Source organism: Ornithodoros turicata, chromosome 3 (assembly GCF_037126465.1).
Source record: "Ornithodoros turicata isolate Travis chromosome 3, ASM3712646v1, whole genome shotgun sequence".
NCBI lineage: Eukaryota > Metazoa > Arthropoda > Arachnida > Ixodida > Argasidae > Ornithodoros > Ornithodoros turicata.
Genome location: NC_088203.1, coordinates 55,506,525 through 55,650,703, shown reverse-complemented (window position 1 = coordinate 55,650,703; position 144,179 = coordinate 55,506,525). Strand labels below are relative to the sequence as shown.

At 45.5% G+C, this 144,179-nt stretch overlaps 4 protein-coding genes across 9 annotated transcripts; 2 read left to right on the top strand and 2 right to left on the bottom strand.

Moving 5' to 3' along the window:
• Positions 1-34,174: 34,174 nt before the first annotated feature.
• Positions 34,175-37,201, bottom strand: LOC135387109 (uncharacterized). Of its 2 annotated transcripts, none has more exons than XM_064616494.1 (2): positions 34,467-37,201; positions 34,175-34,409 (listed from the first exon to the last, which is right to left on the bottom strand). In XM_064616494.1, the coding sequence occupies exons 1-2, from the start codon at positions 36,994-36,996 to the stop codon at positions 34,387-34,389; spliced, it is 2,553 nt and encodes an 850-aa protein (XP_064472564.1). In that variant the 5' UTR covers positions 36,997-37,201; the 3' UTR covers positions 34,175-34,386. The 2 variants fall into 2 exon arrangements, with proteins under 2 accessions (XP_064472564.1, XP_064472565.1); XM_064616495.1 differs by having other exon boundaries at positions 34,175-34,406.
• Positions 37,202-44,044: 6,843 nt separating this feature from the next.
• Positions 44,045-47,071, top strand: LOC135387108 (uncharacterized). Of its 2 annotated transcripts, none has more exons than XM_064616493.1 (2): positions 44,045-46,779; positions 46,840-47,071. In XM_064616493.1, the coding sequence occupies exons 1-2, from the start codon at positions 44,250-44,252 to the stop codon at positions 46,857-46,859; spliced, it is 2,550 nt and encodes an 849-aa protein (XP_064472563.1). In that variant the 5' UTR covers positions 44,045-44,249; the 3' UTR covers positions 46,860-47,071. The 2 variants fall into 2 exon arrangements, with proteins under 2 accessions (XP_064472563.1, XP_064472562.1); XM_064616492.1 differs by having other exon boundaries at positions 46,837-47,071.
• A 17,549-nt stretch (positions 47,072-64,620) lies between these two features.
• LOC135388489 (uncharacterized) lies at positions 64,621-106,535 on the top strand. 4 transcript variants are annotated; one of them, XR_010421417.1, is made up of 9 exons: positions 64,621-65,713; positions 66,046-66,327; positions 66,737-66,947; positions 70,086-70,138; positions 97,954-98,037; positions 98,100-98,163; positions 98,247-98,305; positions 105,734-105,891; positions 105,954-106,535. XR_010421417.1 is itself a non-coding variant. In XM_064618066.1 (5 exons), exon 5 carries the CDS (start codon positions 70,489-70,491, stop codon positions 73,981-73,983), a length of 3,495 nt encoding a protein of 1,164 aa, XP_064474136.1. In that variant the 5' UTR covers positions 64,624-65,713; positions 66,046-66,327; positions 66,737-66,947; positions 70,086-70,138; positions 70,335-70,488; the 3' UTR covers positions 73,984-74,117. The 4 variants fall into 4 exon arrangements, 2 of the variants coding, with proteins under 2 accessions (XP_064474136.1, XP_064474135.1); XR_010421418.1 differs by having other exon boundaries at positions 106,023-106,533; XM_064618066.1 differs by lacking the exons at positions 97,954-98,037; positions 98,100-98,163; positions 98,247-98,305; positions 105,734-105,891; positions 105,954-106,535 and adding an exon at positions 70,335-74,117 and having other exon boundaries at positions 64,624-65,713.
• On the bottom strand, positions 85,729-87,568 carry LOC135389490 (uncharacterized). Its single transcript, XM_064619532.1, has 6 exons — positions 87,425-87,568; positions 87,183-87,346; positions 86,978-87,107; positions 86,454-86,597; positions 85,988-86,295; positions 85,729-85,924 (listed from the first exon to the last, which is right to left on the bottom strand). Exons 1-6 carry the CDS (start codon positions 87,566-87,568, stop codon positions 85,729-85,731), a joined length of 1,086 nt encoding a protein of 361 aa, XP_064475602.1.
• Positions 106,536-144,179: the final 37,644 nt, after the last annotated feature.

The following is a 144,179-nucleotide window of genomic DNA, read 5'->3' as shown; positions in this document are numbered from 1 at the left end:
CCTGACACGGAATCGTCACGCGGGTACACTTTAACGCGCTATAATGGGGAAACTAACTGAAATGCACAAAGTGCCACGCGTGTTTGTTGTAATGTAGATGCTTGTCTATCATATACCATAAATTTGAAACATGTGGCTTAAACGTCCTTCGTTCCCTGTGAAGGCGGAACTCATCAAATTTTCATTGATAGAGGTCGACCTGACACGGAATCGTCACGCGGGTACACTTTAACGCACTATAATGGGGAAACTAATTGAAATGCACAAAGTGCCACGCGTGTTTGGTGTAGTGTAGACGCTTGTCCATCATATACCATAAATTTGAAACATGTGGCTTAAACGTCCTTCGTTCCAAGTCAAGGCGGAACTCATCAAATTTCCGTTGATAGAGGTCAACCTGACACGGAATCGTCACGCGGGTACACTTTAACGCACTATAATGGGGAAACTAACTGAAATGCACAAAGTGCCACGCGTGTTTGTTGTAATGTAGATGCTTGTCTATCATATACCATAAATTTGAAACATGTGGCTTAAACGTCCTTCGTTCCAAGTCAAGGCGGAACTCATCAAATTTCCGTTGATAGAGGTCAACCTGACACGGAATCGTCACGCGGGTACACTTTAACGCACTATAATGGGGAAACTAATTGAAATGCACAAAGTGCCACGCGTGTTTGTTGTAGTGTAGACGCTTGTCCATCATATACCATAAATTTGAAACATGTGGCTTAAACGTCCTTCGTTCCCTGTGAAGGCGGAACTCATCAAATTTTCATTGATAGAGGTCGACCTGACACGGAATCGTCACGCGGGTACACTTTAACGCACTATAATGGGGAAACTAATTGAAATGCACAAAGTGCCACGCGTGTTTGTTGTAGTGTAGACGCTTGTCTATCATATACCATAAATTTGAAACATGTGGCTTAAACGTCCTTCGTTCCCTGTGAAGGCGGAACTCATCAAATTTTCATTGATAGAGGTCGACCTGACACGGAATCGTCACGCGGGTACACTTTAACGCGCTGTAATGGGGAAACTAATTGAAATGCACAAAGTGCCACGCGTGTTTGTTGTAGTGTAGACGCTTGTCTATCATATACCATAAATTTGAAACATGTGGCTTAAACGTCCTTCGTTCCAAGTCAAGGCGGAACTCATCAAATTTCCGTTGATAGAGGTCAACCTGACACGGAATCGTCACGCGGGTACACTTTAACGCGCTATAATGGGGAAACTAACTGAAATGCACAAAGTGCCACGCGTGTTTGTTGTAATGTAGATGCTTGTCTATCATATACCATAAATTTGAAACATGTGGCTTAAACGTCCTTCGTTCCCTGTGAAGGCGGAACTCATCAAATTTTCATTGATAGAGGTCGACCTGACACGGAATCGTCACGCGGGTACACTTTAACGCACTATAATGGGGAAACTAATTGAAATGCACAAAGTGCCACGCGTGTTTGTTGTAGTGTAGACGCTTGTCCATCATATACCATAAATTTGAAACATGTGGCTTAAACGTCCTTCGTTCCCAGTCAAGGCGGAACTCATCAAATTTTCATGGATAGAGGTCGACCTGACACGGAATCGTCACGTGAATACATTTTAACACTTTATAATGGCAAAACTAATTGAAATGCATAAAGCGTCACGGTAGGTTTGTTGTAGTGTATATGCTTGTCCATCATTTACCATCAATTTCAAACATGTGGCTTAAACGCCCTTTGTTCCCTGTCAAGGCGGAACTCAAATTTTCATTCATCGAGATCGATGTGACTACGGAGCCCTGGTGAAAGCCAACTTGGACGCGCTCTAATGGTGAAACTAAATAGGATGCACAAAGTTACAAGCATGTTTTTTTGTAATGTAGATTTTTTAATGTAATGTATATCGAACTTGTGGCTTAAACGTCCTTTGTTCCCTGTAAAGACACAACTCACCAAATTTTCATTCGAGGTCAATATGACGACGGAACCAATTATGTTAAACGATGTTAAACGATGTTAAAAATACCATGCGTGTTTATTGTCATATACACGGTGTCCCCGCTACATGTGACCATATTTTTTAAAAGTATATTTATCACTTTTTCCGAGATGAAATCAATTGCAATATATCATATGCTGAAGGACGCTCTCTAGGTAGGCATTAGGAGACTCCTAAGGCAATGTCTTAATTAAGTTTCAATAATTAACTTTTTAATTATGAATGCTACGAAGTTGTTCCAAACATCTGACCTCTTCGGTCACCAAATACCAAAGCCGTTTTCAGAAGAAAAATTCGTTCGATAGATCGTTCGCAGAAAAAAAAATCGTGAAGGAACACCATTTCTTTATTTATTTTATTTATTACACATCTCTAGAGTCGCGCCTTTCCTTCGCCCCCAACACGTGAGAATAAAAGAGCGCACTATCGCCTCTTGCGTCCGTGAAAAAGATTTAAAAAAACGGAAAATGCAGCTCAAGATAAGGGCAGCTCCGATAGTGTCACCCGATACATTTGTTTTTGTTTTCTTTCCGCAAGTTCAAGCCAATTTTCGACGCATGAGTCGGCACTGTGCTCTTTCACTCTCTCGCATCGGGGGTCAACGAAAGACGCTTTTTCCAAGATGCACAATGAACAAAATAAAGAAAAAAAGTGTTCACGAATTTTTTTTCATACCATATATCGAACAGACTTTTGTTCTGAAAACGGCTTTGGTATCTGGTGACCGAAGAGATCAGATTTTCTCATTGGAACAAATTCGTAGCTTTTCTAATTAAAAAGTTACTTATTGAAAGAATTAAGACAACTGCTAATGCACTCCTAGGGAATGCCCTTCAGCATACGCTATATTGCAATTGATTTCATCTTGGAAAAAGTCATAGATATATTTAAAAAGAATATTGTCACATTTAGCTGGGATACCCTGCATACAGGGTACGTGAAGTAAGATTGAATGAATTTGATGAAATCCGCGAATGACTTTTTCGCAAAAGTCGTTCAATATATCTATTCCGGACGCGACCAATTCAAAGGGGGTGGCGTATAAACAAATAGCGCAGCCGTTAACTAACGTTCCCGGTTAATCATTATAATTAGTGAAAATACGTTGAATGCGTAATTGCAAAGATGTAGAGCATAACCCTGAGGGGCCTACCATGCAAGAACCGAAATCACAGAGCCTTTTTGCGCTCTAGTAAAAAAATGTGCGAACATACAAAATAATTGAACACTATGCGGGTTTTGCGGCAATTTCTCCTCTCCTTGTCTCGGTGTCACCACTTCTCAACTGACAACAGGTTGTTCCTGAAATCATGGAACAGCCCGCTTTGTCCCTGGAGTGAGGGAAATAGCGATGTTGTTTCTCAGTCTGTATTATCATAAAACGTGCCTTTCTTGATTTTCTTTCCGTCGTTATCTCGTTTGATCTGCACAACACAGTTCGCGAAGTGATGTGATAAACGTCACGCAATAAAACTACAAATGCATTACTGTAAAAACCTCGCAGATAATAAAAACACAATCACCCATTCCACTGCTCAATAAATGTCTACGTTGTATCAGATTTGAACAAGAGAAAAACAACGAGGATGCTAGGAAGCGGGGGGGCCCATGTTTTGAGGAACAGCGTGATGTCAGTATCGTCAAACGGTGACAGTGAGGGTGATAGGAAAGGGCGGCTGCCCGAACTCGCGCAACTCTCGACGATAGTATATTTTCGCTACTTTTTTAAGGGCACGGAGAAGTGTTACTGTTTCGATTCCTGCTGATTAGACTTCTCAGGGTTGTGCTCTTTAAATTTGGAATTGCGCGCTCAGCTTGTTTTCAGGAATTATGAGGATTCATTATAAAATAATTAACGGCCGCACTAATTACATTGATAAGACACATGCCGTCCACAACTATTGCACTCGAGTACATTGTGCTGCTTAGGCATCTCTCTTCCTTTTGTCTTTGATTTGAGCGCCTATTTGAGCAACACCTCCAGGATATGGAAAAGGCCTGTGCCTTGCGTCACACTGGAAGGCCTGCTGTTACTATTGTGGATGCTGCCATGAAGTAAATGAAAGAACGAACGAGAAGAAAGCTCGAAGCAGGTCGCAGGCCTCCATATAGGTGACGTAAGCGTGCATGCCCGACATTATTTAGGAAGTGTGGGTTTTCCAATCATTTTTTTGTGCCGAACGTGACTCTGCTTTCACCTCTAGATGTTCTGAAAATAAGCAGTCTTCCACTTGTTTATTTTCTTATTTTTATTTCTCTAAGGGAGGGAGTTGATAACCGACAAGCATTCTTGATGGTGCCGGGAAGAGACTAAGACACAAAATTTGGAATTAAACATTGAAATGTCCTCATGATAAGGCCAAGAACAAACTGAAGCGTACGATACCGTGATCATAGAGTAACAAGGTGCAAGTACAAAAGTGAGGTGCAGTTACTGAATTCGCTTTCTTAGCTTATAGAGCATAATTTACTTTCAGCATAATGTAGGATAATTTCTGGGGTTTTCCTCAGACGCTGTCACACATACGGCGGCACATTTCTCTCAGAAGTCGCCCCACGACACACATTGGTCATCGTCGAAGGCATCCCCATTCCCCACAGAGAGAATAAAAAATGGACCAGGGCTAGCCTTACAAGTGGCAATCACCCCGTTCCACACGCTACGAGCAGCAGCCCACAATTCTGAGCAGCAGTACAGCGAAGAAAAGTTTGGCAAAGCTTATCAGAGCTGATTCATCACGTTTTCATTCTGCGCTTGGCAATTGCTGCTGATAGCCGGGCTCCGCGCGCGATATCTGATGTACAAATTCCCTTCCTCGTCTGCCCAAGCCTCTTTCCATCTTCCTTCCTCCTCGCCGCATACTTTTCTTTCAAGTTGGCTTTCTTACACGTTCTTCTGCTATCAGGCAGAACCTGAATCAGAGGAGGTGTCCCTGAATTCTGGTCATGTCGTGAGAACTTTTGCTTCGTTTTTGTTGGTTTGGTTATTGAGAAAAAAAAAAGACGAATAAACGGCTGACTGTGGTGAGGTGCGCGACAGTACATTCTACTTCGCCACTCAGTCAGTGAACGGAACACTACCGTCTACCTGGAGCTGCCCAACAAAGGTTATGGGCCCACAAGCGCAGTCATAGCTGCAGCAAGAGGAAGGATTTTGAGCAGCCACAACACTGCTACTGCTTTTTGAGGAGTCGCGCCGGAAGAGATGGACTGAAGATGGCCGAGGCTTCGAAGAGCACCCATGTCGAGAAGCTGCAAGGGTAGAGCTACCCGACTTGGAGATTCAAGGTGACAGTCTACTTTAAGACGAAGGCCTGTTGACAGGAATTGAGGAGGATCCGCCGACAGCCACGGAAGCCAGAAGCTCTTGGAACAAGAAGGATGAGGAAGCTCTGAATGTGATCGTTCAGACGCTATCAAGTAGCTAAATCACCTACATGATTACGCAGACGAGCGCAAAAGGTGTGTGGGACTGTCTGGAGCAAGTTAATCGATGACGAGTCCTTGAAAAGAAGTTAGCCCTCCGTCGTGAGTTAAACTCAGCGAGGTGGGGCAAGGAAGAAACGGCCATCCAGTGCATGCAGCGCATCGAGTCGCTTGGGGAGCAGCTTCGGGTTCTCGGCGATAATGTTGAGGATGCTGAGATCGCATCAATTGCCATTCAAGGTCTACCGAAGGCGTACCATGGAGTAGCGCGAACGTTTGATGTTTGTTCGATCTCAGATCTTACACCGAAGAAAGTTAGGCACGCCCTTTTACGGGAAGAACGACGACAGACCGAAAATGAGACTGCCGACGAAGCCGCCTGCAAGGCTCTTACTTACCACAAGCCAAGAAAGGAACACTTCAAGTGTTACAATTGTGGAAAACCCGGCCATGTTGCAAGGAACTGTCGCTCCAACGGCAACGGACTGGCGAGGCAATCCAACTGCCGTGGGAGGATCCCGCCCATGGACCAGAGGTGGGTAGTGGCAAGGAGCACGGTTTGCGAGAACTGAAGAGGCAGAACGCCTAGCGGAGAACTTCAAAGACTTTGCCTTGCGGACCACTTCAAGTGATGAGCTCACTTTAGGCAGAAACACCAGATAGTCAATAGACTCAGGTGCAAGCAGTCACATGACCGGTTGCAAGGACTTACTACAGGATTTTAGAGACGATACTACCAAGAAGGTAGCTCTAGCGGATGGCACGGAAATCGACTGCGTAGGTACAGGGACCGTCGTATTCTACGTCACAAGGAATGGCCAGCGCAACAGGTTGTCTGCGAAGGTTGTACTATATGTCCCGAACATGGACGACAACGTAATATCCGTGTCAAAACTGACAGACAAAGGAATGGATGTTAACTTCTCAGGCGAACAGTGTACTGTTTATCAGTATGGCAACTTCGTTTTTGAGGGGATGAAGGACGCAGGAGTCTACAAAATGCAAGCCGAAGTCGTGGTACCGCAAGAACAGGCAAACTTGGCAGACGACGACTCTGCAGCAGGATGGCACAGGCGCATGGGACGCTTAAACTACGACACACTGAAAGTGATGGCCAAAGACGGGATCGTGCGAGGACTCCCGAGTTTCCTTTCACCAAATGATAACTGCGACTGTTGTCTGCTAGGGAAGTGCACGAGTCTCCCATTCAAGCCAACCAAGAATGTACCCCGACAAAACATACTAGAACTGCTTCATATGGATCTGTGCGGTCCTTTCCCGCCATCCCTTGGAGGAAGCAGGTACATGTTAGTCATAGTAGATGACTGCAGCAGGAAGGTCACCTTCTGTTCATTTCATGAGGACGAAAGATGAGACACCGTCGCTTACACAGAACGCCGTTGAGCAAGCTGAAACTCAAACCGGCGAGAAAGTACAAAAAATCCGGACGGATAACGGTGGTGAATTTGTGGGACGAAAATTAGAGCACTTTCTCAAGGCAAAAGGAATCGCGCATGAGAAGACAGTACCATACTCTCCCGCGCAAAACGGCGTTGTCGAACGCATGAACCGGACTTTGGTAGAAACTGCGCGTGTGCTCCTTGCGGACGCCAAACTGCCGGAAAAGTTCTGGGCGGAAGCAGTAAACGCAGCGGCACTTGTGCGAAACCGGTGCAGTAAGAGGGTACTGCAAGGGGCCGTACCAGAAGAGGTACACACAGGAAGAAAGCAGACAGTGAGCTATTTCAAAGTCTTTGGATGCCAGGCCTTCGCATGGATCCCGTCACAGGAGAGAACGAAACTCCAAGCTAAGAGCAGGAAAAGCATTTTCCTAGGTTACTGTAACGACAGGAAAACGTACAGGCTATACGACCCAGAACGGAAGGTTGTCGTCGTCAGCAGGGACGTCAGATTTCTTGAGCATGGACGGCATCTAAGGCCGAAACAGCTGTCCAGTGCTGGTGTTGCGACGTTTAGGACCTATAAACATATGTTCAACGTGCAGCCAAAGCGCCTTTGCTAATTTTCTTCCCTTAATACTTTACTGGCTTTGCACTGGGCTTTCAGAGGTGAGTTTCTCACCCTGACGGGAGGACATCACGTTCCACGTGACCTTCCGACGCCACTAGCTCAAACGTCGCTCACCTACGCATTGCTGATGAAGGCTGATGAAGGCCCAAAAAGGCCGAAACAGCTGTCCAATGCTGGTGTTGCGACGTTTGGGACCTATAAACATATGTTCAACGTGCAGCCAAAGCGCCTTTGCTAATTTTCTTCCCTTAATACTTTACTGCCTTTGCACTGGGCTTTCAGAGGTGAGTTTCTCACCCTGACGGGAGGACATCACGTTCCACGTGACCTTCCGACGCCACTCGCTCAAACGTCGCCCACTACGCATTGCCGATAAAGGCCCAATAAGGCCGAAACAGCTGTCCAATGCTCGTGGTGCGACGTTTGGGACTTATAAACATATGTTCAACGTGCTGCCATAGAGCCTTTGCTAATTTTCTTCCCTTAATACTTCACTAGCTTTGCACTGGGCTTTCAGAGGTGAGTTTCTCACTCTGACGGGAGGACATCACGTTCCACGTGACCTTCCGACGCCACTCGCTCAAACGTCGCCCACTACGCATTGCCGATAAAGGCCCAATAAGGCCGAAACAGCTGTCCAATGCTGGTGGTGCGACGTTTGGGACTTATAAACATATGTTCAACGCGCAGCCAAAGAGCCTTTGCTAATTTTCTTCCCTTAATACTTCACTGGCTTTGCACTGGGCTTTCAGAGGTGAGTTTCTCACCCTGACGGGAGGACATCACGTTCCACGTGACCTTCCGACGCCACTCGCTCAAACGTCGCCCACTACGCATTGCTGATAAAGGCCCAATAAGGCCGAAACAGCTGTCCAATGCTGGTGGTGCGACGTTTGGGACTTATTAACATATGTTCAACGCGCAGCCAAAGAGTCTTTGCTAATTTTCTTCCCTTAATACTTTACTGGCTTTGCACTGGGCTTTCAGAGGTGAGTTTCTCACCCTGACGGGAGGACATCACGTTCCACGTGACCTTCCGACGCCACTAGCTCAGACGTCGCTCACCTACGCATTGCTGATGAAGGCCCAAAAAGGCCGAAACAGCTGTCCAATGCTGGGGTGGAAGGTGGGGAAGGAAAAAGACGCGGACAACAAAGTTTAGGGAAGTTATGTACACTATTTTATTTAATAGCGAGAAGTTAAAGGTTAAATGAAAAAGTGTCGACGTTTCGGCAGTGGCACTGTCTTCGTCAAGACATGTATATCGGTATTTTAAAAAGAAATATCGATGTATCGATGTTTGAAAACCCGTCACGCCACTACACGAACAAATGAAAAAGTTTGTTTTGTTGTTCCACGCGTATTACCGCTTAGGCGCGTGATGAAGGCGCTGACGGACAACGTGCATTACGAGGACCAATGAGGATACGTCATCAATTAACCTTTACCACCACTGCAATGAAACGTTAAAAGGATCGAAGTTCGCAACTCACCAAATCCCTCTTTTGTGGTAGTGGCTTCGAAGAAGGCAACATTCTTGAGCAAGGAAAGATTGACACAGAGTTTTGAGTGAGTTCGATTTGGGATTTTCTGGCGCAAAGATGTATTTGACTTTGCTGGGATCATACTGCGCCGTACTAATTATGTTGGTTAGTTGTCTAAGGTCAGCTGGATTGATGTATTGCCCATAACGTTGTATCACTGGGTGTGTATCCACCTCAGGTAATGCTATGTAGTGAGCAACGTATGGTCAATTTTGAAGCCATTGATGATTATTATTCGATTATTATTATGCGCAGCGCTAACTACGACCATAATGCACCAAGACGGTGATGAAATCGATTAACAATTCAAGAGAATATGATCCAGTGATTGATTAAAATGAATATATGAATTCGGTTAGAACTAACGTATTACTAATCAAAAGGCTTAAAAGAAAACTAAATCTACGATGCATTTAAAAAACAAATATTTTGGATGAAGTTAAAAACACGTTCAAATGGTACAACAACTGTTAGATATAGTCTAGTTTCGTTTTCGTGTTCGTCTGACGTATGCTCACGTGTTTGTTCACTTTCATCTTGCGCACACTGCGTGTTGTTGTTGTTGTTGTTGCTCCTCAAGCGGGATGGCGCTTATCCGCTAGGGAGATTGGCGTGTCTCGCGTAACACGCTTTTCCTTTACTTTTTCCCTTTTCCTTCACGAGTAAAGTCGTTCCTTGTTCGACTCTTGCTGTGGCCTCTGTCTACTCATACCTGCGCAGCGCTAACAGGTTATGGGCCCAGGACGCAAGTGAAGACGACAGGTCAGGATGCAAGAGAAGACGACAGTTCAGGATGTAAGTGAAGAGGACAGTCCAGGACGCAAGTGAAGATAGCGACCGAAGCCCGAAGCGACGTTAGCGAAGCCAGACGCCAGGAACACAGAAGTAGTGCCTGGGACGACAAAGCGATTCTGAGCGACGCATACCGAGACGGGGCGACAGTCAAACCAGAGAAGATTCAGCAGTCATGGCTTTCAGCGACGAATTCAAGATCACGAAACTGAATTCAGAGAACTACAATGCGTGGTCGATTAGGACGAAAGCTGCACTCTACAAAAGAATTGCTGGGAAGCAGTGGATCCTGGATACTCCGGCTCAGAAATGACAGACGAGGAGAGGAGACACAATAACAAGGCCCTCACTTTCCTGTTCCTTGTAGTAGAGGACAGTTATCTGGATGACATTGGCACTTGCACAACCGCGAAGGAAGCGTGGGAAATCCTTCGGGAAATTCACACGAAATACGGATTGCTGCACGTCCTACAACTCCTGCGAGATTTTGTGAATGTCCAGAAGAAAGACGATGAACCGATGAAGGAGTACCTTAGCCGCTTGATGGACCTACATCGCAAGTTGACTAACGGTGGATACGGATTCACTGATAAAGAGGTTGCGCTTGTCATGCTGATGGGACTGCCGGAATCTTACGAAGCCCTCATCCTCAAGTTGGAGCAAGACGAAGCCACACTCACCGCTAAGGAAGTGAAGGCAAGACTCTTGGTCGAGGAAAAACGCAAGAAACGTCGAGATGAAGGGCAGACGACGGAGAGTGATGGTACAGCAAGAGCTCTGTTCACCAAACGGGAAGCTGAGATGATGTCCAACATGTCTGAAGGGAAACCGTCCTCTCGAGGCCGTGGAATGAAGAGTTTTCAAAAAGTAAGATACGATGTTGGAAGACGACGTGTGAGGTGCTTCGCCTGCGGGAAACTGGGACACATCGCCAAACAATTTTAAGAGGTTGATGACGACGCCACACCGCAGAAATCAACAGGACGACGACAAGCGAAAAAGGTGACTCACGCATCATTATCGGTGTCAGATACAAGATCTGGGAGTCATGCTGTTTGGTACATGGACAGCGGAGCTACAGACCATATGACATCAAATAGGACGAAATTCGTGGAGTTCCAGCCATATGAATCTACTGTACATACAGCGAATCAAGACGTAATTAAAGTCCTCGGACTTGGCGAGGTGAAATTCCAACTAAAAGAAGAGAACGGTGGGAATTTCTTAACTCCCAAGGACGTGCTGTACGTACCCGAGCTAGACGGCAACATCCTATCTGTAGGGAAAATTGAGGAACTTAATTTCAAAGTAACATTCCACAATGGAAAAGCAGAAGTGCGACGGAGCAACGGAGAGACCATCTTATCGGCAACAAGGTCGGGAAGATTATACACGGTAGAAGAGTTGTGCTCGTCATCGAGGCTATCGAAACGTGGTTGTACTGCAGATGCACCGTTGTGGCACCGTCGACTCGGCCATCTCCACCTGGATGCCGTATACCAGCTCTGTCCAGAAAGCTTCAGGAGCGATGAAGGAAGATGCTCGACGTGTGTGGAAGGCAAGCTCAGAAGTAGTTTTCCGAGCAGTGACGTCACAGTGAGAGCTACAGCGCCGTTAGAACTGATCCACTCAGACGTGGGGAGTGTGACACCAACTTCGAAAGGAGGTTCGAAGTATTTCGTAACTTTTATTGATGATTACTCCAGATAGCAGTCGTGTACCCTATGAAGAGGAAGAACGAAGTCCTTAAAAAGTTTGATGAGTATAGACGGATGGTGGAAAATCTTCACGGCACTACCATCAAGACCCTTCGAAGCGACAACGGTGGCGAATATGTTGGAGAAGGCTTCAAACAATACCTGACGAAATACGGGATAACACGACAGTTGACAGTGCCTGGGACACCGCATCAGAACGGTATAGCTGAGGGATACAACCAAACGCTGATGGACATGACGAAATGTCTGTTGATTGAGTCCGGCCTGACTAAAACACTTTGGGCAGATGCGCTCGATACAGCAGCGCACATACGTAACAAGTGTCCCTCAAAAGCCGTCAACCATCAAGTGCCGGAAACACTATGGCTCAACCGAGAGGCCAAAATAGACTACCTCAGAGTCTATGGATGTCGAGCTTGGGCAGTACAGCGGAGACAACGCAGAAAGACGAAGTTGGACCCCAAAGCGGTCGAATGCATTCTTGTAGGTTATCCTGAAGGTGTCAAAGGATACAAACTGTGGGACATGAAGAATGATGAATTCTTCTTGAGCCGTGATGTTGTTTTCGAAACAGTCACGGAGCCAGTGACTGCGGAGTCATGTAACGACGACGGAATCGTAGTCGTAAATCTTGAAGTCAACGACGAAGACGAGGCCCCAAAGGAGACTCCTATACGAGAACCCGAGCAACAAGAAGTGACATGCCAATGTGCAAACAGAGACGAAGAGCTCGTCGATGAAGCAGGTCAAGTGGAGGACGAAGTAGAACAGCTACCAAGACGATCTCAACGACTAGCGAACAAACCACGGCCAAACTACTGTTACACGGTCACACAAGCCGACGCTATCCCCGATCCTATCACTCTGGAAGAAGCATTGTCGATGCCTGATGGCAATTATTGGCAGGAGGCCATAGATGAAGAACTGGGAAATCTAGAGAGGAACGGTACGTGGGAATTGTCCCAAGACCGCGCGATCAAGGAGTTGTCAAATGCAAGTGGATATTTCGAAAGAAATATGACGAGAACGGGAATCTACAACGGTACAAAGCACGACTTGTCGCTTGTGGCTATTCTCAAGTCCAAGGAATTGATTTCAACGAAACTTATTCACCCGTTATAAAGATGAAGTCAATACGGATACTCCTTGCGGTTGCAATTGAGAGAGATTGGAAAATACATCAGGTTGACATTACAGCAGCATACCTGAACGGAATTCTAAAGGAAACCATATATATGGAGCAACCCACTATCTTGTGTAAAGAAGACCAGGACAACGTTTGCCTGTTAAAGAAAAGTATTTATGGACTCCGTCAATCAGGGAGGGAGTGGAACATAAGATTGGACGAACTCCTAAAGAACGAAGGCATGACAAGGTCAAAAGCAGATCCCTGCGTTTACTTTTGTGAAGACCTCATTATAGGTGTGTATGTGGACGACATACTCATCCTAGCGAAGACGGAGAGGAAAATTGAGGACTTTAAGCAGAAACTGCGAAGTGCATTCGAAGTAAAGGACCTTGGTGAAGCGAGCCACATACTATCTATGAGAATCAGAAGAAATGAAGACGGAAGCCTGATCTGGACCAAACGAAGTATGCTGAGGAGCTCGTGGAAACCTTTGGCATGAAAGATGCGAGGGGAGCTTCGTCACCACTAGATCCAGGAATGAAGTACAAGAAAGCGTGTGATGACGACGAGGCAGCGAATGCATTGTCTCATCAGTACTGTCAAGCGATTGGAGGGCTACTTTATTTAGCTGGAGGGACGAGACCTGACTTGACATTCGCAGCGTCATATATGAGTCAGTTTAATGTGAAGCCTACCGAACAGCATTGGAGCGGATTGAAGCACATGCTACGCTATCTCAAACAAACGAAAGACGTTGCCTTAACGTTTTCAAAGACTGGGAAGCAAATCCAAGCCTTCTGCGACGCAGACTGGGCGACTGATTGTGTTGACAGACGTTCTTTCAGTGGCTACGTTTTTACGCTAGCAGGTGCAGCGGTATCCTGGAGTAGCATAAAGCAGACGTGAACCGCACTGTCAACAGTCGAAGCGCAGTATGTCGCAATGTGCCACGCAACTAAAGAGGTCTTGTGGTTGCAACATTTTACGAAGGAAGTGGGAGCGAGTGAATTCATCGGTGAGCCACATACCCTCTTCGTTGACAATCAGGGTGCAATTGCGGTCGGAAATAATCAAGTGGTATCCGAACGCAACAAGCATATAGAGTTGCGACACTTCTTTCTCCGTGAGAATATCGAGAATGGACAATTGAAACTCCAGTACATCAGAACATCGGAAAATTACGCGGACATCATGACCAAGGCTCTGAATGGGAACATGACACGCCGGCATTGTGAGAGTCTGGGTCTTCATAAACATCAGACTCCGACACCATCGACAAGGGTTTTTGCGACGACACATTGAGGGAGGGTGTTAGATATATTTACACAATGTTTTGTCTAGTTTCGTGTTCGTCTGACGTATGCTCACGTGTTTGTTCACTTTCATCTTGCGCACACTGCGTGTCTCGCGTAACACGCTTTTCCTTTACTTTTTTCCTTTTCCTTCACGAGTAAAGTCGTTCCTTGTTCGACTCTTGCTGTGGCCTCTGTCTACTCATACCTGCGCAGCGCTAACAACAGCTTCAACCCCCAGTAAAAGGGAGGGATAGTGAGGTAAATGGTACGTGTAAAACTCATGGAAATGACGGTGTCTCTGAGTGGAGGACGGAGCTGTGCATGCCACACTGTGCGCAGAACGGGTTATCTTCCCTACGGAGGAGGTGACCGTTCGTCAAAGGGGTGTGCCCAATCCTCAGCTGGCGGAAACAACTTCATGTAGGCGATTGTTAAAAACATGTGTTGGTTTCCCTATGGTGGGTATGTATATATGTAGTTGAAAGTTTAATGGCGCGAGGGCAACTAAGTCCAAAAAGCGCCAAATCAATGACGAATGTGTGCTCAAGGTGAATTAATGGGTGATGATGATGATGATGATTCGGGTTTTTATGGACACGGAGAACTAAGGTAATGGGAATTAATGGGCATGACTAGATTAATAAAATACTGTTTAGCACGTCATCAAATAGATGCTCTAAAAACTGTTAAATGATCCAAGGTTTTACAGGCTACCTATAAGCATAGTGGTCTAAAAATTTGATGACATTTATGTGTGGCACAATTGGTTCCCCACTCAGCAGGAGAGAAGGGTGATAAGGGATGTGATATCGATAAAATGCCGAGAAGTGCGAGGATGATATTCATATAAAGGACATGTGAAAAGAATATGATTTACTGTCAAGGGTTTGCAACAGTGATGGTATTTTGGCTGTCCTTCACCTAATAGTAAGTGACGATTCGTAAGGTTCGTATGCCCGATCCCAAGTTTTGTAAATGTAACTTCATCAAACCCGTTTTTGTTGCGACTGCTATCCCATTCGTTAACTGGTCATGTGTAAGTTGTTCTGTGTTTCTTTATTCCAGCTTTCCTGCATATCGCTAGTATTGCTTTCTTAAGCACTGCTCGGTAATTGTGGAAGGGTATCGGCGTAATTTGTACTTCAGTTGAGCTGCTTTCGCGGTGGTATCAGCGAGCCCGTTCCCTGCGATACCAACATGGCTTGGGACCCAATAGAAGCGCATAATATGTCCTTTCTGGATAATTCTTCGGAGACACAACATCAGGCGCTGTAGAAGTGCCTTTTTGACTACTAGTTGTTTTGTTCTGATTGTTATCATCAAACTTTTGGAGCCTGTGTATATGAGTGCCTCTTTTTCCTTTCCGTTTTCCATACATTCAAGCGCAAGCAGCACTCCGTGTACCTCTGCAGTGCATGTGTTGGCTTTGGGATTAATCTTGACAGAGCACACGTGACCTGCCTCTGTCACTGCTGCTCCAGCTACACGGTAAGGTGTCTTAGGGTCATCTGTATAGAATCTTGCAAAACCTCTATATTTATTTCCAGGAACTCTGTTTTAATGACAAGGGAAGACATGAGTTTCCTGACGTACTTTCCCAGCTTAAAATTACGCCGGATCGCCTTTTTCTTCCATGAAGCAAAGTCATTCTTGTGTGAAAGAATGTGTTCAGGTGTGTGCTCCAACCCACATTCTTCAGCTATACTTTTAGCTGGAACTGCAATAGTTGGGATGCATCTTGGTTTATTCAGGAACAAGGCCCTTTTGCGGTTCTTCTCAAAGATGGAATGACAAGGATAATCTAACAGCGCAAAAAGCTTTTGCACATAAGATAGAGTTAAAAACTTCCTTCGATGTATTAAAGAAGGTCCAAAGCTTTTAACATATAGACATTCGACTGGAGATGTGCGATATGCCCCTGTTACCATTCTGACAACTGAGTGGTGAACAGGATCGATGTACTTCAGCGTGGATAGTCCAGCTGACCCAGATGACACTTCCGTAATCTACCCGTAGAGAAAGAGACGTGGAAAACTGTGTGAAACTTAATTGGGAAACAGAAATTGCAGTTAAGAGGCTTGAACTCTTCGCAGTTGTTGTTTCTGCTGTTCATTTGCTTTCGTGCCCCTTCCCCAGTCTTTCTCTCTCCATTCTTTTCTTAGCATATCAGGGAGGCTTGATGATGATTTCTGTGACATCCTGTCATCATCATCAACCTCCATGTTTTAAGTACTTTCTGGGAGGGGTTTTTTAGGCTCCCGACCCAAGCAGACTGTATACCACCGGCCGCACAAAGACCGTGGTTGTGTTTTCCTGGCCAGTTGAACGACTGGCCTCCGTAACAGCAGGAGGCACCAGACTGTCTCCAGTCTCCTGTTGGGGAGCGCAGGGTGGAAACCCAGGGCCCTGCTACAGGTTTGAGTTTCCACAGATTTCCTTGGTGGTGCCACACCCCTGCGCACACCTTCGGAGAAAGATCCTTTAATTTGAAATTGGTATTGTGCGTTTGCAGCTCTGTAAGTAATGTTTTGTACGGTTTTACTGTTTATGATTTATTTTTCTTCTTCCCAGCATGGGCATGATCGAGACTACACCGCGTGACTGCCCTGACAGTTAGCACAGCGGTTCTCATTGCTGCAAGTCTCTGGTGAATGGACTTTGCCGGAGCACTTTGGGCAGGTCGAGTGTCCGCGGCAGACAAGCGAACTGTGCCCAAGATTGGAATAGCACTTGAAACAACGTCTTGGATTTGGAATGTATGGTCTGACATTGCAACCGAGGTAACCGGCCTTTATGGTCGAAGGTAAGGCATGCCGTTGAAAGGAAATAATGATGTGATTGATTGGGATTTCCTTACCATCCCTCCTCATGATGCTCCATTTTGCAGAGACCACGCTCTGCTCACTCAGAGCATCCTCAATCTCAGATTTTGTGCATCCGAGAAGTTCATCTTCTTATATTACGCCTTTGGTTATGTTCAGTGGGCGATGTGCTGTGACGCTTACACGTATGTTCCCAATATTCGATAGTGTGTGCAGTGCTGTGCTTTGTTGTTTGTTTTGACTTCCACGTGGATGTCCCGGGTGTTTTTTTTTTTTTTTTTTGCGTTGTAAGATTTACAAGTATGATGAGTTTCGTGGTACGAACGTGTGATGAGTACGTGCAGGACAGAGAGAAGCTCACCACAGTGCGTACACGGAGGCTGCTCCTCTCCATACAACAAAAACCCATGTGTCAAGAATGTATGCGTAGCCTTCTTCGTACAACACACGATAAACAATTTTCTGGGAAGTTTCCACGGCTTAGAATCTGGAGTTTAATGAGAGGGAGTTTGTTGCGTATCTGTGTATCCCAGAAATTCTGCCATCTTTATAGAGTGATTTCTCGAGTGCATATCTGGTATCTTCCGGAGGCATTTCAAACAGAGTAATATCTTTTGCAGTAGCAGCTCTAGCAGCCTGGTCTACCAAATCATTGCCCGGTATGCCTGTATGGCTTGGCACCCAGCAGAGGATTACGGAGTAGCTCTTCTTCTGTGCTGTACTGATTAGGAATTTGGCCTAAGCTGCCCTTGCGCCATTAAACTCCGAACCATCATCATGATTAGGAATTGCACGCCGCACAAGAAAATTATTTTATTATTATTATAGAAAATTAAATTATTATTATTTGTGCTTCCCACAAATGGCGCTCAAGGAATTGGAACTCAACGAATCTGTATATATTACTGATGACTGTATGCACCAATGAAGAATGTATTTAAGTGCCAAGATAATGGCACTCAGCTCTCCAGTAAAGATAGCTGCTGCGTTGTTTATATGATACGACTGTGCATGTGCCAGAAATCATGGCACAAATCACTCCTGCACTATGCCTTGACCCATCTGTGTAAATTTCGATATAACTCCCAAAGCTTTCTCGCATGTGCTCGAAGTCTTGTTGTAGTACTCGTGTAGAAGTTATCTGTTTACTGTGTTTTGTCAACGAGGTGCCACAATTTGTAAGCGGTTCCCAGGGTGGGACCCTCTTGCCACACTCTACAACTTGGGAATTAAAAGAAAATTCGTGACGCTCAATATCCCACTCAATTCGCATTGAGAAAGGAGGGACAACCGAAGGCCGGTTAATAAAGATCTGTTAAGATAAAGTTTTTGTAACATAAATTAGTGCTGGTTGTTTTAGATAACTTTTTATTCTTAGAGCGTATGATGCCCCAAGGTAAAATCACCGTCATTTCAAGGAACATTTGTATGCTTCAACATACAGACTTTCGACCGGCGAGGTTCGGAATGTACCGAGCACAACCCTGAGCCCCCGGCGGTAGACAGGCTCTAAAGCTTTCAGTACAGACTGATGGGCGGAGCCATAGACGACACATCTGTAATCGATATTTGGACCAATGCAGGAGGTATGCACACATCTCAGTGCTTCCTGATCAGTACTCCAGGACTTGTGTGAGAGAATTTTTACTAAATTGATTGACTTTGTACACTTAACTTTCATGCTTTCAACATGAGACTTGTAGGTGATCTTAGAGTCGAGTATGAAGCCAAGAACAGATTTTACAAGGATATCTCGTCCATTAAGTTTGAGCGTGGGTGGTGGAAATATTCCTCCCATTCTCACAAAGTGGACACACACTGTTTCCTCGGCAGATAATTGAAACCCGTTTAGTGAAGACCGTTTGGCCATTTTATTTATACACAGCCGCATATGTCGTTCACATCTTGAGAAGCTTGCCGAACAACAAGATATTTGGATGTCATTCACATGCAAAGCGTATGATATGGAAGGTGGAATGACACTGGCTATAGAGTTAATTTTGACCAAGAATAATGTGACGCTAAGAACGGATCCCTGCGGGACACCATTCTCCTGCACAAATGTACGGGATAAAGTAGTTCCCAGCTGAACTCTAAATGTTCTGTGCTGAAGGCTGTTCGATGGATTTAAAAAGACGACCCCTTACACCCAAGGAATAGAGGTCCTGCAAGATACCGTATCCCCATGCGGTGTCATGGCTTTTTCGATGTCGAAGAAAACAGACAAGCAGTGCTGCCTCCTGACCAAAGCTTGACGAATAGTTGTTTCTAGAAGAATGAGGAGACCCAGATTCCAATTCGAAAACCGCATTGGAATGAAGATATACAATTATTCGTCTCTAGTTGATGAATCAGTCGGCTGTTCACAATTCGCTGTAAGGTTTTACCCATGCAGCTTGGGGGAGCAATAGGGCGGTTACTGGTTGGGCTTAAAGCTTCCTTCCCTGTTGTCAGGGGGGGTATTACAGTGGTAATTTTCCATGCCGGTGGTAATGAGCCCTGTATGCAAACATGGTTTAAAAACTGAAGTATTTTTTTTTCCATAAATCAGACAGTGGCCGAGCACGGAATATGTAACTCGATCTGGGCCTGAAGCAGTTGCCTTTGCAGATAATAACGAGCATGAAAGTTCTGCCATGGTGAACGGTTGGTTATATGCAAAACCATCACCATCATGTATCGGAAGTTTTTGGTTTTCAGCAATTTCTTTAGTTTTAAGAAATTCACTTGTATAGTGTTCTTCTAGGCTTTAGCATACCTGGCCGTTGACTTCTAAAACAGGGACCGTACGGCTGAGACGCTCACCTCTGATTTTGCGGAGTCCGTCCCACGCCGCTTTCTATGGGACCGTATTAGAGGGCAGAGAAGACGCAAAGCTGCGCCAATAGGACTGCTTAGCTTGTTTTCGCGTTCATCTGGCCATTGCTCTTACCTTTTTAAATAGTAAGAGATTTTGTGTTGTGGAGTACTTCCAAAATGTGGCCCTCGCCCGATTTTGAAGTTCGCGAGTTTCCTCGCATTCACTGTCCCACCAGAGCTTAGGTCGCTTTGGGAGGCGACCAGAAGTCTGGGGAATAGATGCAGTCGCTGCATCCAGAATGATGTTGGTGATGAGGTTGTTAGCTTCCTCTACTGTCACCACGTCAAAGGGGATTAGTATGAGATCACATTCTCGTGCTGTTAGACTGTTTAGAGTCCGCAGATATTTTAAAACTCCTCTGAGGAGGAATAATCCTCGGCTTCCTGGCTTTTCTTCTAGCCCCCGCCAAATCCTTCTGCGATTGCCAGGGGAGAGAATTTTCACTAAATTGATTGACTTTATACACTTAACTTTCATGCTTTCAACATGAGACTTGAAGGTGATCTTAGAGTCGAGTATAAAGCCAAGAACAGATTTTACAAGGATATCTCGTCCACTAAGTTTGAGCGTGGGTGGTGGAAATATTCCTCTCATTCTCACAAAGTGGACACACACTGTTTTCTCGCTCGCTCTACAGGCTCTCTACACCCTTTAGTATCATAGTCCTGCTGGCCCGTTGGTGGCTGGCATCTCTCTGGTGGTCAGGATCCGTTGACAGTCTGTTTCCGATATACACTTGGTGAGAAGGTCACCAGATCGAAGCTTCTTTAATTCGCTGATGTGTATCGATAGGGAAGACACTGCCTTCTCAATAAAGAAGGGAGACATTTTCCCAAGTGGTACTTTTTTTAGATCCTCTGGAGAGTTAGAAGACAAAACGATGTATTTGGACATGAAAGATTGTTTGTTTGGTTTCGAGACCTCGTCCGGCGACGTTTGCTTCCCGCGATCGTAGATGAGGAGAAATGATTTACCATGCAGATTTGATTACTTGATGATTTAGCTCTGTCCACATTTTCGGTGGGATCTTTGGAACTGGCGAGTATACCCCTTTCTCGTGTTGATGTGTACCATGTTCCTTTTTCTGTTAATTTTTCAGTACCTCGCTCTAATAAGGTTTAATATGATTCCACGTGGTATTGTTATAAAAATGGCGATTGTCTTGGCTTATATGGCACCTTAGTGAACTATCATTTGACAGTGTGACACTAGACCTGAATACCGATCCTGCAGCCGAGAAATTATGAGGTATTGTGTCTAATGCAACTGATATGTTTGTTTCAAAGGCGCAGTCCAAACGACGCAGACATCCTGTGTGTTTTCTGCTGAGTTGGAGTGTAGTTTGAAGCGGAAACTCCACTTCCATCGTATGTTCAAGAAAACTTCTTCTGATTACTGGTGTCCAAATTTAGTTGTGTGGCAGATTTCTTATCTGCCAGATATGCCGGCGTCCCGTGCTACGAACTTGGGGGGGGGGGGGCTTTTTCTTATTTAAGGCAAGTAGCCTGGCCTTGTAGGTCATTCTTGGCCGGGGTAAAATCGCGGCAAGAAGTGTTCGTCGCTCTGGTTGCTCGACTGTTTGAAGGTGAATAAACCTGGTATGTTCGTTTGAATTTCTGGTTGTGCTGCTTGTTCCTTCGCGTACGGAACGGACGGGCTGACGCCCCGAGGTTGTGGGGACGTAAGTTTCCACAATTGGCGCCCAACGTGGGCCCCGAGCTCGTCCGTCCCGTGGCGGGGAACACGCGGCACTGTTTGTTGGTAGTAGTTTATAGTAGTATTTTGTAGTTCATTGCTCTCGTTCTTTGTATGTGTGTGTGTTTGCGTGTGTGTTTTTCTTTGTGTCTGAGTTTTTCAGCTCCCGCCCGGTGGACGAACCCTCGGAGCTGATGGATGACAAGGCGAAGGTGCCCACGCCGCAGTCAGACGCCATCGCAACGGCAGAACTCCTGTCACGCATGACGGAGTTATGCTCGTTGGTGGTTCAACGCCTGGATGCCGGGTTGGTTTCGCCGCCGCAGGCACAAGCACCTCTACGACTCAACTTACCGGTGCCTACCTTCTCAGGTTACACCGATAAGAAGTCTCTTGCCGATTTCCTGGACAACCTTACCGCCTATCAGACGGGTACGGGAATTTCGGACGAGGTTCTAATCGAACGCATCCTGCAGGTTGCTTTGGTCGGTGACGCCGCCCGCTGGCTTCGGTTGCAATCGGAGTTCACGTCCTTTCAGGACTTCCAGGAGCGGTTTAAAAACGAATTTCTTCCCCTGGATTACGAATACCGTGTCCTAGAGGAATTGCATAAGCGTACTCAACATCCTGAGGAAAGCTTATCTGAATTCGTTCGGGCATTGTAGGATCTGTACAGCAGAGCGGATCCCACTGCTACGGAAGAGCAGCGCGTCTCACGGGCTATCCGTGAGTGCCACCCGCGCTTCCGGCCCTACTTAAGAGCCCATCGCTTTAAAACCCTTGAGGCGTTGGCCCAGGAGGCCCGGTAAGAAGTGGTAAGATAACGCAAAGAGATGCTTTGGCTCCTCTTGCTTTTTCTGTCCGAGATTTCACCGAGGATAAGGAACCAAACATCGCTGATCGAATTTTGGGTAAAGATTGCATCGCCCTTATCGACACGGGAGCTACGCTTTCCCTTATCGGGGACAGTGTTTACGAACATTGCGTATCACGGCATGTGGAATTGCAATCCACAGATGTCACTCTTCGTCTTGCTTCCAATGACGCCGTTCCAGCACAGGCTGCATTTGTGCTCTGGCTACGTTTTGATGGGAGACGACGAAAGCAGCGCTTCGTGCACCTTCCTGGCCTGGCAGTTCCTGTTATCCTGGGCAGAGACTTCATCATCCGGCAGAAGTTGGCGCTGGACCTGCCCAATGGAGGATACGTGTACAGGTTCGGACAAAAGTTTACGGAACACGCGAGCGGCATACTTTTTCTTCGGTGCGACACCCTAGCGGCCGCCGGAAGCGTGTGAGTTCACTGTTTCGGAGGGGTGGAAGGGTACGCTGTTTGCGGCACACCGCGGTAACTTCCACTTCCCATTCACACCCAAGTGACACAGGAACTACCACAGTGTGTCGCTAACAGCGCACCCTTCCCTCCGAAACAGTGAACTCGCCCTCTTGAGCCAGCCGCTAGGGTGTTGCACCAAAGAAAGAGTACGTCGGTCGCGTGTTCCGTAAACTTTTGTCTCAACCTGTACCACGGCTCGTCGGGATTTTTCCGCTTCGCCGCAGCACGGGACCACTGCACAGCACAGCAAGCTGTGGCAACGTCCGTTTGAACGTCTGGGCTGCCGACTGTCTTGGGGTCATTCCATGATCCTGAGGAGGAACGCCGTCAGCTTGAACAAGTACTGCGGCAGTTTGACAGAACCTTTACGGAAAAACCGTGTAAGTCGTCTGTGTTACAGCATAGCATAGACACCGGTAACGCTAGGCCCTGGCGTTGTAATCCCAGACCATTAAGTGTGCATAAGCGTGCTTTGTTAGACGCTGTTCTTGACGAAATGCTCCAAACCGGTGCAGTTCAAAGGTCTCAGAGCCCTTGGGCATTTCCTGTTGTTCTGGCTCCGAAACGAGATGGTACGGCTAGGTTATGAGTCGACTACCGTCGACTTAACGCAGTGACTGTAAGGGACTCTTACCCTTTCCCGTCCATTGAGTCAATCTTGTATTCCCTGGGCAACGCAACTGTATCTCAACGCTTGATTGTAGTAGAGGATTTTTGCAAATCCAAGTTGCCCCGGAGGACATCCCCAAAACAGCCTTTACGTGTCATAGAGGTTTGTTTGAATTTGTACGAATGCCTTTCGGACTGTCCAGTTCACCCGCCAGTTTCCAGCGGTTGATGGATACAGTGTTGGGAGATGCGAAGTACAATTTCGCAATGGCATACATGGATGATGTCGTAGTGTTTTCTAGAAATTTTCAGGAACACTTGGAACATCTGTCAATCGTCCTTGCAAGGATGAACGAAGCGGGTATAACGATCAAGGTGGAACTGGCATCGTCTAGGATCAGACTTCTCGGCTTTGTGGTGGACGGATGGACCATCCGTCCTAACGACGACAAGCTAAAGGCGATCACGGACTTTCCGGTTCCCGGTAACGTCAAAGCCTTGCAGCGCTTCCTAAGTATGGTTGGTTTTTACTGACAATTCATTCCTAATTGTGCCGAGCTAGCGCAGCCGCTTAACCAGTTGTTGCGCAAGGACACGCGCTGGAATTGGGGAGAAGAGCAGAAATAATCATTTCGAGCTCTATCACAAGCAATCGCTAATACGGCTAGGCTTTATCTGCCAGACCTTAACAAACCATTTGTTGTGCAAACAGATGCAAGCGATTATGGGGTTGGCGCAGTTCTCTTGCAGGAGCATGACGCTACTCATTGTCCAGTGGCTTTTGCAAGTCGCACGCTGAATCCGGCAGAACGGAACTACTCCGTCACGGAAAAGAGGTGCTTGGCGATCATCTTCGCTTTCAGGAAGTTCGACCTTTACCTGGGCGGCAGGCGAAGAGGCTGGGCCAGTTCTGATCTCGGACTTGAAGTCTTATCACCTCCGAGACCCCGATGGAGAGGAGCCCGATTTGCAACCTGTCTCCCTGCAGGACACGGATCCCGTTCCCGGACCTGCGTCCAGCCGCTACAACTTGCGTCCCCGCAGGCGGCGCACGTAGCTGCCACTATCTCCATCGCTAAGCATAGTGCTTGTGATTTAGTGTTTTATTAGTGTGATTTCTGTTCCACAGTTTTCCGCTGTCTATTCTAGGGAGGTGGCTTCTCAGGCGCCCACGGTTTGAAGCCGCCTTCTTACCTTTTCCCTTTTTCTTCTCTCGCAGATGCAGCAACATCGTCGACAGTGGAGGACTATGGAGTCGCGTGCCTCACCTGGTCGTTCCGCCTCCCGCTCCGGCTCTCGTAGGAACCCTCGTCTCAGTTCTGCCCCGCAGGGTCACTCTGTGGCCACTTGGACTATAATCCACATCAAACAGCCCGTTTCCTCGCGTCGCGCTCGCGATGGAACAACCAGCCCCGACCACTAAGGGGTGACGACTTGGCACAGACACCAGCTCCATTTCTGGGCCACACTCTTGCCGAACGACACCGTAGCGACCCGCTTCAGCCACTGACGGCAGAAGAAAGAAGGCTTTTGTGCCCAGTCTGCCTGGTCCCCGTGGTGCACCGAACGACGCATAGACGGCGCTCCCTCCACCAAGCCCGGACCGAGACCGCCCGTGCCACGAATGATGTCAACGCCGCTCTCGCCACTATCAGACGGCTTAGGCCAGAGTTGCTAGCCGATCCTGGGCTGCCTCACGGTCCTGCTCCACCTCCGGGACCACCTCCTCCGCCGGCCCCAGAAGAGGATCTCCGTGATGACCTCATGAACTTGTAGGGGGGGAGATTGTGGCAGATTTCTTATCTGCCAGATATGCCGGCATCCCGTGCTACGAACTTGGGGGGGAGGGGGGGGGCTTTTTCTTATTTAAGGCAGGGCGACAAGAAGTGTTCGTCGCTCTGGTTGCTCGACTATTTGAAGGTGAATAAACCTGGTATGTTAGTTTGAATTTCTGGTTGTGCTGCTTGTTTCTTCGCGCACCGAACGGACGGGCTGACGCCCCGAGGTTGTGGGAACGTAGGTTTCCACAGTTGTTAGAGAGCAACTTCGAAGTGTTTGTTCAGGTGTGATAAAGCACGGCACGAGGAGTTTGTGGAACGAAACCTTCTTACCAATCCAAAAGACTTTTGGAAGTACGTTCGTGAACATAAACCAGACAACCATAACCAGGTTATTACCTTCCGAGAGCAATCATCTAGAGTTATAGATCCAGATAGGGTGAGCAACATTTTTGCGGATCACTTCAGGTCGTGTTTTTCGAATACCGATAAGAGTGAATGTGAGTTATTAGTGATCGTATTAGTGATTGCTTTGCCATCCAGCCTGTTGCTGAGGCCGGCGTTCGTTTAGCGATAAAGAAATTGAAACCTAAGTCGTCTTGTGAGATAGATAAAATCCCGAACTTCATTGTCAAGGGTTGATCCGAACTGCTCGTGCAATCACTTGCTCACATCTTCCCCAAGCAGCACAATGTACTGGAAGTCGAGTGCAATAGGGGTGGACGGTATGTGTCTTATCAATGTTCCTTAGTTTCAACAGTCCGTTCAAGGTCTTCCACCTACCCGTCCACCCCTATTGCACTCGACTTTCAGTACATTGTGCTGCTTGGGTCAATATATCATTATCTTCTAGCGTTTTTCGTGAATGCTGGGAAACAGCTATAATTGTCCCTTTGTACAAGTCAGGTGACTCTTGTTGTCTGTTGTCTGATTGTTCTATTTTCTAGTACGAAGCAAGTTGGAGTTCGCATCTGTCGTTTGCAACTGTCTCTCTAACACACTCTCAGATAGCTTCGAAAATGTGCAAAAGAAGTTTGTGCGAATTATCTATGATCGGTACTCACAAAGAAAACGGTTTTATGAATACAATCACCATCTTACGAAGCTTAAGATGACATCACTGAAATAGCGTCTTTATATTCGAGATATGGCTTTCTTGTTTCATGTCGTACATGGTAAAATAGATGCTCCTTTATTGCTAGCCAGTGTCGATTCTCATGCGCCATCTAGACATTGTAGAGTCCATCGTACTTTTTATCCACGTTTTTGTCATTCGTCTTCTCCTTTGGCGCGCATGCAGTGTTGTTTTAATGACATTGAAAATACTAGTGTGGACATTTTTGCTGACATTTCATTTTTATCATCTGTGTAATATTTTATCTTCTTGTAAGTTAACCTTCTTTTTCGTGCAACTCTATGTAGGCTCACGCTGTTGGCAGGCACGTAAAACCAATAAATAAATAAATAAATTACTAGGCATTCCAAAAGGTCACCCACACTTCATGCCTATACATGTGGGAATGTCCTGGAGTTTTAAGAAAAACCCGTCGGCAAGGGCTTGACCAAGACCCCGACCGCCACCGTTCAACGCGACCCTTCGCTTTCCATCCCCTCAGCACGGTATGGATAACACCTTGGGATGGGGGGATGGGGTCCGTGAGGGCGCCGCTCACCAAACACCAGCTGAAGCTGGTGCCCCCTGCCGGGAGCCATAGTTTTTCGATTTGAATATAACCGAACCTGTGCAGGGAACACCCGACCCGTGCAGGGACGGGGTTTTCGCCAATAGTGGCAGCGCCAAAGAAAGACAACCGATGAAAGATGAAAGTCACTGAAAAGGTTAGCCATCTGTAGGACTCGAACTAGCATCTTCTGGATTACCGGTCCAGGGCTCTACCAATTGAGCTAAGCTAACAGGCCTTCTCAGTTCTTCTCACCGAGTTCGGCTCTGCGTTGACATGCGGAAAGCTAGCAAAACTAACCAGAGATAAAGGTTCTTGACCACGATTATCGATGAAGTAATAGAATAATTGTCAGACGCGCAAGTCATATCGAAACTTGACCGCTCTCGGGAATATCATTAGCTTGAACTGGAAGAAGATTCCGACATATCACTACGTTTGCCACCCATCTGGGTCTGTATCGTTACAAACGCTTACTCTTTGGTGTACCATCGGCAGTAGAACTACATCAGCACACAATTCAGCAAGTACCCAGCAAGTGCAAAGGCGTGACAAATGTATCGGACGATATTATAGTCTATGGCAGTTCGCAACAGACCAGCGGCATGGCCGATTGGGTTACGGCGTCCCGCTCATTGGTTGTAGCCAAGGTCATGCTGAAGACTGGGAGGTGGAGGGTTCGCATCCTGTCGCCGACTGTGCTGTCAGAGGTTTTCTCTGGGTTTTTCGAAAACTTTCTAGACGAATGTCTGCGCAGTTCCCATTGAAGTCAGCCCAGGACACGTACAATCCCCCTGTCCCCCTCTACTTCCTGCTGTCTTCTCTCCATCCGTCCACATCTGTACGCCGCTCATAGCCACAGTTGCTTCACGGCGCTAACACGAAACAAAATAACATAAAAAAAAGTTCGCAACAGGAGCATAATATGCGCCTGGAAAAGGTATTGACCACGCTCAAGGAAGCCGGACTCACATTCAACAAGAAATGCCAATTTGGGCTCAACAATATTACTTTTCTTTCGCACGTCTTATCTGATAAGGGGATAAGCCCAGATGACGAGAAAGTTCGAACAATTAAACAAGCAAGGGTCCCACAGAACGTTAGTGAATTACGGAGCTTTCTAATACTGGCAAACCTATGTGCCAAATTCCTTCCACACATGGCAATAGTGACTGCTCCACTCAGGGAACTTCTAAGGAAATCAACGCCGTGTCACTGAGCTTCGGATCACCAAGAAACGTTCGTTCGTGTCAAAGAGAATCTGACAGGTAGTACATTGGTAAGCTACTTTCGCAAAGATGCTCTGACACGACTCAACGTGGACGTAAGCGCCATTGGGCCAGGTGCAGTCCTACTGCAACACACAAGGGAAGACTACTAACTAAGAGTACTAACAAATGTTGAACAACGATACTCGCAAACAGAGCGAGAGGCATTAGCCATCATATGGGGTTGTGAACGCTTTCACTTGTACCTCTGCGGTATCGACTTCGAAATTGGCACCGACCACAAGCCTTTGGAGATAGTGTATGGGCCCAACTCGCGAACAGCTGCACGTGTCGAAAGATGGATGCTACGACTACAGCAGTATTCCTTCAAAATAACGTGCAAGCCAGAGAAAACAAACATCGCAGACCCGCTTTCGCGACTCTGATCTCTTGAAGGGAAAGTGGGGCACCGATGCGTATGTTATGTCCTTCGCAAAACAGTGAAGACCAGTTGCCCTAACTACCGAAGAAATTTATCTGAGAACTAAAAAAGACACTCAGCTGCAAATAGTCAAGGAAGCATTATACACTGAGAAATGGAGAACCAATATCGAAGAATACGAAAAGGTAAAACAGGAGATAACTAAATACAACGGCATGTTCTTAGGATCAAGGTGCATCATCATACCTCACAACCTAAGAGTGAAAACACTACAACTCACCCATAAGGGTCATAAAGGCATCATAAGAACGAAGACAGAAAGCTTGGTGGCTACACATCAAGCAACACATCGAAGAGCATATCAGGGGACGTGAGCCATGTCAACTGTTAGGGGGATCTCCTCGACTTGAACCAGTAGAGTCTACTGCTCTACCGCAGGCGCACCGCAAGTGATACTGCCCCGACGACTTTTTATGAGCCGCGCATTCAAAGACACAGCCCACCCGCAAGGGGCCCCTCTCCAGTATGTAAGGGACCGGCTCCTATTTGCCTCCCTCCACCGCTTACGCGGAGTTGAAGGGAGACCTGAGCATTGCGTTGTGGTAGACCTCTACACCAGATGCGTTGAAGTTAAATACTTAGATCAGCAACGGCTACAGCAATTGTCTTTTGGCTCGATGAACTATTTGCATGGTTTCGATAACCTGACACCGTCATGTCAAAGAACGGGCCACAGTTTGTGGCTGAAGAATATAAAACATACCTGAACACCATTGGAACAAAGGCGCACCGTGTTACACCATATTCGCCACAAGCAAATCGCGCCGTAGAAAGGGTAAACAAAAATATACTGAAAATGTAACACGCTACGACAGCGTGACGCGTCGTGACGCTTCTGACAACATACCGCGTCACGACGCATAGCACTACGGGACACAACCCCGCAAAACTAATGTCCATACACACACGCAGAACTAATATAACACGCGATTCAAAAGCCGCGTGGTTTCGTTTTTGTCGTTTTTGAGTCGTATGTTCGTGTTGTCCCTTTGTGTGCCTAGACACAGGCTTTTACATTACGGAGTTCATCCACCAACTGTCCTGCATATACGGCACTTTGTCTGTCATGAGGTAAATCATCATATGGCCACGGATTCGTCATAGTGGACCAAAGATCCACTATGACAACACAGAGGTCCTGGACAGTCCACATGGCACCGCTCTGAGGGAACGCGATGCGCTCCAAATCTTTCGAAACGCCACGCTGACGCTAGACGCAGTGCCCAACACTCTGTCGCAGTCGGCGATACTGTTGTCTTGGTTCAAGAGAAAAGGAACAATTTCTCGGCAACGTTTGCTCCAAGGAAAATACACTGTCATTGACAAAAAGGGAAGTCAAGCTATCGTCGGCAAAGAAGGAAAGCCTACCTGCAGGGATGTTAAACAGATGAAGACGATTGTAAACACGCGTATGATCTGCGAACAAGACTTTGCTGAAACGGACAACGAACAGCCGTATCGAGCAAGATTTCATTCTGCACACAAACGGCAATGTTCATCGTACAACAGAAGTTCTCACGCACGGAACCATGAATCATTAATGTAACTCATGTACCCTAGCACATAACCGCAGTGAATGCAATCATGATTATGATTAGGGTTTTACTGGCGCATCGACACCTAGAATGTGATAATAATCTTTTGGAGAAGATGAGGAATGCAGTGTGTACGCCCAGCGCGGCTGACAACAAGGTGGAAATAAAATATGGCGGACTAGACCGCGTACGCGTCTCTCTGTGCTCCTGGGCTACACCCCATAGAGTAGGCCATAGGAGAGGGGTTTACAGGAGCATTAAAGTGATCCACAATATTTTTTTATTTCAATTGACCGTTGTTTTGGGTTGCGCGGCCAAAAATATGAATCTCTGCAACGGATTCATGGCTGAATCTCAAACGTGGAGTGCGAGGCGCGCGCTCGAATTTCGGTTTTGCCAAGCCCGCTCACCACCTGCAAGTGTCCTTGACGTTTTGCTTATGACGTAGCTAGTGCGGATCCGGTGTGTAGCAGCGGAGAGCCAACGGTAGAGCAGCCACATGGGACAACTGACGGTGCGAATCACTAATCTGTATAGTATATGGCTGGATCACGGATAGGGTACGCCGCCGCGAGGTCACCGGCCGCTATTGGTGGGCTAAACGCATCCTGTCGTCTGCATTTGGTTCAAGCTGGACTGCCCGCGTTTTTTAAATTTCCTTTGCATTAGAGGGCATGCCATGCCACCTTGGTGCAGTTTTGGGTGCACTTCACGCACGGACAGACGAAGGGGGTTAAGATTTCACAGGTAAGGTCCTCAGTTTGAGGAGAAATCATGTGCATTCGTATCGCATCCGTTTGACGACTCGGACTTGCTTGCACTGCCATTTCGCTTGTGCCCAAGTGGTGTACAAGTGACAAACACCGCAGATCACAAAATCACACGTCCAATGTTATCCATTTTGTTAATTTAATGCTGATAATCAACGAAATGCGCACGAAAATAATAATGAAATATAATATCCGTATACCAGAAAGTGTATTACAACTGTTTACCAAGATTTTCATTATTGTGAACATCAGCAGACGAATTAGCAGACGACATGGTTAACACTTGCGCCATAGACGATATGCTCGTACTCATCGAATATGGCACGAATAAACCTACATTCTCATGGAAAGCCGTTTGTCTACACTCCCACAACGATCGCTCGGTTGCAATCCAAGTGTCTACTGCCAGAGAAAATGAACTGTCCCCTCTGCCGAGCATAGTTGACGGCGCAGGACAGCCAGAGCGGGTTCGACAGATTCCGTTACCAGAGGGTCTACTAGCCTCCTGCTGTCCTTTTACGATCTATGGCAACATATACCTGGTTTGTGAACATCAAAATGGCCCCGGAGCAAGTTGTCCTGCTCACGTACTGCTTTGCACAAGAAAGTCAGTCAGCGACGCGATGTGGGCAGCATTCACCATACTCGTCCGGGCTACTTCAGAGAACACTGCCGTCGACTGCCATTCTTATTGCAGAAAAGTGTGGGTCGACGCCCTAGCAAGAAGCCACGAAGCCAATGGTAAAATCGGTGGACTTGAGCATATAGCTGAAATCGACGAGTGCAAGAGAGGACGTCTAGAGTACCGGCGTGGAACAGTGGTAGAGCGGTCCCGAACCTTGGGCATGATGGACGTTGAGACGAAGGACCTCCTCTTAACTGTGTGCCCTGACAACAAGCGAGACAATGCTACCCTGCTTGCCTTGATCAACCAGTATGTGCAAAAGAGTGCTACACTCTACAGAGACTGCTGGAAGGGCTACGCATGATGGAGTACCATTTTGTTGACCGTGATAAATCGGCTTAGACAAACGACATCGAGAGTCAGTGACGTGGCCTATGTCACAGGCAAAAGACATGTGGAGCTGTGAGAAGCATGGACAGCATGCATTTCAAAAGCTTTTTACAGACATTGCAAGCATTTATCACTGAGGGGTAGCGTACATCGATAGTAAATATGTGTACATAGCTCTTTCTGTATGACGAACCGTCACATGAAAAGTAGATCTGTAGAAATCCAGCGAACCGGTAGAGATGTAGGAAGGGAGTTGCCTCAGGACAGAAGCCACCGATATTTCGAACAGAGACTGTTCTTCTTCTGGACACCGTCCTCATCGTTGGCATGGTATTTAAAGGGTTAGGTGTGACGTGTTTAAAGGTTCATGCGAATTGTGGGTCAACAGCCCGGAGGAAAGAAAGGGTTCGTACGGGCTTCTACGGCCTTAGTGAATGGCTGCTTTGTTAGAGTGTGGAGGGGATTATGTGAACGTAGTGATCTAGGCTACAGACCGGTTACAGAAAAATGGAAGGTTCACGAACACGTGGACGAAACTGGACAACAGGCAAGAATTGGCAAGCATAGCGAAAGATAAGGAGGTTAGTGGTTACGTGGTGAGGATTCCAAAACGAGCGAAGGGTTTTTTTTTTTTTTGTAATACAAAGTTGTGACATGCAATAAAGAAAGCAGTGGCCATGCAGAACATAACAGATGATAATGGAGGTAGAAGGGAAAAGCATATTTTATTTGTGAAGTGTTTCTAGGGTGCCTTGTTATTTGTTGATACCGGACGGCTGAAGAGCGTTGAACTTGTATATGAGATCAGACTCCCTATCACGTCTGTCACGTGTGGATCTAAACCCGGTTTCTAGAATATATAGTTTAATGTTGTCAAAATTGTGACCAGGAACGTCAAAGTGTTCGGCGACTGCTTTGGGGAGTTTGTTGGACGTGTCGGTTCTGTGTCCGGTAAGGCGGTTGTTCATTTGTTGGCCGGTTTCACCAATGTATTGCATAGAGCAGTCGCCGCATTCAATGCAGTATATGACATTGGAGCTTGTGCATGTGAATGCGTGGTTAACGGGGTGGGTGTAATTGCTCGCAGTGCTTTTGATGGAGTTAGCGTGTTGAACGTGCTTGCATGTTTTGCAGCGCGGGAGGTTGCAGGGTCGTGTTCCCGTGTACGGGGTGCTCGTTTTGCTGATTTTGGCATTGACCAAGGAGTCTGCCAGGTTTTTTGCGCGTCGGTATGTCACCTGTATGGGATTTGTGAATATATTGCTAAGCCGGTCACTGCTTTGGAGGAGGGGCTCGTGCTTCTGTAGAATGGCTTTGATGTTTGGAAGTGCGTAGGAATATCTTGTGATGAAGCTTATTTTGCACGCGTCAGGATTTTTTCGGTTTTCCAGAACCTCGTCTCGATCGAGTGTGAGTGCCTTGCGACGGAATTCGGTTAGGAGGGAGTCTGGATAGTCCCTTTGGGCAAGTGTACTGCAGAGTTCGTCAAGCTTCTCAGCGTAATCTATGTCGTTTGAAGAAATTCTGCGTAGTCTTACACTCTGCCCATTAGGAATTCCAACCTTACAGTGACGCGGGTGGTGACTCTTGAAGTGAAGGTATTGTTGTTTGTCAGTTGGCTCTTTGTACAGGGTTGTGATGAGGCTGCCGTTGTCAGTAGTATAGATTCGAGTCCCACAACGACATCCTTTTTCTAATCCAGTTCTAGGAATTTCTAATCCACCACCCATTTCTAATCCAGGTGAAGCCAGGTTTAATCCAGGCTCCACCACTTCAGGTGATCCATCCAATTTCTATGAGATTGGCTACCCTTCATTGCCGCATTTGTTCATTCGCTCATAGACACCAAAATTATCTATTCTATTCAATTCTAAGTTGGCTCATAGACTTCCAAATCGCTCTTTTTTCTAATCCATTTCTAGGAATTTCTAATCCACCACCCAATTCTAATCCAGGTCAAACCACTTCTAAGTCCTCTGGTTGGTTGGTCACAGCTCCACCCCTTCATCCATCAAATTTCTATGTGATTGGCTACCATTAATTGCCACAACATCTGCTCACTCGCTCGTAGACATCAAAATGATCTATTCTATTCAATTCTAAGTCGGCTCATAGGCTTCCAAATCGCTCACCTGTCTATTGGTCCGGGGTGGTCACTTCCATCCATTTCTAAAACCTAGTGATTGGCTTGTTGGCTTCCTGTCATACATGCTCGATAGACTCATTTGTCATTTCCACTCTCTAGTTACTCGGTCACACGCTTTCAACTGCATATTGCTTCATAATTCCAGCTGCAACATAGACAACCGCTCGTGGGTCAATCCCATTCATTTCTAGGCCAGCTCACAATTCCCTCCAAATTGCTTATTGGTCCGGGGCGGCATTCTTTTTTATCCTGCGTCGACTCTCAGCAATGGTTGGCACACAAAAACATGGTAAATAGTTTTCAATGTTTATTGAGTACATCATGGCAGTCTCGGAGATATTGTAGTTCTCCCTGGGGACACATCCATGCACGCTGTATATCTCCGCTAACATCCATAGTGTTCTTCACATAGGTACTATATGGATCACCCAGGCACTCATCCCTCTCTGTCCATGACCCAGAGGCAAACCGCAGGAGAGAACAGCATGTGACAGAAGCATTAATTCTCTTCCTGCACATCTTCTGAAGCAAAAAAGAATATTATGAGCTTCACTAGTTATATCACCCACTTAAACTTACCATATTCATAGCTTCCATAAGGATAGGAGTCGATGTCATTGCACAGGTATCTCTTGTCGTCGTATGCCATCAGACTTCTTTTGACATTTCTGATGGTGTACATACACTGCTTCTTTCCAACGATTGATACTTGTTCATTCGATACGCTCATGTGATTGAACAAGGTATTGCAGTATGTCTCATGGAGGAGGTGCTTGCGTACAATATTCTTTTTGACCCCTTTAGCTCTTGCAATTTGCCTTCCTCCAGCTAATTTGATGGAGTACATTTTAGCTTTCAAACAAACTACTTCCTCAATAGGTACACTACCAGTTTCGCTTTTGAATGCCCCAAGCCTTCCACGATTCTTTTCACTGTACAGTGGATGATCCCGATCGAAGGAAGACAAATCTAAGTGGTCGTCGGCAATCGCTCGTAACTGATCTTCGTAGTCCTTGCAGAACAGGCCGAGGATCAGAGAATCCGTGTCAAAGTAACAGGTAATCACCGGACAAGTGAGCTTACTCAGCAAGGTTTCATAGTAGAATGAGTACATGGTTAATTTACTCAGTTCCAAAATCGTAAACCCAATCTGGAGCGGGAAATCACATCGCACTTTTCTTTTGCGCATTTCGTACATGACACAATCCGGGGACAAAATTTCCATCCTCACGCATTCCGCCCGACTCCCGAGCCGACTCGCCGTCTCCTCATCGAAGGCTACTCGAATATCACGCATGTTAAATTTATTCAGAAGTGTTCTCCCAAAGACTGCATTATTTGAGAGTTTGTAGAAGTTTTTTTCGAATGTCGTGCCCGAGGCAACACGTCTGGCAACATTGTCCTCGATGTAGGGACGCAGGAATGGCGCCTGGCGAAATTTTAGAATTCTGTGAATTTTTGTCACCCTCATGCCTAATCTACAATAGAGTGCGAGCAGCGCGTAATGAACGACGTACTCGACTTTGTCCTTGCACGTAAGCAACAGCTTTTTGCTGTTAGCAGGCTGATACATTAATTCTTCGAGAAGCCCTCGCTGGAATGGCGAGAGCCATTCCTTTGGGACGACTGCCTTCTCAGGAGCCAGGGGAAAGTACCGTGTCAGTGCGTGGATAGATTTTGGATACTCCAAGTCACATACATACACGTAGCCAACGTCTGAATCAGTGGGGTGACGCATAAAATCCACGGAGCTAAAATCCTCGAGCCATTCGAAATCACCAATGGGGAGGTGCTTTATCATACTGAATCCGTAAAGATTGTTGCAATCTATGTATGATATGTACACCTCCTCTTTATCGGGATCATAGCCACTACACAGAGGGTTGTTAGCCCGCAAATGACGCCTGCTCGCCTGACAGAGCCCGCCTCTAACGCCCGATTCGATGGTTCTGTACATGTCCTCATCGATGATTAACTCCAATTTTGCCTGCGTGTAATTTAGAGCGCATTGCCACGAATAGGATGCCAGAGAAACACAATGAAGCAATTCCAATCCACGCGCGCTGTAGCACAGACGTCGGAAGTGCTGCATCACGTCCGCATGTAGTAGGGCATCCGTTTTCAAGTACAGTGCATTATAATCTCTCAAATTTGAGCATCCAAAATGTTCAAATACGAGCAGCGCATACTGGTAGTCCTCTTCACTTATATCCTCCCCCGTGAGATCGTTTCGAAAGGAGGATTTTTCTGGCAAGGCCAATTCATCATACACTGCAAAAGAACTGACATGGCTGTACGGGAATACACCTTTACGAAGTAAAATTTCGTAGTCGTTTCCAAATGCCTGCTTCAAACATTGGAATGCCTCTGCACCACCCATGGATTTGACGGTTTCCACGAGCTCCCCCAGCGACGAATTTAGATATTGCATGGTATCTCTAAACAGGAAGGTGCCAATTTCGAAAGAACGAATTTTTTCCATGGAGCTGGCCACAATGAAGGGAGGTCGCTTCCACCCGAGAACGTGAAATTCCCGCAGCAGCCCGGCCAAATCGTAGGACAAATTGTGTACCATGATTGGCAATTTTTCCCTTGTCGTGCACGCGACGTTACAGGGGTTACACAATGTCGCGATATAATTTGTCTCGTCCGCACTACAATGCTTTGAATGGTCGTGATGCCGGACACGGGGTAGATCTTCGGTAAACTCCTGTTTACAGTACGCACAGTGGGTAGCAGCTCTGTGCTCAGCGCATTGCTCATCATTCAGCACCATTGCGGCGGGGCAAGCGTTCAGAGCGATCATCTCATCCCGCATTTCCATCAATGCTCTCACGCACTGCCTCGCAGCATCTTCTCCATGGTGCGTCCTGATGCGCATCACCTTTGAGTCGTGGGTGCGCACAAGCACAGCACAGAAGCTAGAGGTAATGTGACGTTGCATGCCAACACCACTGGGTGCGAGTACACTCTCCGTGTCCAACGCAACGACGTAGTTGTACTGCTGCATGTACTGTATTTTAGTAAATTCTACAAAATTTTCTCCGGGTTCACAAAATTCTAATAGGATTTCGTTCACGTCCGCGCAAAGGCGTCGATGTTTCGCCATGCTCTTTTCCTCATTAAAAGAGCGAGTGCAACGTTCGCATACGAAACGCGTGTTCTTTCTCGTCAACAAACGCTCGAGGGACTTAATTCCGAAAAAATGCTCGTCAACCTCCAATAAGTGAATTTTCTTTTCGCTTTCCAGTTTTGGGGGTCGTGACACGTGCACTCCCTGATCGACGTACGCGTACACGTACACAGATATCCTATTTTTCTTTCGAACTCGTCCAGATCAGAGAATGAAACAGGGAAGCGAGTCGGCCACCAGTAATCTGCTGCATAATTTTCACATTTTTTCCACGAATTCCTTTCCTGTGGATGCAGGAGAGCGAGTGTATTGTATTTAAAACATTCACCCTCCTTGAGTGCTGGTAAATGGATATTCGTTAACACGTTCCTGCGTTTAGCCAAATTTGTGGGAAGTACCCCCTCGCATCCAAACTTTTTAGTTTTCACAGCGGAAATACACATTTGAACTTTTTGGACGTCAGTGGATACAAACCCACTACCCTCGCGCTGGTAATTTTCAATGCGCCCGGTGGACTCCTGAATCACATCCATCAAAGTATTTGCGATAGCTCCGTCGCTGTGGACTTCGCGAGCAAGCGCCATAAAATGAGCTAAGTGTGTGGTTACATCCCCTCGATTTTCTTTCATCATTAGAACGTCAGAACAAATGCAAAACCTAAAGGGTATTCTTTGTGCTCGCAAAATAGCAATTATATTGTGGAGGTGGTTCATTAAATATTGTCGCAAGTCCTCTACTCCCTGATCGTGAACAGATGCCAATAGCACAAACGCTTTGACGATACCTCGAAATGCGCTATCAGTTTGAAAGAAAGGCAGGAAGGAAATGTCCACATAGGGATGTGATCGCTCGACGTGAGCATGCAATGTGGCAGGTGAAATGTCTGGAGAAAATGGTGAATTCTCTTCCAATGGCTCATCGTCCATGATATCATGAGGATCAAAAAAGCAGAACACGCATCTAGGCACTGAAAAAAAAAAAGAAACACTAAGAAAACGTGCACCACAGAGCGTGGATGAAAAATACTTACTTTTGAAGCGAGCTCCGCACACTCCCGAGGCGATGCGAAGACTGCTGCCTCTTTACACATCCTCCCCACTTATATAGCGGCGACCTCGCTGCATGCCCCAACATGCACGGGTGCGAGGAGTCGTCATAGCATAAAAATAACTCGCTCTGCATGTTCAAGGTCGCAGCTTGCCCTTGGCTTCAGGTAATGCTCCGTCCGCCTACACCATTGCCGCACCTGAGCGCAAAGTTCGCGCTCTCATCACATGTCATTCCGACATGCAAGTCGCTTCCATGAGCATGCACACACCCACCCCTTTTTGTTCACAGTGGCTATGGAATTTCAATAATATTACTTAAATGAAACAAATTACAGTGAAATGCAGATTCATCTCAGACAGGAATTTCTGCCCTCAGCGTAAAACCCTCAGATACCAGCATTTCTGCTCGAATAGCAAAATAGCTATGACTTCAAAAATTAAAGCTAACAAACTACCATCAACTGACAAAACACCCATTTCTCCTATCAGATAATTATTGCATAATGCTACATACAGTCGCATTGCCCCAGCATAAAGAAACCACAGGACAAGGGTACACAAATTCACTTAAGCGATGAGGGAAAAGGCTTAAGACCTCAGGAATAATCGCAGAGTCACCACACATCGCTACGCGGCTAGCACAAGATAACAACAAGATACTAGCGGCGGGTAGAATCGTAACACTGCTAAACAAGTCCCAACATGCCATGATGACGTCACAAACCAAGAAAAAAGCACACACGCGCGCACACACAGCAGCTCAGGAATGCACAAGGAGAGGTGCTTTATTGGAATTTCTACTCCTGGCTCAGACACCAACATTTCTGCTCAAATACCCATAACTGCAAGATTAAGTACTGCTTACTTCATCGAGCACCCAACAAAATCAAACAAACAAACAAACAAACAAAAACAAACAAACCCACTTTCCGTGATAGAACACTATTCAGCTTTACCAAGTGATTTTCTTCTGCTTTAGCAGTGAAAGAAAAAAAGAGCCATGAAAAATTACACGTACTTTTGCTTGATTAGCTATAACTGCAAAAAAGAAAAAGAAAAAAACGAAGCACATGCTAATAAACGGAGAAAAAGGCACCCATTTCTGCTATCAGATAATTATTGCATAATGCTACATACACAGTCGCGTTGTCCCTGTGTAAAGAAAGCACAGGACATGGGTACACAAATCGAATTGGGAAAATCACTTCTACTCGCGCAGCATAATAAGCTGATTTTTTTTTACGGGCGAAAATTTCAATAAGAAGCCACTGCTATGCAAGTGCAACAACCCTTACTTTTAAACCAACATTTCATGCAATACCACATAAATTTATCACTCGAGTCACACGAAAAGGCATACACAATGTACTTACTGGTTAAGTGGGGTCACAGTTGCACACACACACACGCAACACAGACACAACGAGCGACAGTGAAAAATAAGAAATTACACGCACTTCTGCTCGAATAGCAAAGTGTCAAGCATGACAAAACACATTTTCTACCACCAGAAAATTATTAAACAGAATAATTCGCAAAAATTAAGCTTGTGTGGCAAACACACAACCTGAGGAACACACCCATTCACATCTGCTTTCTGAATTTGTTATACAGGCGTGAGCGATTCGATAAGAATGTAAAGCACGCTGCTTGGAGAAAGCATATATCATGTGCAGCGCGGTCTACTCTATTGAAAATGCAATAAACCTTATTTTCAAAAAAAAAAAAAATCACAGTCGGCATAATATACCGCAACATCGGCAATATCACTGAAGTCAAACACATTGAACTTACTTGTCAAGTGGGGTCCCAGCTGCACAAACGCGCACGCACACTCACACATTTTTAGTGCCTCACAACGAGCAAAAACCCGAGGTCTATTCACAGCCACATAAATTCATATTATTCCTCACGTCAATAATTATCCAGCCATCGTCAAAACGGGGAACACGCATATGCCAATGCGAAACAATAGGCCTTCGCGCCGGATGTAATACGATATCGCCAGTCGACCGTCCCAAAGCAAAAAAGAAACACTGCATCTCAGGAATGCATGTTGCCTATACATCCAAGAACAGCGTGCAGCAATTATAACACAGAATGAGATTAATTTCTTTGTACTTTTGTTTGCTTGCATATAAATATTTCACAAGAAATATTACAGAGTGTAAAAGGAGAACAGCATTCGCTACACCCTGTAGCTCTTATCATTTTTAAACAAACCAGTTTTCATAACCACACTACCATTCACTAAGTAGGGGAGTCACTAATGATTCAAATAAGATAAAATATCATTCCATCATCATTGATTGCAAACTTCACGCAAGAATAAGCCACTGCTGCGCGTCGTATTTTTCTTATAAGAAACACCAAATCTCGCCGTGTTAAACACCAACAGCAACGATTTTTTTTGTATTTTGTATTTAATTTTGTCGTTTCCAGCAGCTCATTACTTTGTGCGAGTCATCAAAAATTAAAAATTTGCACAAAACAGTGTGCCCCCCCACGTGTGCCGCATCCCGGCCCGTTCACGCAGTTAGGACACGCTTGACGCAATGACGCGCGCTCCGTTATAGTTTCCCCGTGCAGGCACACTGTTTTATCACTTTAACAGCAGCAGATCAGAAATTTTTAATTTTTGATGACTCGCACAAAGTAATGAGCTGCTGGAAACGACAAAATTAAATACAAAATACAAAAAAAATCGTTGCTGTTGGTGTTTAACACGGCGAGATTTGGTGTTTCTTATAAGAAAAATACGACGCGCAGCAGTGGCTTATTCTTGCGTGAAGTTTGCAATCAATGATGATGGAATGATATTTTATCTTATTTGAATCATTAGTGACTCCCCTACTTAGTGAATGGTAGTGTGGTTATGAAAACTGGTTTGTTTAAAAATGATAAGAGCTACAGGGTGTAGCGAATGCTGTTCTCCTTTTACACTCTGTAATATTTCTTGTGAAATATTTATATGCAAGCAAACAAAAGTACAAAGAAATTAATCTCATTCTGTGTTATAATTGCTGCACGCTGTTCTTGGATGTATAGGCAACATGCATTCCTGAGATGCAGTGTTTCTTTTTTGCTTTGGGACGGTCGACTGGCGATATCGTATTACATCCGGCGCGAAGGCCTATTGTTTCGCATTGGCATATGCGTGTTCCCCGTTTTGACGATGGCTGGATAATTATTGACGTGAGGAATAATATGAATTTATGTGGCTGTGAATAGACCTCGGGTTTTTGCTCGTTGTGAGGCACTAAAAATGTGTGAGTGTGCGTGCGCGTTTGTGCAGCTGGGACCCCACTTGACAAGTAAGTTCAATGTGTTTGACTTCAGTGATATTGCCGATGTTGCGGTATATTATGCCGACTGTGATTTTTTTTTTTTTGAAAAATAAGGTTTATTGCATTTTCAATAGAGTAGACCGCGCTGCACATGATATATGCTTTCTCCAAGCAGCGTGCTTTACATTCTTATCGAATCGCTCACGCCTGTATAACAAATTCAGAAAGCAGATGTGAATGGGTGTGTTCCTCAGGTTGTGTGTTTGCCACACAAGCTTAATTTTTGCGAATTATTCTGTTTAATAATTTTCTGGTGGTAGAAAATGTGTTTTGTCATGCTTGACACTTTGCTATTCGAGCAGAAGTGCGTGTAATTTCTTATTTTTCACTGTCGCTCGTTGTGTCTGTGTTGCGTGTGTGTGTGTGCAACTGTGACCCCACTTAACCAGTAAGTACATTGTGTATGCCTTTTCGTGTGACTCGAGTGATAAATTTATGTGGTATTGCATGAAATGTTGGTTTAAAAGTAAGGGTTGTTGCACTTGCATAGCAGTGGCTTCTTATTGAAATTTTCGCCCGTAAAAAAAAATCAGCTTATTATGCTGCGCGAGTAGAAGTGATTTTCCCAATTCGATTTGTGTACCCATGTCCTGTGCTTTCTTTACACAGGGACAACGCGACTGTGTATGTAGCATTATGCAATAATTATCTGATAGCAGAAATGGGTGCCTTTTTCTCCGTTTATTAGCATGTGCTTCGTTTTTTTCTTTTTTTTTTTGCAGTTATAGCTAATCAAGCAAAAGTACGTGTAATTTTTCATGGCTCTTTTTTTCTTTCACTGCTAAAGCAGAAGAAAATCACTTGGTAAAGCTGAATAGTGTTCTATCACGGAAAGTGGGTTTGTTTGTTTTTGTTTGTTTGTTTGTTTGTTTGATTTTGTTGGGTGCTCGATGAAGTAAGCAGTACTTAATCTTGCAGTTATGGGTATTTGAGCAGAAATGTTGGTGTCTGAGCCAGGAGTAGAAATTCCAATAAAGCACCTCTCCTTGTGCATTCCTGAGCTGCTGTGTGTGCGCGCGTGTGTGCTTTTTTCTTGGTTTGTGACGTCATCATGGCATGTTGGGACTTGTTTAGCAGTGTTACGATTCTACCCGCCGCTAGTATCTTGTTGTTATCTTGTGCTAGCCGCGTAGCGATGTGTGGTGACTCTGCGATTATTCCTGAGGTCTTAAGCCTTTTCCCTCATCGCTTAAGTGAATTTGTGTACCCTTGTCCTGTGGTTTCTTTATGCTGGGGCAATGCGACTGTATGTAGCATTATGCAATAATTATCTGATAGGAGAAATGGGTGTTTTGTCAGTTGATGGTAGTTTGTTAGCTTTAATTTTTGAAGTCATAGCTATTTTGCTATTCGAGCAGAAATGCTGGTATCTGAGGGTTTTACGCTGAGGGCAGAAATTCCTGTCTGAGATGAATCTGCATTTCACTGTAATTTGTTTCATTTAAGTAATATTATTGAAATTCCATAGCCACTGTGAACAAAAAGGGGTGGGTGTGTGCATGCTCATGGAAGCGACTTGCATGTCGGAATGACATGTGATGAGAGCGCGAACTTTGCGCTCAGGTGCGGCAATGGTGTAGGCGGACGGAGCATTACCTGAAGCCAAGGGCAAGCTGCGACCTTGAACATGCAGAGCGAGTTATTTTTATGCTATGACGACTCCTCGCACCCGTGCATGTTGGGGCATGCAGCGAGGTCGCCGCTATATAAGTGGGGAGGATGTGTAAAGAGGCAGCAGTCTTCGCATCGCCTCGGGAGTGTGCGGAGCTCGCTTCAAAAGTAAGTATTTTTCATCCACGCTCTGTGGTGCACGTTTTCTTAGTGTTTCTTTTTTTTTTTCAGTGCCTAGATGCGTGTTCTGCTTTTTTGATCCTCATGATATCATGGACGATGAGCCATTGGAAGAGAATTCACCATTTTCTCCAGACATTTCACCTGCCACATTGCATGCTCACGTCGAGCGATCACATCCCTATGTGGACATTTCCTTCCTGCCTTTCTTTCAAACTGATAGCGCATTTCGAGGTATCGTCAAAGCGTTTGTGCTATTGGCATCTGTTCACGATCAGGGAGTAGAGGACTTGCGACAATATTTAATGAACCACCTCCACAATATAATTGCTATTTTGCGAGCACAAAGAATACCCTTTAGGTTTTGCATTTGTTCTGACGTTCTAATGATGAAAGAAAATCGAGGGGATGTAACCACACACTTAGCTCATTTTATGGCGCTTGCTCGCGAAGTCCACAGCGACGGAGCTATCGCAAATACTTTGATGGATGTGATTCAGGAGTCCACCGGGCGCATTGAAAATTACCAGCGCGAGGGTAGTGGGTTTGTATCCACTGACGTCCAAAAAGTTCAAATGTGTATTTCCGCTGTGAAAACTAAAAAGTTTGGATGCGAGGGGGTACTTCCCACAAATTTGGCTAAACGCAGGAACGTGTTAACGAATATCCATTTACCAGCACTCAAGGAGGGTGAATGTTTTAAATACAATACACTCGCTCTCCTGCATCCACAGGAAAGGAATTCGTGGAAAAAATGTGAAAATTATGCAGCAGATTACTGGTGGCCGACTCGCTTCCCTGTTTCATTCTCTGATCTGGACGAGTTCGAAAGAAAAATAGGATATCTGTGTACGTGTACGCGTACGTCGATCAGGGAGTGCACGTGTCACGACCCCCAAAACTGGAAAGCGAAAAGAAAATTCACTTATTGGAGGTTGACGAGCATTTTTTCGGAATTAAGTCCCTCGAGCGTTTGTTGACGAGAAAGAACACGCGTTTCGTATGCGAACGTTGCACTCGCTCTTTTAATGAGGAAAAGAGCATGGCGAAACATCGACGCCTTTGCGCGGACGTGAACGAAATCCTATTAGAATTTTGTGAACCCGGAGAAAATTTTGTAGAATTTACTAAAATACAGTACATGCAGCAGTACAACTACGTCGTTGCGTTGGACACGGAGAGTGTACTCGCACCCAGTGGTGTTGGCATGCAACGTCACATTACCTCTAGCTTCTGTGCTGTGCTTGTGCGCACCCACGACTCAAAGGTGATGCGCATCAGGACGCACCATGGAGAAGATGCTGCGAGGCAGTGCGTGAGAGCATTGATGGAAATGCGGGATGAGATGATCGCTCTGAACGCTTGCCCCGCCGCAATGGTGCTGAATGATGAGCAATGCGCTGAGCACAGAGCTGCTACCCACTGTGCGTACTGTAAACAGGAGTTTACCGAAGATCTACCCCGTGTCCGGCATCACGACCATTCAAAGCATTGTAGTGCGGACGAGACAAATTATATCGCGACATTGTGTAACCCCTGTAACGTCGCGTGCACGACAAGGGAAAAATTGCCAATCATGGTACACAATTTGTCCTACGATTTGGCCGGGCTGCTGCGGGAATTTCACGTTCTCGGGTGGAAGCGACCTCCCTTCATTGTGGCCAGCTCCATGGAAAAAATTCGTTCTTTCGAAATTGGCACCTTCCTGTTTAGAGATACCATGCAATATCTAAATTCGTCGCTGGGGGAGCTCGTGGAAACCGTCAAATCCATGGGTGGTGCAGAGGCATTCCAATGTTTGAAGCAGGCATTTGGAAACGACTACGAAATTTTACTTCGTAAAGGTGTATTCCCGTACAGCCATGTCAGTTCTTTTGCAGTGTATGATGAATTGGCCTTGCCAGAAAAATCCTCCTTTCGAAACGATCTCACGGGGGAGGATATAAGTGAAGAGGACTACCAGTATGCGCTGCTCGTATTTGAACATTTTGGATGCTCAAATTTGAGAGATTATAATGCACTGTACTTGAAAACGGATGCCCTACTACATGCGGACGTGATGCAGCACTTCCGACGTCTGTGCTACAGCGCGCGTGGATTGGAATTGCTTCATTGTGTTTCTCTGGCATCCTATTCGTGGCAATGCGCTCTAAATTACACGCAGGCAAAATTGGAGTTAATCATCGATGAGGACATGTACAGAACCATCGAATCGGGCGTTAGAGGCGGGCTCTGTCAGGCGAGCAGGCGTCATTTGCGGGCTAACAACCCTCTGTGTAGTGGCTATGATCCCGATAAAGAGGAGGTGTACATATCATACATAGATTGCAACAATCTTTACGGATTCAGTATGATAAAGCACCTCCCCATTGGTGATTTCGAATGGCTCGAGGATTTTAGCTCCGTGGATTTTATGCGTCACCCCACTGATTCAGACGTTGGCTACGTGTATGTATGTGACTTGGAGTATCCAAAATCTATCCACGCACTGACACGGTACTTTCCCCTGGCTCCTGAGAAGGCAGTCGTCCCAAAGGAATGGCTCTCGCCATTCCAGCGAGGGCTTCTCGAAGAATTAATGTATCAGCCTGCTAACAGCAAAAAGCTGTTGCTTACGTGCAAGGACAAAGTCGAGTACGTCGTTCATTACGCGCTGCTCGCACTCTATTGTAGATTAGGCATGAGGGTGACAAAAATTCACAGAATTCTAAAATTTCGCCAGGCGCCATTCCTGCGTCCCTACATCGAGGACAATGTTGCCAGACGTGTTGCCTCGGGCACGACATTCGAAAAAAACTTCTACAAACTCTCAAATAATGCAGTCTTTGGGAGAACACTTCTGAATAAATTTAACATGCGTGATATTCGAGTAGCCTTCGATGAGGAGACGGCGAGTCGGCTCGGGAGTCGGGCGGAATGCGTGAGGATGGAAATTTTGTCCCCGGATTGTGTCATGTACGAAATGCGCAAAAGAAAAGTGCGATGTGATTTCCCGCTCCAGATTGGGTTTACGATTTTGGAACTGAGTAAATTAACCATGTACTCATTCTACTATGAAACCTTGCTGAGTAAGCTCACTTGTCCGGTGATTACCTGTTACTTTGACACGGATTCTCTGATCCTCGGCCTGTTCTGCAAGGACTACGAAGATCAGTTACGAGCGATTGCCGACGACCACTTAGATTTGTCTTCCTTCGATCGGGATCATCCACTGTACAGTGAAAAGAATCGTGGAAGGCTTGGGGCATTCAAAAGCGAAACTGGTAGTGTACCTATTGAGGAAGTAGTTTGTTTGAAAGCTAAAATGTACTCCATCAAATTAGCTGGAGGAAGGCAAATTGCAAGAGCTAAAGGGGTCAAAAAGAATATTGTACGCAAGCACCTCCTCCATGAGACATACTGCAATACCTTGTTCAATCACATGAGCGTATCGAATGAACAAGTATCAATCGTTGGAAAGAAGCAGTGTATGTACACCATCAGAAATGTCAAAAGAAGTCTGATGGCATACGACGACAAGAGATACCTGTGCAATGACATCGACTCCTATCCTTATGGAAGCTATGAATATGGTAAGTTTAAGTGGGTGATATAACTAGTGAAGCTCATAATATTCTTTTTTGCTTCAGAAGATGTGCAGGAAGAGAATTAATGCTTCTGTCACATGCTGTTCTCTCCTGCGGTTTGCCTCTGGGTCATGGACAGAGAGGGATGAGTGCCTGGGTGATCCATATAGTACCTATGTGAAGAACACTATGGATGTTAGCGGAGATATACAGCGTGCATGGATGTGTCCCCAGGGAGAACTACAATATCTCCGAGACTGCCATGATGTACTCAATAAACATTGAAAACTATTTACCATGTTTTTGTGTGCCAACCATTGCTGAGAGTCGACGCAGGCTAAAAAAGAATGCCGCCCCGGACCAATAAGCAATTTGGAGGGAATTGTGAGCTGGCCTAGAAATGAATGGGATTGACCCACGAGCGGTTGTCTATGTTGCAGCTGGAATTATGAAGCAATATGCAGTTGAAAGCGTGTGACCGAGTAACTAGAGAGTGGAAATGACAAATGAGTCTATCGAGCATGTATGACAGGAAGCCAACAAGCCAATCACTAGGTTTTAGAAATGGATGGAAGTGACCACCCCCGGACCAATAGACAGGTGAGCGATTTGGAAGCCTATGAGCCGACTTAGAATTGAATAGAATAGATCATTTTGATGTCTACGAGCGAGTGAGCAGATGTTGTGGCAATTAATGGTAGCCAATCACATAGAAATTTGATGGATGAAGGGGTGGAGCTGTGACCAACCAACCAGAGGACTTAGAAGTGGTTTGACCTGGATTAGAATTGGGTGGTGGATTAGAAATTCCTAGAAATGGATTAGAAAAAAGAGCGATTTGGAAGTCTATGAGCCAACTTAGAATTGAATAGAATAGATAATTTTGGTGTCTATGAGCGAATGAACAAATGCGGCAATGAAGGGTAGCCAATCTCATAGAAATTGGATGGATCACCTGAAGTGGTGGAGCCTGGATTAAACCTGGCTTCACCTGGATTAGAAATGGGTGGTGGATTAGAAATTCCTAGAACTGGATTAGAAAAAGGATGTCGTTGTGGGACTCGAATCTATACTACTGTTGTCTAGTGATATTATGGTGTCGAGGAAGTTAATTAGGTGAGTTGACTGTTGTGATGTGAACTTTATGTTGCTATGCGCGGTGTTCAGTAAATCTACGAACTTTTGAAATTCATGTTCCCCGTGTTCCCATATTATCAGTATATCATCGATGTATCGAAGGTACACAGTGGGTTTTAATGTGAGGGCGCTGAGAACTTTGTTTTCTAAGAACCCCATGAAGATGGTGCACAGAGGACGGTGCCCAGAAGAAGAACAGTCTCTGTTCGAAATATCGGCGGCTTCTGTCCTGAGGCAACTCCCTTCCTACGCCACATGAAAAGGACTGTCTGCCGTTGTGACAAATACGTTGAATGACAGATATTCGCCCCTAAGCTACACTGATAAGCTCCAACTAGAGTGAAACAGTCACCAACAGCTTCACTAGAAGGTAGACAAAACCAACCATTCACACACACCGGATGCTCCGCCTACATCCACTCCGTGGAAATATGTAATGACTCAATCTCAACCAGCTTTTCACACACACCGGACAGCGTACATCCACTCGAAAGGAACATGTAATAACCCAACCAAACTAACCTTTCCCAAACGACGGATGGTCCACCTACATTGCACTAAACCAGTAATATCCCAGGGATGTCCCACAAAAGTCGCACATGTCACATATGTCTACCCGACGTTAGCTGTACGTTAATAATGTGACATCGAAAACTGTCTCACTTTCTACACTCTTAAATTATAAACACTCTTAAATAAAGCTGTAATCACGCGATACCATAACTAACACTCTTTAGGGTGTACTCACGCGTACCATAACTAGCACCTTTTAGGGTGTAAATCAACACCCACAAGCAGAAAATACACCCTTCAGAAAGGGTGTTTTTAGTCCAGTGTATTACACCCTTTTTGGGTGTTTTGGAGGGTTCCATAACTAACGCCTTTTTAGGTGCAAATGTACACCCATAGGAGACATTACACCCTCAATAAAAGGGTGTATTGTCTCGAGCGTCACCCTGCAAGGATACGAAAATGCAAAAATTACAGCTTTATTCAAATGAACATATTTAGATACACTGAATAGAAATGTCGGAAGTGAAGAAGGACACAAAAAAAGGTTACAGACCAGCAATCGACCATCTCTCCTGACACATAACATTTGAGTTTTTCTCGGTCGCAGTTGGCACAACAATGTTGCGCTTCTTTATACTATGTAACAGTGTAGTTAGTTTGTATTGTTCGTTAGCAGTATTGTTAGTTAGTACAGTTTGTAGCAAATCTTGCAAGCATGCATACCCTGTTGCCCAGAAGTCAGTCCCTGCCTGTTCCTATTCTTGTGCTCCGTATGCTCACAGCACTGTTTTGTCACTTAGAATTTCTATTTAACTAGTCAGTAGTCACCATTAGGCAAAAGACTTACTCGTTACTTAAAGGGACTATCGCATCCGTCCCGGTCGATTCCGAAACTGTAGTGCTTTTTTACTCCGCGTTCATCACTGATAATAACGCCGAAAACCCGACGCGAATTGGCAGCGTTGTTCCTGTGTAGTTTGAAATAAAACTTGGCAAGAGCAGACGACGCATTCCGGGATTCCCTCTCTGGAAACGTCACACGGACGAGACCAATCACTGCGCTCCCTTTGACATGGAGAATACCAATCACGGAGCGGCCGGAGGGACCTTGGTAGCCTTGGCAACCGACCGACAGGCGGGCGGGCGAGGCGGAATGCTAGGGGACGGCGTCTTCTCTGTTACCGGCTCTCGGAATGTTGTTTCTGGTTAACGTTGAACGTGTTCGTACAGCCAGGAGCGTAACGCCGTGTTTCACGTAACATGGTTACGTCTGCACTCATACTGGTAAGCGAAAGTCAGCGTATTTACCGAGGACTTTTCACTTAGTATATTGCGATGCGAACGACAAGCAGACGATCTCGGAGACAATCGCCCTGCGCTGCGCTCCAATTCGTGCGCCTGGCTTACGTCATCATCGTCGTGGCTGCAGATGGAATGCGGATCTTTAAAACTCGTTTACTTAATATGCAAGCTGTTTTCGGAAGAGAAATTTGGCAAAGTTGACTCTGAAGTGGTGAAGAACATTACCCTTTCGGTATCGTACATACGTTCCCGGATGCGATAGTCCCTTTAAAGGTCAGCTACGCCGATTTCCCGATGTGTTAAAACGGTTGTGATATTCAGAACGAGCACATCCAACTGCCCCCGAAACGCACTTTCGTGTCTCAATTTTGCCTGGTGTAAGAATATAAACACCTTAGGCATGGTTGCCCTAAGCTAGCGAGCAACAGCAAGGGTACACGAACACAAGAAGTCGAGCACAAGTGATGCAATGCACTTGATTCATCATAAAATGAAATGTCCCAGTACCAGGTGTCACTGTTCCGTCAACAAAAACAGATGAACTTTGAAGGGGCGTGTGGTTGGCACTGGTGACAGCCTCCAGCTTGAAACCCAGACGATGATAGTTGAGACGTGAAGTGTGCGTGTGTGAAGTGCTTTTCGGTGGTGCCAGAATGCCTGCAAAAACATTGAACAAATAAGGCAATTCCAAATCTGTACTGAGAATACACTCGCTAGGGCCTAATTTCTAAAGTATGACGCATTTTTCTTTTCTATGTGATGGCATTTGCACCGCATGACTGACTTGTCTAACATTACGCGCCTTACCTTTATCTTATGCCTAGTCCTGCCCCTGCAATCCCCTGCTGCAGATGAGGTTAGCACAGCATCCCGGACGAGACATCTTCGACTTCGTGTCAAACAAGTTGCGCATGGCTTCCGTAGCATTCGTATGAGCGAAATGAACAGATCAAATCGCTGCTTTCGAAGGTGACACCCAGTGGAGTAACCGATTGTTGCAGTCAATAGCTTTTTCTTTCGCCTTTCGGAAAGTTGGGGTTTGAAACATTGGAAGTGCATGCTGAAGTGTTCTTGCAGACGGGAGCAAAACGCTTACGCATTCACGAAACACACCAGGTAGTCTGTACTGGCCCAGCAAATGCTTTGCAGTCGAAGGAAGCAAAACACACGTTCCTCGTGAGTTCAGTGAAGTCCAGGAGCAGGAGAAACAAGCCGGCTTGGCGGAAGAACCAAGACCAAACCAAGCCAAATGTCATGCCAAGCCGGAGCACGCGCAGACCACGAATGTGACGTCGACACGGGTTTTCGGGCCACAAGACGGAATGTCAGTGAACTAAAAATTCACTTTTTCGAAAAGCCGCGACGAGTTTGGGTTGACTATTTTGCACACATAATCAGTGTTCCCTTATGAACATATCGTGTGAGTACTATTCCATTCTGTAACACTCGAAAATCGGCGTAGCTGAGCTTTAAGCTCTGGCAGTGAGCTCAGAGGCGCATCTGTACATTCTTTGAACACAAGATATCCTGCATGATATACTTGCAGAGCTGACCACGTTTGGCTTGTTTACACCCTTTTCACACCCATTACTGCAAAAGTGCTACCGAAAATATCTCCAATAGCTATCACACCCTTTTCACATCCATTTCACACCGTCCAGACACAGCAGTTCTTCCAGTGAGGGTGTAAAAAGGGAGTAAGGGTAGAGATACACCCTAATTATTACCCTATCACACCTAAAAGGGTGTTTTGAATATAACAGTGATATATCCCAGGGACACCTGCTAGATGTAAATAAAAATTGGGAAGATCCATTGGTGGATCCTATGGAAATTCATTCGCATAAGCCTTTGATTTCTTCTTTTGCTTCTTCCTTTCGGTTACCTGGTGCATTTCTGTTGCCCAAATGCAGTCTCTGAAACATAAAGAGCGGCGAGAAAGCAGGCGAGCTGGTGGTAATTTGAGCTGTGTTTGAGACTCCTGTTTAGTGTGTTTTTTTCCCAGTCTCAGGGTTCGCTATGAAGAGCAGTCTTTGATTTCTTTTAGGAAAGGGTCCTCGTATGACCTCGTGAGATGCTCGAGTGAATGCAGTATTAGTATTGTAGATCATGTCGATGTGCGGCATATAAACGTGGTAGTAATTTATACGTAATTAACAAAGCGCGATGCTTCACCTGTTTACCCACAGGTAAAATGTTTAACAGAGGGTACAGATGCCGGACGCTTTCATTGCGTCTAATCTTCATGATGGTTCTGATGCAGTTATTTTGGGCTACCTGGAGATTCTGTAGTGATGATTGGTAGGTTATGCCGTAGACAAGCGCAGAATATCATATTCTCAAATGAATCAGTGAGTGGTAAACAAGGACAAAAAAAATGTCACCGAGCCTAAATAATACTGTGTTTGAAGAATACATACTTTTACATAATGAATCAATGTGGTACCTTGACAACAGCACCCCCCGTAGGGTGCCCAGCGACTGCACTGTGTTTAACTAAAAGCACAACTCCTTGCACGAGGGTCAATAGCCCGTGGACGTGTCCGGGAAAGTCATGACGTCATACGGGATTTTCCAGGCCCTTCATGTCCAGGAATAACCCATTTCCTCTTATATTTTATGTGGGCTGCTGTGAAGGTTATGGAAGCACCCTACACCCTAAAAAAAATACAACTCTTGTTGTGTGTTGATGTGTTGTTTTTGTGGTGTCTCAATACTTTTATGTATTGATGATGATCATGATGATTCGTGTTTTAATGGCACAGCGATAACTACGACCATAACTTTTTAGGTGTAATTGGGATGTATTTGGGGTGTTCAGTAGCTCCCGTCCCCTATTACACCCCCAAGGATAAGAATACACACTAAAATCGCCGAAAACCACTGCCCTACACCCGTGCCTTTTTCAAGTTTCTGAGTTTATATCATGATTATAACGTACTGAGACAAGGTCTACCAACACGCGATGGTGTTGCTCCATTAAATACCAAACCAAACCAAACTTTGACACATCTACAGGTACCAGTTGTGTACTTTTATGTCGATAACAATAACTCAGCATAGTGCTGCCACCAGCGTTTACCACACCCAACGGGTGGAAATCGCACGGGAACATTTCGACACAGCGCTATCTTATTCGCGTTGTGTTTGAAGCTTTTATGCAGTGCTACGTCTGTCCCATACAAGAAATGAGGTTTACATTTCACGGAAACCCCTTTTGAGGGTGTCCCTTTGTCAGCAGAAGTATTAAAAGAAATCAATGAATGTGAAATCAGTTCACCCAGAATGAACTCAATAAAAACAATTGTGGGAAATACGTCAACAATCCCTCAGTGACATTCCCTCAGCCCCCAGGAAGTTGGTCCCTTTCCCGACGTTACCGCCGGTCCTTTCTGCTCCTAATCACTTGCTTTGGGTGAATAAACATATGAACAAATAATACACATATTAATTAATATGGGCACCTTCGTCCCAAGTTCCAAACATTCTACTGCATACTGTGGAGAGAGGCTTGCTCTCCATACTGATATCGTACATAAAAACGAGACAAAAATACATGGACTACATATGGTTTGTACCTTGCTGGATTGTCCATTGTCCGAAAAGCGAGTTTCCATATTAGCAGGACGAAAATGCATTGAAAAACCTTGGTCCCCACAAAAACAGTCCATAATTCGAGTTGCCCATGTTAAGGTCCATACTGACGAGGCACGACTGTAAACATGGAACCGCTTACCGCGTAGAGCACAATGCAGACAAAAAAGTGCACGGTGAGCATCATGGTGGACAGTCGATCGTCGCACTATATCAGTAGCCAATTCACTTTTTTTTTCTCGAACGGGTAGAAAACTGCTCTTTGTGAAGTTCCCTTCAGACGCTATGAGGGACACTATAAGGCTACGTATAACGTTTTCCCTTTCTTACGACTTACCTAGCTAAGGTCTGAAACTCCAACACTAGAACATATGTCCTCCGAAAAGCGTCATTAGTGTATGTGCCCTTTCGGACAACAGAAGGAAATCGTCATAAAGAGAACGTTGAAGTTAATGACCGTTTGCTTAAGATACCCCGAATAGCCCTGGATGTCTGTACTGGAACAGCAGACCCAATGACGAGACTGCCGAGAGAGAGAGAGAGATCTATAAAGAACACTAGATTTGGTCATTTAAGAAGTCCCAAGCTCATTTCGAACTATTTTCAAATGGCTAAACCCACAGTATTGTAGCCTATCGAGTTGTTGGGACGCAATCGGTAATACCCGCTAGTATGGCAAAGCCATCCCCAAAGATGCGACGCGTCTCGTGTTTATTTTTTCGACTGTTTATCATAAATAACAGTTTATCAAACAGGTTCAAACTATTTCAACGAAAAGTCGCGTGGAATATTCTTTGCCCTCTCAGGGGAACGTTGAAACCGTTTGCATCTATCGTAAGATGTTTGGACCACAGCTAGCGCCGAGTGACTGTAGCATTCGATGCCCCGGCTGGGATTAAAGTTGCATAGGATTCGTCACACACTAAAATCGGCGCAAACCACTATCCTACATACGTGCCTTTTACAAGTTCCTTAATTAATTCCATGAGTAGAGATGATCGAGAAACGGTCTATTTGAACACACGATGCGGTTGCTGAATTAACTACCAAACCAAACTTTGACACGTGTACAGATACCAGTTGTGTACTTTTATGTCGATAATAATAACACAGCATAGTGCTGCCGCCAGCGTTTAACGCGCCTAATGGGAGGCAATCGCACGGGAAAATGTCGACATAGCTCTATCTGATCTGCGTTTTGTTTGAAGCTTTTATGCGGTGCTACGTCCGTCCCGTACAAGAAATGAGGTTTACATTTGACAGAAACTCCTTTTTAGTCTGCAGAAGAATCTATATGAGTCAATGGGATGTGAAATGAATTGACCCAGAATGAACTTAATAAAAAAGAATTGTGGGAGATGCGTCAGCAGTCCCTCAGTGACATTCCCTCCGGCCCCCAGAAAGTTAGTCACTTCCACTGCGTTACACGCGTTCCTCTCTCGTCTTAATCACTTGCTGTGGGTGAACAAACCTTTAAATAAATAATATATAAACAGAGAACCGCTTACCGCGTGGAGCACAAAGCAGACAAGATAGTGCACAGTGAACATCATGGTGGGCAGTCGATTGTCGCACTGTAACAGTAGCTAATTCACTTTTTTTTTTTTTTGACGAACGGGTAGAAAACTGCTTTTTGTGAGGTTCCGTTCAGACGCTATGAGGGACACTATAAGGCTAAGGTTAACGTTTTCCCTTTACCACTTACCTAGCTAAGATCTGAAACTTCTACAATACAACATGTGTTCTCCGAAACGGTTATTAGTGTATGTGCCCTTTCGGACAACAGAACGAAATGGTCATAAAGAGAACGTTGAAGCTAATGTGCGTTTTCTGAACACACGCGCGAATCGCCATTTATGTCTCTGCTGGAACAGCAGACCCAATGACGTGACTGCCGAGAGACAGAGAGACCGATAAAGAACACTACGGGCATTATCTTCGTCAGAGTAATCGACGGCGATTACTTTAGATCTTTTCTGTCATTGGTGCACAATCGAAAAGGGCGTGAATATTAATAGTGGTTGACACCTTTTATCAACCAATGGCCTAACCTGTTATCTTCGAAAGCGACCCGCCGTATCAGTGTTTCCTCCTGAGAATCCGGAGGCCACACCTGTGATATGCCCGCCGTGGCTTGTTGCTTCGGTTCTTTGGTGTCGGAAACGGGACACTGTACCAACGTAAAACTAAATTTCGTGAAAAATGCGCGGAAAAGCACGTTCGTAATTTCGTTTTTTGCTGTTTGTCATTTTTGATGACGTATAGGCGTGCAAGACGGCAATATTCGTGTGGCACCGTGATTGTACTTGATATTTATAATTGCGGTATGTGGCCGTGAGATAGCGCTGATGGCAAGCCACAAAACGATACAACCGCAAAGGATCATGCAAAGGATCGAACGGACAGTGTTGGCGCGAGCCGTAAACGCGTTTATGAGAAATCGGTTCGTGCTTTAAATCTTGAGCTTTATTTGTGAGCTATTTTAAAATATTTTTCTGTGTGTGCGTGTGCTCGATATGCGAAATGATTACCCGCATTTCAATATGCTTCTTTTGCTCGTGAGCTGTGGGGGTGGTAATGGTACCGCAAATGAGTGTTGATAGTTTTACTCAACAAACAGTGACCTTTGATCGATGAGTTGTGTGCATATCGCTATGTTGCAAGAACATTGATTGTACGACACTTCGAAAAGCGCGCCACTCTCACGCATACGAGGCGGCGATCCGCGCAGAGGAACTGTGTTACGCGGTGAAGCCCGTTGTGCAGCGGTGCTTTCTATCATTATTAAAGAAGAATCAAGAAAGATATGAATTTTTTGTTGTTACGAGCCCATACAGACTTTATACAGCACAATAAATAGAAGTGCACATGCGGGCTCATCAGGAAACCCGTCGCCGCTCAAAGTAATCCACCCTCTTTCGCTACATTACTTTTACGCTTTGAAACTAATCTTTTACGTCATTGTTACGTCAAAATGACGTAGGGTCACAGTCCGAGATTAGGGCCGAGAGTCGGCGACGGAAAACTAGGTATAAATTTCCATTGAAACGGGAGGGGTCTGAGGGCGTAGTATTTCGTGGTAGCCCCGCCCTACACCTTGTGACGTAATCGAGGTCGATTAGTTTTGACGAGGATAGGGCCCTAGGTCTAGCCCACAGCGACGGCCTTTGCTCACTTGGCACCATTCTCAAATGAGTGAAGCGACAGTATTGTGACCTAGAGCTCTGCACGGGCCGAGTTTTCCGGGTGTGACCCGGCCTGAGCAGTAATGGATGGACACAGACTGCAGCTGCACCGAGCTGGTCTAAACACGATTAAATTAGCAATTACAGCTAATTGGGACCCCCGACACCCAACCCCTCCAGCACCCTCCAGGGAGTCACCACACTAATTGGGGAGCACCTCACTCGTGTCCAGACCACACTGTGTGTTGGCGGCAACCTGCGTCCATAAAAAAGAAAAAAAATAGAAATAGAGTGGAGAATTTACAGTGAGTGAGGAGAATTTACAGAGGAGAAACAATTTATTCGAAAATCAACGACGCTGTGGCGAAGAAACCGCTACGGAACGCACGAGTTAGGGCCGGGTCCCATAGCTTGATGCGAGCAGCAGCAGCGGTTCGGCAGCAGCAACACGGCAACATGGCAGCAGAGCAGTTTTCTGCTGCGGCTGCACTGCTGCTAGAGGCGTCCCATAGCTTCGTTTTGAATTAGCGGCAGCAGCGGCGTAGGAAGTCCAAAAGGTGTTGGGAACTACGCCATTGTTTACGTTTCGAACATTCCGAAGGCGTACGCAGTAGCTAAGCCTTTTAGTACACACAAGTAGGAACGCACTTCTAGGTGAAAGGCTGATATGAGTGGGATATATTATGGATCTGTATCTCACAAGTGGACTGTGAAATGATTGTGGTAGTGGTCTGAGCCTTATATTACCAAATTGACTCTTCGTTGATATGTAGGAAGGCTCGTGACATTCAACGTAGGTTCGTCCTTTCGCACTGCCGTGCAGCACCTGCTGCGGTTGTACGGAGACTCTTTTACAGGATTTTGTCGTATTAATATCGCCTCGTTACTAGGATTCGATATTTTGATTTATTGTGGCTGTCAAATGCGTACGTTGCTGTTAGTGAAATAAAGCTGTCTAACGAAAATAAAGGCTGCTCTCGCCCAGAGCTATGGGACCGCTCGTGTCGCTGCAACTCTGCTGCTCCTCTGCTGTTGCTCTGTTGCTGCTGCTCAAATCAAGGCTATGGGACCCCTCCTTTACCAGCGACTGCCATGTTGCTTGTTGAAGGCCTGTAGTTGCAGAGATCGACGACAGGTGGCCACCGAGTTGCAAGACATCACACCAGATGGCGCCACCATCATAGCTTTATGCGAGAAAGGCAGAGAACAACAAGATACTAGTGGCAGGTAAAATTGCAACACTGCTCAACAAGTCTAGGCACGCGGAGAAAAGGCCTAACCGCTACAGTAAACATTCGTCAGCACAGAGAAAACACTACACATCGGGGAAAAGGCTTAAGGCGGTCGATTAGGCCTAACCACAGCGTCACCTCACAACGCTCCAAAGTTCAACGGCTAACACAAGACGACAACCACAAAACGCTAGGCGCTCAACGCTAAACATGCGGTAACAGAGAAAAGGCTTATGATGCTCCGGGTCACTGCAGACAAGCCTAAACATGCGCGTACTATACACAGGGAATAAGGCCTAACCGCTACGGCAAATATGCGACAAAAGGCTTAACACGAGCGTGGTTAAAAACGCGCAAACATCGGGAAAAACGGCTACGGCAAATCACTTAACTTTTCCCCCGCGGCGACGGAACGTCCGATCCCGATGACAGCCAAGTCTCAACCACGACCATCTCTATAATACACGACCATAACACTGGTACCTAGCCCCAGCGCCGCTGATTTAGTTTCGCCAAGCGGCCGCCGCACGTTTGTGGCGCTGAATACGGGACCTTCGGCAGTCTACCCATGCTATGCGGATACCGTCGCTGCCGTAATTCGCGTTTGGTTTTGGCTGTTTTTTACGCGGTGGGCAGTGTTTGTCTCCAGTGTATGGTTTGTCAGACGTGAGACGTGACGGTGTACTGCACAGTCCCGCTTTGCAAGTCGAAGGAAGCAGTGTCGGACCCACGTATTTCCTTCCACGAGTTCCGCTCAAATGCTGCCTTACGAGAGAAGTGGCTCGAAATATATGGCGGGGTCCTGACACAAGTAACTTCATTGCGATTGTTTCATTTCATATACGGTGTACTTTACGGATGGCAATGTGTAACACAAATAGTTTTATCTAATAGCTGAGTACCTTTTACGCATCCCTCTGTAAAAGAACGAATAATGAACTGTGGCCTACGAGCAGGGATGGGCATAAATACAATTTTTGAGTATTTGAATATAAAGTATTAAGCAGCCACGTAAATTAAAGTACTGAAATGGCCGCGACCATTGCCTCCAACAACAGCGGAAAACTCGCCATCTAAAATCGTTTTTCTCTGGCATGCTAGCTCAAACACTGTGCCCTAAACTCGCCCTTCTTCCTAAAAGGTCGAATCCACGGCATATTTAAGACATGAGTCAGTACATTTTTAGGAGTATTTATAAAGTATTTGCAAGAATAAATACCCCCAAAACTGATATTTTTAAATATAATTATAAATACGTTTTTCTACTCTGTATTTAAATGCAAAATATAAATACGTGTGGTATTTATATTTGGTACTTTAATGACAATGTATTTAAATAGTGCCAATCCCTGCCTTCGACGGACTACCCGACAGCTTGTTCTCGGCATTTCAAGGCGGAAGACTTTAGCATTGTTCACGTAGTGATTTTTGTAGGTACGGTATGCAAGCATAGTGCTGAACAGCGCATGTGCTATATTTCAGGACCAAATGCTCCAGGAGCAACGTATCTTCTCACCTAGCTGCAACCCTGCCGGACCAGCATCAATGTGGTGCAACACTTAAGCAGGTCGTAACAATAACAACTTAACGATGAAAGATTGTATCTTCTATGTTGTTCCAGCCTCAGAACATCAGTTCTCTCATGAAGTAACAACTTGTCAGCTTACATCATAAGACAGCTGTAATTCAGTTAAGGGAGAGCCAAACGCATTCTCAAATGCAACTGATACTGGCTACTGTTACTAAAGTGCTTAAGAAACCGAGCTCTTTTGTAGTCCATAATAAGATAAAACCCACTAAACCCCCCGCCCCCCCAAAAAAACCCACTGCAGGTGAACGTAGAAACAGACAACACAATGCTTTTTACGCTTTTTAACCTTGTGTCTATCCAAGCAGGCTTAGTGCTGTGATCTGTCGTCTCTTTTTATGTTCCCCTGCACTGGGGTTTGATCGCTTTGATTATGGACTACAAGTCAGCTCAGTTTCTTACGCTGTTAACTTTGTGTCTATCCAAGCTTGCTTAGTACTGGGTTGTGTCGTCTCTTTTTATGTCCCCTGGGCTCGGTTTGTATCGCGTATATTACTGGCACTACTGTAAAATATGCCATTCTAAGTTAAATTTCGAAGAGGGACCCACCTGAGAAAAAAAAAAAAAACAGACTGGTTTGGTGTGCCCTGGTGTATACAATAGACCGGTCTGGTGCTTCCCGGTGTACACACCAGGGTAGGTGTGGTGTGCCCTTGCGTATTCACGAGGGTGGTGTGATGTGTCCTGGTGTACACGACAGGTCGCCATGGTGCATCCTCGCATGTACACCAGGCTGCTGTTGCTGTGTGCACACCAGAGCAACGAAGCAGAGCTTCAGTCACACTTGCACGAAACTTGTGCTTGGGTACTTTCCTTTTCGCACAAGTTCCCCAGTGCATTTCGCAGACAGCAAGTTTACGTCAGTATATATACCACGTAGACTCAAGGCTCCCAGCAGAAGTTTCGTTCAAGCAGGCCCAGCTACGTTGCAGCTGAGAGTGCCAAATCCTCACATATTTTTTGTCTCACTAACCTTTTTGTACAAGAGCATTTCTGAGAACTCATTGTGTAGTATTGTGAAAGAACTACTAGCGCCACCTAGCCCTATTGTATCTAATGCAGCATCTTGCATCTAATTGCAGCTAATCCAAGAGAAGAGTCTTCCTAGAGGGAAACAAGAAAACACGGAGTAAAAGGAAGGAGACCGGACTCGACGAAAAACGTGAGTCCTAATTTGTCGTATAATTACGGTCGTGGGGCGGCGCTGGCGCGCTCTGGCAGGCTCGATACCGAAACTAATAGCCTTGACAGTGCATTGTGCGGGATGCATTTTCTCTTTACGGAAAAAAAGAGAAAAATGAACCGTGGTATGGACAGAACGGTTTTGTGCTCAGGATGGGCTTTCTTTAAAAGTCTTTCTTTTTCTCTCAGCTGTAACACCGTCATCTAGACTTCTTTACGTGCCATGAGGGAAAGCCCAACTAACTTGTTTCGTCGTCTGCTGTTCCGGCGAAGTGGTGTTGTAGAAAGATAGCGAGTAATTTTGAATGTGTAACAAGAGATATGCACACGGAATCGTTCTGCAACATCGTCGCTTCTTCTAAGCACAGCGGCGTTAACTTCGGGTGTGTTAATTTCACGTTTCCTTTACCTGTATGACGCAAAGATGTTCCAAATGTATTCCAAAATTGTGAAGAGACTCCAAGTCATATTATAACATTTTGAAAATGATTGTGTGGTGTACAGTGTAGACAGTGAAGTGCAAAAATATGTTTCATGTGCAACCAGAATAAACAACCTCTTAGTCACTGGTTGAGTTGTTTATTACCCGGAGCCGGTGTTATGATGCGCACTACCAGTGCGCGTCAAAGTTACCCCGCGCAGTAGTGAAAGTGTGACTGCTCAGCTGTTCACAAAGTGTTTTGCTACACGATGATGTGCCGCATTTAACAATATGTACAAACTGTCTCATACCTGGATGCGACACCGGAAATTCTCTTGCGAAGAAACGAATCAAAGAAAAGGGGCAAAAAATCCCACACTTTTCAGCGTGCCGAAAGTAAGAAAAGTGAAACTAGTACGTGCGCATTTTATCGGCCTCTATCTTGGAGATACGGAAACCTCTGAGTAGACTGACTGGAGTATCGACTTATACGTGGAGCGATTTCAAAAGAAGGTCCGTCCAAAATGTAATCTAGGCAATACATCACATACGACAGTTTTGCTAGTTTATTGAAAGTAAAACATCAAATATGTTTCTTCTTTCTCCTTTGTGAAGTGCTCTTGTGGGCAGCTTGATGCTTGACTGCGCTTGGTTCTGGGCTGGAAAATTGCAAAGGGAAGCAAGATATACAGCGTGATGAAGGAACGAATAACCGAGAGACACGGGGCACGAAGACAAGCACAAGAGTTCTCAGCTGTATACAGCACCTGTTGCAATTAGTGGGCACAAACTGTGAAAGAGCTTTTTTTTTCTTTTTTACGCAAATTATTGTATCCAACATCAGTTTTGCTCTTCATAAACTATCATTATAAAGCCCAGGTTGCTGGACTCGCAAAAAGTGTATGGTGGCGATATTTTCTACAAATCAAATGTGTAAGAAAGAAAACACTGAATTTTGGGGAGTTCTAGTTATAAGGAGAAAAGTTGCGCCCTCCAGATATGGTCGTTTCATTTTGTATCGAGATTGCCTGGCATTGTGGATCATGTGCTCCCAGAGAACACGGTAACGGTTTGTTTCCTACGGCAATGCAACCTTTCACGAACAATGTACGATGTGTTCTTGCAATGAGCGTGCACTCTCATTGAGCGAACAACTGTCAAACTGGTTCAGCTGTGACTTGCAATGTTGTCTTCTGTCCAGGACCCCACCAGCTCCCGTGGCACAGTGGTTAGGATGATCGCTTTCCACGCCGAGACTGGGAGGTGAAACGGGTTCGAATCCTGTCACCAGCTGCGCTGTCTGAGGTTTCTTCCTGGGTTTTCCGAAGACTTTCCAGACGAATGTCGGCAGAGTTCCCCCTGAAGTCGGCACAGGACGCATGCTAACCCCCCCTGTCCCCCACTCCTTCCTGCTGTCCCCTTTTCATCTGTTCACATCTGTACGCGGAATTAAAAAAAAGTAATAAGTAATTTGGTCCAAGATGGACTATGGTTGTGTTGTTTACAGTTCTGCTTGTACGTCAGTGCTCAGGTTAACTGGCCCAGTACATCATCAGGGCCTGCGGTTAGCTCTTGGAGCTTTCCGCACCTTACCAGTGGAAAGTTTGTACATCGAGTCCAGTGGGTGGTCCCTGGACAGACGACGTGCTTACCTCACTATTCTTTATGGTCTTAAAGTCAAAAGCCATTGTCAGAATCCAGCACTGCATTGTGTCCAAGGCACACGGCTTCAGCGACTGTTTGTAAACAGACCATCAGTGGTACCGCCTCTTAGCATGCGAGCTTTGCAGTATCAAGACTTCTATAACTTTTTGTATCGGGATTCCTGGGTCCTAGAACAGGGTGACGAAAGTGCTCCTTACTCCTTAACGAAGTACAATAAAAAGGATACGTCGCCCTTAGCCCTTCAGCAAGAGTTCTTCGAATTAAAACATTCGTTTGGTGACCACACTGAAATATACACAGATGGGCCACGGACTGCTGACAGCGTTTCCTGCGCCAATCTGTGTGTGTTCCACTGGCACGTCGCTGCTTCCACAGTGTGCACAGTGACATCCAATTTCCCCCTCCCAAGCACGTCTACAACCACCCTTCACTTCCTTTGCAGTGTGTCTGTTTCCAGCTGCCAATGATGACAAACTAGCAGGATGTGCCACAGCACATTGCAGTACCGCCACAATATATATAACACCTTGTGGCAACTGCAAATATACGATGTTTGTTGTGGGAAGTCTGCTGTCACTATTGTCACGTGGTTAACGAGTAAATAGTGTCTTCAGACACAGTATTATTTCCGGAGTATGCTGTTTCACAGGTCTATCTTCTGTACTCATTTTAGATAATAACTCTTCTATAATATCAAGCTCATCTAATTTTCTTCCAAATGTAACATAAAATAGGCCACAGAAAGCTCCCAAGATATATTTTCAATATAACAAAAACTGAGATACACGCGATGTGGAGACAAAAACTTCAATATCGCCAGCTTTGTATTCCCTTCCTTTCGGCTCTTGTCATCTTATCACACCAGATAGTCTGTGCCATGTCGCTTCTTTTAGTGTATTTATATTCTGCTAAAGAACAAAACACTTAACTGTATGCATGCCAATCAATTTCCCCTCAAAATATATAGTGGAATGAGGCACAACATTTCCCTTTGCTTTGTCTCGGCTGTACTATACAAGTATACATTATAGTGCAGAATGCCTCGTATCTTCCTCATGCTCTTTAGGACATTTTCTATTTGATAGTGGACATTTGTGATCTTACTGCCATGGTGCTCCTGATTTTCAGAATGAACAACTGTTCAACAAATGGAAGACAGCCATTCCAAGACTGGACAAAACGCTGTTTAAGACTGATAAAGTGTGCATCCTTCACTTCAAGGAGAGTGACATCGAAAGGTATTACACCACCACTCTGAAGGACGGCACTGTGCACAAGCTGGAAAGAACAAAGCCAACGCTAAAGGAGGATGCTGTGCCATGTCTAGTAGTGGTATATATTAGATCTTATAACAATGGGCCGCTCAGGTTACATGCGACACGCACGATAAGATATATCAGAAAACAATGGAAATCATGTATCGATAGTGTGAACAATGGGTTCCCAGGTTTCAATAACATGCGCCGCCAGGATAAGGTAACGGTTAACTCAGGTAAACAATGGGAACTCACGTGTCGATAGTGTTTGATGGGCACCTGGATGCACGTTTAATGACATTTAATAACACGCAATGACATGTAATAACGCACAATGACATGTAATAACACGCAAATGACATGTAATAACACACAAATGACATTTAATAACAGGCAATAACATCTGATGACATTTAATAGTATTTTTCCGATCGGGTTGACGTCAGTCCGTCACCTAGTTTGGTTGCCGCGTCAGAGCGCCAGGTAGTTTCGGTTCCCACCAAGCGCCCTCTAGTTTTCAAGCTTTGGCCGTCTGTAGTTTCGGTTTCGGTTTTAAATGAATGGACGCCAAGCTTGGTTGCTCTACGTGTAGTTCTGGTTTCAGTTTCGAATTCCTAGGTGTTGCCAGATGCCCTCTGGTTTCAAGCTATTGACCGACTGTAATTTCGGTTTCAAACCGGTTCTGGTTTCAGTTTCGAATTCCTAGGTGTTGCCAGATGCCCTCTGGTTTCAAGCTATTGACCGACTGTAATTGCGGTTTCAAACCACAGCACGCTAGTTTCGCTGTGACAACGTCAACGCAGGTTTTTGAATGGTTACCAGATGTCCCTCTAGTTTCAAGCTTTTGACCGTCTGTACTTACGGTTTCATTTGACAAAAAAATAAATGCCGCGTCACAGCATGATTTTTCCCCCCATTTGATAAGTACACTCAAATAATGATGTATATCAGAGACCAGACAACACTGTATATATTCCTTTTTTATTTCAGCACATTATTTTACTACTCTTTTATTCAACTAACGAAAGATATGTTACAAATTACCAGAGTCTTGCTTGACTTCATCCTTGTACAGAAGCAATCTGCAAAAACAAAGGGAAAACGAAACATCCTGTGAATGCTCTTCTCAATCAGGACAAAGTCTAGGATGACTCAAATCTCGATCAGGTGTCACGCAACAACAACAAGCAGCATTATCAAAGAATCGGTTAACGTTTTCCACTTTCCGATATGTCTCTGTTACTGTGTCATGCATTTGCATAGGAGTACGACGTTTGGAAGTAAATAACCCAGTGACAACAATCACAATAAAATAGAGGTGTTCTATACACACACATTTCCAAACTTGTGTTGCGCATTGCGACAACAGCATACAACGAATCGAGAAGCATTGCATGACTACGTATTGCGGTTACCAGCTGTGATGGTTTCGAAATAAAAATAACAAAAAAAAAGGCATAAAGACAAGAGGTATACTCACATCCTTTCAAAGTTGCGTCGTCGATGAAGGTCTGATCGGTCTCAGTCGTCGACAGCTAGCTTATAAGACCCTTCATTTTCGTTTTGTTTCAAGGGAAGGAAGGATCACGTGAATGCATCGTGGACAGCTTCTCCTTTCGCAGGAGCAGCATGTGAAATGCGATACCTCTTGCCGACGCGCTCTTTTTTCTTCTTCTTTTGGTATGATAACACAACCGCGAAACACCCGTCTGGCTTTTTCCAAACGCTCTTTGGGAACACCAACCACACACACACAAAAAAGAAACCGTTATCGCCCTCGCAAGATGAATTTTCGACTGGTGGTATACGCTGTCTGCCACGTACGAGCTTCCAGCAGTGAGTGTGCCACGTAAGAGCCAAGTGATGTGAGTATTTCAAACCATTCTTGTGTTACAGTGTATCTTATAGCTAAATGAAATGCGGACATGTATTTGTTTTAAATTCTTTTTATTGTTTCGCTCAGATGAGACAGCAGAGACATGGTAGCCGATTTCGAAAGAGTGATACCGTAACCGCTGTGCTTTCCATTCCCAATGAGTCTCGCAATATTGTACACATTGCCGGGACATCGTTCTATTACTTGCCTGGGTTCGAAGCTTATTTCACATAGCTTCGAGCACTCGAAGTTATAATAATTGTGCGCGACATTTGCTTCTTTCAAGCAATGCCATTGTTGACGTGTATCATTTTGCGACAGATTTACTCCGTATCTCGTCGGATGACCATTGCTGAGCCAAAGGCGTACGGCAGTTACTGCAGCTGGACATCGGTGGACGTAGATGTTATGGTCAATCTGAGTCACGGTAGTGCATTTTCCCTGTTTCAGTGTTGGTTTTGTAAATTCTGTTGTAGCTACGAAAACGAACAGGGAAACAGCACTCAGAAAGGACAAGGTGTAGCAGAACATCTCCGGACATCTATTTACCATGACGACCTACAGTAAAATGAGACAACTCGTCATGGATTTCAATATTTATTGGTAAGCGTCTTTGGGTGACAACCTATTTTGCAACAGGTCAATTGTCATGTCGTTTATGTACACAGCCAGGTAATGGTAGCCAGTCTTCATTGCGTAGTACATGATACATAGACTTTCGGCCACCAGTTGCATTACGTCGACGTCACGATCACCGTAATAGCTGAATATTGAGCTCATCTGTTTTCCCCATTCGGAGACCAGGTCGAACGGGTGGTCGGATAGGTGCTCACACTTCCTGTGTACCCTGGCATACATTGTTTTTGAAGACTCCCACACAGTCTTTTTCGCGGGAAGGTTCAGAGGCAGGGACTGGAACAGGAAAATGTCTCTGGTTATCTTAAATGCTGCGACGAGCACTGTGTCGTCCGTTGACTTCGATGAACCGCATTCTAACACGTCATTCCAACAGGTATGAGGACGGCGACATTTTCCTTGGAGTTGATGATCCTGGGTAACGTCCCGCATGCCGCACACATCATCACCCGGTTGGGACCAGGAATCGCCAGCGTTGGCTGGCTGTTCGACATCGGACCAGTGATCGCCAGTCATTTCGTCGTCGGTGGTGGCAGGTAGTTCTCCGGAACCCAAGTCCTTCTACGACTTCCAGAAGGTTGCAACAGGTACTGCACCTTTCCGTTCCGAACGCGTCTTTTTATAATGCGGTGGCCCTTTCCAGGCTGCACACGTGTTAATTCGCTTGCATAAAATTGACCTTCAATAGGTTCTTCCTGCTGGTCACGTAAGAGATAGGTATTCGGGTAACCAATCTTGACTGCTCTCACCACAAAAATTTCACGCGTAAACGAACCAAGATAACTTTTGACTAACTGGTGTCTAGACTTTGCTATTCTGACAAGCTGGCCAACGCGAAAACGTGGCTTCTCTGGGGGTTTGCTCGGAGTAGGATAGAGCTTTTGCCTAAATAAATGTTCATTTTCTTTGTTGACATCCACAGGCCGTGCCGACAGAGTTCTATGAACACGATGATTATATGCTTTGACCAGAGGCTGTAAAATTTTCAAGTACGATTTATGTCCCTGATATTCAAAAGCACGATAAAGTGGCGTCATAAGACTTCGAATAGATCGATCTGCAATACTTGCTTTCGTATTTGAATTAGAGTGGAAGAGAGATATCCCTTTTGATTTTAAAAATGCTCCGACTGACTTATTGGTGAACTCTGTACCTCTGTCTGAATGAATCAGTCTCGGAGTCCCAATACGTCTAAAAGCGAGTCTCAGTCCACGTATAATTTCCGCTGCTCGTTTATTCTGCACAGGCACTACAGCAAGCATACGAGAAAATGCGTCGATACAAAACAAAAGATAGCGAAAACCCTTGTTGTATCTCGACAGTTTCTGAAGGTCTTTCAAATCTATTTGGAATATATCCTTCACACCCAAAACGATGGTCTTCCGGAACTGACGTGGTCGCTTAAGTTCTCTGAAGAGAGAGTACACATCACTGGTTTCCAGGAACTTGGCAACCTTCGGCGGCTTTTCACCGATCGCTCGTGCGAGTCGTTGAACACCACCTAGAGCACCAGGATGGTATACGTCCACGTAAGCAGCCATTAGCACAATTTTCTTCCACGAACACGAAGTCCGTCGAATGACAAGTAGGCATTTATAACGGCTGCCACGTCACCTTTGTACCAAGAGGGCGATCGATTGTGCAGTTCGTATTTTATAAGCTCGATGACGGAACTACTTGGAACAACGCGAGAATGACAGATAATCCTTCCCTCTTCATCTATCGCAAATACGGTCTTTAGCATCTGCAGAATGGCGAGGGCCTTCTTCCTGTGTCGTGCGGGAAAATGCGCCAGAATGTTTTCGTCCCGAAGGTAACCACAGTGTTCCTGTTGCGTTTCCAACGTGCTCAATACCGGTTCCATTCTCGAAGTCTCTTAGCCGCTCTTGTGATAACCGGAGAAATGCGTCGACGAGGTGTCTCAGGTGTGAACGTAGGACTACCGGCTGATGGCTCTGCAGTCTCCTTTTCAAGTCGAGATGGATGTACGATAAGTGTCGGTATATTTAGCTTGACCAATAGTGGTAGGATCCTCTCGAGATACGCGGGTCGCCACACATTTCGCGCTCTTGTGACCAAATAATAAACAACGTCTACAACGTTGGTATTTGGTATTTGTTCACCATTGACAATGAGCTCAAACGTTTTATTATTCCAGCCGAGCACGGGTTTTAGTAAACGCAGTAATTGGCTTGCTCTCATCTTGTAGCCGCTGCTCATAAAATTAACGATGGCATCTTCCTCCTCGTCCGCTTGAATCTCTGTCTGCTCTCTTGTCGATGCCACATGATTTGTCTCCTCACCTGCTGCACTAGGCTGTCTTAATGTGTTCGCGGGAGGATGCAATAGCTTGTGCAAGTACTGGATGATCTCCTTGGCCTTGATATCATCAGGCTCCTGTTTATTCAATATCGACGGAATAGTGCTTTCCCGATAGGGAACAAGCTCGTATTTCTGCATTATTTAAATGCCGATTGCTTTTGCGATGCTTTTGCCCGCTAAACTTGAAACGAGACCTAACAAGGGGGGCAACAAAAATTGCAAAAACCCGCCGGACTGATGAAGAATCCGTTTAACTTTCTTCACATCTGCACGGTCTTGCCTGGAAGCCAGTGTCCTAATGGGTGTTGCAAAAGGCTGCAATTGCTTTTTAACTTTCGCCGGTACGTCGATGTTTCCTTTGCAGAGGTTCATACAAATCTCCCTGATTGTTCGTAGCTGTTCCCTGCTGGCATGTTGAATCAGGTTGTAACGATCTTCCCCTGTCTTTGCTTCAGCGATCATACGAAGGAAACGAATGTGTTTGTTAAGCCTTTTCATGACCTGTATACGATCTGTCTGTGATCATCCGGGAAAATGTTGGTCCACACCTTATAGTGATCGTTGCTCTGTTGAGACAAGTCGATAACTAAGTATGAGTATGGTTTCTGACAGGCATCTTTATATATCGTGGGCAACAAATCATTTCGCCCGAAAATCTGCCTGGACAGCATACGCAGCTGGTCTGTAGTGCGTGGTGAACGAAATAAAACGAGAGCCGTGCTATTGAATTGTATTGTGCGATACAAAGGGTCGTTGACGAACAGGTATTGCGAGATGAACACAGCCGTGATTGACAGGTGGTGACACCCAGCGATATAAAATTTGCAGATTTCTTTGAGTCTTTGCCGGTCGGCTAAACAGTCGTCAAATATAAATAATGAGTGGCTATAATTCTCCGGATCTGCAGGGATGTCTTGACTGAAATTTACTTCAGGAAGAGTATCGAATACCGGCTGCTTATAAAGATAGATATACCATATTTGCTTGAACGGTTTGTCAAAGAGGACAGCTCTGTGTTTAATTAGTCGTGCCACGAAGGTGGATTTCCCACTTTGACTAGCCCCTGAAATTGACACCGAGGCAGGCGTCACGAACCTAAAAGGTGCTATCACTGTCATTTCGTGCAAGGGAATGAAGTCTGGTCAAGATACGTTTCGTTAGATAAACAAGTCCGTGCTTGCAAACTGCAGGGAAAAAAAGCAAACTGCAAAGGTAGGTTCGACTGCAGAGTTGACGATGTAAAAAAAAAGAAGACTCCTCAAGGTTGCCATGCTGGCAACTTCTTATATAAGAACTGTCTGACGCTCAGCTCCTTCACTCTCGAACCTCCTTCTGAGGAGGTATGGTGTTCAGAATGATGAAATATTTTGCAGTGTTCTAACATGTGCTCCTTTTGTTTTCAGTCGGTCCAACGTGTCCGAAGGATCATCGTCGTCATCATTGCATCAGTGTACAAGTAAGCATCATGTCTTCGTCGATCTTGCATAAACTTGACAAGTTAAAGAAATGTGGAGAGTTTCAAAAAATGGCGACAATTCCTAAAAACATCAAGTATGATGTGGTTGATGTTAACAAAATTGAAACGAGGTATGGCGAGGCGGTCTACGTAGAAATTATGAAGGATCACGAGCACGTAAAGGTGTTCCTTCCAGCTCGGTTTCATAAACTAAGCACTCAAGACATCGAAGACATGAGGAACACGAGCGGACTCTGGATGGAGAAGAAAGAGCGAGTTGGAAAAGACGGGAAACGTCTTCTTTCGCCAGACATCGTGTTCGGTCAATCCGAGTAAAAAAATAAAAAGAAATGGTGACATGCCACCTTTGTCCTCCGGCCGATCGGCAGCACTACACAACAGCACTGGGACTTCAAGTTCATCTGGCTAACGTTCATAACCTTGCAACACCCTGTATCCCATTTTGTGAGACACTCTGTACGCTCCGCAACTATACCAACCGCTATGAGCTTCATCTACATGACAGAGACGACGACGGGCAGGATGTCAGCACATTCTTTCATGAAAACGGACGCTACCTTGCCGGTGTACTTCGACATTTCGGATTTCCGTTACGCTTTTATGTTTTGCTGAAGGCGGAACTCGGTCGACATACGCCTGAGGATGAGATCATATTTGTCACTCAATTTATTCCTTCGAGTGTGCATACGCTGTGGTCGGAACGAGACGTAGAACGTGCTGTCATTGAAGTAGGCACTGAAGTCACCAACAATTTAGAAAAGCTTGAAATGCAAGGGTCGGGATTTTTCTTATTTCGAATTCACGCCTGCATTCTTCATGTCGGTCGTCTCGCACCACAGCTCATTGGTTGTACCGACTTTGAATTGCCAAACGAATTGAAAAAAAAGTGTCGGTGTCTTCTGAGTGTCGACCTTCACGAGGATAGTGAACAGAACATGTGTTTCGCATTTTGCGTACTTGCCGGTCTACATCCTGCAAAGGGTTCTTACAGACGCAGAGCTTCATCCTACAGGTCATACCTGTCTCAATATGTATTTCCAGAGACGTTTCCTGTAGTGTTCCCGAAAGATGTAGAAATGTTTGAGAAGCAGAACGATGTGAGCATTAACGTGTACGGTTATGACAAAGATGAAAAATATGTTTACCCGATTAAGGTTGTTGACGACCAGTGCAAGAAGCATGTCGACCTACTGCTGATTGACTTCCATTTTGTACTCATTACTAATTTCAATGCTTTGTTCACACCACCTGGTTATTTTCACTGCAAACGGTGTACGATGGGTTTCACCACCCCGGGTGTACTCGCCGATCATCTACTAATGTGTAAACAACAAAAAGTGTCCAAGACTATTTTTCCAAAGAAGGGTGAGACACTGTCGTTTGCCGGAGAGCATTTGATGTCGGAAGTTCCCTTCTACTGTGTATACGACTTTGAGAGTGTACTATCACCGTGTTCGGGAGGCGGGAATGTCTACGAGGAACACATCCCTTCATCCTTCTGTCTCCTCGTCATACGCTCGTGCGATTCGTATGTCTTGAAGAAACATATTTACCGTGGTGCAGACTGCGTTTCCGTTTTCATGGAACTATTGCATAATTTGCATGATGAGCTGTATGCGATGTTGCACGAGACTGTGCCCTTGCAAATGACCCCAGGAGACGAGCTCGAACATTCTGAAGCCACTCACTGTAACATCTGTAAAGAACCATTCACTAAGAAGCAGAAAGTGCGAGACCATGATCACGTAAGTGGAGAATTTCGCCAATCATTGTGTCAGGGATGTAATCTGAAACTGCGGATACCACGGAAAGTGCCCATCATTGCACATAATGCCAATTATGACCTCGGATTCATAGTAGCTCATCTGCACCTGCTTCGGAAGACAGACATCAGAGTGATAGCCTCCAGTTGTCAAAAGTTTAAGGCTATAGACATTGGTGTGTTCCGCTTCATAGACTCGTTAAGCTTTCTCAATGCTAGTCTCGACACATTGACGAAAAATCTATGTGACAAAGGTGAATCTAACTTCAGGTGTCTGCGTCAGTTTTTCGCAGAGGAGGACTACTTCAGGTTGGTTGTACGTAAAGGGGTTTTCTGTTATAACTACGTTACCTCTTTTGAACGTTACGACGAGCCCTGTTTGCCATCACGTGACCAGTTCTTTAACCAACTGAACGGATCAGAAGTGAGCGAGGAAGATTACCGCCATGCGCAAAATGTGTTTGAAAAATTTCAACTGAAGAGCCTGGGCGAGTACTCGGATTTGTACCTTCTGACGGACGCATTGCTTCTGGCAGACGTGTTTCAAAACTTCCGAATATGGGCGTTGGAGACACACAAAATTGAACCACTTCATTTCGTGTCACTCCCGGGACTAAGCATGTCTTGCGCACTAAAAATGAGCCGGATTAATCTGGATTTAATCCACGATCCCGATGCCTATCTGTTAATTGAACGGGGCCTGCGTGGTGGTATGACCCAGTGTTCAACGCGAATGGCCACTGCAAATGTCCCAGGGACAGATCAGTACGATCCCGAAAAACCAAAGACCATAATTCATTACATGGACATAAATGGACTCTATGGCACAGTGATGCGTGAACCACTCCCATTCGGAGACTTTGAATGGCTGTCACCCGAAGAGGTTGCAGGTTTAGATGTAACCCTTGTTGCAGATTATGCAGACGTTGGTTATTTTTTAGAGGTAGACCTGGCCTACGTACAAGAGCTCCACGAACGACATAAAGATTTACCGCTCGCGCCCGAAAAAATGAGCGTCCCGTATGAGTTGCTTTCGGATTATCAGAAAGACCTGATGAAAAAATTTAACCTCCCACAGCATGATATAGAACCGAAATTACTCCTTACATTGCTTGACAAGAAGAAGTATTTTCTTCATTATCGCAGTCTAAAGTTGTACCTACAGTTGGGTCTTCGGCTCGAGAAAATTCACCGGGTGCTCAGGTTCAAACAAAAACCATTCCTGCGATCCTATGTTGACTTCCATCATGAACTACGCAAGCAGGCAACCAATACCTTCGAACGTAACCTGTACAAGTGTTTAATTAACTCCGTATATGGGAAAACATGTATGAATGTACGAAAGTTCGTCGACTGTCGCTTAGCAACTTCCGAGGAGCAAGTGTTGAGATTCTTGCGTAAACCGAACCTCAAACAATTCAGGGCTCTAAGCTCTAACGTAGTCTTGTTTCAGTTCGCTCAATCGATAGTCCGTATGCGACAGCCTCTGTACCTGGGGTTCACTATTCTCGAGCTGTCTAAAGTCATGATGTATGACTTTTATTATAACAACTTGCTTCGGGTAGCCCCGGACACAAGGCTCTTGTATATGGACACAGATTCTTATATCGTGATGCTGAGCGATGAGAAGGCCCTTGCGGAGCTCGCCGATACCCACCTTGATACATCTGGTCATTCTTGCGATGACTCGATGTATTCTACGAAAAACAAGATGGTGCTAGGAAAATTTAAGAACGAAATGCCCCACGACCACATCCTAGGGTTCTGTTGCCTGAAACCAAAGCTCTATGCACTAGACCTCCATAGTAAAAGACGATACAATCGTGCTAAGGGGGTGAAACAATGTGAAGCCCAGAAGTTGCATTATTCAATGTACATAGACTCTCTTAAGCTTGGTGAAGTGTACAAAGTTTGTCAGAACCTCATTGTGCGCAAGGAAAATATAAATAAAAGTGTATGTGTTACGAAAGTAGCTTTAAATCCCCTAGACACAAAGCGTTTCATTTGTGAGGATGGTATCCACACGTTACCCTTTGGGTACGCATCCAATGGAAAGATGTAGACAGTTTTTATGCATATGTTGCCCTACCTGGCTGTTGTTGTTGTAATGCTGTTTTTTTTATATATATAAGATTGTGCCTGTAACGACATGGAAATAAATACAATTTTATTGTGTCAAAGTACACTGCAACATGACATGTTGTCTGTCTTTCTTGGGAATTGCTTCCGTACAAGGACGGGTACCAGCTTGTCGTTCAGTGTGAAGTTCGTTGACGAAAATCTCTGAGTGCACTCTCGGAGCGAGAATCCACAAGCGAGCATGCTGCCTACATACAGGCAGTAGAGGCCACATGTAGCTGATCCATAGCCCTGAAGTCTTTTCTTGTTATAGTAAAATGACCTGGTAGGATGAATGAATTGGTAGAATTCTTTGTAGACGGGCTGAATGCCGTAACTATCAAAATACGTAACCACATTGTCACCGGAAACATAAGTCATGGTCCAGTGTTCACCGTTACTGCTCCTTGGAGCTGTGTTAATCACATAAATCCCGGGTATGGCTTCCTGTCTTGCGATTTCATTGCATGCAAAGGTTCCCCGAAACAGTTCTCTGGTGCAGTAGTGTCTACTGAATGCTGCATAGAACTGCCACTCCTCCATGTTTATTTTTCAGACAAATTTCACTCGTCTGTCTTTGTTGATTTCTAGCACACGTGGTGTTTCGGATACAAACAACACCGTAACTGCTTCTGTTAGATTGGCAGCAAACGTTAGGGTCAGACGAACGTTGGCTTGAACAACAGGACAAAGAGCATTCACTTCTGCATCTGGAGTCAGATGGTAATAAAGCATAAATGTCTCTTTTGCATACGCAGCTGGAGCTATTGGTATATCCTTGCGTTTTAGTTTGTGAAGCAGGTGTATATAGGCTTTGGAATAGATGTCTCGTTGGAAGTCGAACTCATCCGTGTACTGTTGTCCACCAACGTCCAGTAGTGCTCGTTTTAGTTTGAAGTTCTCAAGCTTGAATGGGTTTCGTGGTCTGCTACCTTGGTAGGCATCGCTCCTGACCATCAATACTGTTAACTTGGAGGGAACTCGCTCGCTGTACAAGTCGTCAAATATCACCTGAGATTGGTTAGGGGCGATGGTTCTGTACTTAATTTCCAGTCCTCGGAGAAGGTATACTGCAGGTGTTGTTTGAAGTCTTCGTTCTATACCAACAAGTATACTCGGCGATAACTGAACACGTCGGAGATAGAGCACGATACGTGAAAATTCCACAGTGTGCTTTTCTGTTGCACCATCAGCTTGCAAGAGACGAAAATCATCCGACGCTTGACGTAGCACAACTCGAATGTCGGTTCCGTTAAGAATGAGCTTCTGTTGTTGACATATGTCGCTGAAGATTGGGCTGTACATGTCACACAGTGCCGATCCTTTGGTTCGCTTGTAACGAGCGAAAACTCCTTTTGAATCAGATGTGGGAGCATATACCTCACTCGTGCCTAAAGGGTCTGGCTCGTATAACATTGCTGAAAGGGTGTGTGTCTGAGTTACATTGTTGGCATTCGTAATGATGTCCAAGTAGGAACGGTAGCCATAATGTTCGAAACTCGAAACCAAGGTTGAATTCAGGTAGATATGTACGTGTTGAAACAATGATGAACCAAACGCTTGGACAGGTATGACTGCATCAGGTGTTGTTGAAGTGCTTGTTGTAGTTACCGCTGGATCTCCATTCTTTCGAATGATCTTGCACTGAATATGCAAAAAGCTGGATTGAAGATCAAAGAAGCCCCCACCGAGTCCCGGAACATTGTACTCGATCACTCCGCTTGATGTCGGAGCAGATACTGGGAAAAACTCGACGTATTCAGACTTCTCCAAAGCAAAATTTGTAGGTGGAAGAGAGAAGAGTTCCAGCTGGTTTGTAGTACACAGACAGGAATCTTTATGCACTACTGCAATAGACATTTCTTTTCTTCTTTTTTTTCTGTCAAGTAAAGAAGTCAGATTTCCTCCGCTTCTCCGCAGGTCGAGCTTTTTTAACGGCCTTGCGTTTTCTTCCTTTCCCTGTGAGTCTCTGAAGTAACTCGTCACGAGTTTTATGCACTGTGCGGTCTACTCCTTTCTTGACGGCTTCTCGAAATGATGCTCCTTGCTGGACTTCCTCGGCTATATGTCTTCCAGTATCAAGGAGCTTTCTTCCAACGTATGGCGCTACCTTCTTGGTCAGTATGGGCAAGAAACCCCTCAATACGTCACCAAATATGCCTCCTCCAATCTGATAAAGCTCGGGAGCAGTATAGTGTGGTAGATGCTCTCGCTTTCCTGCACCAAAATGTGCTATGCAACATGGTGGGTTTGTTATATACATTTACGTAGGTGGATCGTCAACCCGACACGTCCAGAGCCAGAAATGAATGGAATGAAATCACCTATCTCGTTTGCCAACTCGATTTGAATGGTTGTCAATTCCTTCGCAGATACATATTTATAGTACAGGTTTGTGAATAAATAAGACATCACATCATTCCTACCCTGGACTCTGAATGGTATCGATCGAAGAAGTGGTGCTGTCACGTCACCCACAAATTCGTTCTCGATGACATCGCAGTATATGAAAATATAGTTTTGAGCAGGGAATAGACAAACGTCTCGTTCGGCGACTGCATAACTTGAGAAAGTTGTCCTCTTTCCGAAGCCCAACATCAAAGCCAAATAAGGATGAAAGGTCACATAGCCATCGTTCATGCGTTCCAGGTGACAAATTCCGTTGTATGGGTTACATACGAGGAGACGAGCATCTTGCGACAAATGAAGTTTTGTTCGATAGGCATGGTTAATGGAATTAACGAGGTCCTTCCCCGATTCGTAGTAGCCTTCTGGAACTTCATACTTTACCGTTCGTGAACGATAGGTAACTATGTTAATCGTTTCTTCCGTATCCACCTGGTATTTGAGTAGCTTCACGGGTGACCCTCTGTCCAACTCTCCACAGCCGATTATCTTTTCAGCCATGCCAAGCTTAGCGGCAAGAGTTGCGCTAATTTCCAAACCATAGTTCAGAGGAAGTTGTATCTCATAATGACCGCTACCACGTATAATTCTTGTCTTATGCTGCAAATGTTTTGCTAAAAATTGTCTCAAAGACAAGAGAATGTTTTCATTAGCGTTGAACTTGACCTTCTCTGTTGCTTCAATCGTAGAACCAAGGAATGTCGTTTCCGATATACTATTGACTGTGTCAGTTACATTTTTAATCGCAAAAGGGATGTTGATTTCTGTTAAAGCGGCCTCCCACCTACCCTCCAACGTCTGTGGATGGGCTAGCTTTACTCGGAACTTGCTCATTGTGTTGTCGGGAAACACATCCAAAGATGCATTTGAGAGCAGGTTCACATAGAACTGGTCAACCATGTTTTTTTTTCTTTTTCTGATGAAATTTCTACGCGTACGCTTAATTTATATCGCCAGAAAATGCGTTGACGTTGTCACAGCGAAACTAGCGTGCTGCGGTTTGAAACCGAAATTACAGTCGGTCAATAGCTTGAAACCAGAGGGCATCTGGCAACACCTAGGAATTCGAAACTGAAACCAGAACTACACGTGGAGCAACCAAGCTTGGCGTCCATTCATTTAAAACCGAAACCGAAACTACAGACGGCCAAAGCTTGAAAACTAGAGGGCGCTTGGTGGGAACCGAAACTACCTGGCGCTCTGACGCGGCAACCAAACTAGGTGACGGACTGACGTCAACCCGATCGGAAAAATACTATTAAATGTCATCAGATGTTATTGCCTGTTATTAAATGTCATTTGTGTGTTATTACATGTCATTTGCGTGTTATTACATGTCATTGTGCGTTATTACATGTCATTGCGTGTTATTAAATGTCATTAAACGTGCATCCAGGTGCTCATCAAACACTATCGACACGTGAGTTCCCATTGTTTACCTGAGTTAACCGTTACCTTATCCTGGCGGCGCATGTTATTGAAACCTGGGAACCCATTGTTCACACTATCGATACATGATTTCCATTGTTTTCTGATATATCTTATCGTGCGTGTGCGTGTCGCATGTAACCTGAGCGGCCCATTGTTATAAGATCTAATATATACCACTACTATGTCTCTTTCCGAATTCCTCGGAAAGTAAACGGAAAGAAGGCAAACAAAATGCTCCAGCTGAAAGACCTGTGCCTGTAAAGCGTGCGCGTGGACCAAGTGACGAGCCGCAGCCGGGCTGTTCCCACCACAACCACCAGTTCCCTGTCCCGACAGCTGATGAGCACAATCTCTTGGATGTGACAACGCCTGCACCAATCAATCAAGATGAACACGACACCTTCACAAAACTATTAGATGAAGTGACAGAGATAGAGAAACCTAACTCTCAGTGGGCAACTTCAATTGATGTGAAGAAAAAAATCATTGCCTTTGTTTACGTCAATGATATGTTCAACGCGACAAAACGTATCATTGTGAAGGCTGACCTTGAAATTTTAGTCTTTTTCAATGAAAGGTCTGTTCAAATGCCAGAAAGAAGTGGAAAGAAAGCAGTGGAAAGCAGTTCAAAGGTGACATCAATTTTGAAAACCATCGATGAGGCTTGTGTGTGCCCTGGTGTCAAGGGGTCCTTCAGGCATAGCTGGGCGAACTCACTCATGAGGGCCCTCATGAGTGCCCCTCACCCTCACCTCACGCCTTTGAGAGGAGGGTGAGTGAGGGCAAGCCCGCGATCAGGCCATCCGTGAGTGCACTCATGAGGTTCTTACCCTCATAAGGCCTCCTGTGGGTGCACTCATGAGGTCTTACCCTCACGAAGTCTCCTGTGAGTGCACTCATGAGGTTTTGCCCCTCATGAGACCTCCTGTGAGTGCACTCATGAGGTCTGAGGGGCGCCAGGTCTGTGTGAGTGAAGTCACTGGTGAGGCCTGAGGGGTGTGAGGTCAGTATGAGTGCATTCAGAAATTAGGTTAAATGACGCTTACGAGACGTGGGCAAATTATGAAGGCACTAGTGATATGGTTCCAGCGATCCAGCTACCGGCAGAGTGTACTTTAAAGGGCTGGTGTTCCCGTTTTTAGCAATTTCGTCTACGTCGCGCTGGGAACACAGCCAAGCGCCCTGAACTGACGGATAAGTTGGTGAATTGGTTCCAGCGACCTAACTAGACGCAGTGTGCACTTTAAAGGGCTGATGTGCCCGTTTTTAGCAATTTCGTTTACGTCGCGCTGGAAACACAGCAAAGCGTCCTGAGCTGACGGATTAGTTGGTGATATGGTTCCAGCAACCCAACTACACGCAGTGTGCACTTTAAAGGGCTGGTGTGCCCGTTTTCAGCAATTTCGTCTATGTCGCGCTGGGAAGAGAGCAAAGCGTCCTGAGCTGACTGATTACTTGAAGATATGGTTCCATCGACCCAACTACACGCAATGTGCACTTTAAAGGGCTGGTGTGCCCGTTTTTAGCAGTTTCGTATATGTCGCGCTGAGAACAGAGCAGACCGTCTTGACTGACTGATTACTTGGTGACATGGTTCCAGCCACCCAACTACCGGCAGGGTGCACTTTAAAGGGCTGGTGTGCCCGTTTCTAGCAGTTTCGTCTACGTCGCGCTGGGAACACAGCCACGTGTCCTGAGTTGACTGATTACTTGGTGATATGGTTCCAGCGACCCAACTACAGGCATGATGCACTTTAAAGGGCTGGTGTGCACGTTTTTACCAATTTCGTCTATGTCGTGCTGGGAACACAGCAAAGCCGCCTGAGCTGTTTGATTACTTGGTGATATGGTTCCATCGACCCACCTACACGCAGTGTGCACTTTAAAGAGCTGGTGTGCCCGTTTTTAGCAGTTTCGTATATGTCGCGCTGGGAACAGAGCAAAGCGTCTTGGCTGAATGATTACTTGGTGACATGGTTCCAGCGATCCACAACTACCTGCAGCGTGCACTTTAAAGAGCTGGTGTGCAAGTTTTTACCAATTTCGTCTATGTTGCGCTGGGAACACAGCAAAGCGTCCTGAGCTGACTGATTACTTGGCGATATGGGTCCAGCGACCCAACTACAGGCAGAGTGCGCTTTAAAGGGCTGGTGTGCCCGTTTTTACCAATTTCGTCTATGCTGCGCTGGGAACACAGCCAAGTGTCCTGGGCTTTGTTGTGTTCCTAGCGCGACATAGACGAAATTGCTAAAAACCGGCGCACCTGCCCTTTAAAGCGCACGCTCTCGGTAGTTGGGTCGCTGGAACCATATCACGAAGTAATCAGTCAGCTCAGGAGGCTTTGCTGTGTTCCCAGCGCAACAAAGACGAAATTGGTAAAAACGTGCACACCAGCCCTTTAAAGTGTACCCTGCCTCTATATGGGTCGATGGAACCATATCGCCAACTAATCAGTCAGCTCAGGACGATGTGCTATGTTCCCAGCGCGACGTAGACGAAATTGCTAAAAACGGGCACACTAGCCCTTTAAAGTGCACCCTGCCGGTAGTTCGGTCACTGGAACCATATCACCAAGTAATCAGTCAGCTCAGGACGCTTTGCTGTGTTCTCAGCGCGACGTAGATGAAATTGCTAAAAACGGGCACACCAGCCCTTTAAAGTGCACCCTGCCTGTAGTTGGGTCGCTGGAACCATATCGCCAAGTAATCAGTCAGCTCAGGACGCTTTGCTGTGTTCCGAGCGCGACGTAGACGAAATTGCTAAATACGCGTGCACACCAGCCCTTTAAAGTGTACACAGCCAGTGGTTGTGTCGCTGGAACCACATCATGCGTCATTTGACCTCATTTCTGAATGCCCTCATACTGGCCTCACCAGTGACTTCACTCACAGAGACCTGGCGCCCCTCAGACCCCATGGGTGCACTCACAGGAGGTCTCATGAGGGGCACAACCTCATGAGTGCACTCACAGGAGACGTTATGGGGGTAAGACCCTCAGGGCTTGCGTTTGTGAGCGCCGTGAGGGTGAGGGCGAGTGAGGGCCTTTGCTCGTGAGGGCGGTGAGGGTGAGGGCGATTGAGGGCATGTGTTTGTGAGGGCCGTGAGGGTGAGGGCGAGTGAGGGCCCGTGCTCGTGAGGGCGGTGAGGGTGAGGGCGATTGAGGGCATGTGCCCGTGAGGGCCGTGAGGGTGAGGGCGAGTGAGGTTTCACCAAAATGCCCACCTATGCCTACAGGTGGGTAATTAAGGTCTCGTAATATTTTACAGAACATCACGGGATGTTAATGTGCTGACTTTTGCTTGTACTCAATCTTGATATGAGATATTAATGAGTGCTTAATTTCAAAGGATTTCAGAAAAGTGCACAGGGTACTACATGGGAGTGGAGAGCACCTCAAGAGGACCAAAAATCGACAGATGCATCTATTGTCGGCTAGACACCACTAAACAGAAAAACACAATGCGGCGACGAAAACATTAAGTGAAATCTGGACAGCGACGACCACCGAAATCCTCTAGAAAGAAGTTGAACCAGCTGAGAATACGCCTTCGGAAAACAGTAATATATGCTTGCCACCTCACTTTGTTGATTTTTTAGACCTATACAACAAAAGCAGCACCAAAAAGGAGATATTAAACAGGCTTTCTAATTTTTTTTTTTTTAACCACGTCGTAAATTAGATCAGAAAGTCATGGAACTACGGAAGCTGCATTAACTTATTTGTCTAATAGTCAGAAAGAAGCAGTCAGGCAATGTTTTGCAAATGCCAAAGGGAGAGTCAACAAGGCCGTCGCTACACTTTGGAATGGGTGTACGAGTGCCTTCTGATGAGGATAAAGAGCCCAGCACACTACAAGCACCTGCGCTCCAAAGACGTTTTTTCACATTTCATGTTGATATCAGTCATCAAAAATAACCTGAGGTCTTGAACAGGGACATCAGAGACTGTTATGTCAGCTGACTGTTATGTAGCACGATCCGCATTTTCGTTACCCTGTATGCCCACGTGGCTTGGCACCCAGCAAAGGGTTAAACGATAGCCCCTGTTAGTAATTGTATTAGCTACACGTCGTGCTCGCTGCACAATATTTTTTTTTTTTTTTTGGGGCTGATCACATTGCCTGCAAAGAGCTGAGGGAATCTGTATAGATGATTGATGACACAATGCAATGTTGTAAAATGTAGTTGAGTGTTATGATGATCGCATAAACCTCTGCACTGAATATCGACATGACTTTGTGTAAACGGTGAGTTATTGTGACTGTCCCAGTTACCATGGCGCAAGATACACCAGCATTAGTCTTCGATCCGTCCGTGTAAAACGCCACGTGTTTTCCAAGGCTTTCTCTTAAACCCTCGAACTCCTGCTGCAGCACAGCCGTGGAGGTATAGCTTTTTCTGTATTTGGTCAGTGAAGAGCTGGAATGTGGTGGTGGTTGCCATGGAGGCAGGCTCCCACCAGATTGCAAAAGCGGAGTGTTGTAGTGGGTAAAATCATAAAATTCAACTTCTCGTAAAACTCGCATGCTAAAAGGAGGAACGACTGAAGACTTGTTTAAGAACAGTTGTTCAAAAGGCGTCCTTGTAAAGCCCGAATCCCATAACAAGCGACATGCGGCAGATACACGCGAGAAGCGACAAAATCGACGTCACCGCCGCCACGCGAGCGTCAAAAAAGCTTTGTCGCGGCTCAATATTTCTGCATCTACTTCCAGTAGATATTTGTAGCATGTCGCTAAGCATCGTTGCCTGTTGTTTGACAAAGCCAGCTAGATTTGACGGCGTGAAACAAGAACTGAACGTTGAACGCGTGGGCAAGGGAAAGGGTGGAGAGGGCAAACACCCGTGTCCCGTGTTTTGGCGCGCAACAAGCATGGACGTCGATCCGTGTGGTTCGCAGGCTGCTGAGCAGTCCGAACATGAGAGCGAACTCGCCGACGAAAAAGAGTTTCTTATTGAACTTGTGCGTTGTCGGGAACCTCTATGGAACAAACGTCACCCCGAACACAGCAACCGAAATCTTGCTCGGGTGTTGTGGAGCGAAGTTGCGGACGCAATGAAGGAGGACGGTGAGTTGCGATTTGAGAGTTTTAAAAGTTCTCTTTCGTGCTTGTACACAATAGCTTGAGAACAAACTGAGATCCAACTGTTCTGCCCGTTGAAACGCTGCAGTTTACGTGGTGACTAATGCCTATTCTTTTTTTTTTTTTTTTTGGCTGTTGAAGAAAGCAAATGCAAACTCATGTGGAAGACGCTCGGGGACCAATTTCGGAGAAGCTACAAAGAAGCACGAAAACAGACGAGCGGCGGGGGTGAAGCGGACATTACGTGTGCACTGGCTGCCGTTAAGTGGAAATATTTTCAGCAGCTAATATTTCTCAAGGATAACATTCAGCACCGCGTGTAAGTAAAGTTGGCTATTTGTACCTTTGTACATTGATTGCAATTTAGTGTGGATACAGCTCTCCACGTTGTAATGAATGCTTGCTTGCTAAGAATGACACAACACCATACACCGCGTTTCTCATGAATCATGACACAGGAACAGATCTGTCAGCTGACCTCGCGTTCTTTATTCGCATTGTTTGGATCTGTCATTTACACCGCTTGCACTTTCAATAGGGCAGTGTGCAATGTTGCACAGAAGCAAGGCAATGCAACACAGGTAGCACTGTCTGGCCACGGTAGCACAGCGGGCAGCCAGCCACCACCAGCCGCCACGTCTGCCTTCCCACCTGACACCAGCTTGCAGCTAGATGATGGCATGGCTGATGATGTCCCACTGACCCAAACAACACGGGATGCTGCAGACGATTACGCTACTACAAGTACAGCTGGAACTGGGCAACACAGTGGCACCACTACTAGCAGCGCAGCAAACGTGCCATCAAATCATCGGAAGAGGAAGTGGAGTGCATTTGACGAGACAATTAAAGTGGTCTGCAGTAGCCTCGCTGATGCTGACAGGCGCCTGGTGCAGATCTCGGGCCAAGCCAACCCAGTATGTGAATACCTCGCTCAACTCTTGGGAGAGCTACCTGCCGATGAACGCCACAAATGCGAGCTGATGATGTTTCAGGTAGTTCAGACATTCCAAGAACGGAAAAAGTGTGAGCTTGTGGTTTATGAGTAACATAAGACTGACATATGACTGCACAAGCAGTCTTCGTCTACGACTTCTTTTTTTTCTGTTTTTTATTGAAAAGCTTAATTTTGATCACCTACTATACTAACCAGTCAGCATGTCAGCTTTTACTTTTTAACCTTGCATAACATACAGGGTGTTTCAAAAAACGTGTCATTCGGAGTTTATAAAAAAACGGGGCGACGGAAAAATACAGGGTAAACGGCATTTGTATGGCAACTGAATTTGCCACATTGAAAAATATTTTAATTTGATTTTAATTGAAATAAATTGAATTTCTTTAATTGAATTCCAAAATTTCCCAAGTCAACCTAACGTTTTTTTTACAGAATTAGAGAGCCCGTAGCGAACTTAGTCAGATCCACTAAGAAATCCGCTCGATATTGCAAATGGAACTGCCCAAAAAAAGTCCCGAAATTGAGGCTTCCAAGTTTCGGGTATTAAACGGCCCACCAAGTCAGACGCAAAGATTCGTGGAGAGGAGGACTGCTCCTGCCCCCATGAAAGATAGAAGGTCGAAAAAACACAGGGTGGGAAAAAAGAGGCGGAATCATTTTTGTTTGCCGCTTATCAACGTATGGTGGAATGTCACCCGCCTTGTTATCGGCACGTCTTGTGCTGCACGCCGGTCCGGCGATAAACTGTTCTAGCTTCATGGGGGCAGGAACATGTCCTGCCCTCCGCGCATCTTTGCGACTGATTTGGTGCGCTGTTGAATACACGAAACTCTGAAGCCTCAACTTCGGGACTTTTTTTGGGCAGTACCCTTTGCAATATCGAGCGGATTTCTTGGTGGATCTGACTAAGTTCGCTACAGGCTCTCTAATTCTGTCAAAAAAACGTTGGGTTGACTTGAGAAATTTTGGAGTTCAATTAACGAAATTCAATTTATGTTAATTAAAATCAAATTAAAATATTTTTGCAAGATTGCAAATTCAGTTGCCACACAAGTGCCCTTTACCCCGTATTTTTCCGTCGCCCCGTTTTGTTATAAAGTCCGAATGACACGTTTTTTGAAACACCCTGTATGTTCCTGCAAGTAAACTCGAGGTTGTGACAAGATCCAGTCAGTAAAGTTACTGAGCTGTGCACTTTGCATTGAGATTTATTTTGATGCGCCATGAAATATACAGCTACAATGCAATGTCTGCCACACGGGTTGTATGCTCAACTAGTCGTGTTCAGCTATGCAAATGCTATGATGGCTGGTGTGCAGTTTATGTAGTCACACATTAGTTCTGGGAATGGAAAAGGATCCTAAGAGTAACACAGATGTGAGGTGAAGTTCATGCATCAGGACATATACAGAAAGTTATAAACTGTGCACACCGCTTTGATTCAAACCATGGATGTAGCTAGTGTAAAACGTCACACTCTAGTCCCTGGCAGGTCCCACTGCCAGGGGACCTGGCCAGCTTCGCTGAGGAAATACTGAGTTAAGAGAAATCTGACTTCCGCTGCATCCCGACAAAAGTTCCTGGCAGACGACCGATGGGCCCTTGAGAATGCACCTGCTGGCTCGTTTCTGGCATCCAGCCTCCAGTTGCCTTACACCCCCTGACCAGAAGCATCAGTGAAATCTGCGAATCCTACGTGAGCAAAGGAACGATTTTTTTTCAGCTGTTCCAATTCAATTATTGCATACGTGTCACCCATTGCAAACGGACAGGCAAAAAAGAAGTTGAGTTGACGTTCTCGCAAAATTAATTATGCACGACAGAATGTATGACCTGGAGGACAATAACTGCTGGGATCAGTCGGATCTTCTTCAGTCAGCAGATAGTTGTGTAGCACAACACAAGCCTGGACAACACGTGTCACATTTTCTGGATACAGGCAGAGAGGTCTCCGAAATATCCTCCACCGAGAAGCCAGGATACCGAACGAATTCTCGATGCATCGTCTGGTAAGAGGAGGTTATATTAGTGTATAATTATACCCTTAAACACACAGCCTCAGGACTGACCTGGCCCTGCTCAGTCGATAATTGAATATTCGTCTGCTCCTGTCAAGGCATCCAGCAGGGTAGGGCCTCATAAAATCTGGTCGAAGCTGAAACGCTTCATCGCCAACGAGTACCGATGGCACTCTTATAGTACTTCCAGGGAGCATCCTTGGCGGGGGTAGATCAAATTCCCCAGCCTCTAACGCCAGTCCAATGGGGCAGTTTTTGAAGACTCCTCCGTCGGAATGAGACCCATAGTCCCCGATGGATACGGCAAGAAATCTATATGAAGCATCTCCTATTGCCATCAGATTGACCGAGAAGTGATGCTATAAAAACGGAAACGCAAAGTCAGCTAGTCAAATGCACTGGTAGCATAACAAACAGTAGTCAGCATTCTGGCTCACATGTTAAAAGCAGTAATATTAGAGACAGAAGAAAAAAAAAAGGATGGGGATAGGAGCTACTATAGTTGTGCACTACTTACTTTGTAGTTGTAATACATTGATCCACTGAGTGGCGGTGCCTGGATGTTCACGTGTTTGCCATCCACGGCACCGACACAGTTTGGAAATTGCCACCTGGCAGCAAAGCCTTCAGTAGACCTCTCCCAAGTCATACGAGTTGGTTCCTGTAAGAAGGAGCATACATGGATGGTATCCAGGTATTGAATATGGTTGAAGAAAAGGGATGGAGGACTCTTACAGTACAGTGCTAATTGTAATGTCACTGGAGAACATGTCGGTGCAGGAACAGTCGATTTTTCAAGTACAAATAGCTTGGTTGAAGCAAAAGTCTCATACCAAGTAGCTGTTGAATAGTAACAACGACAACAAGTTCCCAGTGGTGCCACTTGAAAGTGCATAAGCCATCCAAACTTTATGTTTATGTGAACTTGTGGTGAAAATGGGGAAGTGCAACAACTGAGAAGGTACTTATAGCCTTAGCTGAAGGGGCTGCCTGTCTTCAGAGGTATAACATCATTGACATGTAAGTGAGCAAGGAACTTACGGGCAAGTAAACAGGTTGCAGCACTTCCCAAATTGCCTCACACGTCTCCAGTACCACTCGTCTGGCTGTTGTAAAGCCAACACGAAATAGGAAGGCCAATGATTTCAAACTGTCTCCAGTAGCCAGGTACCTGGAACGATTTTCCACAACACATTCTTCTGAAAATATAAAAATTCCCAAATTGGGTATGCGAAACCGTCCTTACCTCAGAGTAATCGCAAGCCTCTGCTCTGGGGGGATTGCTGGCCTACCCCAAGGATTTTTTGTTAGCCTTTCTTTTAGGAGTCCCAGTAAGTGGCCGAATCTACTCGGAGACATCCTCAGGAATGTATAATGGAGTTCGGAGTCGCTGGATTGCATCCGCCGCACCTACAGTAGTGAAAATATCTTATTTCACACATGGTCTAAACCATATACTAAAGGGGGGGAAAGAAGTGGAGGACTAACCATTGTGTTGTAGGCTCCCTCGGTTCCCCGATAAAGCCACTCTTCGCGGACCCACCAACGGGGTAAAGACGGCTCAGCCGCCTTTCGCCACAACAGGAGTAACAGCAGGATCCGAAGAAGAAGCTGCTTCTTCCGCAACAACATCATTTGATAGTTTCGGGACATCGTCCTCGAACATAAAGCGCGCGCTTTCGACATTTCGCAAACCGAAACCAACAAAAGTAGCAGACAAAGAAGTGGGCGGGGCGTTGGGAACTTCAATCTCAGCAGCGCCACTGCGTTACGGCGAATATTACAAAGCAGCTTCATTACAAGTTCTCTTCGTTTCGACGAATCAAATAGTATTTTCGGTATATTTATGGCAATTTACAACTTAGCTGGATAAAATAAGCATTGCTTCTCCAAAAACATCATTTCTCGGCGACGAAATGTCGCTGCTCAAATGGACCGGGAAGTCGCGCCATGACCAGACGCGACAGCGACAAATTCTGCAGCGCGTCGCTTGTTATGGGATCCGCGCTTAACGCATGAGAGCGCCGCATGTTGTGGATAAGTACGAATCTTCAACTGGTGCGTACATGACACTAAGATAAGCTCGTCGCCTTCCTAGAGACCACTCATTGCATTCGACGTATAGGCTTTGGACGGGTGACGTTCGGAATGCTCCGAGGACCAGTCGCAAGCCCTGATGATGTATAGGATCTAAGCACTTTAGGATAGATTGGCGTGTTGATCCATAAACTGCACATCCGTAGTCCAGCCTGGACCGAACTGTAGACATGTAGACCCTGTACAATGTTTCTCTGTCTGCCCCCCCCCCCCCAGGACTTTTAAAAGGTTCAAAGATTTCACGCATTTATGTGGGGAAGGAAAGTAAGCTTTTTGTCAAAGACTAGACCTAGAAATTTACATTCTGTCCCTACAACAAGATCACTGCCGTTCATTTTAAATGATGGCTCGGGAGGCATTTCTCGAACTCTTCAAAATGGTACACATACGGTCTTGTCTGGGGAGAATTTAAAGCCATTTTCACTGGACCATTTAGTTAGCCTGGTAATTGTGAGCTGCAGCTGTCTTTCGCACATGGCTAGGTTGCAGGAAGAATATGACATTTGGACATCATCAACATACAGCGAGTACTTGACTGAGGCGGGTATAACCTTAGCGATAGAGTTCATTTTAAGAATAAATAGAGTAACGCTCAAAACAGATCCTTGAGGAACACCATTCTCCTGTACAAAAGGACGCGAAAGGGTTGTGCCGAGTCGGACCCTGAACCCTGAACCATCTTCCTTGAAGGAAGTCGGCGATGCAGTGGAACAGACGACCACGTATTCCACATGAATGCAAATCAAGCAAGATTCCATATCGCCATGCGGTATCATAGGCCTTTTCAAGGTCGAAAAAAAACAGACACACAATGTTGTTTTCGTACAAAGGCTTCGCGTATGAATGTTTCTAACCGAACAAGATGATCCGTAGTGGAACACCCCGTCCGAAGTCCGCACTGATATTGGTCAACTCATTTTCCTCAAGATAGTGTATGAGACGGTTATTCACCATTCGCTCAAAAGTCTTTCCAAGACAACTTGTGAGTGCTACAGGCCTAAAGTTTGATGGATTTGGCACATCTTTTCCTGGTTTTAAAAAAGGGATAACGGTTGCAACCTTCCAGCGAGAAGGGATATGTCCCATTTGCCATATAGTATTAAAGAAATCAAGAAGACTTTCCAGAGAAGTGTTTGACAAATGCTGTAGCATGGAGTAAGGTATTCGATCTGGTCCAGGCGCTGTGATTTTTGATGATGACATTGCCCTTACAATTCTATCATTGTAAAAGGCATATTGTAAGAATACTTGTCGTAAGCTCCACTAGGAAAATTCTGTTTCTCCTTCTGTTGCTTGATTTTTAAGAAGTCGCTACTATAATGCAAGGAGCCCGAAACCCCCTGAAAATGCTCACCGAGAGCAAAGGCCTGTTCATCCATGTTCTGACACGTTGTGCCATTTATTTGTAACAATGGGACAGTAAAGCTGGCATATTCACCCTTAATTTTCCTGAGTCTGTCCCATACAGTTTTTGAGGGAGTCTTCGTACTTAAAGAGGATACAAAATTTCTCCACGATTCACGTTTAGCTTCTCTTCGTATCCGCCTTGCTTTAGCCCTGGGTTTTTTAAATAGAATTAAATTTGTTGTTGTAGGGTATCTTCGAAAGGTACCCCATGCACGGTTTTGTTCTTTACGAGCTGCCTCGCAATCACTCGTCCACCAAGGCTTTGGACACTTGGGGAGACGACCGGATGTTTGCGGAATGGAATTAATGGCTGCCCTTATGATCGCGTCTGTAATCATGTTGCTCATTTGTTCAACACATATACCATGATCCATGAGTAGAAGACAGTGAAAGATCGGCTTCTCTCTGGAACATGCCCCAATCTGCCTCTGATAATTTCCAACTAGGTGGACGTGTTGCAAAGGTATTTGAAGGCAGGTGTAATTTTAAGGTAACTGGGAAGTGGTCACTTCCACGAGGATTTTCATCCACTACCCAGTCTAGCATTTGGAAAATGGATGGGCTACACAGAGAGAGATCTATTGCAGAGAATGTCTGTGTAGCAGCGTTCACATATGATGGTGTACCAGTATTGAGTAGACACACTGGCCTTGAGAGTAACAGCCGTTCTAACATTTTGCCACGACTATCCGCCCTTGTGCTGCCCCACAAGTAGTTATGGGCATTGAAATTTCCCAATAAAAGAAAAGGTGGTAGGAGCTCATCTAACAGACTTTCCAGTTGTTTTTGTCCTACCAGGCCTGACGGCGGTAGATATAAGGCACATATGGTTAGGACCCCGTGAAGACATACCTGAACAGCAACTGCCTCAAGTGTTGTTTTCAGTGGAAGGTGTTTTGCAGGGATGGTCTTTGATGTGTGGATAGCAACATCACCAGATGCACGTGTTGCGCCAACTCGATCTTTCGGAACAGGTTCCATCGCCGGAATGTTTGTGTGTGTTGTGGATTCAGATAGGTCTCTTATAATGCAAAACAGAGTTCATCATACCTGTCTGAAAGATCATTGACATCGTCAAAATTGGAGAGCAGCCCTCGACAATTCCACTAACGGATCGCCATAATAGAGAAAATGAGGTAGATGTGTACAAGACATGTCTGCACTATGAAGGAAGAGTGTACTGTTTGAGAAAAGTTTCATTATTTTTTTCTTTGGGGAAATTATTGGCTGTCTCGGAGTTTTCTTCCGAGCAGCCGCTAGTTCTTTTGGAGGTATATCAGGAAGTGAGTATGCAGAAGAGTATGTCAGCCGAATTTGTTCAACTCAGAGTGAAGAACTTAAAGCAGTCACACTGCAAGAACTCCAGAAGGCATTCTCCGAAGACAAAGGAATCCAGACAATTCAAAAAGCTGTAATAACAGGAAAATGGCCTGTGCAGTGTTCCTCTGAGATCTTCCATTTCAAAAAACTTGCAGATGAACTTTCGGTACTCGAAAATTTGCTGTTGCGTGGAGAGCGAGTGGTCGTGCCACGAAAACTTCGAAAGAAAGTGCTTCAAGTTGCTCATGAAGTACACCAAGGCATAGTGCACACAAAGCAAATTCCTCGACAACGCTTCTACCGCACAAACATGGACTCTGATGTGCAGGAGCTGCTTCGCAGTTGTACTGCTTGCACAAAGAATCAGCCGTTGAAAGCTGATTATCCCCTTCAAGCAGCAGAACTTCCCCCTGAGCCCTGGACAAAGCTGGGAATGGACTTAGTTGGTCCCATTGGATCACACTTCATCATCACTGTGATCGACTACTACTCTTCTTCTCCTGAAGCATTTCTTATGAGAGACACCTCATCTTCTAGCATCAAGGTGCGGTTGCAGACACTGTTTTCCAGGATGGGTTATCCATGTGAAGATGTAACTGACAATGGGAAACAGTTTATCAGCCACGAAATGGAAGAGTTTTTTTTTTTTTTTTTCTGCTGTGGTATTGAGTATATCCGATGTTCGCCTTATTATCCACAGAGCAACGGAAAGATAGAGCGATTCGACAGATACCTAAAGAAACAGCTAAGCTGCGCTACTGCAGAGAACAAGGATTGGAAGACAGCTCTCTCTGACATCTAAATGACGTATCGAACAACACCAACGCGTGCTACAGGCAAGGCCCCAAGTTTGTTGCCAGAGTGATCAAAGTTGTTCAACCTCCAATAAGAGCAACCTGAGGCGGAGAGGAAGGAAGAGGTAATGGATCACAACAAGAAATACAGAGAGAAGATGGAACAAAACACGGACAAGAGCAACGAGCAGTTGCCTAACGTAAAAGTGGGAGTCATTGTCATTGTTGCAAATCTTCCCAAAGTTGGAAAGCTCACAACAGTCTATGGACAAAAGAAATACAGAGTGGAAGAAGAAATAAGCACATTTTCTTTTCGTCTAAGAAGCCTTAACGGTCAAGAGACACTGATAAGAAATGTGAAGCATCTGCGTCATCCACCGTGCGACAGCAATGTTTTGTACCACCAACATGATGACCAGCAGGACTTTAATGTGTGGTGCGACGACACGATAGTCCCACAGAAACCTGCTGCATGTCGTGAACCCGTCCTACACCCTAATAAGGAGGACAACCTTTTGTCTCAAAGTAATAAGAGCACCAGCTATGTAACACGGTCAGGAGGAACCGTTAAAGCTCCTTTTCGCTATGAATAGCTAGAAAAGCATGCACCATTTCATGCATGTTTTCATGCATCAGCATGAAACCATGCATGCTTGGACAGGGGCCTCCTGAACTCATTCAATTTTCCGAATATTTTTCTAGTACACTCGCGATCGTTGTTTCCAAAGCGGGCTTCAGTCCACACGTGTAAGCACTGCGGGAAGCCTCCTCTACAGTACGATTTGCAGCTGGTGCTGTGATCATGCTTTGCATGTAATGGCTCAGATATATTTTTTAATAGTTTTATGCTGTACCATTTCCCGGGACATACAAAGGTTACGGAGCAGCGCTGATTGGAAATAAGAGGTGGTGTGTTAGAAACTTAACACTGGTAGCAGTGTTGCGGATTTGAATCCACGGATTTGATTTAAATCCGGATTTAAATACACCGGAGGGCTGGCGGATTTGATTTGCGATTTGATTTGCGCAAAAAAATATGGGCAGGATTTGAATTTGGATTGAATCGCATTTTCCACTAATGATTTGGATTTGGATTCAATCGCATATTCCAGGTATGATTTGGATTTGGATTCAATCGCATTTTCCACGAATGATTTGGATTTGGATTCAATCGCATATTCCAGGTATGATTGAGATTTGGATTCAATCACATTTTCCACGAATGATTTGGATTTCGATTCAATCACCCCTTTTTCAGCGGATTTGCGCGTGGATTTCGCCAAGCTCCCTCACAAGATGCATGGATTTGAAATTGAGCGAAGCGCCGTTTCGCATTCTACGCGAATTAATGTGACCTTGTCTGTAATCTGCACACGCACCAGCGACGTCCTCTCCCCAGAGCGACAGGAGTAGCCGTTTTGTTCCAATCACTTCCCCTCACCGCACCGAGGGAACACCAGGTGCAGTTCTTTGAACGCAGTTAACGTTATTCTGTCGATTGGAGGGCACCTTTCTCGTGGACCTCTAGCTGAGTCTTCAAGCACGACCCCTTGCCGAATCATGTCGCGAAATTCTTGGTCTTCGCCATCATATTGAACGCATATAGGTACACGCATTCATGTCAAAACAAAGTAAAAACGAACAATAAATAGAACACATCCTATCATTTCATGATTTCGGGAAGGCAAGCCTTTCCTACTCCCACGGACAATCAGGGCAAGATGTGCCACTCTTACTCGCATACCCTTTTTTTTCCCTTGATTACAACAGTCTGTACTGCGCAAGGAAAGTTTTTACAAAGCCCCGAAACGTCAGCATTAAAATAGACCCATGGGCTACACGTTTAGTATAAGTATTCGTAACATGTCCCACGATTTATTAACGATCCATTTAATTGTGACCCCCAGGGTACAGTAACCAACGACCTGTGGTCTTTTGAGTACTGATGGTAGAAATCGACGCAGGCGTGTGTTTTTGGGCGTAGCTGAGCCTAGGCCCGCGATAGGAATTCCTTCACTCAGGCTTGTTCGCCCAGTGCTAAATGACGAGGAGGTTCCTGACCCAAAATCCGCTTTTGGGTAGGTGTACCATACCTACCAACTCCACACTGTTCATAATCATGCCCCGTGGAGCCCGAGTCAACACCAACACGATACGTGATGATGGAGATGGGGGTTGTGCACCGCCCCTCCCAGAGTCAGCCAGTCATCTACGATTCAATACACTTTTATCAGTATCACTTTTTCTATTTTGGTGTAACACAAAAATTTAAGGACACTTAACGAATTACGTGTTGGCAATGCAACAGAAAGTGCGGCTGATTTTCGATTAAGTTTTGCTATTTTCTTTCTGGGTGCCTTCAACTCAACTCCCATCATTCATTCATTACATGTATTTTCGTTGGGCTTCCTTTTGCACCCCTCTTCCACTGACATTGCGCAATTCCGCGCGGCGGAGTGGCCAGCTGTCGGCTACGCGCCGGCGAGGAGAGCCGTCTGAGCCAACGGGGAATTAAGTGACGGAGGACGAGTTTTTTTCGTGAGGAGGAATCTAATGCTATCACACTGCAGGCCGACGCAGCTCTGGGCTCGGGCAATGCTCGGGACTGCCTAGCTCTGGGGGAAGTACTCATGCCCCCCAAAACGCGGCCGGTGTTAGCTTCCAGCTAATCGTACGGCGGCTGGTCGCGCGTGAAATACAAGATTCACATTCAACGATCCCAACGATCCGAAATGGCTGCGCGTCTTCAACCCTTAGAGGGAGCACGCTCGGCAAGCCCGTTGCCCGCACGGGGCGTGCGAACGCTAGAGGTGACACAGTGAAGTCGCCTTCTGTCCTCTCTTGGGTAGTTCCATTTTAAATCGACAAGGGTGGGAAATTGACAATTTTTAATTTCCATGAAAAAAATATATCTTGGATAGCATCTCTATTGATGACAAATGCAACAATTTTGAGCTCCATCCGATGAACCGTTTCCGATATGGAGAGGCGGAAGGTTGCGGCGGCGAATGTTGGTTCGAATTTTTTCCCAACTTTGACCTCATAGCAACGCGCTTCTTGTTTTACCACATCCTTCAAATTTGACTTATAAAAGCTATGGGTTCAAGACAGCACGTGGATAAAGTCCCGTAACTCCTACTTTAAAGGGGGGGGGGGGGCTACGAAAAAATTCCCGAACACAGCACTTCCGGCAAAAAATGTACGATTTCGAACTTTTACTGTTCATGAGCGGGTACACGCATTCCCTTGAAGGTAGATTCATTAGAGCCGCTAACTCATTCTCTATCGAATGGTATAGATATCATTTATATAGCTCCTGTGGTAGAGCGAGCAGACGGCTGTAAGTAGAAGCAACTCGCCAAATTGCTCCCCCCAATCGCCACCCCCCAAAACGTCAGTTTATACATTAAATTTCTCTCCCTCCTCCCCCACTACGCGCTCCGACAAAGAAACTGCCCCCCCCCCCCCCCCCAAACCGAGCGTCTGGATCCGCCCCTGACACAGGCTGATACGTGGTGACTGATAGTCTAGTACACGCCGAGCAGGCGTAACCGAAAATGTCTTTCTAAACTCAAAAATTTGTCCTAAAGTACGAATAAAATTTCGGCAGGCGGATTGGTTGGCCCTTTATATCCTCGTCAATCAGACGAAATTTATTGCTCTTTGTGCCACGTCACGCTGTTATTTAAGCGTTGTTTAGTGAATGCGTGCAGTATTAGTAATTTGTAGACACGGTTATAGGCCTAGTAATGCTACTGCACGAATTTTGGCTCCCGGATTTGTCAAAAGATTCGATAAATCCGGATTTAAACGCGGATTTGATTTAGGTCCGGAAAAACAAATCCGGATTTAAAAGGATTTGATTTAACGTGTCAAAATTAAATCCGGACTTGATTTGGATTTGATTTACTACTTTCAGAAAAAATGCGAATTTGATTTAAATCCGATTTGAGCGGCCAAATCCGCAACACTGTTCCAGACAGTCATTGTTAAGGTCGTATATGGGGTCATTGCTAAGGCCCCATATATTCCGCGATTGGGCAAAAATTCACGTTATTCGGGGCTGCCGTGGAATTAGAAGGTTGACATGGAATTTTGCGGAATTGCGCAATTTTCAGAAATTTCTGCGAAAAATGAATTAATGCTCTTTTCCAGCCATGAACAAACATACTTTTCTATTGCTCATTCAAATGGAGGAGAACTAGACATGTTATTCATGAACTAATTCGATTTTTGGAACATCCATCGAATACGCCCTTGATTTTTGCGTGGGATTCACCCTGTGCATGCAAGTAGAGCGGGAAGCCCATCTTACAGAGCAGCTTGCAGCTGGTCAAGACCTCTTTTTGTGCAATTGCCCAGCTGTTTTCTTCACCTTTTCTTTCCAGTACATTCATGAAGCATGAATTTAAACTGTTTGGCGCGTGTATGATGGGAACCAGTTCTCTACTGCGAATTAATCAGTGCTTGTCCTGCCGTGTCACGCATCAGGTGTATGCCTTCTGTAACTCATGACTGGAAAACGACAAGGAATGTCTGAGCAGGTGTTCATTCTTGCTGTTGCCGCGGGAAATCGTGGAATTTAGGAACCCCTGCCGCGGAATCGAAGATTGGCCGCAGAGAAAGCCAGTCATTGTTGTGTGTTTAGACAGGCAGCCTTGAACCAAAAAGACAGCACTCAATTTCAGAATACGTATGCAGGTATAGGTTTGTGCAAAGACGCACTTTGTGCTGCAAAGGGGTGTATTCCACCCAGGCACACAAGGATCCAAAAAAACTTCTTCTTCTCGGACTTCTCGGAGCTCATTCAGGCTTCCACTTCAGGGTGAGCAAGCCTGAATGGACTTAAAGACGTAACTTTAGTTGTTGCCTACTAATGCGGATGTTGGTGAAATAAGAGGGTGCGTTTCTTGTTTGTGAGACACTAACAGAAAGTTTTTAGGGGTGTGCGAATAGTCAAAATGTCGAATACGAATCGAATACGAATAATGCTAATATTTGACTTCGAATATCGAATAAACACGACATGACTAAATGGTACAGTGTTGTATGCTGCCTTAGCTATATGGCATTACTCCACGGGGACATTAAGACCACTACTAAGATCCCAGTGCTCTTCAAATGGAAAGCTTTTCCTGTGCACACTATCCACAAAAAATGCGGTCCATAAGTGTGGTCTCATGTGGGATGGCACAGCTTACTTTTTTTTTAAATCACTGTTGTTGTGCTAGAAAACAAGTCACAGTCACAAACCCCCATTACATAAGCCTTTCCCAGCCAAAGCAAACTGTTCTTCACAAGCCTGGACTGCCTTGCTCAATGGAACCTCCAAGAATTGAAGGACAAATTCAAGCAAATGCAAAGTTATCACACATGGGCTATACAGCGTGTTCAAAGTTAAGCTATCACGAGCGCTTCGCAAACACAGCGATAAAAGGAAATCGGATGATAACTTTACGGTACTTGAGTAAGGAACAGGTGCTACTAATTATGTCGCACCTGTTGCTTACTCGCATGGCGGAAAAATAGCACCCAGTTTTCTTTTGTCCCTCTGTTTATAAAGTGCTCGTGAAAGGTTAACTTTGAACACGCTGCATACACATACAGGCAGAAACCCCCCCCCACCCAAAAAAAAAAAAAAAAGACACTGCTGAACCAGTGGATGTAAACAATGAGCTGACAAGTTGCGAACGCTCCTGTAAAGTGGGCTTCCCGCAATACTTACGTGCGTAAAGGTGAAGCCCACTTTAGAAACCAGCGAACGCATTCGGAAAATGTTCGAAAAATCCGATGGATTTTAGAAAACGCATCAAATTCTCCGCTATTTTAACGAATAAACGAACAATAATTTATTCCCAGTGGCTATAAATTATGTGCAATACAATGAAAGTCAGTTTGTTCTCCATTAAACCTCCCCCCTCCCTCCGGCAAAAAAGAAAAAGAAAAAAAAACGCAATGCCGCGAGATTCCATACCAAAACGCTTAAATCTGCGACATCAGCCCAACTGCTAAAATCTTTGCGACTTTGTGACAGCTGTCTACGTTTTTCGGGTTGTTACACAGTCGTGTTAAGGCCAGTTGCGCAATACGCGGTAATCGCACGGACGACGGCGATGTTGAAGAACACGCGCGCACTGTACTTCCGCCCCGGGGAAAGGCTCTGAGAAAATGACGGCAACCGTAGATGCGGTAACCCTAGGGACGGGATTCGATGATATTCGATTTATTCGAAAATCACGAAGACTGAATTCTCGAATCGAATACGAATATTAAAAATATTCGATTCATATTCGACATTTTGAATATTCGCACACCCCTAAAAGTTTTATTAGCAGCAGTAAAATTTTCTTAGAGCAACTAAGATAAATTTTCCTACCTCACTCAAATTTGCTCTTTTAGGTCCTGAATTGGAGCATGATTTACTGTCGACGCAGTCATCTGTACTGCATGGTGAACAAGTTGCACACAACGAGAGGCAACATGGTAGGTAGTGTCGGATGTAAGAGGATTATCCTCCAGCTCATCTTATTTCCATGACCTTTCAGGTTTTGAGAGAAGCGTCCTCACCCTTCTTGTTGATGTAAAAAGATCTATAAGGGCTCTTGAAAGGTGTGTACAAGAAATTGCTGGCGTACTGGGGCAAGAAAATGCATTTGGGTGTGGCAGTTCACCAAATTTTCCGCTCTGCACAGATACAGAGCTTCAGCACCTTGATGGAAGCCTTGCAGATGAGAAGTCAAAACAAAGTCTGGTGAGGGAATGAGCTTTCCTGAGCATGTTGTTATTACTAGACCTGTGCGAATATTCGAAAATTTCGAATATCGAATCGAGTAGTTATCTATCCGATTTTGTATCGAATCGAATAGTGACATTCGATAATTATTCGAAAATTTTTCAAATATTTTATCGAATGTCTCCCCATGCACTCCGCCTATAAAGCAGGCTTAACCTATTGCGGGAAGACAACTTTACAGGCACGTTACCACGCATTGGTTCAACAAACATGTATGGACAACATTCCATGTTGCTATGCCAGATGAAAGCTTCACAAAAGCGAAACTAAAGGAGAGAAGAAAGTAATTCAATCCAGAGCCGTGAAGAAAGCGCCCCCCCCCCCCTCCCCATTTTTCGGTTCACTCAAATACGGAGTATGTCCTTTTTCCACTGCACACCCGTTTGCTTCAGCTGATCACCATTGGCAACAGCATTTCCAGAAGCCCCTATGTGGACCTGCACCTTTCGACGCGCTGAAAGTGATTTTGCAGCCACAGGTTGCGCTACGGAGGTGAAGCTAGAATGCCTCCCCAGCTATTGTACTAGGTTGCAAGTTCAGGATTAATCAGCCACAAATCAGTTCCAGAAGAACTAAAGTAGTGGTTTAACTCATGTTAGCCCCATTTAAATAATAAGTCTGGCTGACTTTTTTTAAAAGTAGGTAGTGATGATGATGATGATTGAGAGTTTAGTGGCGCAACGACAACAAAGATCATAATGCGCCACTAAACTCTGATGTGTAAAATAAATTTAATTTAACAATATACTGATTGTTTTAAAAGAATAAAAAATTCAAGTATTCAAAAGGTGTGTAAATCTCTGCATAAAAGGGTAACTGTGACACTACAACTCATTAATGATCCCTACATCTCTAAAAAACTTAAAAACATTTTCAAAAGGAACGAGGGCCTCATCACCCAGCAGCAATGCTGGATGGAGAGGAACACAGCGTTCATAGAGGAAAGAAAAATGGCGTTGACGATGTACCTCGAGAAAAGGACAGCTAATAAGTAAATGCAAAATGGACAGGTCAGTTCCACACTCTGTGCACGCTGGTGGGTCCTCTCCTTGTAACAAATGCCTATGGGTCAAGAAAGTATGTCCCAATCTGAGCCGGCTAAACAAAACTTCGTTCAGTCGGCTCTGAAAGTGTTGCACGCACTTATGTGCGGTTTTACGGTGTGCAACTTGTTGACTGTTTGTGCTTCCCAGAAGTCCTGCCATTTTTTATTAATGTCTCTATATAACTGACGGACTAGATCACATAAGGGAACTTCAAAAGGTGTGACATCGCTTTCCTGGGCAGAGGCTGCTGCGCGGTCAGCTTTCTCGTTTCCACTTATGCCGACATGGCTAGGTACCCAGCAAAATGTTAATGTGTAACCTCCACCCTGTACGACACTCGCTAAGTATTGTGCACGCCTTACAAGAAGATTTTTGTGAGTTTTCATAGTATTAATTGCATGCACGGCACTAAGTGAGTCCGTATATATAACAGAAGATATTATGCGCATTTGTAAGACATAGTTGAGTGCCACCACAATAGCGTACAGCTCTGCACTGAAAATGGACAGGACACTGCTAAGACAATGGGATTTTGTGCAGTCTCCAGACACCATGGCACATGATACCGTTGAACTGGTCTTCGATGCATCGGTTTAAATTTCAGTGTGATCACCGAAGCTCTCCTTGAGAAGTTCAAACTCGTGCTGTGTTTCAACACCAGGACTTTCCCGTTTGTTGAACTTCAACAATGAGATATTGCATGCTATAGCAGGTTGCCAGGGAGGGAGCATTTTGCTACATTGCAAGGAAGGAAGGCTGTAGCTCAGATAAGCGTAATATTCGGTGTCGCGTTGTAACCGCAGACTGAAAGGCAGAACAGCACTGGGCTTGTTAATGAACGACCTTTCAAAACGGGTGCCCTCCACACAGGGTAAAGCGGGGTGTTGAGGGTATCCTCGTACTCTCAGTCCATACGACACTGCAACATAAAAGCGTCGCCTTTCTAGAGACCACTCATTTGCTTCAATATAGAGACTTTGAACTGGGGACGTCCTGAAAGCGCCAAGCACCAACCTTAAGCCAAGGTGGTGTACTGTATCCAGACATTTTAAGGCAGAAGGCCGTGCTGACCCATAAACAAAACATGCATAGTCTAACTTGGAGCGCACAGTGCTCGTATATATGCGATGAAGGGTTTCACGATCGGCACCCCAAGACCTGTGTGACAGGATTTTCAGGATATTTAAAGACTTGAGGCCCTTTGCTTTTAAGTATTTGATATGTGCTGAGAAGGTGAGCTTTTTATCAAAAGTTACTCCCAGGAACTTGTGTTCATCCCGAACGGCAATATCCTGGCCGTTCATTTTGAGTGTGGGTGCTGGGAATAGACCCCTAATTCTTGTAAAATGAATACAGACCGTCATGCTCGGTGAAAACTTAAAGCCGTTTTCACGTGACCACTTGTCTAACTTGTTAAGAGTCAGTTGAAGTGAGTGAGTGATTAAGGTTTTTCTGGCGCATGAGCAACTACGGCTATTAAAGAGTCAGTTGAAGCTGTCGCTCACAAACAGTCATACTTGAAGCTGAGCATGACATTTGCAAATCATCAACGTACAAGGAATACTTGATTGATGGCGGAATAACGCTCGCAACGGAATTCACTTTCACTATAAACAGTGTAACGCTGAGAACGGAGCCTTGTGGGACCCCGTTCTCCTGCACGAATGGGTGAGACAGCGTAACTCCCAGTTGGACTCTGAACACACGTCCTTGAAGGAAGTTGGAGATACAACGAAACAACCGGCCACGTATTCCCAGGGTCAGTCTCTTAGAATGCCGTATCGCCACGTTGTATCGTAGGCTTTTTCAAGATCGAAAAATATGGAAACACAGTGTTGCCTCCTAATAAATGCTTCTCTTATGGTAGTCTCTAAGCGCAGGAGGTGATCTGAGGTAGAACGGGAAATCTGAACCCACATTGGCACTGGTCAATGCATTGATTATCCTCCAGGTAGTACATAAGCCGGGCATTGACCATGCGCTCGAAGGTTTTTCCAAGGCAGCTGGTCAGGGCAACAGGCCTATAACTCGCTGGATCCAAAGCTTCTTTGCCAGGTTTGAGAAGAGGAATGATGGTCGCCATCTTCCAGCTGGTAGGCAGGGATCCTTCTCGCCAGACAAGATTGAAATAATCAAGAAGGCTTTCTAAAGAGGTAGTTGATAAATGACTGAGCATAGAATAAGTGATACGATCAGGGCCAGGTGCTGCGACTTTACGGCAGCGCAAGGCTCTGAGCAATTCTTGCATTGTAAAGGGCTGGTTATAGGCACACCTATCACCTGTGCCACTTGAAATGTTCTGTTTTTCGGCATGATGTTTAACTCTCAAGAAATTATCAGCGTAATGTGAAGAGCTTGACACATTTGCAAAGTGTTCACCGAGAACATTGGCTTGCTCCTCCATGTTCTGACAAACAGTACCGTTTACCTGCAGTAAAGGAATAGAAAAACTGATGTAGTCACCCTTAATTTTTCTCAACCGGTCCCGGTTTAGAAGAGGTGCTTGAGTTCAGGGATGACACAAAATTATTCCAAGAATCTTTCTTGGCTTGACGTCGTGTCCAACGTGCCTTTGCACGAGCTTTCTTGAAAAGAAGTAAGTTTGTGCTTGTAGGGTATCTCCTGAAAATACCCTACGCCCGATTTTGTTGCTTGCGGGTCTTCTCGCAGTCACTCGTCCACCATGGCTTTGGACGTCTTGGAAGGTTACCCTTTGTTTCTTTGTTTGTGGTATCGACTGCTGAGCAGCATTTATAATAGCATTTGTAATTAGGCTGTTTGCCTCGTCAACATGAAGATGTTGAAAAGATTGGGTCAAGATGTTGGCCTCTTTGGTGAAGAGGTCCCAGTCTGCCTCTTGTAGTTTCCACCGAGGTGGGCGTGTTGCAATGTTGTTGGTGGGGCCACGAAATGTGACAACAACTGGCAAGTGGTCGCTACCACGCGGGTCGTGATCCACTCTCCAATCTAAAGAGGAAAAAAGGGAAGGACTGCAAAGAGAAATGTCAATAGCAGAGAAGGATTGTGTTGCAGAGTTTAGATAGGTTGTTGACCCTGTGTTTAGGAGACAAAGTGACCTTGAAAAGAGAACTCTCTCCACCACCTTTCAACGGCTATCAACCTTTGCGCTGCCCCACAAGGGATTATGCGCATTGAGGTCACCTAAAATCATCAAGGGCTGAGGGAGCTGGTCAATTAACTTTTCAAACTCTCTCTGACCGACGGAAGTTGAAGGAGGAAGATATAATGAACAGACGGTTATAGTCTGTTCAAGACACACACGGACAGCAACAGCTTCTAGGTCTGTTGTAAGCGGAATATTCATTGCAGGTACAGAGCGAGGAAGGGCAATGGCTACACCACCCGACGAACGTGCTCTGCCTACACGATCTTTTCGAAATATATTGTACCTACGAAAGGGGTTGAAATGTTCTGGATTTAAGTAGGTTTCCTGCAGACAGAAACAAGTTGCAGTGTGTTCCTCAAACAAGTCGTTAACGTCATCCAAGTTAGAAAAAAGACCTCGGCAATTCCACTGAAGTATGGTGCCAGCACCCATTAGGAAGGGAGGAAAAAAGTAGCAACGACTTTGTCATAACTTGGATGTGTAACTTGGAGTGTGTGGGCATGAAAGTTTAGTTTAGGGAGGAGTGATTCTCGGTGGAGGCATTTTCGGTGTCTCTTTTACTTTCTTGCCCCTACCTCTGCTAGCCGTTTTCTCTCTTTGCTTTTCCAAGAGAAGAAACACCTGACATACTGGAGGACGACTTCTGTGACAGAGAGTCGTCGTCCTCCACCTCCATGTTTTGTTGTGTATCTTGAGACGAGGCCTGTGTGGCCCCGTCCCAAATAGACTGCGTGCCGTCAGCTTCACAGGAAGCTGAGGCAGTGTCCTGGCTGGTCGTCTGGCAAGCCCTGGGGGAACTTGGAAGGGACACTTCCGTGTCCTGCTTTTCGTGTTGGGGGTGTGGGGTGGAGGCTCAGACGTTTGAGTCTCCACTGAAACTCTGAGTGGTGCCACCCCCCTGCGCACCACCTCAGAGAAAGTACCTTTTCTTTGAAATTCAACCTGTGCCTTCGCCGCCCTGTATGTTGTTTTGCTCTGCCTTTACTCTCAAGATTTGTTTCTCCTCTTGTCAACGTGGGCACGACCTGGAGTACACTGCATGCCCACCCTGACAGTTTGCGCACTTTAAGGCATTTTGGCACGAGTCAGAAGAATGGTTTGTCCCTGCAGATCTTGGGCAAACAGCCTGACCTCGACAGACCTGCGAACCGTGCCCAAACCGTTGACACTTAAAGCAGCGTCTCGGGTTGGGGACGTACGGTCGCACTGGGCAGCTGACATAACCTGCTTTGATGCTGGAAGGCCACTTATGGAGTTCAAAGGTGAGAACGACATGTGGTGTGGGTATTTCTTTTCCTTCTCTGCGGATGATGATCCTCTTAGCATTGATTACGCCATGGTCCTTCAAGCCCTACGTCATCTCTGAGTCAGAACATGTTAGCAACTCACTGGCAGATATGACCCCTTTCACTGTGTTCAAGCTACGATGTACTGTGACAGAAACTGCGGTTTCTCCAATGATCTTTAGTGAGGAGAGTGCTGTACTTTGTTGCCTAGTTTGTACCTCGACCTGTATGTCTCCGGTGTTCAGTTTCCTGGCGTTGTAAGACTTCCCGACTACTTGTTCGAGTGCCTTCGCCACAAGAAATGGGGACAGCCCTGCAAGCGACTTTGTTTCATTCTCTGCCTGGATGACTAGGAATTTAGGAAACCACGGCCCTTGGCCGCTTTCAAAGAAGCTCATTGCAATGTCTTCGGTGCGGTGCCGCTCTGGGCGCCGATCAGTTTTTTTTTTTAATTCGATTTATCCATAACGAGTGAAAGCTGAATTCAGTGCAAAGGGTGTGTCGGCCACCACCGACCCCAACCAAGGGAACGTGTCTCACACGTTAACACTTGCCTGTGCACTATACTCCAGTGCAGCTTCTGGAGGGTGAAAGACTGCCCAAGGTTGACCCTTGCCGCCAAAGAAGATGAAAAAGGAAATGGAGAGGCTGAAGAACTAGAGAAAGAGAAAGCAATGAAAAGAGAGATGGCGTCTAGCTGAATAGTCCTGGCCGGGCCTTCCAGGACCACCCGTCTATGGGAAGCAGGGGCCAAAGTGGTGTATTGCTTTCCCAGAGGGGCCCCGAGGGGTCCAGAACAACCTCTGAGTCCACTCAACCACCAGGATGCCCCCTTCCCCAGACACGGGAAAGCCACGCACAGCTATACGTGGGGGTCTCCCTCCTGCGGCGACCCCACTGTGAGTGCAGGAGGGGGCTGCTGCGGCTGCTGCCGGGCGATGGGGGCGCGAATTTCCCGACGCCGGGAAAGTAGGTAGTATTTGTAAAAGATTAGCCGCGGGTGCCTCGCCCTTCATTTTAATTTCCGTCTTCGCTTGTACTCGCCTGCTGTTCAGCGCCCCCTTGAAGACTGCGCCCGGGGCGGCTGCCCCTCTGGCACCACCCTCGAAACGGCTCTGATTCAATTCTTGGCAAAGTAGTGCAAACCTATCAGTACCATAAATAGAAATGAGTGGCAAGAGTTTTCCAGTTTGCAGGAATACCTTCACACAGTTTCTGCATGACCCATTGCCAGAGCAGGAGACAAGGCAACCTTCATGGTGCGAGAGCTAACGAGAAGTGATTTAATGACATATGATCTGGTGGAAGGCTCTGCAGCTCGCGCCAGGTGAATATGATCGTGGTGACGATGGTGCTACACACTAGAGCCCCAACTGCTTCCTTGCACTTATGACTGCCTGCTGAACAATTAGCTGTTACATAGACGCAGCTGTAAGACGTATTTTTATTTCCTGAGCTAAAATGTGAAAATTTTCATGCCTGCTACTGTTTACTCTGTGCTTGTATTAGAGTCAGTGGTCTTCCATATATGGTTCAGACTTGATCAGAACCCCAAGATCTCCATTAGCACGGGACTATCTATGTTTGATAATAAATGGGATATTTGTACCACGGCAACGTCTCGTGCCATGTGAACCTGAGAACTTGGTAAATAGGATGTATGGATAACCCAAGTGTCGTTTTTTATTCGAAAACTATTCGATTCGATAACGAAATCCACTATTTGCACAGGTCTAGTTATTACTATTGTCAGCGAACCTGTGCCACATGTTTGAGAGTCAGCCTCTAATCTGAAATTCCATTAAGGGTACTTACATTCATTTTGATGTTGTCAACACATGTTGGACTGACGGAAGCTTTTGCTGCAGGATATTAAATTTCGTATTTTATTACTTGTAAATGATTCTTCTGCAACCACATCTTCCAGACTACGATACTGTCACGACTAGGGGGAAACACTCAATGAGACCGTTCGGATCATCATGCGGAAGCTGTTTACCAATTCTGTGGTGTTGCAGTACAGTATCAAAGGTGCCCAGAAGAAAAAAAAGTTCGCTTCCCTCAGGCTGCACACCTGTATTGTTGGTATGTTTGTCTAAGAGGTGTAATGTGAAGTTTTTGTAACAGCACTTCTTTTGTTCCACGAGCTATCTTGTCTAGGCACAGAATGCTCACAGAAAAAGAAGTGGAGTTCAAGATTGGCCGTTACCTTGCAGGGGCACCTGACCGCGACGGAGGCAGGGAGTCCAGACGACTGAGGCACGCCTCTGTACCAAATGCGCCGGCCACGCCAGCATCAAGCCCCCCACGTATTTGAATCGGCAATCATTTACGGGTTTAATATGTCCCACTGAACCATGTGTTTTTGCTAGCTACTCTGCTTCTTCTTGACCATGTCTTTTTTTCTTTTGCTTATTGACGTTTTTCTGAGAGGACGCTGGATATGTGCACACCATTGACTGTCAGCTCTAGTCACGGTCAGCTGTGATTTTTGACAGTTTTCGTTGAAGTAATTGCTAGTCATTTGCACCAAAGGCGCTGGATGTGTACTATTTTTTCTTTCCTGGACTTGCATTTCTCCCAGTCGTTGGTTTTGTCATTTTTTCATAATTTAAATTTTCTCTTGGTAACTCTTGAGTTTCATAATCCCTACGCTGTGCATTTTACCATTTTTGATAAAGCTCATTCCACATACCGTGCTGATTGATTGATTGAGTGATTGATTGGGTTTTTTTGGCGCAAACGCGACGAAGGCCATAGAGCGCCAAAAACGGTGGGTATGTGAATCAATATGAGAGTAAAAATTAAAAGTAAAATGATAACATGAAGAACAAAAACACTGTGTATCGTGCAAAATGAATTACTAAGAAGTAAAAAGTTTACAACTTGCCAGCCAAGCCAATATCCTGTAGGAAGTTAAAAACAGTCTCGAACTGAACTAGCGGTTCATCGCCCAGTAAGAGGGCTGGGTGAAGAGGTATGAAATGCTTGTAAAACCTGCTGAAATAATGCTGACGTTGACTTTGAAAGAGAGGACATGAGATGAGGACATGGAGAATGGAGAGCTGCTCACCACAATGTGCGCATTGAGGAGGTTCCTCTCCTCGGATTAAAAACCCATGTGTGACATAAGTGTGCCCTATTCTGAGCCTGCATCGCAGGGTCTCCTGCATTCTGTTTTTCAGAGGATACCCCTGCCTTTCAATGTTCCTTTCGATAAGGTGGAGCTTATTATTCTCCTGTGTATTCAAAAAAAAAAAAATCTTGCCACTCGGAGTTTATACATTTTCGCAGGACAAGAGTCAGATCCTGCATAGGAATATCAAACGGTGTGACGTCTATGTCCATGGCTTTGGCTGCTGCGCTGTCGGCATATTCGTTTCCTGGTATCCCGACAAGGCTGGGTACCCAGCACAATATCAACCTGTATTTTTTTGTTTGTGATTTGTGATGCAAGATACTGTGCCCTGCGGACAAGGAAGTTTTTTTGTTTTAAGTGGGCTGCATATCGCCTGCAAAGCACCAAGGGAGTATGTGTAGATGACTGATGAGACGATGTTGTTCTGCAAAATGTAATTCAGTGTGACAATAATTCCGTATACCTCAGCACTAAAAATGGACATGTACTGGTTCAAACGGATTGCCCTGGTGCACCTCTCAGTCACCATGGCACATGATACGCCTGTGTCGCTTCTGGATCCGTCTGTATAGAATCCTATGTGCTCTCCCAAACTTTCTCTCAGATGTTCAAACTCCTGTTGCAGAACGACCATGTTGGTATGATTTTTCTTGTACCGTGCTAAGGAATTATTAGACCTTGGGGGTGGTGTCCATGGAGGTATAAGTCCAGTGGTTTCTGATACCTGACAGTTGAAACCAAAAAAGTGGTACTGTTCAACCTGTTGTGAGATACGCATAGAAAGAGGAGGAACAACTGAAGGCTTGTTCAAGAACAGCTGTTTAAAACGTGTGTCCCCAACACTCGAACGAGCAGCGTGCTGTGGGTAGGATAGAGAGATAGGCTCGTCGTCTTTTCAATGACCACTCACTGCTTTCAACATATAAGCTTTCCACTGGCGAGGTGCGGAAAGCACCAAGCACCAACCGTAGTCCGTGATGATGTACAGGGTCTATGCGTTTTAAGACAGAAAGGCGTGCTGACCCATAAACAATACACCCGTAATCCAGTCTAGACCGGACCACAGCGGTGTACACTCGGTGTAAATTCTCTTGATCTGCTCCCCAAGATCTGTGAGCCAAAACTTTCAGCAAATTTAATGATTTGGTGCATTTTACCTTAATGTTATTGATGTGGGATTGGAACGTGAGCTTCTTGTCAAAGGTAAGCCCCAAAAATTTGTGTTCCGATTGTACAATAAGAGGTTGACCATTTATATTCAAAGATGGTTCCGGAAACAGCCCTCTTACCCGTGAAAAAGGCACACAAACCGTTTTGTCTGGTGAAAACTTAACACCATTCTCAACCGACCATCTAGTTAGTCTATTAATTGCAAGCTGCAGCTGTCTCTCGCACATGGCAAGATTGGACGATGCATATGATATTTGCACATCGTCCACATAAATTGAATATGTGACCGACGGGGCTAATGATTGTGTAACAGAATTCATCTTAAGAATGAACAGGGTAACACTCAGTACAAATCCCTGAGGAACACCATTTTCCTGTATGAAAGGGCGCGAGAAAGTATTTCCCAGTCGCACTCTAAACATTCTTCCCCGAAGGAAATCTAGAATACATTTGAAAAGCCGACCACGTATTCCGCAAGAGTGAAGGTCTCGTAAAATGGCGTACCGCCATGCCGTGTCATAGGCCTTCTCAAGGTCGAAGAATATAGACACACAGTGTTGTCTTCGTACGAAGGCTTCACGGATGGTGGTCTCTAAGCGGACAAGATGATCAGTTGTGGAACACCCCCCTCGGAATCCACATTGATATCTAACAAGGTACTTATTTTCTTCCAAATAATACACAAGGCGGTTATTAATCATCCGTTCAAATGTCTTGCCTAAGCAGCTTGTGAGTGCTACAGGCCTGTAGCTTGATGGATTGGAAGCATCTTTGCCCGGCTTTAGAAATGGAATAATGGTTGCCATCTTCCAACTGGAAGGCAGATGTCCTTCCTGCCAAACTTTATTGAAGAAATGAAGCAGAGTTTCCTGAGTGTTTCTGGACAAATGTTGAAGCATAGAATATGTGATGCGGTCAGGCCCAGGTGCCGTCACTTTTGTTGTTGCCAAAGCCCTTGATAGTTCTATCATGGTGAAAGGCATATTATAAGAGAACCTATCGCCACCTCCACTTGGTATTACTGTTTTCTCTGCGTTTTCTTTTATGTGTGTGAATTCTCTACAGTGGTGTGACGAGCTTGATATGTTCTGAAAGTGTTCACCGAGGGCATCTGCCTGTTCCTTCATATTCTCACATAGTCTTCCATTAACTTGCAAAAGTGGGATTGAGAAACCAACCCCTAACCCCCTAACTTTTCTTACTCTGTCCCACACTATCTTAGATGAGGTGTTACTGTTGATAGATGACACAAAGTTCCTCCAAGAGAGACGTTTAGCGTGTTTTACTGTCCATTTAGTTTTAGCCCGAGCCCTTTTGAATTGGGTTAAATTTGCTGGAGTTTGGTATCGCCGGAAAATGCCCCATGCTCGGTTTTGTTCTTTGCGCCTTTGTTTGCACTCTTCTGTCCACCAAGGTTTCGAACGCCTAGGGAGCTGGCCGGATGTTTGGGGAATGGCCTTGAGTGCAGCATTTATGATCGTGTTAGTAATAGAACTGTTTGCCTCTTCCACAGTCATCGGTCGAACGATGAAGTCAGGAGATTCGCTTCTTCTTGAAAAGTATCCCAGCCAGCCTCACCTAGTTTCCACCGTGGTGGCCGTGTTAGGATGGAAGTTGTTGTGCCCCGGAATTTAATGATAATCGGGAAGTGGTCACTCCCCAAAGGATTTTGCTGAACTGTCCAGCTCAAACTCTGGAAGAGGGATGGGCTGCACGGAGAAATATCCAGTGCCGAAAAAGATTGTGTAGCTGTGTGTACGTATGTAGGTAGTCCAGTGTTGAGAAGACAAACAGGCCTTGACAGGAGAAATTGTCCCAGCATTTTCCCACGAGTATCAAGCTTCACACTGCCCCATAAGGGATTGTGTGCATTCAGATCATCAAGGATAATGAAAGGTCGAGGAAGCTGGTCACATAGTACCTCCAACTCCCTCTGTTCTATTGCTACTGATGGGGGAAGGTACAAGGAACATACTGTAATGACACTATGAAAGCCCACTTGGACAGCAACAGCCTCCAAGTTAGTGACGAGTGGAAGGTGTTTTGCAGGAATGGATTGTGGGAGGATCACAGCAACACCCCCTGATGCACGTGTGGCGTCTGTGCGGTCCTTCCTGAAGATGTTATGCCTGCGAAAAGGATTACAATTGTGTTCCTGCAAGTATGTTTCCTGTAAGCAGAAGCACGACGCCCCATGCTGTGTTATAATATCGTTAATGTCCTCCAAGTTTGACAAAAGACCTCTACAATTCCATTGCAGAATGCTCATTGTCAGAAATAACAGAATGACGCTAGGGGCACTCCGTACCCTGTTTCGAATGTGTTCCAACCGAGTGATTATTTTGTGTGTACTTATGGTTAAGGAGGAAGCACCCTTCGCGGGGTCTGTTTCTGTTGTTCGGCACCTTTGTTTCCCCTGCCTCTACCACTTGTCCTCTCACGTTTCTCTTTTGCTTGAGAGAAAGTGCTTGGAAGACTCAATGACGACTTCTGCGACGCGCAGTCCTCGTCATCGACTTCCATATTTAGTGTGTTTGTTTGGGAGGGACCCTTGGTAACCCCATCCCAAATTGAAAGGGAGCCACCAGCCTCTGAAGAGGTTGTGGCTGCATCATGAGGGCTGGCTTTTAGGCCAACCGAAGCAACCAGAGAGGACACTTGTGTCTCTCTCTGTTCTGGTTGGGGAGTGTGGAGTGGAGGCCCAGGAGTCTGGGTCTCCACGGATATTCTGAGTGCTGCCACTCCCCTACGCACCACCTCAGAAAACATTCCTTTCTTTTGGAAGTCCAGCTGTGCTTTTGCTGCCTTGTATGTCAGTTTTTGTTCGGTCCTGATTCTAAGTATATCTTTTTCGTATTTCCAGCGTGGGCATGACCTCGAATATGCGGGGTGGCTGCCTTGACAATTGACACAGTGAAATTCTCTGCTACATGACTCCGGTGTGTGGTCATTACCGGCACACTTTGGGCAAACTTGTTGTCCACGACACATCTGGGAGCTGTGGCCGAAACGTTGGCATTGAAGGGATCGTCCGGGGTTCGGAATGAATGGTCGTACATGACAGTTAATGTATCCAGCTTTGATCTCGGATGGGAGTGTGTGTAACTGAAAAGAGAGTATTACGTGCTTGGTTTGGACTTCCTTACGATCCCTTCTCATCACAATGCGCTTTGCAGATACAACCCCTTGGTCCTTCAATCCTTCCTCGATCTCCGGTTCAGAACACGAAAGGAGTTCATCCTCAGTGATCACGCCTTTCACTATGTTTAAGGTGCGGTGTGTTGTGACCGTGACTTTGATGTCACCAACCTGTTTCACTGCTTGGAGTGCGGTACTCTGTTGTTTTGTGTTGACTTCAACCTGAAGATCCCCATTGTGTAGCTTTTTAGCGTTGTAAGATTTGCCTAGGAGTTTCTCAAGTTCCTTTGCTACTAAAAATGGTGATACTTTCGCAAGAGGTCTGGATTCATTATCATATTTCATCACAAGTACTCTGGGGAACCAGGGTTCTGGGTTGAAGCCTACGACATCAAGTCTAACTCTATCGGTGCGACCCCTTTTCAAGGGCCGATCATGATTTTTTGTGCTCGCTGAATCCATCAAGAGATGTGAGTAATTCAGTGCAGTGGGGTGCCGCCCACCACCGAGCCCAACCAGGGGAACGTACGGTCTGCACGTTAACACTTCCCCTGCACTATACCCTAGTGCAGCTTCTGGAGAGTGAAAGACTGCCCAAGGTTGACCCTTGCCGCCAAAGAAGGTGAAAAAAGGAAAAGGAGAAAAAGAAGGAGACCAAGGAAGAGAAAGTAATGAAAATGGAGATGGCGACTACCTGAATAATCCTGGCCGGGCCTTCCAGGACCACCCGACTATGGGAAGCAAGGGCCGAAGCGGTGTATTGCTTTCCCGGAGGGGCCCCGAAGGGTCCGACACAACCTCCGGTTCCACTCAACCGCCAGGATCCCCCTTTCCCCAGACACGGGACAGCCACGCACAGCTATACGTGGGGGTCTCCCTCCTGCGGCGACCCAACCGTGAATGCAGGAGGGGGCTACCGCGGCTGCTGCCGGGCGATGGGGGCGCCAAGTTCCCGACGCCGGGCCACATACCGTGCACAGACTATTTTGTGCTGACATGCAGCAATTGTTCCGTTACGTTTAATATTACATGCCATTCATTTTTTGTGTCTGGGCAGTACTGAAGCGTGAGCAGACAGGCAGACTGCCTATTACTGCATAACTTTGTTTTCTTTGAGACACCACGACTTGTGCAGGCACACCGCCTCTTGCTGTATACTTTTTCTTTCTTTTGAGACACCGTTGACGTGCCAGTGGTTACGCAGGCAGGCTGCATATTACTGTATACCATTTCCCCCCATGCAGCAATTTTACCGTTACGTCTAATATTAATGCTACAAGCCGTTCATTTCTTCCTGGGCCACTACCGAAGTGCAAGTGGTTAGGCAGACTACCTACTACTGCATACCTTTTTTGTTTCCTTTGAGAGACCACCTCTTACTTTTCCCCCCTTTTGAGACACCATTGAAGGGCCAGTGGTTACGCAGGCAGGCTGGATATTAGTATAGACCATTTCCACCCTTTTTTTTTCAGGCTACATTGCCAATGACTAGTTATGCGGACAGGCTGCATATTTCTGTATACCCTTCTTTTTTTGTTTTTCATTTCAGACACAATTGGCATGCATTGGGTGATGCAGGCAGACTGCTTATTTAGTATGCACTACTCGTCGTTTAGTCTATTGAGGTGCTAGAAGTGTTGTGTCAGTCTATTTCCTTTCCGAAAATAAAATGTTGGGCTCTACACACACTGTTTACACTCGAAATTATTGTAATTCTTAAAAATGAGCAAATTAATGCTAAAATATGCATGGGGGAGCCCCTGCCAGCATTATCGGGGATCCGTCGGGGACCTGCTGGAACCGAATACTTGCTGCCGATGTCGGTCCCTAATCATCCCGGTGTTGCAAGCTGGAGGAGGGACCGGTATCGGCTGGTGGCGTGCCCCCGACTTTGTAGGATTCTTTCCCGATACTGGACCCGCTTCGCCCCTGTCCTTTGTGCTGCTTGAGTCAAAACGAGTACCGTTGATGCTCGGCAGGGCTGGGTGACATGGGTATCCCCTGACCTTTAATGCATAAGAAGATGCTAAGTAGAATCTCCGTCGACTCAATGACCACTCGTTACATTCCACGTAGAGACTTTCGACTGGCGAGGTGCGGAATGCTCCCAGTACCAGTCTCAGACCCTGGTGGTGAATGGGGTCTAGACATCTCTGGACAGATTGACGTGCTGAGCCATAAACCACAAAGCCATAGTCAAGTTTGGAGCGAATAATTGATATGTAGATTCAGATGTGTAGATATGTAGATTGAGATGTAGAGTTGCTCTGTCTGCTCCCCACGATCTGTGCGACAGCACTTTTAGAAGATTTAAGGATTTCATGCATTTTGTCCTGAGGTATTTCATGTGAGACGAGAAGGTGAGCTTTTTATCAAACATAACACCTAAGAATTTGCACTCTGACTTGACTGATAAATCATGCCCATTCATTTCAACCTGGGTTCGGGTGTTATCCCCCTTAGTCTGTAAAATGGAACACATACTGTTCTGTCTGGTGAGAACTTAAAACGATTTTCATTGGCCCATTTGCTTAACTTGCTTATGGTTAACTGCAACTGTCTTTCGCACCGACCAGGGTCAACGGAACTGCAAACTTTTTTTTAATATCGTCCACGTACAAGGAATAGCTGACAGAAGGGTAGCTGACCTTTGCAATGGAATTCATTTTAACAATAAAGAGTGTGACACTCAGAACAGAACCTTGTGGGACACCGTTTTCCTGTATAAATGGGCGTGATAAGGCCGTGCCAAGTTGAAGTCTGAATGTTCTCCCTTCCAGAAAGTCAGCGATGCAGCATAGCATGCGACCACGGATTCGAAATAGAGCATAGATCTCGCAAGATACGATAGCGCCGTGCGGTATCATAAACTTTTTCGAAGTCAAAAAAGACAGAGAGGCAATGCTGCCTCATGACAAATGATTCCCTGATAACTGTTTCCAGCCGCACGAGATGATCAGTAGTTGAGCACGCAGCCCGGAACCCACACTGGTAACGGTCTAGACATTCGTTTTCCTCAAGGTAATAAACGAGACGATTGTTCATCATACGCTCAAAAGTTTTTCCAAGACAACTTGTGAGTGCTATGGGCCTGTAGCTTGATGGATTTGATGGATCTTTCCCTGGTTTTAAAACTGGGATAATGGTTGCAACCTTCCAACGGGAGGGAAGGTGACCCTCTTTCCACACGACGTTGAAGAATTGAAGAAGACCCTCTAGTGATTCCTTTGACAATCGACAGAGCATTGTATATGTGATGCGGTCTGGTCCAGGAGCTGTGAATTTTGATTATGATAATGCTTTTAACAGTTCAGTCATCGTAAACGGCATATTATATGCATACTTGTCACCTGTTCCCTTTGGAATATTCTGTTGTTGTTTTTTTCAGCTTGCTTTTTTATTTTTAAGAACTCATTGCTATAGTGTGACGAGCTTGAGATACTTTGGAAGTATTCACCGAGCGCGTCTGCCTGTTGCTCTATGCCCTGACAGGGTGTACCACTTATTTGCAGTAATGGAACAGAGAAGCTCGCGTAACCAACCTTGATCTTATTGAGTCTGTCCCATACAACTTTGGAAGGTGTGTTATTGTTTAGAGATTATATAAAATTCCTCCACGATTCTCGCTTAGCTTGCCGTCGGGTGGAACGTGCTTTGTAAGTAAATTTGCTGCAGTCGGGTACCTTCGGAAGATTCCCCAAGCACGATTTTGTTCCTTGCGAGTCTTTTCACAATCACTCGTCCACCAAGGTTTAGGACGCCTGGGGACGAGACCACTTGTTTGTGGAATGGACTTTCTAGCTGCATTTATGATGGTGCTCGTTACAACATCATTTGCATGCTCAACAGACATAGATCCAAAGAATGACGACACAAGATTAGCTTCTTTTTAGAATAAAGTCCAATCTGCCTGTGACAACTTCCATCGTGGTGGACGTGTCGTTAAACTAACTGAACTACTACGGAATTTTGGGACCACCGGGAAGTGATCACTACCATATGGGTTCTCATTCACTTCCCAGTCTATGCACTGAAAGAGACATGAGCTACACAAAGATATATCTATTGTCGAAAAGGCCTGTGTAGCTGCATTTACGTAAGTTGGAGTGCCTGTATTTACGAGGCAAAGAGAGGTATTAAGTAAGACGTCTTCAATCATCTTTCCTCGTCTGTCAGCTCTTGCACTGCCCCACAAAGGGTTGTGCGCATTGAGGTCACCTAGGATTAGAAACGGTGAAGGCAGTTGGTTACATAGATCTTCCAGCTCCCTCTTTTTCACTCTGATATTTGGAGGTAGGTACAAGGAGCAGACAGTGATGATCCTTTGGAAGCAAATCTGGACTGCCACAGCCTCCAGATCTGTTACTTCTGGAAAGCTTTTGGTAGGAAGGGATTTTGGTGTTAGTATAGCCACACCACCTGATGAACGAGTGGCATCTGTACGATCTTTCCTGAAGATATTGCAATGACGGATTGGGTTTTCATGTTTCGCATTTAAGTGTGTCTCTTGCAGACAAAAACAGAGTGTGTCGTACCTGTCAAGAAGATTGTTAACATCATCTATGTTGGAAGTGAATCCCCGGCAATTCCACTGGAGAACTGATTGACCCATAGCATATGTGTTACAAAGCAAACATACCAGGAAGTAGCAGCCCAGCAAGTGTCCTACTGTGTGAAGATGACTGATCATGTCTTTTTGGGTGCAGTTATTTTCTGCCTTGGAGCTTTCTTTCTGGCTTCTGCCAGCTCTTTGTCGGAAATATCAGGAAGTGAGCCGCTGGCAGACAAGCCAGCTTTATGCTTTCTTTGTGGATGTGAGCCCTAACTGGCAAAGGACAGTTCAGAGCTCGAGTCCTCAATCATTCCACTCCATGGAACCTTCCATGTGGGAATGTGAGGTGGTAGCAGCACTGTAGGTGTGCTGCTCTGTGTGGGAGGAAAAATAGTGTCGGTTTGCTTTTCTTGTGGATTTTTTGTACTGATTCTATCTCAGTTTGAGTTGCACATGTTGACATTTTGGGCTTTTCTTTTATTACGGAAGCGAATGATTTTTCAAAGATAAACGGAGATGCTTTCTTTCTTGCCTCAGGGTAGGTGAAGTTTTGTGTCACCTTAATGTGTAATATTTCTTTTTCAAGCTTCCATTTCGGACATGATCGGGAGTATGATGGATGGTCCCCTGAGCACTTAACACAACTACAAGAGCCCTTGCAATCCTTTGTTTCATGCTGGGGTTGGCCACAGCGTGCACAGCAAGGTGAACCTCGACAGGCATCAGCCGCATGCCCAAATCTATTACACCTGAAGCAGCGCAAAGGATTTGGAATATACGGCCTAACTTCTGCTGAGAGGTATCCAATCTTAAGCTTCTCGGGGAGTTTAGGTTGATCAAATGTGACTACTAAGTTTCTAGTGGTGATGTACTCATTATTCTTGCGGATCTTTATCTTCCGCACATCAATCACCTCTTGTTCTTTTAGATTTTCCAAGATCTCTTCTGTTGGCACATCTATCAGTTCTGAAACTGATATAACTCCTCTGCAAGTATTTAGTGTTTTGTGCAAAGAGGCTGCAATGGGTGTCCTCATCATTTCTTTGGCATTCAGTATGTAGTTGCAGTCTGATTCTGATGTACATTTCACTAGTATGTCCCCAGATCTCATTTTCTTGATTTCAGTGATATGCTTTGAAAGTGATCTTATTGCCTTTTCGATAAAGAAAGGCGACATTTTTCCTAATGGTGTGCATTTTTCTTTTCCATCTTTGCTGGTAGATGTAAGAACAATGTACTTTGGGCTGAAGCCCTTGGTTACAACTGAAAGGTCTTCGGTCCGCGGCCGTTTGGCGGCCGCGCTCTTCGAGGAGTTTGAATTTTTAACCATGCAGGTTTGATACACGGACATTCCTTGAAGTCGCCCACACTTCATGTCCATACGTGTGGGAAGGTCCTGGAGTTGTTACAACCCATCAGCCGGGGCTTGACCAAGACCCCGACTGCCACCGTTCAAGGCTTCTACCCTTCACCTTAAATCCCCTCGGCACGGTACGGATAACACCTTGGGACTGGGGGGCTGGGGTCCGTGGTGGCGCCACTCACCAAACATCAGCATAAGCCGATGCCCCTTGCGGGGGCCTCAGTAGCCTTTTCTTCTTTTGTGTGTGTGTGTGGATGTGCATCCCACTTCCACTGCATATGACCTTTTATCATGGCAGCACATGGCCCTCTCGAGGAACCTGCCTTTCCTGAGTGTGCAACTCCACCTCCACTGGATATTGAAGAGACAGTATTGAAGAGATATTGAAGAGACAGTAGCAGCTGCCACAGCTGCACTAGTCAATAAAGATGCATCCAGCGGCACTGGACCTGCGTCTGCACCGTGTCAGGAAGGTGGCACATATGCTACGTTCTCCTACACGGAGGATCGTAGGGTGGGAGCAGGCTCAAGCTGAATAATGTCAGAATGTGGTCATTAACTGGTCATTCGTCTCCTAAATCGTAACCTAATTACGGGGTATTCTAATATAATTTTTGTTCTAATTCGCAGATGCACGTTGCAAACGGAGTAATCATAAGCAAAGTCGCCTAATGAGCATCACAGGGACCAGCACTTTGTGAATCGGGCTGCCTCTGCCATATGGTCGGTGGAGGCTTTGGCTCAGAGGAGCTTCACGGGGACCCGATGGAATAGGTTCCTGGCTGAAGGAGGAGAGAAGGTCCCCCAGAAACCACTAACTCCTTAAATAAGTGGAAGCACTAAGAGGTAAGTGCACCATATTACCATCCGCAGGTCACATTATACAGGGTTTCTTATAGCTAAGGTATATCCAGGGTCAGTCTGTGGCCGGAACACATGGGCAGAAATGTAAACACATAGTGAAGCTTTCAACTGTGCAATAAAACACGAGCTGTCATGCAGTGGTCAGGTGTAAAGAAAATATGACATCACAAACAGTATATATCGACCTGTCGCCCCCCGTGGGCCCGGTGGTAGAGGGTGGGTGGCCAGTAAACGCACACGCGACAAAAAAAAAGAAAAAAAATATATATGGGAAAGACCTGCTGGCGGAAGACACTTTGCAATGAGGGCCGCTCAAAGAAAAATGGGAGAAAAGGTGGTCGGCGGCAGTACTGCGCACTCTGTACGCGGCAAACAGGCAAAAGTATGCAAGCTTTTGCCTGTTTGCCACGGTGTACCCAAGTGTCTTCCGCGAGCAGGTCTTTCCCATGCCTTTTCTTCTCTCTCTCTTTTTTTTTCACATGCTGGCCACCCACCCTCTCCCACAGCGCTCATGTGGGGTGATACGTTTTGTGTGTCCACAGTCCACCTTTTTTTACACCTGATGAAATGCAGCCAACTGCATGAAAGCTTGTTGTGTTCGCGGTTGAAAGCTTCACTGTGTGTTTACATTTGTGGCTGAGGGTTTCCGAAACCGAGAAGAAAACAAAAGTAACCCCTACACATGTTTTTACAGCCTCCTTCAAGCATTATGCATCAAGAAGGGGATACACAGAGGAAGAGACAGCTAAAGCAAGCAAGAAGACCAGGCTTTGACTTTCACAGAAGACGTCAGAGCTTAGACGCAGTAGGGCCAAACCGGCCGTGATGCGTTCACTGGTACCCAGCCCACTCTGAATGACACCAACATAGAGGTCCCGAATAAAGAGAGCTAAGTTAAAACATCTAACAGGTGTTCTCTTGTCATTTGTTGCACGTTCCAGTGCAGGCTACACATATGAATACCATAAAATACGTTATATTACATGCGAAAGCAAGCGTGTGAATATAGCCTGCATTCACACACTGCATTTGGACACCATACATATGACTACATTTCTGTTGCACATCGCGCTGTATGCTGAGTGTGCGCTGCTCTGAGTGTAATATATATTGGTGCATTGTCTCGGAAACACCACACGTCTGCTGATATGAGACACCAGAACGAAGCATGTTGGCATGCACCAGGCGTGGCAACACGTGGTACACACCGGGTGCGCCAACACATAGGTACGCACCAGGCACGGCAACACATCAGGATACGCCAGGCAAGGTCACACATCAGAGCACACCAGACACATATCTGATTTCCCGCTCTGGTGTGAAAGCAAAAAAACACACCAGACCGGATCTGATGTTTTTTTCGACTGGGAAACCTTTGATTTGAGTTACTTTTAACTTGTAACAGGCACATATTGGTAATTATGAAAATTGCACTAATGCAGGTGAGCTGTTGAACAGGAATTTGATGAAGAGTTTCAGTGGCGCACATACAAAATAGGTACTATGAAGACATCTTTCTTGACATCTCTCTTCAGTGACGAGGTCACGCCGAGCAATGCTAGTACGATCATGGCATCACCGTGCCATATTGTCATTTCCAGATAGATGCTTTCCCGGCCGCCTGCGTCGAGAGCGTACAAGCTTCCCGAAGTGCCGCTAGATATCAAACTCGGCATTGCAAACGTTGCTGTGGGGAGTGTTCCGAGTCAGTTAAAAGCACGAATAGTTTTCTGGGTGACGACTGACCTGAGGACGTACAGCCTGTAAGTAATGATGTAGTGGTGCAGTTTGCGAGCGGTAATGTGCGCGGAATTCACAGCTACCCGGGACGACTGTACGAGCAAACGGCAAGAAAGCTTGTTCTGAGGTTTCCATCCCTTCGGGACCACATGGGAACTGGTTACGTAAGCATTTTCGCTTGTTTTGTTTTTTCTTCTTCTTCTTCTTCTTTGAAAGCTATTTGTCAGACTAAAAATCTGCCGGGGTGATGGACATCACCTCCGCAGATTTTTAATCTGACAAATAGCTTTCTTTTCTCTCAGCAGCATGCATACTATCTAAGTTTCCTTTGGTGAGCCACTTCGCTACCTCTCAGAAAAAGTGTGTGTGCCAGCACAATGGTAATGGTTGCAACCCAAAGTTGTGTTTTGTTTTGACTTGCTTAAAAACAAGTTACAAAGCAAATTTTTATAGGACTCTTGGAAGGTCAGCTTCACATTCAAGATGGGGAACTTGAGAAAGCACATTCACAACCAGCCAGAAGTAGAGAGGGCACGAGCAAAATATGGAAAGAAAAGACTGAACCCCACTGAACCCCAAGCTGGAGCACCCAAGAGACTTTGCCGGAGGGTGAGGCTGAGGCAGTAGTGCTGTTGTGGTTGTACTACAGTAGGCATCTGAAAATGTTACTTACTGATATGCTCAGCACTCCAAAACAGTACTTGTAATGGAGGGCTACGTAGATTATGACAAGGTTTTTTATGACACATAAGCAACTCAGTCTGCAAAGATTTTTGGGTGCTATGCAGCGTCAGGTTGGACAACATTTTCGTACCCAGGTATTATACAGCAGAAAATGTTCGTTTCAGTTTTTTTACTGTCGTACTGTATTAAAACCCGATTTGCTATGCCTCTCTTGAAAATATTGTTTTACGTTGCAGGTCTCAAGCCTGGCATTAGATCCCGGCAACCAGGTGCAATATGACGCCTTGCACGTCACCACCGTAGAAGCCATGAAGTTCGAACTGAGCGGTGCTCAAGAGCCTGACCTTGACAACCTCGAGAGGCAGATGGCTGCCACGTTTGCACATCGCCAACAATGGGTTAAGGAGATGACTCCATCAGTAAATGATATCCTTGCTGAGTATCTATCCCTGCGTCGTGCTGATATGGTATGCAATCTTTAATTAAAAAGTGGGCTCTCTTTGGTGTGCAATACGGCCAATGTGAACATATTCATTTATTACAGCTACACAAGGAGTTTTTCAGAATAAACAGCATTTATGCGGACAAGGCATTGCTGGAATTCAGTAACGTCAAAGGGGAGAAATGTCGTGAGCTTGACCGCAAGCGGAAGAGTGCCAGCCACACCGTTCTGGAAGTGGATAGTGTCCTTTCTACATTGCAGGAAGATGGTTGGAAACGTGAGTCCAACTTCGATGAAAGTTTGTGCAGCTCAGAAAATGTTTGGCAATTGTTTACACCCATGATGTGACTGCTACAATTGATTTGTCAGGCAAGCGAAGGAATTGACGAATTTTGGGACATACTAAAACCTTTACTCTTGTATTTGTCCGTTTTCAGATTGTTTTGCCATCGGCGTTCAAAAAAACCATTTCTCGGCTTTTGAAGGAACAGCCATACTTCCTCAAGGGCCCTGTGAGTAATGCTTTTTAACATATTTGTGGGATATTGCAAATGCATAGGGCCTGTGACATTTCTGACAAGCTGCTTCGATCGCCCTACTAGGAAATTTTCGTCCTTCAAAATTTTCTTCTGCACAGTTGTACTTGTTGATACATGTCATGAAAAAATTGCGAAGTACTGTATATGCCTGAGACCTTTTTAAGATGGGGAAGTACACATCACGCTTAAAATTTCCTTTTCGAGACACGTACCCATCCCTCGTCATCGAAGGAGAGCCACTGTATGCTGCAACATATACAAGAGGTACATTTGAGGACCTGGATGTCGAATGTACTGATGTCATTAAGGGTGTGGTGTTAGTGTTGGCTGTGTACTGGACCTTCAATGTCAAATACTGCCCAAGAAACGAGAATACGTACGGCTTTCTTGAAGGAATGTTCGGAATTGATCCGACGGGCCCAATATCTCCCATTGCTCCAAGTTTAATTTCTGCCCTTAAACGGTCTAACTGTACAAGCTGACCACTAAGTTGTTCGTAATTCATCCATATTTTAGAGAGCTATTACGTAATGCAGAGACCTAGTAATCCTTACTATGCACTATATCTGGTAACAGTTACTAACAATTAACTTTTGCTTGATGCCTAGTAACTGTCAGTAGACTGCTAGGCTAGTAACGTGTTCCTCACTAGCAAGGTAGTAACTAGTAAGGTAGTAAGGTAGTGGTTACTACCTCTTTGCTAGTGACACCTACTAGATTATTTTTAAGAGTGGCGAGAGTGGAGAATGAAGAGAGAGCGAAAATGTGGCTACAGCCACATTTTCGTTTGTAACTCATTTCCTCCAGAAGAACACGGGTGCGAGTGAGTTAATTGATTCCACAAAACTCATGGAGTAACACAAAATTACAGGGACGGCACAGCACAACTGACTTTATTTCACCGATATCGGCTTTAGGTGTCAACCTGGGCGATCACACCAAGTCTCCCCAAGTGACCCAGAAATTCCACTTTTTTCACCATTCTCTTTATATGGCACACTGCGTGGCCTTCCACGAAAGGGCAGTAAGACGACGAAAAAGCCCGTAAAATAATGGAGGCCAGTCGACGATGATGATGATGACGCAGCAGACGACATTTTTATGGCGCAGCAGGGACAAAGGCTATAAAGATGCCAGGCTACATCCCGGACCTCGCAAAGAAAGAACTAGGAGACGTGGTTCTAGCAAACCTTCAGACACCTAGAGCGGACGTCGGTTAGATAAAGCTGTTATAAGGTAGTCGTGTTGTACTGTGCTGCCCCTGTAATTTTGTGTTACGCAATGAGTTTTGAGGACTCATGCTTCAGTAATTCCGATAGCGCAAATAGGAAAATAGCACAGAAAAGATTAATGAGCATACGTTCGACGTGCGCAAAGCACACTGTCACATGTAACATATGCAGTTGCATGAAACATAAATTGCAGGGAGACAAGTTGCAAAGCCTCTCCCTTTGAACCTTTACTGCATCGCGCGGACGTAAACCTCTCTTACGCAGGTAACCTCACAAGGTTATTGCCGATAAGTTATGGTGAAACTCACCATGTACACCTTTTCAGGGAGAAAATTTTCCTATATGTGGGTGGATCCGTTGAACCAGTGATCTGCGAGGGGCAGCCATTTCTACCGTCCAGTAAGCCATCTATTTCCATAGTGGTGTTCATGATTACAATTGTAATGGTTCATTTCTTTTATACAGGTGCACACATTGCGAGCACAGAAGGGCCAGGTACACTCCTTCCGGAACCTGACAAGATTTGGCATCTGCCTTTGGTTATGGTCATGGAATTCTACATACAATTTGTACCGTATAGGCACGCCACGGTGACATCATTGAGTTTTCTTATGCGGGTGGTGTACCATCTGAAAACAGCAGGCGAACCTGCGAACTTGATGAAGGTATCTAGCTCAATCTACGCTCACTGATGAATGTGCATGATGCAGCAAGTTCTGTATTCCTCGAATGATGCGTATTTTGTCATGACAGGCCTCTACATGCCTACCACTGCAGCTGAAGGTAAAATTGTGACGAAGTAAAAGTGGCACTGCAGCTCCGAAAATATGACACTGTGGCTGTCCTTGTGACACTATTGCATTCTTGCAAGCTTCACGACAGTTCGTTCAAGCAAACAGGTGACAAGGGGACAACATCAGGCACTGCCAGATTACGTACCTGTTTTCGCATTTTGAAAAATATATAGTTACTGCCCCTAATTGGATGCCTTTCTTTTTGTTAGAGTTCCAACGACGGGTCTTAAAGAACCTAAACATTTTGCGTCTTGGGATGCAACAGCAAGGCGAGCTTTTGTCCAGCCTCGTGCGTCTATACAGGCTTCTCTTACTGATGTTCCAAAGTTACTTGAAAGTCCACTCAACTCTGTGGAAGAACTGTAATTGTTTGAGAAGGAGCTTACAACCGAACGTCAAAAACATCTGGTGAGTAACTGATATTCCAGTATTTCTTTTTCTGGTACACATTCCCAGAAAACTAATAACTTTATTGCGAGATGATGTGTGTCACACTTCAAGATTTGATATTTCTAAGTTGCATTATGGGATAGATACATTGTGTTTGTACTAACATGCAAGCTACTGCTGCAAGTGGCAGCACATCTTCGGGTGCTACTTGCTTGATTTGATTTGATTTGGGATTTTGCTGGCGCACCAGCTACTAAGGCCATAATGCGCCAAATACTGCTGGAGTTTTACAGTTTAGATCGGTGAAGACGAAAATGGACATAAAACAACTGCGACTTATCTCCAAATATAAACGCAACACGGGTAGTGTCGACATCCTTGACCGATTCATTTCGCAATATCGGCCAAAACGCGAAGCAAAAAGTGGTACTGGCCTCTCCCTGTGAATTGTGTTGGCATCATGAGGGTTGCTGCCTGGAGGTTGCACTGCCGTCTGATTCCAGCTGACAAGGTAGATCATCTAGTGTTCACACGGAAAATTGTCCAAAGACTCGTGTGCTCAGAGGGTAGTCTTGTGCGCTCAGGTTCAAGTGTTACCATTGACACTGAGCCCAAATCAGGGCGCGCGACCACATCGAGCCAGCAGGAAAGCAAGGAAGATGCAAAGTGTGTTCAACGAACACAACAAAGCGGTGCAACGTTTGCAAAGTGCGTGCCTTGTAATTACAGACATCATCCCAGCAGCTCCTACGAGCACTGTAACAGAGATCGAGATATCTGTCCTGCTTGAATCTGCCTATCAACTGCGTGATGCTTGGAATACATTGAATGGTTCTGAAAGTATGGAAGCTGACCAAGTCTAGAGCCAGGAACCATAGAAAAGAAATAGCCAATCAGCCAATTGTGGTGCAAGTCAAGCAGCATTCCGCCATGAGGTATGTGTACCTACGTGGAACCTCGTTAATTCAAGCTCTGATAATCCAAATTCCCAGTTAATTCGAAGAAATTATGAGTTTTTGTTTCTCCCTCAACGTTTTCAGTGCAATTGAAATCACTTTCATTTAAACTGCGCCTCCTCTTAATTCACACTTTTCGAATGAACAATGGAAAAAACATACTTCACTCTTGGGAGCACACAAAATATTTGGCGGACGAACTTTTTATCGAACTCGAATGACCAAGACATGACAATGCTCGCACTGCACGAGCGATGACCAATGTGTGTGACGCTCCAGGCACACAAAGTTGGAAAATCGCATAAGACGAGTCCGGTCGGCAGCTGTGGTGGTTGGCGCCGTAACTTTGCACCGGAGCACAGCTTCTGATAATTCGAACAAAAATTTGTGGTTCCCTAAAGTTTGAACTAACGAGGTTCTGCTGTTGTTCCTAGTTGTTGCAGTGTGTCATTGTCTTCAGCTTTTGCTTATACTCCAGGACTCTTCATTCCGTCAGGAGCAGAGTACAAGCACTGTACCCAGGCCTACCAATCCAGCCTTGGAGCCCAGCATACCACCTAGCGTCGATAACCAGGAATGCCTCCAAGTGCCCAAAGAAAAGGAGGTGGGACGTGCACAACTCTAGCTCCGTGCCTCTCTTCAAGGAGGTCGAAAATCAGGCAAGTGGAACCCAGCGGCAGACAGTCGACCCGCGACATATTTCTGAGGTGCTTTCGTGTTTGTGTTGAAGGGAGACCACTCGTACCATGGTGCTGGAAGCCACAAGCCTGCCCTGGTCTCTATTTATCTCAGTAGGTCGTGCTCATAAATGCTTGCAAAGCAGCGGTGAAGCGATTGGGCATTCAGTGACACTCATCACACTCTCAACATGAGCTACATATACTCTTATTTGTAAGTTATTATATGTATGCTAATGAACTTTTTCTGGTACACCTGGGAAATGAAGTATACATCTCCCAAGAAAAGCTACAGTGAGCAATGAGTGCCAAAAGAGACTCCAGGTTCTGCCGCGAGCTATCTCGTCAGTTATGGACAGAGGAAGAGCTCCGTGACCGAAGCACGAGTGGCAAGGTATCAAATCGTTATGCCAAGAAGGGAACAGAGCAAAAGCCGCCTCTAACGCCGTTGAAGGTGCAAGCTATATTTAGTGAGTATGGGTTCGCCTAATTTATTTTACCTCCTATTCGTGTCTGTCGGCAACGTCCCCTAGGGTTCTTTGTCAGGACTTCCTGTCGGCGTTAAAGGCTTAAATATGCAAGGAAGAGATCAGGAAGTTCCGTAGCTGAATATATATTTGTGGCCACCTTGAATACAGTGGAATCTTCATCATTCGCATCTCACGGGCTATGAAAAAAAAATTGTATCTGTGTCATCAGAAACTAACCATACAATTGCACTCGAGCGTGTAAATGCACGGAAACCCGTTCACTTTTATCTGTTTTATCTCTTATCTGCCTCACTTCGTCAACGGCCCACAATACAGAGAACCCTTGCGCAAAACATCCACCATGTGCTTCTGTGTCTCGGTCTTGTCGCTTCATCATCCGGGCGAGCGAAGTTCTTCGTCGCTTCTTCTTCTTCGTTATTGTTGGTATACATGCAGTATGGCGCTCTTCTTACTTCTGTTATGGTAACCTAGAATCGCCCGCCATACGTCTGTTAAAAGAAATCAATCAAGCACGGTTCCGTCTTCCTCTACGCCATGTTCGCCGCAGTTGTTATCCTCTCCCCCACCCAACTCTCTCCCCCGAGAGAGTTCAGAGGTAATGCTACGTAGAGTATAAGCCCGCATCATGTTAAGTATTTTCCTTTCCTTCAGACCTGTGGCCAAATTACGGGGTGTTTCTCAACTATTTCCAATGCTGTATTCAAGGCTAGACTTCACGAAAATAGTGGGATATTTAATGGAAAATTGCTTCAGTTAGCTCATTTACTTAGTGTAATTATTGTGTTCGCCGTTTCGACAACAGCATGTGTAGTTCACTACTAGTGGCTGTCATTCTCAATTGTCATTCGTGTTTACTTTTTGCACGGCAATATGTAGCATTAGTAGTCTTTATGGTGGTGTCTAAGCTTACTGTTTGCTGCGTATCACTGAATATTGCTATATGCAATGCTGATTGGCAGTATCTCATTTATTCAGGTTCATGCCGGATGCGGCACATGGATAAAGAAGGAATCCTGGGAAGGAATCCTGGGAGGGGATCCTGGCACAGCCGAAAGATTCACTGGTTTGTAAGGCGGCGGCTGTTGCAATTTGGTCCACGGACGTGCATGCAACGAGGTCAGTTTCTGGAACCCTGCCCAATCGGGCAATCGCCAAAGGTGCCACCAAGCAGTATCAAGCAGTTCATAGTAAGTACATTCCACAGTTGCTAGAATACAGTTGATGACTGGCTTTCGGGGATCTTTGGAGTCACAAATTTATTTATTAGTTATCGAAAATACAAAAATTGTACAATTCTTAGAGGGATTAGTATAATAATCGTATAATCAGGTCCGAAATGGGATTAGTTAGGTATGGCTAGATATTTAGTTATGCATTAGGCAGCACGACGGAATAGTACTTCTTGGTTCCCCCTTGCATTGACGACTACCTGACAATGCCTAGACATTCACTCTAGAGCGCTGCCCGGACCTTGCGATCCCACAGAATTTCCAGGCCCAGGTCTGGCCGAAACCTGAGAAATTTCAACACTACCCAGCCCATCAGCTGTAGAGTAGCAGGCTATAAAAGTTAGCCATGGTTAATTTTAGTTGTCCTTTTAGTACTAGAGGGGCATAGCACATGCTCGGGCCCAATCTCACCACATCAATGGCTGGCCCAGGCCTGCTGGTTGACTAGCCCAAGCTCCTAGATAAGCCTGAGCCGTTGGGGTGCCCTAATTCCCGACGTCAAGCTACCACGCATTCCAAAGCGCTATAGCCTCCTGAGACCCGGCTATGGGAAGTTTGTGCAATATATTGGACAACGCAGTACCGGATCCTACGCCACAATAAAACGCTTTAACCTGGTCGAATTCCGTTGTCCCATACCTTGGACAACTGGTGGCGCCACCTAACGAACGTTTTTCTAAGTTCCAGTTCGCGAAACGCTGCAAAGGCATTCAAAATGGCAGCGTTCAGCAGCTCCACGTTTTACGGCGATCGGCGGAAAAGTAAATAGTTACTTCTTTGAACTTTACTTTTTCACTTTAGACTTTTTAGCTTTTATTGCATTCAGCTTATAGATGCACAGAGATTGTGCAGTGATAGAAATTTAACCTTTGGGGGCAACTGTAACGCCGTGCGCGCTTCGTATTTTGTGTTGTCCCATGTGTGGGACAATGGGTACCAGCATGGACGAGTAAAGCATTGTGTTGAATTGAAGTCATCTTCTGGTGACTTTTTACTGAATTGTTATTTTGTTACTTTCCGAAGGGGACAGACCGTGCGTCAGCGATGAAACTGCTGAGAGTATCTTGGAGCAAATTGCACATGGCAATACGTCCGACGTGGAGCTTTCAGACAGCGATGACGACGACGATGTACTTGACGGTGTGATTAATGAACAACCTTCTGATGATGCTACCGATGATGATGACATCGTCAGTGATGAGGATCCTTCACCGTCCATAAAAAAGAAACGGCTGCCGTCATGGAAAGTCAGTGAACGGTGAGTACTAGGGTGCTCTGTTTGCATGTTGTCCACACTCTCTCTCCTTCCAGATTTTACAAGCAGTGCTTCAAACTTTGACATGTTGCTCTTTTTTTCGTCTGCAGGATGTTTACCCTTCGTATTCCTGCCTTCTCGATCCCTGCTGACGACAACAGACGAGCTTCCTGGGATCCCATTGACTATTTCCGGCAATACATCACAGATGAAGTGTTTGAGACGATGGCTTCGGTAATGAACATGAAGTACGTACAAGATACAAGCAAGAGTCTGCAGACATCTGCCAAGGGGCTAAAAGTATTCGTTGGACTCTCTATTTCAATGTCTTGCCTCGGCTATCCTCAGATCAAAATGTACTGGCAGAAAAATACGAGAGTGCCTCACATTGCCAACAACATGTCGAGAGATAGGTACTTTCAGCTCAGTGCAAGGCTGAAGGTGGTGAATGACCTCGATGTTACCACTGAAGCGAAGCAGCAGGACAGACTATGGCGCATCAGACCGCTCGTTACGGCTGTTCTGGAAGGGTGCAAGAAGCTTCCGCGTGGAGAATTTTTGTGTGTCGACGAGCAGATGGTGCCGTTCAGTGGCCGAACCCAACTTAAGCAGTTTGTTCCACGTAAGCCGAACCCGGAGGGATTGAAAAATTTTGTACTTGCGACAGCCAATGGTCTCATTCTTGATTTTGAAATCTATCAAGGCAAGAAGTCAACACTAGCTGTACGTTGGTGCATCTGGAATTGGTGAGTCAGCCGTGCTAAGGCTCACAGAGACACTTACGGCGGGGACAAAGCTATTCTTCGACAGGTATTTTACGTCTGAGGCGCTACTAGACAAGCTGCTGGAGAAGGGTATTACTGGCACAGGAACTGTCGTGAACAACCGCATCCCCAGAAGTGTGAAATTGTCTTCTGACAAAGAATTAAAAGCTAAAGCAAGAGGAACATCTGAAATGGCCGTGAGGGCAGATGGAAAGCAAGTAGCTGTGCGCTGGTATGACAATAAGCCCATCACTTTCCTTTCATCTGCACATGGGAAGCAGTCAGAGGACACATGCCGTCGGTGGTCAGGAAAAGAGAAGAAACACATCGATGTCCCTCGACCGAGTGTTGTGCCCCTGTACAGCATGTACATGGGAGGAGTAGACATGGCTGACTGTATGATAAGCTATTACAGGCTCAAAGCAAGAGTAAAAAAATGGACTAAGGTGCATTTTCCACCTCCTTGATATGGCACTTAGCAATTCCTGGGTGCTGTATACACAGGACATGCGTGCACTGAACCGGCCCCGTAAGGAAGTGATGAAATCCCTTGATTTTCGCCTTTCAGTTGCAGAGTCGCTCGTCCGCTTAGGTCAGGAGGTTGCTAGCGATGTTGACAGCGACCAAGACTGGAGCCAGTCGGCCAAAAGAGCTCTGTTGCTTCACATTGAAGCGCGTACAAAGACACTAGGCCACCTACCAAGACTCGCAGATACAGCAAATGCAGCTCGACGCAGACTTGAAGGTTGTTCAATTAAAACAAAGTTTTTTTGCAACAAATGCCAGATGTTTTTTTTTTTTTTTTTTTTTTTGCATCACGAAAGAACGACATTGCTTCGAGAGGGCTGACACAAAATAGTGTGAAAATAAACTGAGTTTGTAGTTTCCTTCTAGCATTGTTTTCGAGTTACTGCCCAACATTTGAAAAGGAAATGAAAATCTCCCTGGTACCCAATGTCCCACATGTTGGACATTGCACTGCTCAAAAACAAAAATGCTAGTTCAGTAAAATTTATTTTTATGGCATCTATGCACCTTAAATAAGTAATTTTGCCAGTTCCATGGAGATTTGAGCACCTAAAATATAGCCGGGTCTCAGGAGGAATATGGAGCTCTTGGGGCCTTTCAACAGTTTTCTATCGGACTTAGATCTCAGCTGCCCCCCGACCACAGTGGTACTTTCGTGACCACCTGTTCGCAAGACGACAACATGAAAATGAACATAAACATTGGTATACAGGCACTGTGGTAGCAAGTTTAACAATACTAAGAGTTCCAGTTATTCGCCTCTCCAAGTTCCTGTAGGTGGCGCTGTACAATTCCAACATGGCGGGTCTACCGAGTGTTGCGAGTGTCGACGCCTCCGGGATGGATAATATGGCGGAATTTGAGAACGATTTCGGCAATCCTGGCACGAGAACTGTATCGCTTTGCGAAATATTCACGTTTATGGATGTTTCCATAAACTCCAGGACTTTTGTGGAAGGAGAGAGGATAGTAAATTCGCGGCATATCGTGGTGTGCGGAAGGAAGGCCAGCACGTCTGGGGCGGCGTCGACAACGATATAGTAGCGCTTTGCCTTTCAACAAGTGCGCTAAAAGGGAATCCCCACGTTGTGAGTGCAGTACTGGAAAACGCAGATAACGGGTTCAAAATATATCAGGCTTCTTGCACCTGCCGGGCAGGAAATTCCGAGAAATGTAAACACATCATGGGAGTTCTTCTCAGATGCAACAGGTGAGTCCTTTCGTTGATTAGTCGTCTACTCATTGTTGTTCTATATTGTTTTTCGTGCTGATACCAATGCTTTAGGAATTTGGCAGGGATGGTGTGTTGAACCTGCCTGCTCTAAGCGCCACTGATGTGGAGTGCGCCTGGAAGAAGAAACCTGGGAAAGAGCTGTACGGAGAAAGTACGCCGCTTGCCACGTACTGCCACATTAGTCAGGCTCCTCCTCCATTTACTGTGTCCTCTTCCGAGTCTGAGGACTTACTTCAGGACATCATAGAATCTTGTCCAGACTCGGCACTTTCAAGGCACAGGTGAGATACGTTTTTGTGTCTGATACACATTACTTGAATGCCTTTCCTCATGACATTGGTGTAGTTCTGAGAATTTTCTCTTCTGTCAGTCACTTAATCTGCTGCGTGTCTCTTTACAGCAAGAGACGGAGGTTCACCTCACTGACCACGTAAGCCAGTGTGAGTAAGGCCTGGTTTCCCGGCCCTCCCAGTACAGCGTACCCGGAAGCTCGGTCGGGCAACATTGGAGAGACAACTCTCGAAGATTCTACGAACGAACATGGTGGTGCCATGCCGTTGTGCTGCCGCTACTCATATGTATCACTCAACATTCCATTAAAGTTGTGCCTTATCGTTTGGTCTCCCGAAGCTCACATATGGCGCAGTCGACACGTACCGCCCGCCGAAACCACCCAAAGTAAGCCATGCTCACTACGACGATCAAGACAACTTGTCACCTTAAGCCTAACAAAGCCGGCGACACAAAGGAATCAGCGAAACCCTTTGACGCCAACGTTTTTGCCAAGTGTGATAGTTACATACACCCCAGCGCGGCTTCAGCCATGGCGTTCATCAACTGGAAGTGCGCCACTTTCGAAGATTTATCTGGACTCAAGATAGAACTTCTAAAACAAGAACTTGAGAATCGACTTCTGGACACAAACGGAACACGCGATGAACTTATCACTCGACTAATGGAAGACATTTCATCCAAAGTGGACAAGGAACCACAGCCGTCGACGACGACTACGTTCCCAATACCGCCTCCGCAGCTTACTACAGACCTCGCCGAGAACATCCAATTACTGTCAGCGTACATTCAGCAAAGTATGTCAGTCATGACAAGCGCCCAAACGAAGCCGGTGCAAGTCACCACGCTCCCAGATCTGTCATCGTCATTACCGACGTTTAATGGACATGAAAACCTACAGGCGAAACGGTGGATAGATGACTTAGAACGAACGCAGAAACTCGCCATGTGGGATGATCGCACGTTACTCGCAATAGCACAAGGCAAGTTACGGGGAGCAGCTGCCGACTGGAACACTACACCGGGACGACAAATACAGTCTTGGTCATTATGGAAGGAATCTCTTCTCAAACAATTCGGAGATGCCTTAACTCTCATCCAGTGGCAAGCCAAGGTGACAAACTGCACACAAAAAGAGGGAGAAACATTGCACCGATACACATTTTCAAAACTGAGGATCCTTAGCAAGTGTCCAGTGACAATAACAGGCAAGGAACGTATAGAGTACATACTACAAGGGCTGAAAGACCCACAGCTAGCTACGTCGAACGCCATACAGAACCCAAAGACACTAGATGAACTCCTTGCCATTGTCACACAAGTGGACAGGACACTAGATTATCTGATGGCACCGAAAAGGCTGCCTACCTTGGAAAATGTATTGAAACGTACTCCACAAGCAGGCAACCCTCTGTCTAAGGGTATTGCCCAAGACAAGAGAGTAGCACCTCCTACACGAATCAGTTCACTGGCCCCTGATGAACAAGAGGCTCGCTACGCTAGCCTAACAACGAAATATGGGGCACCTGCATTCAGAAAGGGTCAAGATCTACGGGATGCTCTCTGCTACAATTGTAACAGAATAGGGCACCTTGCAAGTAAATGCCTACAACCCAGGAAACCCAGGCAGGATTCGAAAGGTTCATCTACAAAAACAACTGCAACTCCCACAACATCAACAGAAGCCACAGACGGGAACCAAATGGGGATCCACAGCTACGCCACATCAGCAACACCTGAGGATACTTATCTGAATGGATCACTGTTAAAGTGTGCCATGGTAACTGCAGAAATAGACGGACTCGGTGTTCTGGACATGTTTCCTGATAGTGGTTCTAACATCACACTAATTTCAAGACATCTTTGTAGCCATCTCGCAATGCGACCTTGGTCGAAGGCCCCTACCTTTGTGGTGGGTGGCACTTCCGTTACACCCGTAGGTGAAATTCCATTGAACATTACCATTGGACCTCTACGAGCAACAGTACAGGCCGCAGTACTAGAAAACAATGCCTTGCCGGCAATACTTGGAGAGGACTGGTTCATGCAATCACAAGCACAGTTACACGTGAAACCACCTTACCTCCCAGAGATTTGCCAGCCATCCAGCAATGTAATTATAAGGTGCGAAGAAAAGCTACTTCCAAGACTAGCCTGCGCTGTCGTCATTGCCACGTCAGCACTGTCAAGGTTTGAAGCACAGGAAACTACACCTGAGCCGTTTCAAGTTGAACCGCTACCAGACAAGAGCATTAAGCCATGGGAGAGACTGAATAGCTTTAACCCCTCCACCTATCTGCAGCAGCCAACAGTGTGTACAACAGCTTACAGTGCATCAACAAAGTCAGAAGATTCAGCGGACATTAGCACTGCCACAAACATCGGACCACAACTTAGTGCCTCAGAGCGTGACACAGTGTGTGCAATACTCAATCGCCACAGCAACCTATTTGCGAAGCACGACCAGGATCTAGGGCTGTTCGAGGGCATCGAGCATAGTATAGACTTGCTCCCAGGTTCACAACCCTATGCACGTCAGCCATATCGCTACACGTCATCCGACAGAAAATTTTTAGAGGAACAGACCGCTCACCTACTGGAAAAAGACATTGTTCGCAGAACTTCGGGACCATGGGCATTCCCAGCTGTCGTGGTTACTCAGAAAGATAAAAAAAGGCTCTGTGTCGACTATGTGGCCTTGAACAGTATGACCATAAATGTGATCCAGCCACTTCCCCGAGCAGATGACATTTTTGACGACCTCGCTGGCGCTTCATGGTTTGCAGTGCTAGACTTGCGATTCGCATATTGGCAGGTCAGAGTCAGAAATGAGGATCAAGAAAAAACCACGTTTATCACCCACAACGGGACATTTAACTGGGCCAGAATGCCTTTCGGTCTTAAGAATGCTCCTGCGACATTCCAGAAGGCAATGAATCTTTTCTTTCAAGCACTAAGACCACGAAAAAGAAAAACAGGCGTCAGAACTTACCCGGACGACGTAATCATCTTTGCTGAGGACTTGTCAGAGTTCACCGACATCCTTGAAGAAGTGCTGACACTCCTGGAACATGCAGGATTCAAGGTATCCCCTGCCAAGTGCCATTTTGCGCTCGAATGTGTCAAGTTTCTAGGATTTATAATATCCAAGAGAGGAAAGGAACCAGATCCCGCAAAAATAGAGGCACTGTTGCGAATTCCCCGGCCTAAATCCTCAAAGGAGTTGCTCTCATGGATACAGACCGCAAATTTTTATAGACGTTTTATTTGTGGTTTCGCCACCATTTGTGCACCTTTGCAAAAGGCATTGAGATGCCCAACGTTTGAATGGTCAGAAGAATGCCAAGTCGCCTTTGAGACCCTCAAGACTGCTCTAACAACTGCTCCTGTTTTGGGACATTTCCAGCATGATGCACCAACAACACTAGCGACAGATGCATCAGGCATAGCTTTGGGAGCAATTCTGACCCAGTCCCAGAATGGAAAGGAGAGAGTCATAGAATACGCCAGCAGGACTTTAACGGACCCAGAACGCAAGCTCCACAGTAATGTCTGGGAAGCTTTGGCAGTACATTGGGCAGTCACACTTAAGTTTCGGCACTACCTGTTGGACAAAAAGTTCACTCTTTTGACCGACAACTGGACTGTAGCATGCCTCACCACTAGTTTCAGACCTTCACGCTGTTTCACAACCATACTTCTTGACCTGGCAGAATTCGACTTCGTCGTTCAGCACCGGCCAGGCAGACAGAATTATGTGGCTGACATGTTGTCACGTATGTCCTTCGCTACAATCCCAATGAAGGTCACACTACAGGAAGCCCAGCAAGAAGACAGGGAATGTGCACAAATCCGTGAGCGCCTAAGCACTCCTGACATTCTTAACGCTGGTTTTGTAGCAATCAACGGCATACTGTACAAGCAGGCCACGCCAACTCTTAATGTACTGGTAGTTCCCGCAAGGATGAGACACTCAGTCCTTCAGACAATGCACGATGGCAACGGGCACATGGATGTTGACCGTACCTTGAAAAAGGTCAGAGAGAGATTTTGGTGGAAGGGCATGACGTCAACAGTACAGCAATACGTCTCATCGTGTCAAGTATGCCAAGCTAACAAACGCCCCACGTCAAAATCCGTAGGACAAATGGAATTCATGCCATCAACAGAGACCCCGTTCAACATACTGGCCCTTGATCACATCACAATGTCACGAGACAGTTCAACCAAACATATACTGAACGTAATTGACTTTGCCACGAGGTATGTCATCCCAGCAGTGACATCCACAACCTCTACAGCAGAAGTGATAAAGCACCTGCACATGATTTTTCATACTTTTGGCGCTCCAGATCATTGCTTCACGGACCACGGAAGTTGCTTTACGTCGACAACGTTTCTTCACTTCATGCACCACCACGGCATTGAGGTTCACCATTCAGTAGCTTACCGTGCCGCAGGTAATGGTATGATCGAACGTTGCAATGCCACACTCACGTCAGTACTTCGTAAGATATCATGTGATGAACACGAGAAGTGGGAGGATCATCTCGCTGAAGCAGCTTTTGCGCTCAACACCACACGCAACAGCAGCACCGGATTCTCACCCTTTGAGTTAGTTTTTGGATTTATCCCAAAGCTGCCTCACCAAAAGATACGCCCTGGGCAGCATCAGACCACGTCAGACAGACTCTTAGATCTACAAAACAAACGAAGCGAAGCTGCAAGTCATTCAGAGGAAGCTCAAGAGGCAAGGAAGGCACAATATGACAAAACACACAGGGAGTCCTCCTTTGAGACTGGAGACCTGGTTTGGGTTAGAAGGCAGGAACCAATAAAGGAAGGATGTCCAAAGCTAACCCCACGATACAAAGGACTTTTTCAACTTGTACGACGGAAAACACCTGTCACTTTCGACGTTCGACCAGTTGCTCCAACAAATTCATCACAAAGGCGAACAAGGGTAGTTCATGTAAGTCAGCTCAAGAAGTACAACCCTCCGTACATTGACCCAGCTCTGACAGTTGCGCCTGTGACATCCACAGAAGAGCATCCACCAGCCACCTTGCGACTGGAAAACGACAACGATACGGATCAGTCTGTGAACGAATCCACAAGCATAAGACCTCAACGTTCCCGCAGACTTCCTCATCACCTTATTGACTATGAGTTAACCACAGAATACTGCTGTTTTGTTGAAACTATGGTAATTCTTATGTGAATAATTTTCAAGCATTTGTTTCATCTCATACCTCAATGTTGAAAGTGTTGCCCAAGAATAGTAGTGTGTTTTATTGCCTTCATGGTTACTAGTCCAACGGGACTTGGACTCTCAGCAGGGGAGGAATGTGAGTAAGGCCTGGTGTCCCCTCCCAGTACAGCGTACCCGGAAGCTCGGTCGGGCAACATTGGAGAGACAACTCTCGAAGATTCTACGAACGAACATGGCGGTGCCATGCCGTTGTGCTGCCGCTACTCATATGTATCACTCAACATTCCATTAAAGTTGTGCCTTATCGTTCTCATGGCCTCCCGAAGCTCACACCAGAACACTTTTGAAAGAGTTCTGTCTGTCTGTATTTAAGCATTTACACACGTATTTGTGTTTTACAGTGCTCCGGCATTAAGCCATATCTGCGGGGACAAACATGGAACAGTTGCTCATTCCAGTAAGAGTGAGCTGATGGTGCGGCTGGAGCATATCCTTGTACCGGGCGTAGCAGGCAAGGATGAAACTTTTTATCAATCCACCACTGTCATCACAAGCAGTGAGGCAGAGGAGCTATTGTGCATCACGCATCACAACAAGCAACGGCGGCTGAAATGCAGGAAGGCCAGGATAACAGGTACATATACTGCTGATCAGTTAATATTTCATCTGCACATAAATGTGAAGTAATTCAGATGCAGACAAACAAAACGACAATGATAAAGCTACATTAGGGAACCTTTTTTACTCTTCCATACAGGGATGTAAGCTGTCTAACACCAAACTTAAATTATGAAGGAAATATGTTTTAACAGTATGGATGTTTAAAATTTTCTTATTTAAAGAACCATTTTCTCTGCTTTTGTCTCACTTTCCATTTCTGAACTTCACCGTCGAAATGCTATTAAATTAAATGAGTAGTTTGTGGAGCGTCAGTAACTTCAAGTAGCTGTACTCATACACCTACTGGACCGCTCAACAACCTGATCAAAATGTTTTGCCTCTCACTGTAGCAGGGTTTGCAGGGTGAGGTGGACAAATAATGTAGAGCCCCTTAATTTTAGGGAAATTTGCATTTCCCAATGACTGGGGGTATGTTTTAGGGCAAGGTGCAAAGGCTGGTCATCTAGACAGCTAAGATAAACTTGGCTCTTTGTGCCGCAGGATAGCATTTGTACTTCCCGGTGACTAAAGACACTCATGTAGGGCAAGCTGCAAACAGTGTTGTCCTTCGTTTCCTGTTTCGGTGTCGTACTCTCCCACGCTTCAACATACTTCCAACAAATGGAGGTCGACAATCCGTGTTTTCAACGGATGGAGCGTAGTCAGCGTTCGGAAGTGTTCAGAGTCATTTGTGAATATTATTAGTTGCGAATATATTAACTGTGCTCAATTCGTGAAACTTTGGGGACATTAAATCAAAATGTTCCACAGTACTACCTTCAGATTGTATTGCAGATCAGACATATTCAGTCTTTATTTTCCCCAGGCACAACATCTTACAGATTGTACACCTACAAAGGTTCAGACTGGAAAAAGAGAACTGCTGCCACTCTCCTGTCAAGCTTTGCAGGAAATGCTAACACAAGGTAGGCAACCAAATGGAACAAAGGGCAAGAGAGGTGTACATGGAACAAACGAACAGTACAGTTGTGGAGTGCGGCTTGGTGGTACCAGCAAAGAACCCTTGGATAGGATATACACCGGACGGAATTGTAATGAATTGCGGGAAGCATGAGAAGCTCCTGGAGATCAAGTCGCCCATCATCGGCAAGAGCAAGACGGCTTTAGAATCAGCCAGGTCCTTTCCATGTATCGTGGAAGTGAATGATAACTTGTCATTGAGAAAACGGCACACGTACTATGGTCAAGTACAGCTTGGTATGGCTGTCCTCAACCTTCCTTCATGTGACTTTGTTATATTCTCTAGTTATGATAACTCTGTTCATATCATCAATGTGCCATTAGAACCAGATTTTATGTGGAAGGTGTTATCCAAGCTGAAAGCAACATACTTCCTTAACATACTTCCTGCATGAGACCTTGTCTGTGTTTGTCGTTTTTTGTCCCCTAGTCTCGGGTTTTAAAGTTATGGATCTATACCACCAGCTCGCTTGCTACCTCTCTATCCTCTCGTTATACTTCCTGTGTTGAGGGAGAATGCAGAGCAATGCACTTAGTTTAATGAAGCAGACAGTCTGCTTCGGAACAAAATGAGATAATAAACATCTAGATGAATCTACTTTTTCTATTTGTCAAGCAATCTTCAACACATAACACCCTTGAACACATTTATTGATACACATATCACAGTAACTTGTCATCCGCTAAAATGGAAAATGATGCATTGGTCAACCCAGCAGCGATGGTAACAATGTCATCAACATAGGGAACCATGTGCCATGGAAGTTTGGAGCTTAAAATTTTGAACAACTTGATACGTTGGATGGATACGTTGGATACGTGCACACGGGCAGCAGCAATCTTTTTTGTTTGCAGAGCTTCCTCTTTTGAGAACTGCTGCTTTTGCCGCAGAAATGGTGGTCGTACCAGTTTTATAGAATGGTTCGTGCAGATGTCTTCAATCAGGAATCCTTTATCAACCATGATCTGGTCAATATCGGGAGTTAGAGAGTGAACTAAACCACTTTGCTCGAAGATGGCCTTATCTGATGCACGGCCTCCATAACCCTTACTTATATACGTTATCAAGCCAGCAGGGGAAACACCTATCATATACTTCACTGTTTGCGTTGATTTATAAAATGAGTACATGTTCAGTGCACACTTCAGACACTTTGGCAAGGCCAGTGCTACCTCAGTACAGTCCAGCACCACTCTCACACTGGGGAATTGCTCGAAACAGATCGGTAGATTGTTTTGTATCTCCGCTTGCGTAGGCCACGGTATCGCACATTTGAGAAGGAGTACCAAGGCTTGAATTGTTGATTTCACACAAACTCCACATGTGGTTGGTGAACACCCAAAAACGCGTGGCAAGAAACTGAAAGATAAGCTATGTTTCATGACTAGCATAGTTATAACTATTCGATCCCTTGAAGAAAACATAGCCCTTGCTGTGCTCTTTTTTTCTAACGCAGCAGCAAGAGTATCCAGCAGTTTCATGATTGGTACTCCTAAGAGCGCACGTATGTTGTGTGGCTTCACCAGGTCGGAGAACCGAAAACCAGAGTCTCCTGACGTCACCTGGATACATTTGTTGTGAACAAGTCTGGTCGCAGAATATGAGTTGAGTTCTTCCATGAGAGCTGCTGCTTCTTGATCAGAATGTGGCTCCACTTCCTCCTGTCCCACTGCCTCAGTAACCTTTGCATGAAATAGTAAAGTACTGAGACTACAATAACGTCATCATGAATGATGTCCTTACACATTCTTGTGGTTGGCAAATATTCTTTTGTGTGCACTTTTCCTTCGCATCTGTCCTGGCGGCGATACGCTCTGCCCTCTGCTTCTTTATTTGTTTTCTTCTCGCGTCACTTTCAAAGCCGTAAGAAGAGGAGACAGGAAGCGCTTCGGAAGGCACAGCTGTCTTTTTTTAGCTTCCGGCGCGCAGCAGGCATATCTGTAATGAATTACGTTGAGGTTCTACACCCACGGAAGCCCAAAGTGACCAGCATTTCAAGCAATGCATGAAGTAATCGTGTATATAACACGCCGAAATCGCAGGGCGGGCACAAACCGAAAGCGCGCGAAATTATTTATCAGAAAATCACTTACGAGGAAAAAAGTAGTCTTGCGGCTTGAAGTGTGCAGAACACACTGTCATTGAACCAGTCACTGGCTTCCCAATCCGCAGTACCCGAATCCATTCCCGGTGTCTGTCAATTTGAGCACCGTTATGGCAGATGCGTTGTCCTGGCGCGGGGAACTGGTGAAACGACAGTTCTCTGCATTTGTCGGCTGAGTTCGTGCACTGAGGGACACAGCAGTATCGCCTACACACCGATGTTGTCACTTTTGGAAAAAACTTCATGTCACACCCTGAGGCGCACGGCAGCGTTTTATAAACGGCAGCACCACACGCGAATAGCGGAGCGGAGTGGAACGCGGAGCACTCGTTAGGCTGCTTCGCACGGCGGCCGCCAGATGGACACGGGACATTTGGAGAGGTGAATATGACATGACGCTGAGTTGTCTCCAAAAATGCACCTTGATGAAGACCCTCCAAAACGGTCAGAAAGTGCAGACTATTGCACAGAGCCGTTTACAAATTGAGCCTTACCAACTATTTCCTGCGAAATGTCTCTGAAGTATGTGACTTTGAGGTAATAGGTGAAGGTTGTGTTATAGTACAGCATGGATGAAAATCCTCCCCGCTTTGTCTCCTCCGCTCTGCTGAAGTTTCGGCTCAGCCACGTCTTACATAGTCCCATGTTGCTAAGCCGGGGCAGCTATACTGTGTGCCGGGTGTTCTACATAAATTCCCCAGCTGAATAATTCGTAAACAGTTGGCACTATCGAGGAACTTCCTCTTTGGTAAAGATCCTTGAGACATTGTCAGTGAGCTGAATAGCGAGCAGCTCATTTGTATATGCTCATTAATTAAATAAAAGTCATAACTTTTAAGTTTTGCTTCGAACTTTTTCGCAACCTCTATTTTACATATCAGAACCTTCAGCAAAACAAATTCGAGGAAAAAGCCCGCTTCTACACATGGTGATATATTCAAGTAATTAGTTTGCTTTGGTTTAGGTATTTCTTGCGCGGAGTAATGTAATAATGCGATCTTTCGCACAACTATCGTTCACACGCTAGGGTACTGGGAGACCAAGGACAGTCACAAGTCGCTTTTCACCGCCCCGTCTCTTTGTTCACTTGGCTGGCAGGGCGTGCACGTTGTATCATTGGGGTAGTGATGCCCTAGATCATGATGACTACAAGTGCTTGCACCCCCACTTGCGAACCAAGTGGAGCGAACCAAGTGAGTGGAGAAGAGATAGTTGAGCGAATGAGTGCATTAATATGCCAGTGTAAGTGTGAGTGAGTGTAAGAAATATGCAAACCGCAACCAAATAATTACTCGAAAACATTGCAAATAATAAGAAATTTTACTTTTGGCGAGGCCCCCATAAACAACCCGAGGGTCTAGGAAATGATATAGTCTAACTGTTGAAGTGGGTTTTTGCCTGGAATGTGCTTCGTTGGAGTTCCCAATACATAAAATAGAGCTTTTGAAAGTGTGTGAAGTAAAATTCAAAACTCAGGATTTGTATTTAATTAATGGTGTATGCAGCCGCACACTATTCCAATTGCGGCCGATGTCTTACAAAAGAGATCTTAGTCGGTAGCGCCACTTGTATGCGGGGATTTACATGGGGCACACAGTATTATATCTTTGTTCAGGTTAATTTTCATGAGCAGCAAGGCTGCTGCAGGTAAAAAACGACCAACATATATTGCGTAAGTGTCAGTTATCCCGTATCAATGCATGCAACCACAATTTGTCTCTGTATCAGTGTACTCAGGCAGTCATGAAGTCAGGGTCCAAGCCAACAAAATACTAACGCTTTCCAACCTAACTAACACCACTACAGACGCGCATATGACACCTGTTCTCCAGAATTATTTGAATTTTACATAATTTATTCCAGTGTATCAATGATATGATTTTTGTATTTTTCAATTTGTGCTGTACTGTATACTCCAATTGCTCGCATCCGTCGCGGTCGTCTCCGAAACTGTAGTGCCATTTTACTCCTCGTTCATCACTGACAATAGCGCCGAAAATCCTACACAGATTACTGGCGTTCTTTGTGTGCAATTTGACGTAATGCATGCCAAGAGCAGATGACGGACGTTGAGAGCATTCTGGAATTCCCCCTCTGCAAACGTCACTTGGACAACGTCTATCAGTAAGCACCCTTTGACGCGGACAAGGTCAGTCATGGAAGTTTGATTTTGATTTGATTGTAAGTTTAATGGCGCAGCGACAACTGAGATCATAGTGCGCCAAATACGATGATGATACATGAATGGGTTATGTTAAGAGCATAGTGATTTAATTAAAAGGACAGTTGTGTAACTACACTTCTGTAGTCATGGAAGTAGCAGAGAGATACGTACCTAGGCATTCGACTGCCAGGTGGGAGTGATGGATGGCGTCCACAGGTCGCGGAGAGGTCTGAGATCGGCTCATGAAATGCTGTTTCTGGTTCGAATCGTACGTGTTTGTACAGACAGAGGCGTAGCACAGCCAATATAGCCACGTCAGCAATCACATTAGTAAGCGAAAGTTGGCATATTTACATTTTTGCATTTATTTATATGCTGTGGCTTTCGCAGTTTTCGGAAAAGAAACTTGGCCAAGGTGACGGTGAAACCATGCGGAACATTACAGTGTCTGTCTCATACACACCTTTCCGGATGTGATAGTCCCCTTAAAACCGGTGTTTTTAACACCACTGTATTTTGCTAATGTTTCTACCTGTTGCTTTCTGTTAATTTAAACATTTTGATTATCCTACAGTGTTAATCTATGAAAACGAATTATGGCCTGCAGAGTGCCTTCTTCAGTGAATTTGAGCTGTGATGGTACTATGACTTTTAATACATAATTTGTATGCTATTGAGGTTCTTTCAGATACTACCTTGGGAGAGCTGGCGTGGTGGACCTAGTGATGCAGAACTATCGATACTATCGATAGTCAAATACTATCGAACCATCGATAGTAGGAAAACTATCGATAGTACTATCGATAGTAAGAAACTATCGATAGTAAGAAAACTATCGATAGTGAGAAACTCAGCGATAGCCGACTATCGATAGTGAGAGAACTATTGATAGTCGACCATAGATAGTATGTTATCAGAGATCACTATTGTGAAGGTATCAAGCTGACTTTCGACTACAACAAGCCTATGAAGAGTTGACAGACGACAAAGGACCTCAACGAACAGTCCCACCCACTCAGCAACTCAGCTCTCATGGAACACCGCCATTGTAAACTGCGCGTCGCAGCCCATTAAAGGCATCAACCGTGAGCGCAAGTGCGATCAGTTGCCATTGAACGCATACCCTGGTCTGCTTTGCTGCTGCGGCGCATTCCACATCACAGACGCACCGAGATGAGACTTCGAGAGGTCATGAGACACCTTCTTAGCACCGTATTGGACGGAGCACTACTAGCGCGCGGTTTGGAGCAAAGAAAAAACAACAAAATGTACGTTTTCAGCGTTTCTGGATGAAGAGGGACGAGGGAATTCGTCAGTTCAGTTGGCGTTCCCGGCTCGTTTACTCTGCTGCATAGCTTTTGCTGCCGCTACGGCCGCGTTCATTTACACCATTTGCCTTGGTAAGCATACTAGACCGTGAGATTAGTACTCAGTTGAACAGATAGTACCCATTCAGTCGCAGAGTGAAAGGGAACACGTTAGTTGTGTCGCCAGTTCATGAACATTTCATCTATAGGTCATCACTCTAAATCTAAACCCAATCGGTGCAACGTTTTCTTTTTATGAGAACATTTGCCCCTGACGCAGGTGTCGGGGCGCTATTATTCTCTTAATTTGTGCATCTAGAACGATTCATTCAGGAGAGGCGATTGCTTTTGCAATGCTCTGGGAATATGCATATTCACGAATATGAAGTAGAAACAGTAATTCTGTAATTACTGTTTCTACTTCATATTCGTATTTCGTAACCATGAGGGTATGTGGGCAGCAAATTCTAAC

Excerpts from the sequence above, each read along its gene's own strand:
- LOC135387109 (XM_064616494.1), bottom strand. The coding sequence starts at position 36,996 with ATGGCGAAACATCGACGCCTTTGCGCGGACGTGAACGAAATCCTATTA. Across the intron at positions 34,410-34,466 it reads TTATGGAAGCTATGAATATG|AAGATGTGCAGGAAGAGAAT; the intron begins GTAAGTTTAAGT and ends TTTTTGCTTCAG.
- LOC135387108 (XM_064616492.1), top strand. The coding sequence starts at position 44,250 with ATGGCGAAACATCGACGCCTTTGCGCGGACGTGAACGAAATCCTATTA. Across the intron at positions 46,780-46,836 it reads TTATGGAAGCTATGAATATG|AAGATGTGCAGGAAGAGAAT; the intron begins GTAAGTTTAAGT and ends TTTTTGCTTCAG.
- LOC135388489 (XM_064618066.1), top strand. The coding sequence starts at position 70,489 with ATGGTGACATGCCACCTTTGTCCTCCGGCCGATCGGCAGCACTACACA.
- LOC135389490 (XM_064619532.1), bottom strand. The coding sequence starts at position 87,568 with ATGTTGTTGCGGAAGAAGCAGCTTCTTCTTCGGATCCTGCTGTTACTC. Across the intron at positions 87,347-87,424 it reads AGGGAGCCTACAACACAATG|GTGCGGCGGATGCAATCCAG; the intron begins GTTAGTCCTCCA and ends TCACTACTGTAG. Across the intron at positions 85,925-85,987 it reads TATCGACTGAGCAGGGCCAG|ACGATGCATCGAGAATTCGT; the intron begins GTCAGTCCTGAG and ends TCCTCTTACCAG.